Below are 132,500 nucleotides of genomic sequence, written 5' to 3'. Positions count from 1 at the left end.
TCTGTAGAGTTCTCTATATAGTTCTGTTTTTCTTATTTCTCAGAACTGGGCTCTTGTAGCTTGTATGCATAACTAGTTAAACATGGTGTTGTTTATTCACTGTTTTCCAGGTATTATCCTACTCCTCCTAGTCATATTCCTATTCCAGAATTCTTGTAGAGCAGGAGTAACTGCCACATCCACATTTTTCCAATCAAATTTCGCATTATATTTTGGGAATATCTTCCATTTGTTATCAAGAACCTGAAACAAACAGGCTCCTAAGCTAGTCTCATTTTATTTCTTTATTTTCCCTTCATCCTTCAGTGATACCTATAGAAGAACAAAAGAGGAATAATAATAATAATAATAATAATAATAATAATAATAATAATAATAATAATAATAATAATAATAATAATAATAATAATAATAATAATAATAATAATAATAATAAGAATAAGAATAAGAATAAGAATAATAATAAGAAGAAGAAGAAGAAGAAGAAGAAGAAGAAGAAGAAGAAGAAGAAGAAGAAGAAGGAGAAGGAGAAGAAGAAGAAGAAGTAGAAAAGTCTTACTAGATCAGCCCAAAAGACTGTTTGGTACCATCTTTATCACCCTGAATGTACATTATGTCATTGGATTTTGGACAGTAAGCTGGGCTGGACATGGATACTACTTGGATGGCCACCATGGAATGCTAGGTAAAGCTAGGAAAGAATTCCGCCTGCAACTTGGTGAGCTACTGCCAGTCCGAGATGACAAAGCTGGACTCCAGGTAGACCAACAGCATGACTCACTTCAAGGCACCTTCCTATGTTTCAACATATTGCTTCCACACTGGCCACCGCCTTGCATCTCGGAAGCTCACAAGCAGTGGGGTGGGTGGGCAATAGCTGGGTCCCACCACTGCTGAACAGCAGCTACTAATATTTGGGGGCGTGCTGCTTCCACCCCTGGAAAATAACACTACTAATTTCTTGAGTGCCTAAAATACTAATCAATGAAGTAATAGCTAATGCTCTATATCAGTAGAAGAAAAGATACTCTTAGGGGCTGCTTCTATCATGCAAGATGATCTTGCAGGAGTAACGCTGTGGCAAAGTAGCCACCGTGTCTTCCATTTCAGTTCCAGCTTACTGGATGTCATGAGGGTACTTTGAGTTAAGTCACTAGCTTTCAGGTCAACCCACCTCAACGTGGGTTGTAACTTTCCCCGAGTATGTACAGTGGTGCCTCGCATAGCGAGGTTAATCCGTTCCGGATTAACCTTCGCTGTAGCGAAACATCGCTGTGCGGGAATAAAAAAGCCATAGAAACGCATTGAACTTCGTTCAATGCGTTCCTATGGCTTGAAAACTCACCGCTGTGCGAGGCTCGTCCATAGCGCCGCCATTTTCGCGCCCTTGGTAAGCGAGGGCAGGGCACGAAAATGCGGCGCGGACCTTCCGGCGGCCATTTTGGAACCGCCGATCAGCTGTTCTCCCCGGCTTCGTTATGCGATATTCGCTAAGCGAATCGCTTAGCGAATATCGCAAAGCGAAAAATCGCCATAGGGGCCATCGCTGAGCGAATGCTCCAGCGATGGCCCAGAGCGCCTCGTTAAGCGATTTCATCGCTCAGCGAGGCGCTCGTTAAGCGAGGCACCACTGTACTTGAAATTTATCCCATTTCATTTTTCCCCATAGCAGTGAATGGCAGATTTAGGCTTAAAGCAGGAGGTGTTGCAGGCGTGACCTACTGGGACCCTGCAGTGGGAGTGTGTGTGTTTCTCTGCCTTTCCCATATACTCCTTTCCTCCCATTGTAAGAGCTCTACGTCCACATGCCATGTATGATCAGGATGGAGTAACGCTGTGCTAGCTACATAAAAGAAGGCTTGCAGGTATATAGAATTTTTCCTAAGCCTTTAAACATCCTTCCAAATAATCATCCTTACAACGATGACGAATCAATTATGTTAGCATTATTATTTCTGTAGCGCAGTTGCAAGGATTGGGGGAGAGGGTGGGGAGGGCTGAAGGTGGGAGAGAACAAGTTTGTGAATGAGTTCTTCTCTGCGGTTAAATTTCAACCAGGAGCTTTGGAGATCACGGCTCATTTTTTTCCTTAAGCACTATGCAAGCGGTCTTTGCTATAGTCTGCTTGATCCCTGTCTCAAACGAGCTTTTGTTACCTTTGCCTCTGATAAGCGTAGAAGAGCTCCTTGCCTGAATTCTCTTTCTAGTTAAGGAGACTTAGAAGAAGGTTTGAGAATATCCTTTCAGCCTGCATGAAACTGTGCTCCTGATGTGTTGGTTCTAAATCATTTTGTCCAGGATAAGAACTGAATCACAATCAAGAGGTGGCTAGCATCATCGGTGCCACCAGTGCCAAATGGGCACGAATCCCTGGCTTCTGTGTAATATAACAAATAGCTTTCTGTCTGTTTTATGACCTTGTGTTGTAGGGACATGTGAAACATCCCCAGCCTGCTCAGCTGCCCAAATGAAGGATGGACAGATCAGGCCTGACCAGCCCTGTGTTCTTTTGGAGACCCTCCACCCGATTATTGTCTGGGCCCAGCAATGGTAGGTCATGAGCCGAATGGGGCAGTCAGGACAAAAGGAGGTTCTAGTCAGTTGCAAAAAACACGATGCTCTGTTTTGTTTTTATTTCCCCCTCTTTTTTTTCCAGATACAGAAGAAACCCCTAAATGCCTTCCAAAGACAATTACTGGGAAGAGAGTGAGAGTAAAAGACAGAAATTTAAAAAGGCAATGGGCATGGTCCTCTTCCATTCCTTCTTAAAAGGGCAATGCCTGCAGCCTGCCCTTCTCCACACTGTTTCTTTCTGTTCTTTCTGCCCCCATCCTCTGTGTTTCCAGAATCCGAAAAGGCCATTGCTGCAGCCACAAGACTTCAATTTAATTGTGACTTCGCAGCAGGAGAGGCAAAGTTATTTCATTTTTAAGGCAAAGAGCATATTTTCTTTTGTCTTCCTCCATTTTTCTTTTTCTTTCCCTAGTTCTAATCATCACAATGTTGGATTGCATATGAGGGAGCCATGGATGTCCTGTTAATGCCTCTGCGCTCTATGTTCTGCCCTGTGACAGCCTCTGGAATGCGCAAAGACACAAGCGTTTCTTTCTGCTTCCTGATTTGTCTGGAAATGGTGCACATGCCTAGTCTGAATGGAGTACCCTTCCCTGGTGTTGACACTTCTCTTGGCCCAAGAGAAGCATGACACCCTGGCATTGATGCTCCTTTGTGGATTCTGCCATCATAATGCCATTGGATGCCTTTTGCACACAGACTTAGAATGGTGCTTTCCCTTTCCACTCCACAGCACAGAGCAGAAAGCAAGCACTTCCAGATGCCTGCGACCTAGTGGTCTACGGGGATGTCTATGTACGTCAAGGATTTTAGGATCACTGCCTCCTAGAAGCAGCTCACCATTACATATTAAGCTTCACTCAGGAGTCTGATTAATAATTCTTCTTTCTAACTGCTGGATGATGGGTCTGTACAACAAACCCCCAGTGAGGAAAGATTCCAGGGGCAAATGGCATTGTCCAGCCATCTCCAGCACAGAAAGCAAAATGTGGGTGTAGACGTGCATGACAGAAATTGTAAGGGGGAGAGAGGGCAAAGAGGAAGTGGGAGTATCTGCATAGGGGAGGAGTGTCAGGGCGAGAAGAAGGGAGCATGAAGAAGCATACGAGTGTGGCTGTGGGGAGAGGATGAGTGAGTGACAGAAAGGAGGTGAGAGAGGGAAAGGGAAAGACAGAGTGAGTGAGTGAGTGAACTATTCAATGACCCCTTAGCAATGCTGCTGCAATAGGAGTTGCTGGCACTACGTGAGGTAACTGGCTGTTAAATCATTGCCTGTGTTTTTTCTACATTAGGATTATTTAGCCAGTTTAAGCTTCAACCTCAGTTTACCTTGGGTTTTCCTCTCCTGCAGTAAATATAATTAGGATAGAAACTACATCAACAATTCTAGTCCCGGAATTGTCTTGCTGTGTCCTCCTGCTCTTCATTCTCCCCTTTCTCCATATTCAGCCATCCCCAGAGCTGCCTACATTACACTTCTAATGTGTGGTGATGAACCTTTGGCTCTTTTCAGACGTTTGGTACTTCAAACTTTCAGGAGCCTCAGCCAGCATGGCCAATGGAAAGCAACAGGGTTGTTCACCGGTCTCCCAACTGGATTTAATTCAGGGCTTTGGAATGTGAGATTCAGCCCTGGGTCACCGTGGATTTCTTAGCCTCCCATTGACTTGCACTGGGAAATCAAAATGGCTATAACATTTTTGCTTTTCCACTCATGTAAATGAAATTTGGAGGTGTGATAGACTTTAAAGTGAGAAGTAAACCTGCCAAATTTTAGACACCTAGTTTTAGCAATTTGCATATGAGGAAACTTTAAAATTGGCCAGGAGGGAGGGAGAGAGGATTAATTAATTGATTGATTGAATGAATGAATGAATGAATGAATGAATGAATGAATGAATGAATGAATGAATGAATGAATGAGTGAGTGAGTGAGTTAATAAATTTGATTTTTCTCCAGGCACAGATTAAGTTGTAAATTCAATTTAGTTTACCCCAGAACCAAATCTGACCATTCAATTTTAATCCAAAACATTTACCAGTAAGTCTAAATCTGGTTGATTTGGTTCAGAATTGAGGATTCATCCAAATCTGGTGTACAGTAAAGAATTATGGGAATAGTAATTCAAAATACCTGAAAGGACAAAAGTCCCTTTCCACCCCACTCCAATTTTAGTGTCTCCTCCTTGGCTCTGTTTGAACCTTGCTTGGATCTATAATTACTCCAAACATCCTTGTGCATTCCTGCTCATGTTACTTGCCAACATCAATTGCCTCTTTTCTATTCAGTTTTAGAAAGATTTAGCTACTGATTAAATATTGTCTGGGTTGATAGTAGGCAAACTGCCTCAATCATGGCTTCACATTCATTTTGGCTGGGAACTAGCCTATTGTCCCTCCATTCCATTTGCCAGAGCACCAAATGTCAACAGTGCAAGTCATAAGAATGATGTCCATCTCTTACCAATGCCCTGGGAAGAAACTCTTCTGATGAATGGAGAGTTTTACATCATACTCTTGGTGGAAGGGTTATGGAAACTATGGTCCTTCAGGCACTGAATTGCATTTCCTAACAGCAGTAACTGGATTGACCAGCCTTAAGTTGTGATGGGAGTAATCCTGCCTCAACACCTGGAGGGTTACAAGTTTCCAACTCCTGTTCATCATCACTGAAGACATTCTGGTTTGGAGCTATTTATGCTGCTCACACCTTATTTGGGTTGTTTCCCATTTTGAGTACTAAAATCTCTTTTGTTGGCTCTCCCCAACTCTCATCTCATTTCACTTCTTCCCTGATCCACTAGTAGAGTTCTCCATCTTGCTCACCGTTTTGAGTGTGGTCCTCAGCAATTTCCCAGCTTTCTCAACTGGCTTCTTACAAAAAGTCAAGCCTCATGTGTATACTGTACCTCACTTTCTTACTTCATAGTCCTTTAAACTTGCATCTCTATTCACTTCTTTTCCTTCATTTCTCATTACATCCCCTATCACAATCTTCACTTCTCATCTTTCATAATGGAAGGATTTAGAAGGACAACATTGGCATTGGCATTGGAGGCAGTGTCGTAGATGGTGATGTGGAAGAGAGCTCCGAAACGAAGACACAGCCATAAGAGAAGGAACCATAATTAATTAATCTCAGATGTTTCTCCTCTGCCATCTATTATCTTTAGATTTCCTCTGTGTCACGTTCACACCGCCTCAATTTTCCTTTTTTGTTCAATAACTTTTTAGCCTTTCCATAATCAAGTCTTGCTCCCAAGATCATCTATCTCTTCTGACATTTTTACAGAAATTATATAAAAAAATTTATAACTTTTGTCTCTTGTTTTCCTTAAAATCTGCAGAGTCTATCTTAACGTTACATGTAAACAGGGGTAGTGAAACTCTGTCACACACACAGGCTGCCTACCTGTAATGCTTGTTCTTCCCGTAATTATCTGTGCATTCACATGTATGTGAAGACCTGTAGCTCTGAACCTTCCAGATAGAAAGCATTCTGGCAGAAGCCCCTCCTATCCTGTCTACAGAGCATGTGTTAGAAGGCTGTCCTTCAGTTCAAAATTCAGAAGAGATCATGGCAGGGTGACAGTCACATATAGGTGCCAAAGAGGGGGGAAAGGGTAATTCTTGTGAATGCACAGGCAACCACTTGGAGACCAAATGTTACAGATGTGCAACGTGTTTTCTTTCATCCTGGCCTCTGTGCATCACACATAGGGGTAAAACTTAGGGAGCTTACTTGCAAAAATAAAACATAAAACCTCAGGAGGCATGTAGGGACTTATGATGTACAACAGAGGGAAATGCTCCACTAAAAGATGCATCCTTCCAAGAGCTAGCATTAAGGTGGTGATGATGAATAAAAGGCTGATGGTTGTGATCAGGGTAACTGCTTGACAAAGCTCTGAGAAGGAGAGTTCTTTAAGGAAGGGGGTATTCGCCATAGATGTAGTACAGTGGCTCTTCAGCATGGTTGGTTTAGTGCCTGATAGGCCAAAGTAATGATTTTTGTTGTCTATTCAGAAAATCACTTGGAGAGGGAAAATGGGAGGCCCTGCCTTAGGATTGGAGGAAGCTAGGAACAGCAGAGGATATTCTCAAGAAAGGGTTGCATATTTGAGAAAGAACTCAAAGGCCCTTGAATATCATGGCCATAGGAGAAGGATGTGTGTCACATACAGCACTGATGGTACCTGTCTGTCATGGGTTTGGAGGGAAAGTTCCATCCTATGGGGAGTGGAAGGCGGGACATCAGGGGGGAGGAGCTGTACTGTATATATTTGGGGGAAGTCCTTCGTAAGGGAGCTGACGTGGAGAAGTGGAGTTGGAGTCTGTGGGTCAGACTGGGTACAACTGTTCGTCAGATAGTACATACCTGATAGGTTCAGGTTTCTATCTAGGTAGCCAGAACGGAGAAGTTCAGGGTCTGTGCGTTACCTTAAAGTGTTCCGTGGGAACCAATCTGTTGTATGTGTATGATTGGGACTATCCCAAGTTCCAGTATCCTATTTACCTGATCCTTTTATTTACCCTGTTTGTTTTTTCAATAAACCTTGTTCTCTTGTTTATTAAAATCCATTCCTGGTCTGGGTGACTTGGGAGAGCGAATGGTTGGTGGCAGCATAACTACAGGGTGGAATACTCCAGTAGGTCTGGGGTTGATACATTTATTGGTGTCCAGCGGGTGGGATACGACTGGTCCAGTTGCCCAGTGGTCCAGCAAAGCCTTGGCTAGTGTGCCCAGAGCAATGGGGGTCTAGTCAGGGAAAATCTGAGGGCGCGTAGGTAATCTTCTAGGCTTACCTCACAGGGAGGTAGGCTAGTGGAAGAACGTGCAAACTCAGATTGGGGGACTAGATTAGGGAGCTCTGAGGCAACCCGTTTTGGCGGGAAAGGGCTGAGGCAAAGCTGCGTGAAGTAACAGTGATCTAGCCTGTCTGCTGAGAGGCCTAGCAGAGGGGGTGAATTCTGTCTGGCAACAGTTGCAAGTGGGTGCTGGAGGGACAGCAGCAGTCTATAGAAGGCTGTTTCTGAGGCAAAAGGAAAAAAGTCGTCGTTTTATTTTGAGGCGTGACTTTTGAAGGCAGCCTGGGCTGGGGGGATTATGCCCTTGACTCGAAGCCAAATGGCAGAAATGGGGGAAGTGAGAGAACCACAGGGAGACCAAGGTTCTGAGGAGGAATTTGGCTCAGTGCAGGATGAGAGCACGGGAGAACTGACCTCAGAACTCAGAAAAATGCTCCTAGCCCAACAGCATGAACTGAGGGTGAGGGAAATGGAGGAAAGGGAAAGGGAGAAACAAAGACAATTTGAAATGGAAAGGGAAGAGAAACAGAGACAGTTGGAGTTAGAAAGAATGGCGTTTGAGCTGAAGAAGCTGGAAATAATGAGTAGAAATAGGAATAACAATAATAATGAGGGGAACCCAGGGAATGGGGAAGGCAGCCTGTCTAAAACTGACTTGAAGAAATTCCCTGTGTACAACAAGGGAGATTGCCCTGAGGTGTTCTTTTCCCTCGTGGAAAGAGCGTTTGTGGACTTCTCAGTAAGGGAAACTGAGAAGATGACCATTATGCGATCTTTAATCAGTGGCAGCCTGGCAGAAGTCTATGCAGAGATGCCAGTGGAACTGCTGAAAGACTTCGCTGAGTTTAAAAAACTGGTGTTTGCCCGGCATGGGATAAATGCTGAACAGCTGAGGCAAAAATTCAGGTCACTCACAAAAAAAACCAGAGCAGACTTTTACCCAAGTGGGGGCCCAACTGGTGAGGTTGCTAGAGAAATGGCTGTCTCAGGAGGGGACAGAGACCTTCCAGCAGCTCAAAGACCTGATAGCACTGGAACAATTTTATTCAGTCCTGCATGGGGAACTAAAGTTCCATGTCAGAGAGAGGAAACCTAAAACTGTGACAGAAGCGGCGGAGATCGCAGATTTTATTTACCAAATAAGGAAGCCCTTAGGTGCTGAGGGGAAAACTGTGGGTAAGCCCAAAGAAACCTACAGCAGGTACTCTCAGGGACCAGGGAAAAACCAGCAAGGGGGAGGGGCCCATGTTGAAGGGAAGCCCTCTGACATGAAACCACCAAGACCTCAGATTTTGGAGGGAAAACCAAAAACAGAGGAGAAAGACTCCAAGTACAGCAGAAAATGTTATTTCTGTCAAGGAAAGGGCCATCTAATCTCAGAGTGTGAGAAATTAAAGCAGCTAAAGGGAAATTTGCCTCATGATTTGAGTGGAACCAAGCCAAAAGCTGTGTTCTGTGTCCAGACAGAGCAAAGCTCCTTGCCACTGAGGGAGCCTGTTGCCATGGCGACTCACTCTGGACCAGTTACATCTGCTGATCAGGCTGGGGAAAATGGTCCTCTTGTGGAGGTCAAGCGCTGCTTACTAGTTAGGACAGATTCGCAATTGTTTGAGGCCGCTGGGGTGGACGTAGGAATACTTGACCATCAGTATAGGGGGCTAAGGGATACTTGTTCCCAGGTGACCCTGTGCCATCCAGACATTATTCCTAGGAAGCATATAATCCCAAATGAGAGCCTGAAGGTGGCAGGGATTGAGGGGCAGGTGATCTCACTGCCAGTAGCTGAGGTACCTGTGAGCTTTCAAGGCTGGAGGGGAGTTTGGCGTCTAGCGATTTCATCGACTCTGCCAGCAGCCGTGCTCGTGGGAAATGACCTGGCTGAACATGTGAAACGGGTGCTAGTGATTACACGCTCACAAGCTACCACGGGGACAGTTCAGGGGGGTACTGAAGAGCCCGAGGCTGAAGCAGATGAGGGTAGTCCCGAAGCTGTGGCAGAAACCTTAACCACAGACAGCAAATTTGGCCAAGAGCAAAAGGCAGATGCCACTCTCCGAAAGTGTTTTGAAAAGGTGACAGACACCCAGCTAACACCTGAAACCCCAGCGAGATTTCACGAGAAAAAGGGAATTTTATATAGAGAGACCCTGATGAATGTCTCAAAAGGGGGAGATGGGATCAGAAGTCAGCTAGTGGTACCTGAAAAGTATCGCCCCATGATCTTACAAAGGGGGCACTCTGACGTGTTTGCTGCGCACTTGGGGGTGAACAAAACACAGCAGAGAATCACACAAAATTTTTACTGGCCTGAAATAGGGAAGCAGATCAAGGAGTTCTGTAAACAATGTGATGTGTGTCAGAGGCAGGGGAATAACCGTGACAGGACCAAAGCGAAGTTGTGCCCTTTGCCTGTGATTGACACCCCGTTCAAATGTATAGGAGTGGATATTGTGGGACCTTTGCCCAAGGCCACAAAGAGGGGGAACCGGTTCATTCTCACCATTGTGGACCATGCCACAAGGTACCCCGAAGCCATTCCCTTGACTAACATCGAAACTAACACAGTGGCAGATGCCTTGGTGGGGTATATGTCCAGGATGGGATTTGCCTCAGAAATAATCACAGATTTGGGCACATCGTTTACATCAAAGCTCATGAAACGGTTATGGCAAATCTGTGGAATTAAACACAAGGAAACCACTGCCTATCACCCCGAAAGTAATGGGTTAACGGAGAAGTTCAATGGGACTCTGATGCGCATGATTAGGGCTTACTTGGCAGAGAATCCAAACAATTGGGACCAGAAGCTGCAATCCCTTTTGTTTGCTTACCGATCAGTGCCCCAAGCCAGTACCGGGTTCAGTCCGTTTGAACTTTTGTTTGGGAGAAAAGTAAAAGGTCCACTTGATTTAATCAAACAGAATTGGGAGCAGATCACCCAGGGTGACCCACAAGATGTTGTGACGTATATAGACACTTTAATGAATGACCTGAAGAGAAACCTAGAGCTAGCAGCAGAAAACCTGCAAGCTCAGAAGGTCAGACAGAAAACCTGGTATGACCAGAAAGCCAGGGAGAGGCACTTTAACCCAGGGGAGGAAGTGCTTTGGCTTAGGCCCTGCAAAGAGAACAAACTGCAGCTCAAATGGGCAGGACCATACAGGGTCATTTCCAAGATGTCGGACCTGAACTACCTTATAGAACAGGAGGAACACCAAGCACGGAGGGTGGTACATGTGAATGCCCTGAAACCCTACTACAGAGGGGAACAGAGGGTTTTATTTGCCATAAAAGCAGCTGAGAGTGAGGAAGCTGAATTGCCCTTCTGGGAGGGTAGAGGGGAAGTGAAATACAACCCAGATGAGGTGAAGATCAGTCCTGCACTCACCCAAGACCAGCAGCAAGAACTAAAAGTGCTGCTCACTAAATATCATAAGGTTTTTTCAAATAAGCCGGGGATAGTGAAGGGAGTGATGCATCGGATCCACACAGGGGATGCACCCCCGCAAGCAGTATCCCCGTACCGAGTGACGGGACCCTATAGGGACAAGGTGCGGAAGGAGCTGGACGAGATGCTTAGGGAGAACATAATCGTCCCCTCTTCTAGTCCTTGGTCCTCTCCGATAGTCCTGGTGGACAAGCCTGATGGGAGCATTAGATTTTGTGTAGATTACCGGAAATTAAACCGCGTGACCACTCCTGATGCCTACCCAATGCCCAGGCTAGACAACCTGATTGAAACCATAGGGGGTTGTCGGTTCATTTCATCGTTGGACCTAGTAAAGGGTTACTGGCAATTAAGGATTGATCCCAGGGATCAGGAAAAGACCGCATTTTGCAGCCCTTTCGGTCTATATGAGTTTAGAGTCCTTAGTTTTGGTCTCAGAAATGCACCAGCCACATTCCAAAGGCTGATGGACCAGACCTTAGCTGGGCTCAGTGTCTTTTCTGTGGCCTACATTGACGATATAGGGATCTTCAGCAATACCTGGGAAGATCACCTGAAACACCTGGAGATAGTGCTGCAGAGGTTAAGTGCAGCAGGGCTAACAGTAAAGGCAAGCAAGTGTCAGCTGGGTAGCCCAGAAATAAAATACTTGGGTCACATAGTAGGGGGAGGAGTGATCAAACCCCTAGAGGCCAAGATAGAAGCCGTTCGTGATTGGCCCAGACCGAACACCAAGAAAAAAGTCAAATCATTTCTTGGGTTGGTGGGCTACTACAGAAAGTTCATCCCGAGGTTTAGTGAGATGGCGACTCCGCTGACCAATCTGATGCGGAAGAAGACTGATGACCGCATCCCGTGGACCAGCGACTGTGAGGAGGCGTTCCAGAGGTTGAAGGAGGCGCTCATCCATTATCCAGTGCTGCGTGCTCCCGACTTCGACCGGGAGTTCATCATCTACACCGATGCGTCTAACAGCGGGGTAGGAGCAGTTCTTTGCCAGGAGGATGAAAATGGTGACCAGCATCCAGTGTCCTACCTGAGTAGGAAACTCCAGAAAGGTGAGAGACATTTGGCAACCGTGGAAAAGGAGTGCCTGGCCATAGTATACGCGATTCAGAAGGCCAAACCTTACATCTGGGGAAGACATTTTGTTCTGTGCACTGACCACTCACCACTGCAGTGGTTAAAGACAATGAAAACCCATAACAGTAAACTTATGAGGTGGGCTTTAAACCTGCAAGATTTTGACTTTGAAGTGAAGGTGGTCAGAGGGACAATGAACTGTGTTGCTGACGCCTTGTCAAGAAGACCCGACGAGTGAAGACGGCGAAGAAACCATGGACTGTGTATATTGGTGACCAAAAGTTAAATGTACCTGTTTATTGAACAGGCGTGGTTTGTATTAATAAAGGTAACTTAATGTATTGCAAATATTAATGTATAAATGCATAAGTGATATGTTTGACCTAGAGTGAGTAAGTATGGGTTATGGGATTGTATTATAATGTATAACTGTTTATGTGTTTTGATCCTGGTTGTTTTTTTGGAGAAAAGCACTTTAGCTTTCCCCCCGCAAAACAACTTATAAAGGGGGGAGGTGTCACATACAGCACTGATGGTACCTGTCTGTCATGGGTTTGGAGGGAAAGTTCCATCCTATGGGGAGTGGAAGGCGGGACATCAGGGGGGAGGAGCTGTACTGTATATATTTGGGGGAAGTCCTTCGTAAGGGAGCTGACGTGGAGAAGTGGAGTTGGAGTCTGTGGGTCAGACTGGGTACAACTGTTCGTCAGATAGTACATACCTGATAGGTTCAGGTTTCTATCTAGGTAGCCAGAACGGAGAAGTTCAGGGTCTGTGCGTTACCTTAAAGTGTTCCGTGGGAACCAATCTGTTGTATGTGTATGATTGGGACTATCCCAAGTTCCAGTATCCTATTTACCTGATCCTTTTATTTACCCTGTTTGTTTTTTCAATAAACCTTGTTCTCTTGTTTATTAAAATCCATTCCTGGTCTGGGTGACTTGGGAGAGCGAATGGTTGGTGGCAGCATAACTACAGGGTGGAATACTCCAGTAGGTCTGGGGTTGATACAATGTGCTTTTGAAAGATGGGATATTGAAACGATCTGGGTAAAAATTAAATAAAGGATTATTTCAGCAGAGTGCCAGGTGAGGTAAGTATACAGATTTCCCCTGCTCTCCATCTTTTGGGGAGAACATTTTTTTAAAAAAAACAGATAGCAAGCCCAGTGACATCACAGCAATTCATTCAAACAGAGCTTATGGGACAATTTTAAATAGTGAAGCTGTAAAGTAACTCAGATGGGATTTAGAGATGACCCTTTATTCAAAACAAGCACTAGGAACTGCAGAACCTTGTACAGGGAATAGTCATAGGTTAGCTTTTAGCACAAAGCAGAAAGATCGCCATTCGCAATTACAAGAGCACTGTGATGGTTTCCTAGAAGCCAGAATGATCTGTACGGTCCTCTGTCTGCTCCACTCTGTCAATCTGATGGTGGAGACACTGAAATGAAGAGCCAATGCCAATTCTTGTGAGGCAGTCCTGGGTGAAAAAAGCAGTCCATAGATTACTTAACGTGACTGTGGTTTCTCCCTGTGGAGCTTAGTGTTCCGAGGTTGACTGCTGTACTGTTGCAGCTTCTTGCTGGATGTCAAAGTCCATATATTGAATTGAGTTCAATACATTGAACTAGGTAGCAAACACTTGTTTATGAAGTCAAGAATGATGCTTCCATTCATCTGTCATAGAGAGATTGCTAAGGAGATCCACCAGATGATTCATCTTTCTCTTCCTATGAACTCCTAGTAGGCAAATAATGTGATATGATGCCAGCATTTTGGACTAAGTCTCTCACTGTTTGTTGATGTATCAAACATTTGAGGAGATGTGCCTGCTATCTAGACTACTGCACCAGTCAGAATCAACAGAGAGGTTTTGCAAGTTTTGAATCTAACAAATAATTCTAGGAAGTTTGTGTGATGAACTGCATCTATCAGTTGTGAATGCAATGTTGGAGAAAATGATCTCTCCAGCTAGTGTCAGAGGCATCTGTTGCAATTGTGAGACAAGACTGGGCATGCTTGGAAGCCATATTATTGGCCCACTACAAGAAAGAGAGGACAAAACTAAGGAAGAAATCAGGAAACATCATATTTTGGAGTTGACAGGAAAATTGTAATATTGTTGGGATTGTGACTGTAGAGAGTGCATTTGAAGCCTGGTAAAACAGTCATATAATAATGAGCACCAAGCGACTAGGGAGTCTGATAACATATGGTGCTCTCCCTATTGGTTTGATGCAGAAGGAACCCACCCCGGTGACTATTCTTAGTGTCCTGTCTTTGTAAATGATGGCAAGAGCTTGGCAACCTATTTGCCTAGCTCCTGTGATGATGATATTTTGGGTCAGAGGAGGATGAGGTCTCTCAGTAGGCATCCCTCAGTCTCAAGAGACTATGGTAACGTGCTCTGAATAGAGGTCTTGGAACAGCATCTAGTGTGGCTGAGAAGGCCAATTTGAGAATGACAATCCCTTCCACACTGAATACAAATCCAATTTGTCCCCTGTCCAGCTCCCTGATTTTGCTTGTTTCAGGACTGCCTCTTTGCCTCGGCCTGCTAGACAAGGGTCTCTTCAAATTGGGAGAGGCCGTGATGCAACGCCTGCCTCCAGGCTGAATGCTCAGATGTCAAGGTTTCCCATCTGTTGAGGTCCATTCCTAAGGCCTTCAGATCTCACTTTCAGATGTCCTTGCATGGCAGCTATGGTCTCCCTCTGGGGTGCTTTCCCTGCACTAATTCTCCATACAGGAGATGTTTTGGAATCTGACCCTCAGCCATTTTCACAACATGCCCAAGCCAATGTAGACATCGCTGTTTCAGTAATGTATACATGCTAACAATTCCAGCTCATTCTAGGACTACAAAATTTGGAACTTTGTCCTGCCAGGTGATGCCAAAAATGTGTTGGAGACAATGCATATGGAAGGTGTTCAGCTTCCTCTCCTGCCGTGCACAAAGGGTCCAGGATTCACTGCAGTACAGGAGTGTACTCAGGACACAGGTTCTATAGACCTGGATCTTGGTATATGCTGTCAGTTTCTTATTAAGTCATACTCTCTTTCTGAGTCTAGAGAACATGGTAGTTGCTTTGCCAATGCATTTATCCAGCTCAACATCTAGGGAGAAAGTGTCAGAGATTTTTGAGCCAAGGTACACAAAGTCATGAACAACCTCCAATTCTTGTGTAAAGGTGGTAATAGAAAGAGGTGGATCCACACCCTGGCACATGACTTGTGTTTTCTTCAGGCTGATAGTTAATCCAAAATTTTGGCAGGCCTTGCTAAAATGATTGATAAGTTGTCGGAGGTCTTTGGCAGAACGGGCAACAACAGCTGCATCATCGGTGAAGAGGAAGTCCCATATGCATTTCAGATGAACTTTGGTCTTGGCTCTCAATCTAGAGAGATTAAAGAGATTTCCATCTGATCTAGTCCAGAGACAGATGCCTTCTGCTGCAGTTCCAAAAGCATATTTCAGCATGAGAGCAAAAAATATCCCAAAACAGAGTCGGTGTGAGGACACAGCCCTGTTTCACTCCACTTCAAATATCAAAGCGATCTGATGTTGAGCTATCAAAAACTACAGTGCCCTTTATTTCCTCATGAAATGACCTGATGATGTTAAGAAGCCAAGGTCAACATCCAACTTTGGGAAGTATTTTAAAAAGGCCATCCCTGCTAACCAAATCAAAGGTCTTTGTAAGATCTATGAAGGCCACAAAGAATGGCTGTCGTTGTTCCCTACATTTCTCCTGCAGCGGTCGGAGGGAGAATATCATGTCAGTGGTGGATCTATTATCTCAAAATCCACACTGTGATTCTGGATAGACTCTGTCTGCAAGCATCTGGAGCCTCTTCAGCAGGACATGGGCAAGCAGCTTCCCTACAATGCTGAGAAGAGAGAAGCCCCTGTTGCCTTTGTTCTTATATAGTTATTGTATATAGTTATTGCAGTCGTCTCTGTTGCCTTTGTTCTTATACAATGTGACATTTACATCCTTCATGTCCTGTGGTACTCTACCTTCCCTCCAGCAAAGACAAAAGATTCCATACAGCTCAGTGGTGATGATCTCTTTACAGCACTTCAGCACTTCGACAGGGATGTTATCCTTCCCAGGTGCCTTGCCAGAGGCAAGGGAATCCAAAGACACTTTTATTTCTGTTAAAGTTGGTTCATTGTCCAACTCTTCCAAGGCAGGCAGACACTCAATGTTATTTAATGCTTCTTCGGTTGCTACATTCTCTCTGGAATATAGCTCAGAGTAGTGCTGCACCCAGCGTTCCATCTGCTGTACTCGGTCCTGGATGATCACGCTTGTAGCAGACTTCAAAGGAGCAGATTTCTTCTGTATAGGACCCAAAGCCTGCTGGATACCATCATACATTCCCTTGATGTTACCTGTGTCCACTGCTATCTGTATCTGAGAGCAGAGCTGAAGCCAATAATCGTTAGAACATCTCCTGGCAGTCTGTTGGACTTTGCTATGAGTAACTCGAAGAACCTGCAAGTTGTACTCACTAGGACAGGCTTTATATGCTGCTAGAGCTCTCCACTTTTCTTTGATGGCTGGCATCAACTCCTCCGAATGAGCTTCGAACCAGTCTGCCTCTTTTTGGTCTTCTTGCCAAATGTGGACAGGGTGGTCTTATAAACAGCATTCTTGAAATATTCCCATTGTTCAGGTGCATTTGCATCAGCTGGGCGTGGAAGAGTTTCCTCAAGCGCTTGGGCAAATTCCTCCACTTTTCTCTGATCATGAGTCTTGCTGATATCAATACGTGGTCTTCCTTCCTTTTTCATGTGATACAATTTCTTTATTCTCAGTTTTACTCTACTACACACCAGGGAGTGATCAGTATCGCAATCAGTGCCCTGATAACTGTGTGTGATCATAATACTAGGAAGGCTAGAGCGTCTAGTGAGGATCAGATAGAGCTGATGCCAATGCTTTGATCTTGAATGTCTCCAAAAGACTTTGTGTTGAAGCTTCATATTAAAGAACATATTGCTGACACTAATACCATAATAACAGCAAAACTCCAGCAAGCATTGGCCATTTTCATTCATCTTCTCAATGCCAATCCAGCCTAGACAAGTGGGCCAAGAATTATGATCAGTACTAACTCTAGCATTAAAATCTCCTAGAATGAACAGCGGCTGTTTCTTGGGGATTTTCTTGATAGTAGCTGCCAGACTGTCTGCTGTAGATGACAGTGTTGGTGCATATGCACTAATAATGGTAACTGGTCCTGGTGAAGGGTGAAGCTGCAGAGACAGGATTCTTTCACTCCCCACAGTAGGTCGAACAATGGATCTCAGCAGAGTATTTCTGACCGCAAAGTCAACACCATGTTCCCTGGCCTCATTCAATAGTTTTCCCTGCCAGAAGAATGAGAAATTTTTTTCTTTGACAGATCCCATGTCTGGCAATCTCATCTCTTGCAGGGCAACAATGTCCATCTACAGCCTACTCAATTCCATGTCAATGACAGCTGTCTTGCGCATGTCATCTATTTCTTGCAGGTGTCAGAAAAGCCAGGGGTCATTGTCTGAACATTCCAGGTGCCCAGCTTTAGGACAGAAGTTTTCTTATGATTATTGCGTGGTGCAGGGTTTTTGATCTGCTTGTCAGATTTCACCCTAAACCCCATGCACCCCATGAGGTTAACAGACCATGGCAAGGCAGCACTTTACTGACTGAGGGCTGCTAAGCTTAAGGTGGGAGGTAGCTGCCTAATGAGGGGCAATGACCTCTCCCACCATTGGAAGTAGCCCCTGGCATCATGCTCTACACCAATCAAGCAAAGACTTATAACCGGTAACTGCTACTTCCCATGTTGTTTCAATGCTGCATGCAAAGCTGTAGTATCCTCTCCAGAGCACAAGGCCTGGGTAAAATAATATGGGTGACAGACTGTTACCCAAACAGAAAATCCCCCCTCTCCATGTCACCGAAACAGTCCAATGGAAAGGCAAGAGCCAATTCAGCTGGTTCCAGTGATGTCGCAGAAGTTGTCAGAGCGTCACAAACTGCCTCCGGAACTCCGGCTCCAGATTTTTCCCAGAGGTTAACTCTTGAAGCCTTTTCCATCGATGGATATAGCCACAAGGCGGTGGAGGTTTGAAATCAGAATTTTTCTTCTCCTAGATGGGCTGCCTTCCATGGCTAACGAGCCCCATCTACCCGGTGATCTCCCAATATTGATGCAAGAACTCCAGATCACAAAACAAGATAAGAATGGTGTCAAGATAAAGACGAATATGATGTCTAATTGAGCAACAACTAACCAACCTTTGATGCATAGATACATCACTTTTTCATAAGTCTACTCTGATGACTGTCATGATCTCAGTAAACACCCTTGGTGCTGCTTAGAGATGGAATGGAAGTTGGTTGTCTAGGGTGTAGCATCCTTCAGATCCATCATAGCAGATCTATGATTTCCCCATAATATGGGAAGAAGATGGGAAAGACTGGCATTCAAAAATGCATTGTTGTTATTAATTTGTTGACATTCTATAAATCAAGCATTAGCCAAAAGACTTAATCTCATTGCAATCTCATGCCAAATGGCACATAGGCACCTGTCTAGACAAGTAAGGCCAACATTCTTAGAAGTCTTTCTGCGCTGTTTGGACACCAGGCATCTCCTTTCTTCAAATCCCTAGTGTCTGTTCTAGAATATGACCAGTAGTTTAGATCTCTGGCTGCAAAGCCAATGGTTGGGAGTTTGATTCCCCCATGGGGCCTCCTTGACAGGGGTTGGACTGGATGATCCACAAGGTCCCTTCCAGCTCTGGAAGGATGATTAATTTGTAGAGGATTTACAAAGGTGTCCTCTATTTCAAGGGTTCTCCAGTTCCCATTCTAGTTTAAACCTAGAGAACCATCAGAAGGGAAAGCTTCAAAGTGGCTTTGGGGTCGCTCATCAACAGTGTACACCTGGGAAAAAGGAACGAGCAAGCATTCATGATACCTGGTGACCGCCTTCCTCTCTATGGAGGGATGTGTTAACTATTTATGAACGTACATGTCCAAATATCACTTATTACAGGCAAACAGGATGCAAAATTAACATTGACACAAGACTCTGCCTTCCTTGGTTAAAACACCATCCCTCTTTTTTCCCCTTTTTTAAAATTTTATTTTATTTTATTTTATTGAGAAGGGAAAGACCGCTCAGGGTGATTTTTGTCAGGTAAACACTGCTGTCATGATGCATCTGGTTGCTAAAGAATCCTTAACAAACTTCCTGTGGAACATAATTTAGAAAGCTACTGGATTCAACCACAGTCGTTGCCTCCTTCTTCTTTTAATAAGGGTGGGGGTGAAATGAACCTCTCAATTCTTTACATTCCTATATGTTTTAAAGTTCCGCAAGTGTAGTAAAGCAATCTTCCAAGCCTTCCCCCAAGAAAAACAAAAAGAGAAATGTAATTTGACCATAAAAAGACCAAAAGAAAAAGAAAAGAAAATGCCCAACTGCAGCAGAGTTGACTTGCAGATGTTATTTGCTCCATTTATTTATCAAAAAAACCCCCCAAAAAACAATAACTAGAACATGTTTTTAAAACATCGTTCCAAACAACCCAAATAGAAATGTGACATGCTTGGCAGGGCTGTCTGTTTTACTTATACTGCTTCACTCTTTCATATTCTGAGCAAACGGAGAGGCTATTTTTCCCTCAAGGGTTCAGGAGGGCATATGGTTTCATTTCTCCAGAAAATTGTTTCCCAGGATTTCAATCTTTTTAGCTTGATATGACAAAACATAATATCAAGAACACTTATGCTTCTTATCAGTTCTGTTTTCAAACATAAATCATCGATCAGTATATATTTAAGTCACGTGGCCGGGACGCCTCAATGAAAGCAGATCAACTTGTCCAGATAATTTAACAAAATGGCCACTCCTCCTGACCCTGGCATTGCATCGCCTTAGCAGGACTAATGGATAAAATCTGAGACAAGTTGAAAATATTTCCCTAGTGTTGCTGTACTTTATTTGGATAGCATAGGGTTTTATACAATTCTAAAAGGTGCTTTACATACTGATCAGGGACACGGACATTACAGGCAGTACATGCACACCACTAGGGGAGAGAGAAAAAGCAAATTAAGCATGACCTTAATGCCATGTAAATAATCCCATGGCTCTATCCCATGTGGAACTCACTACATATCAGGCAACTCAACATGTATGAACCCCTTGGGCTTTGTAAACATCCTTGGCTCTGGATGACAAAATGGCAAGGAGAGGGGGATGTACATGAAAGCCCAAATGGGCAGCACATTCCGTGCACGTGTGTGAACCAGCAGCAATCTGTACGATTCCCATGAGATCTGCTAGTTATCTGGCATGCTGAAGCAGAGGACGATTGTCCTCCATCACAAATTCAGTGCGCATAGGGACGGTTATTGCAGGAAGAACTAACAAGGCTTTACTCCTGAGTCCTAACCTGTTCACAATCGGAGGACATGGTGTGCTGTTTGTCAGTAATCTTCCTAATCCTTCCTAATGGATCTCCTTCCTATAGATCAATTAATTCTGGACTAAAGCCATGTGATCCTTTGAGCAAGTATTTACATCCCTCTCCTTGATACAGGCAAAGCCTACTTGAGCAGGCATGATGTGCGAAATCCGCCTCCCAATGTGTCAGATCGTTAAACGTTACGCCACGGGTGGCCCCAGACAGCCATCAAGGGAGGGGCCATCACTCAGTAGAAAAGCAACTGCTTTGGACTGAGAACATCCCGTGTGCAATCCCCGGTGTGTGTCCAAGCCAGAAAAAAGGATCAGGTAGGTGGTTGTGGGAAAGAGACCTGCACAAGGTCCTGGACACCTGCTATTGGACCAAGGAGGTGATATTTACAGGGCAAACAAAGCTGACACTGTATGAAGGGTTTTCTTATGCTTTAGGTAAGACCCATGTGCAATTATAGCCAAATGCAGACTGAGCATGAACCTGAAATTGCCTATAGGTAGAAGCAACTGATTGGTTCAAAATTGGGAAAGGAGTATGACAAGGCTGTATATTGTCTCCCTGCTTATTTAACTTATATGCAGAATACATCATGCGGAAGGCAGGACTGGATCCCAAACCGGAATTAAGATTGCCAGAAGAAATATCAACAATTTTTTTTTAAAGAGAGTCAAATTTGCCTCAGAATTAAACAAGCCCCTGAGTCAATACAGGTATTTCAGAATAGCCTGTGCTATCCCTGTAGCAAGTAGCATCAAATGTTTACAATTCTGTCTCCTCATCACCACCACCAGTCAGGTTGAGGCAACTGGGATTTACTGTACTGTATCTCCATGGTACCATAATCTAGAGGTAAATCTACTGATAAGTGTTAGGAAAATACACGGCCACACCTCTTGGCCCTGTTCAACTTCCCTTTTTGGAGACCATAAACTTCCTATTTCTTTTTGGGAGGCACCATCCTCTCTTCCTCCTCCTCCTCCTCCTCCTCCTCCTCCTCCTGGCATGCGCCCATGCCTCAAGGTGGAAGGAGTGGGGGACGGTGCTGCTTGGCCTGCAGGCACAAAAATTGCTGGTGACGGCTCTGCACTCCAGGAACTCTAGAGGCTTGGCCCTGCATCCTCTGACCCATCGCAAGTGCCATAAAATGGTTGCCACGAGTTACAGCACAGAAGATGTTTCAAGTGTACCACCAGGTTTCTAAACAGGACATTCTCTCTCTCTCTCTCTCTCTCTCTCTCTCTCTCTCTCTCTCTCTCTCTCTCTGTGTGTGTGTGTGTGTGTGTGTGTGTGTGTGTGTGTGTGAACTGTTTCGGAGGGAGAAATACATATCAGACAAATGTGTAAATAAGAGCATCTACTATAAATGTCCATTTCTGCATTTTCATTACTTGCACAATGCCAGAAGTGCATTCTTCTCTCTCTCTCTCTCTCTCTCTCTCTCTCTCTCTTCTTTTCTTCTCCCTCTTTTGGGGAATAATTGCTTGCAAGATGAGAGCAAGCACACAATCTCAACTTGTAGTAAAGGTAATTGCAGCACTTACTGCTCTTGTCATCTTGACGTATTACTATGTATCAAAGGTCACCGTTTTGTAGTCATACATTATCAAATTCGAAAGAGCAATATTTGATTCTGATCAGCCTTTAAAGTGCCCACGATGTACATGAAACAGATACAGGACTCTCTAGCCTTTAGCATCAGGGTGGGCGGGTGAGTGGGGAGGATAAACCAAGGTCTCAGAAGCCAAAAGGGTCAATGATCCACCTCTGCGGGGTTAGATGTCAATACGATGAATCTCCTACAATGCATTGCAGTGATCACAAGTTAAAGTGGCTATACTAATGAAAATAAAACCAGCTGGAAAATGGCACAGGGCATTGCCTAGTGGACAATAATGTAGAAATAAGGACATAAATCACCATTTAGAGACAACGAGCCTCTAACAGTCCACCTGAAATGTTTACACCTTCTACTGATATAAGCTATCCCAGGACAAAACACTTTCCAATTTTGTCCTCTCGCACAAAGATGTCATCCTCCCCATGAAATGAAGTAATCAAAGCAAGATCCGAGACAACTTTGCAGCCTTATTCCTTCTTAACCCTGGAGGATAGCAAGCTGCTTGTGCTGTGATTCCACGGGCTTGCTCTATAGATAAGCTGGGCTTACCAGGATCTATACAAGGCAGAAGAACTTCTCTACCCTGTCCTGGACTGCCTGCACGGAAACAGCGATGAGGGCAAAAGTGAAGGAGACTTTTCTTTCACTTACGGTACCAGACAGGTCTGGCTTGCCTTCTCCACCACCTGCCACCAGTGACGTACAGTCACAAGTATAAAAACTATTTCTGAAATTTGTCTTTGTTTTCTTTGTATTTCTGCTGATTTTCACTGATAAAGCCCTAAACATCTTGGGCCCAAGCTACCTGAGAGACAGCATTTCTCTGACCAGGTTTTAAAACCATCATATGAGCCTGTCTTTCCTTCCCTCAGCCCCCCCCCCCAGATATGTTTGGTGAGGACAGAAGATAAAACCTTCTCTTGATGCTCCCAAGCTGTGGAACTCCGTCCCACTTCCTTCCAGTTTCTACATTGTAGCATTAAAATGGGCAGAACAACACCAAAGACCACATTTAAAAAAAAAAAAAAGTATTCATGCCTAATGAAAAGTAAAAAGAGGGGAGACCAATGGTAATTCTGTGAAGAGGGCATTCCAAAATGGGGGGGGGCAGTCCTCTCCTGCCTGCCTGCTGGCCTGCCTGGTGAAATCTCTGGAGGTGACAGCATCCTCACTTGCACACTTTTTCCAGTTCTTAATGACTGGGCAGGTTTTCATCAAGACAGGCAGTCCCCTAGAGAGCTAGGCCCTTCGCCATTGGGAGTTTAATGCTCTCGGACTGATGGCAGAAATGCCACTGGCTGTCACTGTAGGTCTTTCAGCCTCAGAATAAACTGCACTACTTTGCAGGTGGATTGCCACATGTGGTTCCAGCTGGCGCTTCCAGATGACCTTCCGGAGTAGCCCTAGAGATGATGTGTGTTGTAGTAGTCAAGAGGTGTTCTGGTTGATGGTGGATGGTTACCGACTCAAGAAGTCTCCAGAAAAATTCTCCTGCTTGCAGAATTCTTCTCTCTTGCCAGTTCATTATTTGGGCATCCAGGAATAAACGGGGTCTCCATCTTCCAGAATCCATTGGCAAGATATATTTAAACAATAAGAACAACAACTTGAACCAGAGCTTAAACACAGAGACAAATATCATGACAGGAAAAAAAATTACACCAATTTTTTTTCGAAAGAGAGCTCCAAAATATTAACAAGGGGGAAAGGGTCTTAACTAACAGGGGCTCTAGAGGTAGGAAGCCCCACAATCTCTGTGCCAGGGTTCAAAATGTCCTGGCTGCTTAGGCTTCCAAAGGCAAGGGGGAGGCAGAGCAAACAGCTAATGAAGAATAGACTGAATAGACCAAGGAGAGAAGGTGATCCTTCAGACACTCCCATCCCTTTCTTCTTCTAAATGAACACCAGACTATTTGGTGTTCTATTATCTGCTAAACTAGCACCATTAGCCACAGCACGCCACAGCTCCTTACCAGGCAAAATCTACTCTAATTCCCAGTTGGAACAATCCTTGTGTGGGAAGAAACCATAGTGCCACTTCCTCCCACATGAGCTGGGGCTTGTCATAGTAGCCTAGCAATGTAGGATCAAGCATTAGCATGATAATTAACGTAATGTCAATGTAGTGAAAAGTGTTATTTGTTTTTTTTTTTAAAAAAGATAGAAGAACGCACAGTTTATTGTCTTACAAATTATGAAATAAAGCACATTAATGGTGAATTCTGGGAGTTACAGTCCCTAAAAGTGACTTTTCCATGTTCTGGCAATTGAAACCCATTAGCTTCACAAAAGACTTCCTCCTGAAAATAGTTAAGAACTGATTTGTTAAATATTGATAAGCCCAGTTGCTAACATTTTTGGGTTCTCTCTGGATGTGTGGCTGTCATGATGAGTACTTCCTTTTCGAAACATGCCATACTGATGGACAGTATCTCTGCAATACAGGAAGGAAACTGTGCTGCAGGAGCAGCCCACGTTTGAAGGCAGAGACAGGCAAGTGTTGCCTTTAAGATGTCATTGGAGGGCAGTTCCCAATAGCCATAGGCAGCAGAGCCATTGATGAAGGATTTCAGGAGTACCAGTCTAACATCTGGAGAGCTGCAGCTGCCCACTGCCATGGAAGATATTTGACCAATGTGTGGCAGGTGGCAAATCCTATCGTCTGTACCCCTATACAGCGGTGCCTCGCAAGACGATTGCCTCGGGGGACGAAAAACCTGCAAGATGATTGGTTTTTAGCGATCCCTATGGTGACTTACAAGATGTTTTTTTCTATGACCATGGTTCACAAGACTTTTTTCCCCACAAGACTGATGCCTCGCAAGACGAATTAATTTCATTCCTCTTGCAAAGTTCCCATAGGGAACCTCGCAAGACGATTTTTTTTTCACAAGACAGCGATTTTCGCGGAACTAATTAAAATCGTCTTGTGAGGCACCACTGTACGTGTGTTCAATCCTATATGGAAGTGAGTCCAATTGAGCACAGAGGGACTTCAAGTCTTAGAAGACATAAGATTGCAGTAACTGGCCAAAATCTTGTTTGGTGTAGTATATTGCACTCAAGTAAACCTATTGAGCCAATGGGGATATGATGCCTTCAGACTTCCAGAAGTCCCATTGATTCAATGAGCCTCTTCTAGAGTGATTCACTATACTAAGCAACAGGATGTGGGCCATAGAAAGACAGGGACATGCAAAGGAAGAAAAAGTGAGTTGGAGAGTGTTTACAAAATGTGTGAGAGATAAAAATCTGTTGTGTACTACTAAATGTGTCACCTGTGTCTGGTGGGTGGGTGGAAAGAAAGACTTATTTTTGCTCCAGCGCTTCATCTTCCGGGCTCCTTTCTCAATTCACCCGACCATTTAGCCAACATAGGTCAAAACACCTGTTAAATGACCTACATAAAATGTATGGACTGTGGGCAGCTGGTGTTGGCTGGGCCCTGACACCTTGACCAGTTGGAGAGCAGTTGGCAAAGTGCAAATGTGACAGACCCTAGAATAGAATGAGCCGACATTCTCACAGGGAAGAGGTCGCTTCACTAGATGCATGAAATATCCCACTCAGTTGGCATGGGAGGGGGGGAGGAGGAGAAGTGCGGTTGTATGTGTGCATTATTTATCTGCATATCCATATAGGCAGAGGATCCTTCAAACCCCTGCAAGCTCCTCGGATCTTCAGAGATTGTGGGACTTACTTAACATGTCAGTAGAAGAAGGGTCTGGCCACTTTTAATCTGTCACAGAATGGGCAATTCAGTAGCTCTGAAAGTTGTCAGCGAAGCAAAGTTCTACAAATTCATCGTGACCTCAGATCAGTTGTGAGCAACCAGTTTTAATGATTTTAATTTTTAGCTAAGCTAGCTTGAAAATAGAACACGAAATAGTCTGGTGTTCATTATAACCACAAACAGGCTAAACAGTAAGTCTGGGTTTGCAGGCTGGACATGGTAAATGAAATGGCATTACTATAATTTGTGCTGTGTTTCTAAAAAGGACTTACCCTGAGCCAAATCCAGTAATTTTACCCCCAATGGAGTATACCCATTGATTCAAGAGGACCTACACTAGTTTTGACTATGCATATGCCAAAAACAAACTGAATCAGGGGTATATTTGTCCAATTGTCGGCTGACTACAGAGCACAGTGAAGAGTTCACCTCTGGAACCCATATCCTATTTGGTCTGAACAAGATATCCATCCATTTGAACTGAGTAAATGGGAAACCAGTAAACTGAGCTGCTGGCACCAGAGGAGAAGGTGAGTGACAGCTGAATCTCCCAATAAAGAGCCTGAGACCTCCCATGGATGCTCAAACCACTGAGACCTTTAGGAATTACTCAGACTGAGATTGTGATGCAGCATATCTCTGTCCCCTACATGCAGTAGAAATTGGTCTTAGGAATTTGTATTGTACGGTGCTAGGTATTCTCAGTTCTATCTGATGGCATGAAATCATGGTGTCTTTAAAAAACAAATACAAAAGATGGACTTATTATAGGATACTGATAGCTTTGATTGAAAGGATGGTCAATGACGTACTGGTACAAAGAAATATAGTCAAAGAAATCATAAAATGCATACAACACAAAAAGTTAGAACAATGTGGTTGTTGCAGGTTTTTCAGGTTGTTTGGCCTTGTTCCGGAGTATTTTCTTCCTAAAGTTTCTCATGTCTCTGTGGCCAGCAGAGACTGGCAAAACGTTAGGAAGAAAAACCTCCAGAACACGGCCGAACAGCCCGAAAAACCTACAACAACCATCGGATGCCAGCTGTGAAAATCTTCCAGAATACTTAATTTGTTCACTTAATGAGAAACTAAAGTACAAATACAAATAGTTACAGCTCGCAAGGTGAAATAAATTGGGAAAGTACCACAAGATGTACAGTCATGGCCACAAATATTGGCACCCTTGCAATTCTGACAGAAAATGCAACCCTTCTCTCTGAAAATTGTTGCAAATGTTTTGGTACTCATCTGTTCATTTCTTTGGTTTGCGTTGGAACAACATAAAAAAACCAGAGTAGAAATCTGATACAATTCCACCCAAAAACTCAAAAATGCACTGGCCAAAATTATTGGCACCCCTAACTTAATATTTGGTAGCACCCCCTTTGGAAAAAAATAACTAAAATCAATTGCTTCCTGTAACCATGAATGAGTTTCTTACACTTCTCTACTGGAATTTTGGACCACTCTTCTTTTGCAAACTGCTCCAGGGCCTTCCGATTTGAAGGATGCCTTCTCCCTACTGCTGTTTTGAGATCTCTCCACAGGTGTTCTATGGGATTCAGATCTGGACTCATTGCTGGCCATTTCAGAACTCTCCAGCGCCTTGTTTGTAACCATTTCTGAGTGCTTTTTGAAGTGTTTTTTGGGTCATTATCCTGCTAGAAGACCCATGACCTCTGGTGGAGATGCAGCTTTCTGACACTGGTCTCTACATTGTGCCCCAAAATTCTTTAATAATCATCAGATTTCATGATACCGTTCACACAGTCAAGGCATCCAGTGGCAGAAGCAGCCAAGCAACCCCAAAACAACTTTCAACCTCCACCTTATTTGACTGTAGGGACTGTGTTCTTTTCTTTGAATGCCTCATTTCTTTTTCTGTAAACAGTGCCAAGATGTCCTTGACCAAAATGCTCTACTTTTGTCTCATCTGTCTGCAGTATGTTCTCCCAGAAGGATTGTGGTTTTGTCACATAAGCTTTGGCATACTTCAGTCATGCTTTTTTATGCCTTTGTGCCAGCGGTGGTGTCCCCCTGGGTCTCTTACCATAGCATCCCTTTTCATTCAGATGGTGACGGATAGTGTGAGCTGACACTGTTGTACCCTGTGTCTGCAGATCAGCTTGAATTTGTTGGGAAGTTCTGGGTTCACAATTCAAACAACCCTTCATTGTAATTTTTCAGTAATTTTGCTGTTCCGTCCATGTCCAGGGAGGTTAGCTACAGTGCCATGGGCTGTAAACCTCTTGACAATATTGTGCACAGTGGACCCAGGAACATTAAGATCTCTGGAGATGGACTTGTAGTCTTGAGATTGTTGATATTTCTCCACAATTTTTCTCTGAAATCCACAGACAACTCTTTACACTTCATTCTTTTCTCCATGCTCAGTGTCACACACAACACAAAGGCTGAGTCAACTTTTCTCCATCTTAACTGGTTGCAGGTGTGATTACTATATTGCCCACACCTCTTACTTGCGACAGGTGTGTCTAAATACAAATTAAAGGAGCATCACATGCTTGAAAAGCAATTATTTCTTACAATTTAGATAGGGTGGCAATAATTTTGGCCAGTGTATTTTTAGGTTTCTTTGTGGGATTGTATCAAATTTCACTTTTCTCCCCAGTTTTTTTTTGTGTGTGTTCTTCCAATGCAAATCAAAGAAATAAACATGTGAGTACCAAAACATTTGCAACTGCAACAATTTTCAGAGAAGGGTTGCATTTTCTGACAGAATTGCAAGGGTGCCAATATTTGTGGCCATGACTGTATAATGTCTTAGCTGAAAACTCCTCGAGATTGATTCCAGTGCAATACAACATCACTGTAGAACTGCTCCATCCAGAGTGGAAATAGCCATTGAAACATGGAGTTGGGCAGGGCCTCCAAGGCCATCATGTTTAACTCCCTGCTCAGTGCAGGTCCACATCCAGGCTCTGTAGAAGAACAAGACATTCAGGGACTGTGGTTGCCATTTTCTTTTTTTTCTGAGAGGCTGAGAGCAGATGTATAGCAGGCAGGAACAGCATGGCCTTCTCTGTGTTAGGAATAGCAATACCTTCTAAGTATGGCCAGTGCAGATAGCTGAAAATTGAAGCCACAGCCTTGAGTTTATAGGATCTGAGCGGTACTGTCGAGGAGAGGCCTTTTTGGAGATTGCTCATTCATAGGTTCACCACAGGTCAGAGGCAACTTGATGGCACATAATAGCAATTCATTTCTGAAGAATTTGTCAAGCTCTGCTAATGATATATTTGTGGCAAAAAGAACCAGAGGCTTGACAAAAAAATGCAATAGAAAAGAAAAAAAGTTTCCTATGTTTACTTGCAGATGAAGAAGACATAAGATGAGCAACATCAACAGCTGTTGAGCTAATTAGGATCAGTGAAACATAGGGAGTTCAAGATTCAATTCTCACGTGCTGAGAGCTTGAAACAAACTTCTAGGATCTGCTGCACTCGGTGATGGGCCACCGAGACAAAGCAAACCTTGGCAGAGGAAAAAACCTGTCTTTTGCCCCAAGGAAGGAAGGAAGGAAGGAAGGAAGGAAGGAAGGAAGGAAGGAAGGAAGGAAGGAAGGAAGGAAGGAAGGAAGGAAGGAAGGAGATAGGCCAATGATCAAGATTAGAGACGGGAGTATTTGTATACAAATACAAATATCCCTGAGCAGCTGGACTTAACAAGGGGCCAGCCCCTGCTGACGGCCTGTCCACTCACGCATCTGGTGGTGGTGGCAGCCTCACTCGTCCTTCCAATCGCTCTTGGAGCTCCACTCTCTTCCTGCTCGCCTGGCCACTCCAGGCAGTGGGAGGGAGGATGAGTCTCCCTGCATGGCTGCTGAGTTGCTAGTCAAGCAGGAAGAGAGCGGAGCCCCAGGAGCGATTGGAAGGATGAATGAGGCTGCCGCTGTCACACACATGAGCGGATAGGCTGGCCACAGGAGCCAGCCCCTCATTAAGTCCAGCTGCTCGGGGATATTACCATGTTTCTCCAAAAATAAGACATGGTCTTATATTACTTTTTGCTGCAAAAAATGCATTAGGGCTTATTTTCAGGGCATTTTTTTTCATGTACAACAATCTACATGTATTCAAGCACAGTCATCATCTTCTGTTTGCTGCACAAAGGTGGAAGGTGGGGTTTCACTTACGTACCTGGGGCTTATCTTTGGAGTAGGGCTTACATTACGAGCATTCTGAAAAATCATACTAGGGCTTCTTTTCAGGTTAGGTCTTATTTTCGGGGAACCAGAGTAGTATTCGTATACAAATACCCCCATCTCTATTCAATGCACTACTATTTCTTGGTCCTGTGAGTATTTCATCTGTAACTGAATGCCACTGGAATCACAGATGGTACATTTTGGAAGAAGGTTTTCTTAGCTGACATCGTTTCTGTCTGCAGTTTTAGTCTTGCAATCTTCAGTAGGTAAAGGTAACATCAACAATCTCTTGATAGTAACCGTGTTTATTCTAGGCCTCTCAGATACACCCCCACGCCCTGACCTTCCACACTGTGATAGCAGCGTGTACATCTCACTTCAATGATCTACGGCCATTACTTTCTTGGACCTTTTTCTGGAAGAAACAGAGAACAAGAAAAGTAGGGAAATGAAAATGAGATGTGGAGGATGGAGGAGCAGAAAGGAAAGAAGATAGGAAGAAAAAAAGAAAAAGAGGGTAGAAGTGAAAGGAACTGTTATAAATTGATAAGCGGAACTTTTTAATTGAACAGAATGGGGGAGTAAGGGTGAGGGGCAAGGTTCACTCTAAGGTGCGCAGCTGCACAAGCATGCAGTGCTGCACCCAAGCAATGTTCCTCCTCCTCTGCGCACCCACAGCAAGTATTTCCAGCCCCTTTGATTCTGGTCACAACAGAATTCGGCACAGGGGTGGAGTTGTGTGTGCAGGGGGAGAGTACCATCATGAGGGGTGGAGCCCTTCCCAGCGGTGCTGAGAATTAGAGGGAATGTTGGTGGTGGTGGGTTCCCCTCCCTCCAAAATTATTGACTACAACCCAGATATAAAATTATAAAGGTAAGAGAAACAGTTTTTAAAAGATTTCCCTCGTCTGTTGACAGACATTAGGTCCCTAATGAACCCCACCTGCACAAAAAATTAGCTTTGATGGCGCAATGCACGTCCCCTCTGTACATTAGAAGGAACTCTGGAATTAGCAAAGCCACTCTGGTGTTGCAGAGTCCTTGCCTCGCCTCCAAGTCTACAAAGCAAGCACACCTTCATTGCCACAGATTTCCAGAAATGATGTATGCCTGATGGAAGTATTAGTTAGAATGACAGCAACACAGGCTCTAGGGTATCATGTAGCATTAGGTCTTCAACATGAAATCTCATCTCAGTGTTCTTCTGTAGCTTAGCCAAAAATAAACCACCACGGACAAGAAATACCAGACTCCACTTGAACTGAGGCTTTTACATTGATTGCATCGTTCCCACTGCAGTTCAACTGTAAAGCCTCCAAGACTAGAAAGACTATTTAAAAATATATATATGTGAAAATGGTCTGCTTAAAGAGAAAGCAAATTTAGCTATTGTAGCCTTTAAGGACAGCATTAGGGACATGTATATCACTGTCCTGTTTTTAAAGGGGGGGGGGGACTTCAGCTTACCTTTGGCTGGGCGAAGCCCATTTGCTTCACAAGAGCCTCCTCCAGCACCACAATTCAAAGGCATCAATTCTTCGGCGGTCTGCTTTCTTTATGGTCCAGCTCTCACTTCCATACATCACAACAGGAAAAACCATAGCTTTGACTATTCGGACTTTTGTTGGCAAGGTGATGTCTCTGCTTTTTAAGATGCTGTCAAGGTTTGTCATCGCTTTCCTCCCCAGAAGCAGGCGTCTTTTAATTTCGTGCCTGCTGTCTCCATCTGCAGTGATCATGAAGCGCAAGAAAGTAAAATCTGTCACTGCCTCCATATCTTCCCCTTCTGTTTGCCAGGAGGTGATGGGACCAGTGGCCATGATCTTAGTTTTTTTGATGTTGAGTTTCAGGCCATTTTTTGCACTCTCCTCTTTCACCCTCATTACAAGGTTCTTTAATTCCTCCTCACTTTCTGCCAGCAGAGTGGTATCATCTGCATATCTGAGATTGTTGATATTTCTTCCGGCAATCTTAATTCCAGTTTGGGATTCCTCCAGTCCAGCCTTCCACATGATGTATTCTGCATATAAGTTAAATAAGCCAGGGGACAATATACAGCCTTGTCGTAGTCCTTTCCCAATTTTGAACCAATCAGTTGTTCCATATCCAGTTCTAACTGTTGCTTCCTGTCCTACATATAGGTTTCTCAGGAGATAGACAAGGTGATCAGGCACTCCCATTTCTTTAAGGACTTGCCATAGTTTGCTGTGGTCCACACAGTCAAAGGCTTTTGCATAGTCAATGAAGCAGAAGTAGATATTTTTCTGGAACTCTCTGGCTTTCTCCATAATCCAGCGCATGTTAGCAATTTGGTCTCGAGTTCCTCTGCCCCTTCGGAATCCAGCTTGTACTTCTGGGAGTTGTCGGTCCACGGTATCCAGTAGTAAATTGCAACTAAAGTAGGCCCACTGAATCAATGATACTTACAGAGCAGGAGACTCACCAAATCCCCACTGATTCAGTACTCTTACTACTGGATTTCAGTCATTGGATTACATTATAGGAATCTGGCTGGGATTGATGAATACCCCCAACCTCTCCATAAAACAGCTTTATTTAGATTTCCCCCTTGTCAGTTTCTGCTCATACAAAGTTAAAGGGCAGCTTCAGCTAAACAGCCTTCTATAGGAAAATAGCACTTTAAAAATGGAAAGCAAAACAGTGCAAGAAAGTTAGTAATTAAAACCCCACTTTTCAGGAGAAACAAATTGAGAAACTTAAGTCGGATTCCCCAACTGAAAAAAAGAAATCCTGTCTGACGACTCAAGACTGTAACCATTTCCTCGAAAGACAAATCCTTCAGGAGGAGCTGAGTCTGAACAGTTGTTCTCTGCCCAGAGCTGTTACTGAATACCGAAGCTGATATTTCATCTTTACAGTACTTAACGCACTCCTTCAAAATCAGGGCATATATGACTCCTCATATTTGCCTTGCCAAATTAGAAGAAAGTTACACCGGTGCAGCTTTCCACTAATGCAACAAAATCTCCCCATCTTCTTGCTGGTGCACCTCAAATCTGCTCCTGGGTAGCTCTCCAGCCCACATTTCAGGATGTGGGGCTGCAGAGCAAACGGACGGTGGGGAGCAAGGCTTTAAATGTGTTCTTTCTCTCTCTCTCTCTCTCTCTCTCTCTCTCTCCTCTCTTGCTGACACTCCTTGCAAAAAAAAAATGTTCTGCTACTGAAATTATGCTCCTCATAGTCAAGTCAGGCTGGCGATATTGAGAACTTGTGGCAATATCCCACCTGGGTTGATGGTCCTTAATTTCTAGAGCAGTGTTTTCCAGTCATGACTTCCTTTTATAATAGCCAAGGAACCTGTAACACCTACACACACACACACAATTACATAAAAAAAAAGGTAAACACTGAATGGGGTAGAAAAATTATATTAAGAATAGATTTTTCAGAATATAATTCAAACCTAAGGTATTAATATTAATGTCATACTACATAATTATGGTGGGTTGTAAATCTGCCTCTTCTAGATAATATTTGAAAAAGAAAAAATGTCAATACGCGTTGAATTTAATTTACTTTTTTTTTGGAGTGGAAACAACTCTCCCTTCACATCTCTTCTCCCCCAAAATCCCCTTCCACGAAGAGCCGCTCCCCCTTGAGCTCAAATAAACACCTCCCCCCCGACAGGCCCCCACCCTGTGCCCCCTCCCCTATTTGCCTTCCTCCTCCATAACCCAGTTGGGGTCTGGAGGCATTTCCTTGTCCAGACCCCTCTCCCTTCAGTGCACCATCATCACTGTACCCGGAAGAGCCGGAAGAGGCCCCACTGGAGTGCATGGATCCTCCTCAGCAACATCTCCATCCTGCTACCCTCTGGGCATCACTGTTCCCAGCATGCACCCACTGCACCCTTCCCTCTTTCAGGCATCTTTGAGCCAGGTTAATGCTCGCTTGGGTCTGAAAGCCTGCCTCAGTCCTCGAAAGGGAGAGGCAGAGGAGCACAGAAGCGAGCAAGAGCAGTTTCTTCAGAGGGGATAGGAGTGATGCACATGCATAAAAGGGAAATCCACTTAAAAGGGTACAAAAATAACAGAGAATTCTATGTTGCCTCTGTGGGGCAAGAGGACTAATTAGAGGAAATAACAGCATCCTGTAGCTTGATTTATGTCTTTGTCTTGTACCTTGAAATGCAAACTTTGAAACTTAACTATTTTACCCTTTTGCTTTTACTTTGAATAAAGGTATATTTAGAAGAGACTCTTTGCCTAAGGATTCTATTCTTTGCAGAGCACATGTATCATCACATGGTATCATCCTCTAACTACAGCAGCTCCACTAGCTGCTGATCTGTTTCCAGGCACCCGTTCAGAGTGCTGGTTTTAACCTATAAAGCCCTAAATGGCTTGGGTCCAAGCTATCTCAAAGAGTGTGTCTCCCACTATGAGCCGGCTCAGGGTTTAAGATAATCAGGAGAGGCCTTTTTCTTGGTACTGTCACCTTCACAGATGTGTCTGATGGGGACACAGGAGAAGGCCTTCTCTGTTGCTGATCCAGACTTTGGAACTCTCTCCCACTGGAGGCCAGGCTGGCCCCATCTTTGCTGTCTTTTCCCAAGCAGGCAAAGACCTTTGTCTTCAGGCAAGCTAATCCAGCTTTGTGGCAATGAGTCAAATGCCTTTTTATAGTCTGTCCAGGCCATATTAAGATTTGTTTTTAATCTTTTTGCATTCTTTAGTATCATTTTATCAATAAGCAGCTGATCTTCCATGCCTCTTGACTTTTTAAAGTTCCCTTTCTGTTCAGTTGGTATAGGGAGTTTTCAACTAAAGACTTATATTTTGATCTTGCAAGTATTCCTGTGAGGTGCTTGAACATTGTTGGAATGCATGTAATTGATTGATAATTATTGGATTCATTGCCATGATCACTTATTATCAGAAATGTGCATCCTGTTGTCATCCAATCTTCAGTTGTAGAATTTTGAAGTGATTTAATTGCAGCAATAGAGATTTGTTAAATGTTTTTACCAAAATCTATGCAGCTCATCTGAATCAGGTGCACACCAGTTTTTCACAGCCTTTGCTTGCCTCTTAATCATTTCAGTCATCATTACAATATTATCCATATGTTTTCCTTGGGTTTCTTTACAAATGTCTTTAATTCATGAGGAATCTTTATGGCCAGTTGAATTTCCCAAATTTCTTTCCAAAATTTTAGAGAATCATCTTTACATGGGCGTAATTTCTTTACATGGGCACTTATTTCACACACTAGCCAGGTTATGCTCAAAATCCTACAAGGTAGGCTTCAGCAGTATGTGGACCGAGAACTCCCAGAAGTACAAGCTGGATTTTGAAGGGGCAGAGGAACTCGAGACCAAATTGCTAACATGCGCTGGATTATGGAGAAATCTAGAGAGTTCCAGAAAAACATCTACTGCTTCATTGACTGCCTTTGACTGTGTGGACCACAACAAACTATGGCAAGTTCTTAAAGAAACAGGAGTGCCTGACCACCTTATCTGAGAAATCTATATGTGGGACAGGAAGCAACAGTTATAACTGGATATGGAACAACTTATTGGTTCAAAATTGGGAAAGGAGTACAACAAGGCTGTATATTGTCCCCTGGCTTATTTTATTTATATGCAGAATACAATTTCGTTGTATGGTATACTGTGTATATACTTACAATGACAATAAATTATTATTATTATTATTATTATTATTATTATTATTATTATTATTATTATTATTATTATTATTATTATTATTATTATTATCATCATGCGAAAGGCAGGTTTGGATGAACCCCAAAACGGAATTAAGATTGCCGGAAGAAATATCAACAACCTCAGATATGCAGATGATACCACTCTGATGGCAGAAAGTGAGGAGGACTTAGAGGACCTCTTAATGAGGGTGAAAGAGGAAGCGCAAAAAATGAAGCTCAACATCCAAAAAACTAAGATCGTGGCCACTGGTCTCATCACCTCCTGGCAAATAGAAGGGGAAGATATGGAGGCAGTGACAGATTTTACCTTCTTGGGCTCCATGATCACTGCAGATGTTGACAGCAGTCACGAAAATAAAAGACTCCTGCTTCTTGGGAGGAAAGCGATGACAAACCTAGACAGCATCTTAAAAAGCAGAGACATCACCTTGCCAACAAAGGTCCACATAGTCAAAGCTATGGTTTTTCCAGTAGCGATGTATGGAAGAGCTGGACCATAAAGAAGGCTGACCACCGAAGAATTGATGCTTTTGAATTGTGGTGCTGGAGGAGACTCTTGAGAGTCCCCTGGACTGCAAAGAACAAACTTATCCATTTTGAAGGAAATCAACCCTGAGTGCTCACTGGAAGGACAGATCCTGAAGCTGAGGCTCCAATACTTTGGCCACCTCATGAGAAGATTCCTTGGAAAAGACCCTGATGTTGGGAAAGTGTGAAGGCAAGAGGAGAAGGGGATGACAGAGGATGAGATGGCTGGACAGTGTCACTGAAGCTACCAACATGAATTTGACCCAACTCCAGGAGGCAGTGGAAGACAGGAGGGCCTGGCGTGCTCTGGTCTACGGAGTCACGAAGAGTCGGACATGACTTAATGACTAAACAAAAACAATAAATATCTTTTGTTCTGCATTTTCTCCTAGTGGTTTATAGAATAATCATTGGTTAATTCAAAATTGCATGTTTTCTCAATATTGTTTCAAGCGTCCATCATATCTTTCAATTTTCTTTGCTGTGGCTGTTACCCATTGTTTTAATTCTTCCATAATTACAACAATTGTTTTCCTTTCTATAACATATATTTCACATTGTCTGGCTTTTACTTTTTTATTTTTAAGTTTTGAATCTTTCAGATTGCTAATGTCTGCACATAATTTATTTTTTTTCCAGATGAATTTTCCATTTTGTAGTGCCAGGAGTTTTCTGGGGGGTTTGCAGCTTATAACCAAGTTACATGATTATTATGGTAGCTGTGCTACACATAATTTGTTTTATTTCCTTTAGCAGGATTACTACATTTGCATCTACTGTATCAGTAGATCTTTTACTGCTTTACTTTGTAATTAACGCAAAATGGGGAGCCTTTGTATTTCTGTGTTTTGGCTAACGTGGATTACTCTTTTTCCCCTCAGTGATTCCTGCAGTTCTGTCAACTCATAATTTCTGGGTTGTTCCATAAGTTGTTCCTCCATTGATACATTTTCTTCCATTATTGCATCTATGTCTACCCTCCATTTCTCTTATGTACTATGGTTATTGTTCTGTGCTAATTTTTCTTTTGCTAACTTTTCTAGTTCTTGCAATTCCAGTTATGAAACCCTTTACTCTGGATGAAAACCTTCTCTGTTCCATTAATTGTTGTTCGGTTATGTCACTATTTGGGTCTTTTTCCAAATTTCCATCATTCTTTTTTGAAATCAACTTTTGGCTTTGCCTCCTAATAGCATTTCATAATTTCTCAATTTTCAGAAGAAGTCAAAGTTTTGCATTTATGTTGTTCCAGTCATTTTGCAGAAGTCTGTCCTGGTTCCTCAAAAGGGTATGCTGGTCCTGTAGCCCATTTATCATTATATGTCCAGGGGCTATAGCATCTGATGTGGTCCTTGTTGACCCCAGCAACAACTGATCCAGTATGGATTTCTGTTTATTTCCTCTCATCATAATTGATGGCTTATGGACACAGTTTGTCTGGTTTCTCAGCTGAGACCTGTCTGCCTTGGGAGACCCTTCAGGTAGCAACACTACCGCCAGCATAGCTCTCAACCTTACTGAACCACACAAACCCCTCCACCTCAGCAAGGCCTGTGTCCTTACAGGGGTGATGCTGATGGTGGTTATAAATTCTGTATGGAATCATTCCAATAAAAATATAGTAGGAGTGTGTACATTAACAGATTAACTTATTTCTCCTTTTTCTCCAAATCTGAAGACCCTTCATGATAAATATTTGATGCACTTTAGGGTTTTAAATCTTGAGTTAAGGCTTGGTGGCCCATGGCAACAAAAGATATTTAGTAAAGGTTAAGAACTGCTGGTCTAGAGCAGCCATTCTCAATGGCAGCCACATGGTCCCCTAGGGGGCCCTGGAACATTTGCAGGGCATTACAGGCTGGAAATAATTCTTCATTTACCAACTTATAAAGTTTATTACATGATTTATACAATCTTGATCCGGCCTGTATTTCTTTCATATTGTGTTTATGGCAATGGCCAAAAAAGGTTGAAAATGAATGGTTTAAAGGATCTCCTCTTGTGCTCATTACTATTCTCCAAACAATGGGAAATCCCCGACTCCTTTTCCATCAGTTAACCACTTCTCACAAAAACACACAGCAATTTTTATGGCTGTTTTTTGACAAGTGTCCCTCATGTAGAATTACCCAGTTCTAGAGGATCCCAGAAGATATGCATATGGATCTGTACTATGGTTGCTAGGAGAGGACAGCAGCAAATAAAGTTGAAATGTGGCTGTAGTCCCTCTGTGCCAAAATATACTGAAGGACTGTTTGGGACTCAATGAAACAGTGAAGCGAATGTGTGAGTAGATACAACATGTACTATGGAGAAACACACCTTTTAACCACTCAGGTTAAATTCTATGACTCAGGAACTCCAACACGCCCTGGGGAGGATATCATGTTAAGGTTTGCCTGCAACAAAAATAGAGAACCTTTGGCCCCTTGGATGTTGCCCCTTTTTCTGAGCTGCCTATGCTGGCTAGGGCTGATGGAATCTGCAGTCCAACAACACTTAGGAGGCCACCTTTGCTCTTGGGCTAATGCAAAGGTAGTCAGTTTTCATGCTTTGGGCTAATTTTGTTATGTTGACCCCCGCTTCAAGGAGCTGGCAGCAAAACAGTGCGGGTGGGTGTAGTGCAATGGAACAAATTGTTCTATTTATTTCATCCTGTAAATTCATACTTGAGTTACTATGGATAAGGAATCAGACACAAATCTCTTGAGGTAATTAACTGAGTCACACAATGACCAAGTCAAAGGCAACCTATTTTGCAACAGCAATTGTAAGAACACACAAAATGAGCACATAATGCTACATATTCTTTATTTGTTTTCCTTTAACAAAATAAACAAAAAAATTCACTTATACGGTCATTATTTTACAGGTATAAATAATGCTCAGTATTCAAGTACAATTTAGTGCAGATATTCCTACGCTTCATGTAAACACAAACTAGCTTTACTTTTTGCATGCCTGCAGCCCATTTGCTATACACACTGCCCTGAAGGAGAGACCATCCTTAGGACTTTCAATGGCATTCTTTCAAGGAAATTAAAAAGGTTAAGAGTGGCTAGGTTTCAGTTATACTGACACTTTCATAGTGCTTATGGCAAATACCTAAGCATTTTCCTCCTGTAAACATCTAAATACTTAAATGTATTCAATTTATTTCAATAGCTAAATAGTACAAAAAAATCTATAACATTTACTAAACCAAGAATTAATTATACATTTTGAATAATTTACAGTTGTTCAATAACCAAATACTATATTTTAATTCACTCTTGTGAGGGAAAAATGTTAAGCATGTGTATGATTTTTCTTAAGTATGCAAACCAAAAAAATAATAAGAATACCTGTGCTTGGATGCCTGCAAATGCTGAAGAGCTTTTACTTCACCCAAACAAACACTTCAGCAATACGATGCCTCATTGTGCGGGTAGCTTGTGTACAGTGGAAGTGGCAGTCCAAGCTCATGAGAATGACGGCACAATAAACTTTTGAAAGCGACCCATCTGAAGAAGTAACAATTGAAAGTATATAGCTTAAAACAAATGAGGCACTTATTCTCCTGTTACAGGCTCTTCCCCCCTTTGGTCAACTGGAACAGCAGGTTCAGAGTTTGTAACTGAAGTTTTTGTTTCACTTCTTGGCAGCTCCCTCTCAGCATCTTCAATTGCCTCACCATAAGATTCTTCAACAATCAAAGCTTGAACGTCTTCCTGGCTTGCTTCGGTAAGGGAAGCATCTTCTTCTAAAGGTTCTGCAAGACACACACAGTTGGATGACACTAATCATGAGCTCCTGTGGAGCTAAACAACTTCTACCTAGTAAGAAATCTTAGAAATGGCCAGTTTTTCCACTGTGTTGCCCGGAGGTCACTATTATTGACTGCATTATCAACTGTACACAACCATATAAAACGTACGAGATTTGTAAATGAGATTGAAAAAAGAAGCTAGAGAAGAACATGTGTTAAGACAGAAGGAGAAAAACTTCTGTTTCCTTGTAAGGAAAAATTAATAATAATAATCCTTGACTGGAAGGAGTGCCAACTCAGCTAGCACAAGGTTTTCTGCAATTGCTTCTGACTAGAACTCTTAAGACTTTCCTGTTGAATTTGTTCTCAATTTGTTCCCTTGCCTTAAAGCCACCTTCTGTTTCCTCAATACCCATTACATAACTTCTCAAGTATCAGAAAATAGGAGGATGGGGAGGCGGGAGTATATCTTCAGCATGTTTTGACACAACAGTTAAACATACTGAGTGTAATTATATTTTAGGCCTAAATAAATCTCTACACAGCTTGGTATATTCAGATATTTAATTCCCATCTTCAAAAAAAAAAAAAAAAAAAAAATACAAAAAACTGATTGCGATTGAAATGGGGGACAGAGAGAACTAATTCTCTTACAAGACCCCTGTAGTGTCCCTAAACAGGACTAGACAAACAATATTTCCTAATTAAACTACAAAGTAGGAGGTCTGCCAAACTGGGTTCACTACTGTACTGAGATTATCCCAGAGTTCTCAATGCCCTACTCAAATTCCCAGAAGCTCAGAATGCAGTTGCTAGACTCGATCACAAACTAGGCAGTTATAATCACTACATAATCTTTAGGAGGAAGATACAGAAACGTAATCTTTTTGCTACTGATGTGATCAAACAATGACAAACAGAATAATGTCAGTAACACAGAAGGCTTTAGGCACAGGATAATAATGTGGACCAAAAACAAACCGTCATTCAGTTACCGGATTGGTTGGTTGCGCCTGAACAGGGTGAGCAACATAAAAGTCTGTGGTGCTTTTTTGCTGCCACTCTTCAGAATACAGTGGGGTCTCTACTTAAGAACGTCCCTACTTAAGAACAATCCAACTTAAGAACAGCTCCATTTGCTAAATTTTGCTTCTACTTGAGAACAGAAATCCAAGATAAGAACAGGAAAAAAATACTTTCCTGCTCTTTTTTTAACCTTAGGTCATCTTAGGTTTAAAAAAAATTCTTCCCCTAGTGGTAGAGTACGTATTAACCAGCTTTAATGTACGAACGCACCTCTACATAACAAAAAAACAGCCAGAACGGATTAATTGGTTTTCAGTCCATTCCTATGGGAAATTTTGCTTCCACTTAAGAACGTTTCAAGTTAAGAACACCATTCCAAAACGGATTAAGTTCTTAAGTAGAGGTTCCACTGTAGTTTCTATGGACGGAAAACAGCAGATACGGATTAAATGGTTTTCAATGCATTCCTATGGGAAATGCAGATTCAACATAAGAACTTTTCAACTTGAGAACCACCTTCCAATACGGATTAAGTTCTTAAGTAGAGACCCCACTGTAATTATTTTTTAAATTCTCATTTGCAGCCAACCCCCCTTCCAAATTAATTATTTTTCAATGTGCAGAAAGTCTGCTTGTGCTCTTATAGAGACGAGAGGTAATTTTCCATGTTTTCAAGTGCTCCCCCAGCACCCATGGAGCTCTCCATACCCCCCCATTGTTTACATTACAAATGGCTAATAGAGAGTGCAAAGGGGAGCTTTCTTTAGTTAAAAAACCCTCTTTTTTATATTAAATCTGTTTTTCTTTTAGGAAAATTACATTAGCAACTTCTATGAAGTAATGTTGTTATGTGCTGTCAAGTCAGAACCAACTTACAGCAACTCTAATAGGGCTTTCAATGTAAGTGAGATATTTAAGGTGTGGTTTTATCATTTCCACACCTCCGGTGTCCTTCCATGGCTCAGCCATGGAGAGAGCAGAACCCAGGCCTCCTGCAGTCTGCCACTCTATTCACTACACCACATTGGGTATCTTATAAAATAATGACAATAGTAACAACATAAAATGTGTAGATTAGCATTTTAGGGCTCGCTCCCTCCACCATGGAGTCTAGCCCTCGGACTGCTAGCAAATCTGAAAAATGGTCTTCTGTCCAAGTGAGATTGCCCCTGCCTGTTCTAGAGAACATGATCACCTTGCAATCCCTGAAAAAAAACAGTTCTGTCACAGGAACAAGCTCAGTGGATCCCGACTCTGCATCTTATAGTCCTAATAATTGCATTTGACTCCTTACTGCTAAGCTTCCTTACAGTTTTTTTTCACCAAAAGTACTCTGCTTTGTAGCCTGTCACATTTCTTCATTTAGGAACACTTAATCGTATCATCCACTCATATTATATTCCAAAGAAGCTCTCTAGATGATCCACAGATATTTTCACTTCAAATCACCAAACGCTCCTAACTGAAGAAATCTAGTTCTGATCTACACTATATTGTTAAAAATGTTGCATTTTCTTGTTAGCTGAACATAAGATGCCTACTGTATTTTTTTGCCTATAAAACATCTCAAAAGGGATTCTGTTAAATTAGAGTTGACAACTTGTCTTTGAACTCCCTATTTTTAAACAAGTTGGTTTTACTAGATTTTCCTGCCCTGAGGAAAACTGCGAAATTAATTTAACGAACAAAGGCAGGAACTTCAACTCTGTCTCAACCCAATGACCTACTGAAAACAATGAAATTTAACTTTCTTTGGATCCAAATCCTTTAATTGGAGAGTATAAATGTTTATATTGATTATATTCTTTTTCAGAATTAGAACCAGGGATTTCTCAAGAAGGTTAGAATAATCTTGCCAGATGACATGGGAATAATTTGTTTTATAAATGAAAAGGGTGTGAATTCAGATTTTCCTGCAGCTTGGAAAAAACAGCCTAAAATAATCTTAACATGAAAGAACAAACAAGGTGAATTACATTCAAGGCTGAGCCAAAAATTCGTTCTTTGGATACCAAGGCTTAAATAAATAAATAAATAAATAAATAAATAAATAAATAAATAAATAAATAAATAAATAAATAAATAAATAAATAAATAAATACATACATACATACATACATACATACATACATACATACATACATACATACATACATACATACATACATACATACTCCCCCACAAATTATTGCAGCAGTAGTTTGCATCATGTCTATGATATACCTTGTCAAGCTTTAATTTAAAAAAGTATGGCAAAGAAAGGGCTCCTTTTCCAAATCATGGCATCAGGCAAGCATAAAGTATCCGCACTATGTACCTTCGGTGATTTGCTTTTCTTGTAACTTCTCCTCCAGTCGCAGTGATTCAGTTGTGCCCTCTGTTTCAGCCGGGAGCTTCTTTTCAGCACTGAAATCTGGAAGCCGTGGGGCTTGCGGTCTGGTTTTCCTCGCAGGATTCAGGAAAAAGCAGTAGGCACATCTAAATGCTACACAGAAGTTTGTTATATCTAGTAAATTTACTGAACATTGAGCCTCAATGTGTAAAAAAACCCCAAACCCATGGCTACTACTACACTATTTTGAATGCTACTTCAATGTGCAAAAGTTTCAACAGATACAAAGGTTAGATACGGGGGGGGGGGGGGAATACTGCTTTCCATCATTATTTGGAAAGTGAGAATTTTCCACCATCAGTTGCCTACTGGTTATTTTTAGTTTTAACATTTCCAAAGCCTTCAAATAGTAACAGAAAATCTCTTCTTATATATTTACTTATTTCATGTCATATACTACTGCCAATTTTCAAAAAATCTTCTGATTCTGCTACTTAAAGCTTTACAGTGGTGCCTCGCATTAGGACGTTAATTCGTTCCAGCAAAATCGCTGTAGAACGAAAACGTCATAATGCGATAATAAAAAGCCCATTGAAACGCATTAAACCCCGTTTAATGCATTCCGATGGGCTGGACACTCACAGTCCAGCGAAGATCCTCCATAGGATGGCCATTTTTTGTGCATGTGCAGCGAGGAATCCATTCCAGAAAACAGCAGGGAGCCATTTTATTTACCCGGCGGCCATTTTGAAACCGCCGATCAGCTGGAAGAAAATCGTCATTTTGCAAAGAATCGGTTCCCGAAGCAAGGAACCGACCATCGCAAAGCGAAAAAAACCCATTCAGACCATTGTTTTGCGATCACAAAAATATTGTCGTAATGCGGTTTCGTTGTAATGCGGGGCAATCGTAAAGCGAGGCACCACTGTATCTGAATCTTCTCAGCTTTTACAAGAATGGATACAGGAGTAGATAAAGCTATCCTGAGGCAAACATTTCACCAGTTTTTGGCACCTGGGAGCCCACTATTGAACCTAGCATGCTATCTTGGTTTCACCATCCAGCCCCTCAGGTTTGACCATCAGTTCAGCTGAGAAGTAAAACTATATGCCTGCAGCTGTTCTCTTATCAGTACTACTCTCCTTTGCAGTTCCCACTCCAACCAGAACTTTCCTATTTTTAAACAAGTCAGCAGAGGGAGAAAGTAGGCAGCAGTGTATAAGGTAGGACCACTAGAATTTAACTGATCATTAACTTTCTGTCTTTAAATATGGAAGGGCTGCAACTCTGTCTCTTGCTGCCTTGCAATCCAATGGGACTATAGCAACAGGGATCCCAGGAAGGGGGCACCCATTTTAGGGCCGATACATTAACTCTCACAGCATGGTGATGGAAAGGATGGATAAGCTCAGGTCAGAGACTTTGTACTTTTCACATCTCCTTCCGGCAACAGCAAATATATCAATAGAGACCGCTGCTGCATCTCTATTGATTACTTCAGTGCCCCCACATGTGCAGATTGCTCCGCCAAGACTCTAAGTTCAAAGAAACAGAGGGCAAGCCTACCTGATGGAAGAGCTTTTTGAGACTAAAGTTTGCACACTTTAGTCTCAAGAAGGAAAAACTACTTTCCAGGATGCTCATCAAGTAGTCCTTGGCTTTTTTTTTAAACTACTGATATCTTTTACAGGAAGCGGATGATGTAAAATGGCCAATGGTGACTATGTGGTGCAAAAATGTAGTAAAATAAACAGGTAATGTGCATCATATAATGTAAGCCAGCATTCACTTAAATGGAATGGAATTCACCAATGGATGGAGATTTTGAAGACTTAATATAATGTTTTACATTATTCACATAAAAACTGTCAGTAACTGATCGCTTACATATACCATCTTAAAGTCATAAGGAGAAATTCTGCAATAAAATTGCTATCTTGGAACCAAATCTCTATCTTTAAAATCTAAGAAGGGCTAGGGTGGGAGCAAAACCTCTAAATGATGTCCATCTGCACCAATGAAATCTAAGCAGACACCAATGTATATATATATATTCACATTGGTTCTTCCCAGTTGGAAGGTCGACATAGCTGCTTATGCTATTATGATATGCTCTGGTGCAAGCCTGCACTGCAGCAATTTTCTCTGTTATTCATGAAAGGGATAACAAGCAAAAATTATACTATTATTAGAAGTTAAGGATCAACAAGATTTTCTTAAATCAATGTGGGAATATGATTGGGGAGAGAAGATAAGTTCTGAGATGTAGAAAAATATATGAGATAGAAGAATATTGAAGTGTATATCTATAAGGAAAAGGGATTTTTAATAAATTAATTTGGTGATGGTATTTAATGCTGAATAAATTAAAACAAATAGATACTAATTTTTCTAAGAGATGCTGGAGAGGTTGTCAGGAAGTCAATTCTTAGTTTCTTATGTGGGGAGAATATGAAAATACAGTGGTGCCTCGTATAACGAGTGCACCGTTGAACGATGAATCCGCATTGCGATACGGATTTTCCCATCGCTAATGCGAGGGCATGCTCGCATTACGATGGGGGAACAGCTGTTCAGCGGTTCCAAAATGGCCGCCGGAACACAAAAAATGGGTGCCGGTACACCCAAGATGGCCGCCGGGACTCTCAAAATGGCCACCGGTACAACCAAGATGGCCGCCGGAACACAAAAATGGCCACCGGTACACCCAAGATGGCCGCTGGAACAAAAAAAATGGCCGCGGTACACCCAAAATGGCCGCCGGGACGCTCAAAATGGCCGCCGGTACACCCAAGATGGCTGCCGGAACAAGGGACAACATCGGAGAATGGTGAATTTTGGGCCCATTTGGAACGCATTAAACAAAGTTTAATGGGTTTTTTGGATCCGTTTTACGATGTTTTCCCATAGCGAAGGTTAATCTGGAACGGATTAACCTCGCTATGCGGGGCACCACTGTATATTAAAATGTTGGCAGTTAGTTTTTAATAAAGTAAATGAAATAACTAAGTTAAATATAGAGCTATGTCACAAAATTGACAGTTGACAGTTGGTCAAGATGGCGGCGCAAGTATTTGCAGCGGCTAGGCATTCCAGAGATCGGTCCTTATTATGGACTCTACGTGCTCAGGCACAAGTAACTTACAGTCGACAAGAATTATTATCTATTGGCAGAGACAGTTGCAACTTTGAATCGAGGGTCTCAACTTACAACATCCCAGCTGAGCTTTTAAGACGGCCTGCTCTCCCTGTCAGGAAGAAAAGAACACGGAGAAAACGCAAGCAGAAAAGAGGTTGCAGGGCTGGTCTACGAGTGAGGTTAGGCAAAAATCCTCACAAGCCTGCATTGCCAAGTCTTTTTGTCTCAAATGTTAGATCTCTACCCAACAAGATTGAGGAGTTGGAACTTACTATCTCCCTACAGAAAAATATTCGAGACTGTTGTGTTATGATCTTTACAGAGACATGGCTTGATTCTTCCATCCCAGGGGAGGTAATTGAACTACAAGGACGCAGAGTACATTGAGCAGACAGGTCTATTGAATCTGGGAAGAGCAGAGGTGGAGGGGTTTGTGTTTACACAAATGATAATTGGAGCACAGATGTTAAAATAATGGACATTCACTGTTCTCCTGATTTGGAGTATTTGGCAGTGAAATGCCGCCCCTTTTACCTGCCTCGTGAGTTTAATGTTGTTATAATAACAGCAATATATATACCTCCTGATGCTAACACAACCACAGCTTTGAGTTGTTTGTTAACTGCTATCAGCAAACAGCAGCAGGCCTACCCAGATGGAGTGCTGGTGGTAGCAGGTGATTTCAATCAAGCCAATTTAAAGACCGTCCTCCCTAACTTTTATCAGTATGTGGACTGTCCCACTAGAGGGGAAAATACCTTGGATCAGGTATATTGTAACATCATGCATGGATATAAGACGAAGCCATTGCCTAGCTTGGGACAGTCAGATCATATATCTCTTTTTTTGATTCCATCGTACAGACCCCTTGTTAAAAGAATCAGACCATCAATTAGAGAAATACAAGTGTGGCCAGTGGATGCAACTGAACAACTTCAAGATTGCTTTAGGAGCACTGATTGGACACTGTTTGAGGAGGACAATGTTGATACTTATGCCTCGACAGTACTGTTTTATATCAAAAGCTGCATCGATGTTATTGCTACAACAAGACAAGTACGAGTGTTTTCTAACAACAAGCCTTGGCTAAATAGAGAAGTGCGCCTTTTATTAAAAGCCAGAAATGCTGCTTTTCATTCTGGTGATGAACTACAGTATAGAGAGGCCAGAGCTAAACTGAAAAGGGGCATTAGGGATGCCAAAGCTATGTACAGCCAGAGAATTGAACAACACCTTGAAAGTTCTGACACTCGCCGAGTGTGGCACGGCCTACGACAAATCACTGGTCAGAGTAACAAAAACAGTCTGTGTAGCAGCAGTGATTTTTTGGCTGAGCAGTTAAATCAATTTTTCAGCCGTTTTGAGGTGGAAACAGGAACAACCATTATTCCAGCACCTACTGTCCATAATACATCACTAGAATCTACCATCGACAGACAACCACTAGTACTGCAGATTTCAGATGTGAGACGCACTTTCCAGAATATTAATATTCGAAAGGCAGCTGGACCAGATGGAATCATGGGACGAGTTGTTAGGGGCTGTGCTGCAGAATTAGCTGGAGTTTTTACGGATATTTTCAATCTATCCTTGTTGCAGTGTTCTGTCCCCACTTGCCTGAAGACATCTATTATAGTGCCAGTCCCGAAGCAGTCAGCTGTGGTATCTCCCAATGATTATAGACCAGTAGCTTTAACATCTGTTATTATGAAATGTTTTGAGAGATTGGTGCTGGATTACATTAAGGCTAGTCTTCCACCTTCTTTGGATCCATGGCAATTTGCATACAGGAGAAATAGATCTACTGATGATGCTGTGTCCATCGTACTCCATACTGTATTGAGCCACTTAGAACAACAGGGAACTTATGCGAGGCTGTTGTTTGTGGATTATAGCTCTGCTTTTAACACCATTCTACCAAATAGGTTGTTTTTAAAAATGATCAACCTGGGATTACCTCAGGAGATCTGCATGTGGATAAAGGATTTTCTGACAGATAGGCCACAGTCAGTAAGGATGGGATCCCACCATTCTTCTACCCTGGTACTAAGTACAGGAGCTCCCCAGGGCTGCGTGCTAAGTCCCTTCCTCTATTCCCTGTACACACGATTGCACCCCACTATATAACACCAATGCAATTATTAAATTTGCGGATGATACGACAGTGGTGGGACTCATAAATAAGAACAATGAGTCTGCTTATAGAAAGGAAGTACAAAGATTGATACTATGGTGTAAAGAAAATCATCTCACACTTAACATCAAAAAAACTAAAGAACTCATAATTGATTTTAGGAGGAAGAGAAATGTACATTTACCACTGTACATAAACGGTGAGGAAGTGGAGAGAGTTGGTAGTTTTAAATTTCTGGGTACTTACATCTCAGAGGACCTCTCATGGACTATAAATGCCAACATGCTAATAAAGAAGGCACAGAAGAGGCTGTATTTCCTGAGAATGCTCGGGAAGTTAAATTTATCACAGCATTTACTTCTGTCCTACTACCGTAGCACCATTGAGAGTGTCCTAACTTATGGTATTCTGGCATGGTTTGGGAGTAGCTCTGTAGCAGACAAAAAAGCTCTACAGAGAACCATTAAAATTGCCCAGAATATCATCGGGCTCCAGCTACCAACCCTGGATGACATCTTCACATCCCGCTGTCTGAGGAAGTCACACAGCATCCTGAGAGACTCTTCCCATCCTGCTTATAACTTTTTTGAACTGTTACCGTCTGGCAGAAGATATAGAACAATTAAGACTCGGACCACACGTTTTCTAAAGAGTTTTTATCCTAGAGCTATAATTGCAATTAATAATGAGCTTAAAGACCACCAGTAGTGAATAATTAGTTGGACTGTGTTACTTGGCCTGAGGTGTAGATGTTTGTATTTTTAGTGGGGGACTTCTAGTGGGTGGGGAGTGTTTGGGGAATGTTATGTGTGTGCATGTGTCTGGTCTCTGGGTGTCTGTGAATTTCGTTGTATGGTATACTGTGTATATACTTACAATGACAATAAATTATATTATTATTATTATTATTATTATTATTATTATTATTATTATTATTATTATTATTATTATTATTATTATTATTATTATTATTATTATTATTATAATAAAATAGCACTTTTATTGATATTTTATAAGCAGCAATTAAAATGGACCATAAAAGAATTATTTTCAAATTTATTAATAGTGGCCAGATTAATAATAGAAAGGAATTGGAAAGTAAAAAATGATGTTCAATTACATGAACATTATTTTAAAAAACCCGGAATACAGTTATTAATGATAAGCTAGTATTGTCAATTATAGACCTGTCGCCAACGTTTCTTTCTTAAGCAAGGTGGTCGAGAGGGTGGTGGCCGATCAGCTTCAAGCGCTCCTGGATGAAACAGATGCCCTGGATCCATTTCAGTCGAGCTTCAGGCCGCGCCATGGTACAGAAATGGCATTGGTCGCCTGTGCGGTGACCTACTGAGGGAGGCAGACAGGGGCAAAGTGTCCCTGTTGGTTCTCCTCGACATCTCAGCGGCCTTTGATACCATTGACCACGGTATCCTCCTGGGGAGGCTCTCCGAGCTGGGAATAGGTGGTCGGGCATTGACCTGGCTCCGTTCCTTCTTGGAGGACCGTCCCCAGAGAGTGCAGCTTGGGGAGAATGTCTCGGCCCCGTGGAGCCTCAATTGTGGGGTCCCACAGGGGTCGATTATCTCCCCAATGCTATTTAACATCTACATGAGGCCACTGGGTGGGGTCATCAGGGGGTGTGGAGCTCGGTGTCATCAGTACGCTGAAGATACTCAGCTCTACATCTTCTTTCCACCTTCTGCAGGAGATGCCGTTCTGTCCCTTCAGCGCTGCCTGGGGACCGTACTGAAATGGATGCAGGAGAACGGGCTGAGGCTGAACCCGGACAAGACGGAGGTACTGAGGGTGGGCCCTCCCACAGTTGGGGATATGGGAAACTCCCTCTTTTTTGAGGGAGTGACCCTGCCTGCCAAGGACGGGGTTCGCAGCTTGGGGATCCACCTGGACCCGGCGCTCACCATGGAACCACAGGTGGCGTCGGTAGTCCGCTCCGCCTTTTTCACCTTAGGCGGATAGCCCAGCTGCGGCCCTACCTTGATTTGGGGGCGCTCACTATCTTGGTACATGCGCTCGTAATCTCAAGATTAGACCACTGTAATGCGCTCTACGTGGGGCTTCCTTTGAGGCTGCTGCAGAAACTACAGGTGGTGCAGAATGCGGCGGCCAGATTACTTAGTGGAGTGAGGAAATTCCAACATATCTCACCCACTCTGGCCGCATTGCATTGGCTGCCCGTCCAATTCCGCATCGACTTCAAAGTGCTGTCGCTTACGTACAAAGCCCTAAACGGTTTACGGCCTCGATATCTGGCGGAATGCCTACTCCCACCAAGTTCTACCTGTGTCACTCGTGCTAGCCAGGAGGTGAGGTTGAGGAGCCTAACGCCGAGGGAGGCCCGGAAGGAGAAGACAAGAAATCGGGCCTTCTTGGCGGTGGCTCCTCGCCTCTGGGACAATCTCCCTCCTGAGATTCGCAGGTCTCCCTCGCTGGGTATCTTTAAGAAACAATTGAAGACATGGATGTTTGGGTAGGCCTTTCCATCATATTCCTCTTGACCGCCTTCTTCCCTCTTTACTGTTTCTGTTTTGCACTCTATGTAATGTATTCTAGTGTTTTTACTAATTAGAATTGCTTATTTATATTGTTATTGTATTTTATTGTTGTTAGCCGCCTAGAGTGGTCCTCACCGACCAGATAGGCGGGGTATAAATTAAATAAATAAATAAATAAATAAATAAATAAATAAATAAATAAATAAATAAATAAATAAATAAATAAAAATAAAAATAATAATAATAATAATAATAATAATAATAATAATAATAATAATAATAATAATAATAATAATAATAATAATAATAATAATAATAATAATAATAATAATAATAATAATAATAATAATAATAATAATAATAATAATAGTATGTAATATTGAAGTTAAGAAACATTTGTTAAATAAGAATATTTTTATAACTATCAGGATGTGGCAACTTGATAGAACTATACATTCTACTTTCTTGAAAGACTGTTGAAGCAGCAAAGAGCAGTCCATGATTTGGCACTGGAGACTTCCATTGATTTCTGCTCTTCTGGACCAAGAAGAATCCCCTTTAAGGAAGGAGACTTTCAGTCTTCCAATGTTACTCCAAGAATGTGCTCACTCACTCAGCTGTGCTGTGACCCATGCTGTTGACAGAGTTCCCACTCACTACAAGTTATCTGCTGCTCCAAAGTGCCTGACAGGGCTTCCCAGAGTATCTGCCCACTCCTGAGTGTGACCTGTCCTCTGCTTCCTCAATTCTGCTCACATTTCCTGCAGGCATTCACACTGTCCAGGTTTCCCTCAGTATGCCCACTACAGTCATTTCCTATCACTGCTGCCTGTTGGCATGCACTCTTCTTGTCTGGCACAATCACTGGGAAGGTGTCAAGAGGATGCAGGGAAATTCGTTTAAAAATGTTTTGCTGCTTGTGTTTTTAAAGGGGTGAAATAATGACTATATAATATTCATACTGACTGTAATGAAGTTACAGATATCTAGAAATTCTAAAGTTCTAACATTCCAAATTATGAATCCAAAAGGCTGTGATTCCAAAATCACACACACACACCCATTCTGCAGCTGGGACCAGGCACTATAGCAGCAAGATCAGACATTTTTAGACTTCCACCCCATCCTAAGACTTCCCCAAGACAAAAGGAATTCCTAAGGTTGTCTCTGATAAAGTATGCTTTTATTTAGTGATAAAAGGCTATGCTGATGGCATGATCAGCTCTATACATGTGGAGCTGTACCAACAGGACTGCAGCCAACAGGCCTACTGTATGGAAACCAGCAACTGGATTTAGGATGTAATTTGCAAGTTCCTCAAATTCCATGACACACAGCTTGTGCATTCACTATACAGCTTTGCAGGCAATTTGGAACTAAATGAGAATACCATGTTTTCCCAAAAATAACACAGCGTCTTATATTAATTTTTGCTCCAAAAATGCATTAGGGCTTATTTTCAGGGGATTTTTTTTCATGTACAGTGCTGCCTCGCTTAATGAGCGCACCGTTTCACGACGAATCCGCATTGCGATGTTCTGAATAGGCAAAACATCGCATTGCAATGATCGGTAAGCATTTCGCTTACCGATCTTCACATTGTGATGTTCCTAGAACAGCTGATCGGCGGTTCCAAAATGGCTGCTGGGTGCCCAAAATGGCCGCCACAGTGTTTTCGCGCCCTGCCCTCGCTTACCAAGGACGCAAAAATGGTGGCGCTATGGAGGAACTTCACTGAACTGTGAGTTTGGGAGCCATAGGAATGCATTAAACGAAGTTTATGGCTTTTTCCGTTCCGTTTAGCGATGTTTCTGCATAGCGACATTTATCTGGAATGGATTAACGTCGCTATGCGGGGCACCACTGTACAACAATCTATATTTGTTCAAATACAGCCATGTCATCTTCTGGTTGCTACACAATGGCGGAGGGTGGGGTTTCACTTAACTGGGGCTTATTTTCAGGTTAGGTCTTATTTTCAGGGAAACAGGGTATATATGGGTTGGTAGAAGGCTTTCTATATGCAACACATTTTGGAGGGGGGAAAACATCTGGAGCTGAAAGTCACTGACTTCACTAAATATTAAAATCTGCTTCCAAGCATGGCTGTGTCACGTCATTAGGGTAAAAGACAATCTATACAATCAAATATAAACCTTCTGTTGTTTATCTGCATAGCATGGCTATTGCTACTGATGAATCTGCGTAATTTTAGCTTGTGTGGGCGGGGAGACCTATTCAACATAACGTGAACTAAGCTTTGACTACACATCTAGATCAGAGTTGACGGCATATTCTAGCAAAAGAACTAGTACCCTGATAAAATATTAAATGTACTAGTGATTATTCTGAATATTTTTACAAAGTGAAGAGACAAATGGAATCCCACATCCAAGGGGAACAGCAAAGAGCAAGTGTCTGAGACAATTTATCTCACATTACTCACAAACTGAATTTTGCTTTCTGAAAGGAGGCAAAATAAACATCTGTGTTCAATGAAGAGTTGTGTGTCTGTCTTAAGTTATTGTCAGTCATAAAATGAAAGAATAGCCCCAGGAGTTTATTCCCACTCCATCTCTGATGTCTCCCACAGACTTTGCTGGTAAAGCAAATTTTGTTAAACTTCTGGTAAAGTAAGGAGCTAGATATAAAACCTTTTAGGGTACTATTCATAGCCAAGAGCAGTCTTAAAAAGCATGCACAGAAAGCCATTTATTTATATAATCTGGTTTGCACACATGTTCCTTGACTTGTGCATTACAGTGAGAATATCACACCAAAGGTACACTCAAACAGGATGAAGTATTCTAAATATAGTAAAGTATTATGTAAGTATTATAAAGGCCAGAATTCAACACAGAGCTAAATTTATTAATCTTGATTTTAAGTAGCTCAGGCACTTTTAGGACACAATCTAACACAGAAACAAGCATTCTACTAATAAAAAAGCAGTGCATCATACTACAGAAAAAATTAAATGCATTTCAGAGTAACAAGTTCTTGTCCAAGAAGAAAAATATATGCATGTGTTCTTACCAATATACTCAAACTCCTCTTTCAAAGCCATTCCATTATGTGAGAAACACTGCTGGCATATGAGAGCATATCTAAAGAAAAAGAAATCAAACTGTGGTTTTGCCAATTACTTCAGATATTAATTTAATTTAGTCATGAGACTGGACACCTCAACAGATCTACGTACTTCTAAAAAGATCAAAATTTAAGACAGATGCAAGTCCTTTACTCACATTCAATTCCATACATTATCTAAATGCACGAGAGAAGCTTGGAGGGCACGTTTTGGCCCTCTTCTGATGTTGTGTAAACTATCTTCCAAGGCTCACATGTCTAGTACAGCATCTGAATAGGGGAAGCCATGTTCCCAAATCCACCCACGCATTCAATTAGTCTATGTCTCTAGGCAACGGATAATGTTACCATGAAGTGATTTTCATAAATGCATGACATTATCACACATTTCAATTAGTTATCTGAGTATTTTTAATCATGTTGCAGTTCAGCCTAGAGACTGTTTGATTTTAGCATTTTCCTCTCTTAGGTACCAGCATGCTGAAAACCTGCATTCGTGCTGCAGTTAGATAAAGTTGGCTGAGTAAAACTGAAGGAAAATGGATAGCTGACAAAGTGTTTGATTGTTTTGGGGGGGGGGGGGAGCTGGGAAAGGGAGCGGCAAATAACTGCTCAGATAAACCAAAAAACCTCTGGATTTAAGAACAGCTAGTATCTGAAAAGATGCGAATAGTAGCCAAACCAATAAGAGCTATGATTGCAATTGTCCAAACAATGGCTGCCATGAGACAGAGGAAAAGCCACATGACCCTGATTCTCTCCAAAGACAAATCTGGATCACAGAAAGGCCAAAATAGCCAGCAAATTGCTAGATGTGTCCCTACTGAGATTTGTGGGAAGCTACAATTTCCTGTTTTCATTACAAAATAAATATATTTTAAAAAAATCAGCGTGGGGGATATCTAAGGGGTGAGGCTCCCATATATCTAGGGAGACAAAGTGGCTTGTGAACCTAGCAAAACTGCTCTCTCCAGATGCATAAGATTGCACAGTAATAGCAGCCTTTCATCACTTAATTTCTAGAAAATGCAGTGTTGTGAAGGGTGGATGGGGGTGAATTCCTCTTATCTGACTTTATGTTTCTGACATCACCCAAGTGTAGAAAAAACTCAAAAGGCAACTTCAGAAGCAACTCTGAGTTATTGACTTCACAATTTACTTACTACAAGCAACATTTTACCTGTTCTGTGGACCATCTCCAACTAAATATTCAACAATTCTATCTAATGCTCCCCTCTCTCGAGGAAGAATAGGTCTAGCCAATGGAGGTCCTGGAGGATGAAGTCCTAGAAAACAAAAGATGGGTATCAATCCAACCTACTAACTTTATACCTAACAATAAACCATATTTTTCAATGTGTATGATACTTTTGTCTAAAATCTTTACACTAAAAATTGATGGTTGTCTTATACACAGAAGTAAGCTGAGGAGAGAACAAAAACAAGTGGAGGAGGATAGGGATCAAAGCGATCATGCAGCAGTGGGAGGGGAAAGCAGGGATCAAACCGATCCTGCAGCACTTTGATCCCTTTCCCCTCCACTTGCTAATCCCTGCTTAGATTTCTTAAATTTGAGTTAGAAAAGTGGGGGGGTCTTATACATGGGGGTGTCTTATACACAGAAAAATATGGTACCTTAACTGAAAACCTTCTGTTACAGTTTGTGTTCAGATGGGAGGAAAAGTACACATCCAAGTGCACTGGGAAGAGTCTCATTGCTGGGAGTTATCTTCCTTAAAGGAAACCTTCTCTACTGGGGAACAGCTCCAGCCAACCCCTACAGCTGAACCAAAAAAGGTCCATTTTGGGCAGGGATCAGGGTTAGGCTGAAGAAACTCGCTGTACATCATTTGACTGGCAGGAAAGAGATCACATTGGACCATGTCACAAGTGGTCAAAAATGCAGTCTATTTTCCCAAGTGATCACAACTCAGTCTGTATCAAGGGTAGAAAGGTGGAATAAAGTCCCCCCCCTAACATTTACATAGGTTGTTGCGGTCCTCAGTTCCAGTCATGCTGAGTTTCATACCTTGATTTTTAAGAATGAAAAATATGATAAGTAACATGAAAATCGTAACCTTCTGTGAAGAGAAAGGTATAAGATTCGGTCTTGATACCTGTTCTATTACCCTTCAGAAGATATAACACTTACAGGTTCACTACTTCCCATTTGCCCAAGCAATTAACTCCTACTTTGCTGAGGTGGTGGTGATGGGCGTGCAGCAGCTGTTAAAAAGTTGTTTGGGGCAAAATCTACACATCACCCCTATACTGTGTGACCTGGTCTAACCTGACTGACAGGCAAATATGCACACAGAAAATATTCTTGCAAGAAGGAATCCTTGAACACACAGGGAGAGAAGAGGGCCTCCACTCCATTCAATGTGATGATGACAAACACTCTGACAGTAGAGATACCTGGGCACTACACTTACAGGTTTCTTAGGATTCCCTCTCTCACAAAAGAAAGTTTAAACTCATGAAGAAACAAACTATACATCCAAATTCTTTCAGTAACTAGTACTTAAAGACAGGAAGAGACATAAATATACCTGTGGTGCTGGAGGAAGTCTGTAAACTTCATTAAACTCTCACTTCTATCAAAATTATCTGATATTTCAAAGAATGCAAACTGTGGGCATTTTGCACATCTAATTTTATGGCTGTGTTTATTTTGCACAAATGCAAGGGGGAGGAATGTTCCACTCCCAGAAGTTGCTGGACTGCAGATCTCTTCAACTCCTTCTCATTGGCTATGCTGGCTTAAGCTGGCAAGGACTGCAGGCCAAAACATCTGGACACATGCATTTCTCATCCCTGCCCTAATCCTGTGAAAGATATACTATTCCAAATAAATGGCTCTAGGACAGAACATCATCATCATCTTAGAACTGAAGGGCTAGAGGGAAACTGACCAAAAACTGCCTTAAAATAGTTAAAATAAAATCAGTGGGAAGCATTGCCCTAGGGTAGAACACCAGATCTGCATGCAGAAGGTCTCAGATTCAACCCCCCACATTTCCAGTTAGGGCTAGGAAAGAATCCAGCCTGGACCCCTGGAGAGGTTCTGCAAGGACTAAACAGATCAAGAGCATAAGGAAACTTCTTATCTTCCTAATCTTCAAGATTATTATTTTCACTGTTATTAAATGTGCAAAATTTGAGTATGGAATAATCACAGAGTTCCCTAGTTAAGAGCTGCCTAGCTCATCCCGAGAAGCCTGAAACAAGCTCACATGCCCCAAGTAGCTTTCCAATTCCTTGGCACAGTCACAGACTCTCAAACCATGCATCTTACTCCTCACGCTGATATGGACAACAGTAATTAATATGAACATCAAAAGCAATCATTGTGGCCAGTCTGGCCATTTCTGCAAAGCTTGGCAAACTCTCAACTACCTGCTGGTTATTAATTTTTAGACATATGGAAGCTCTGTGGTAATACATGTTAAATTGATTCTCTTCCACAAAGTATAATATAATGAAAAAATGAATTATCTTTTCTACTTTAAGGATAATTAAATGCAGCCATATGCACTCCAACTGCTGTTTCTCACAAGACAGGAAGAAATCTGTACACCCAGAAACTTGATTATTTTTACACTGCATCATTTTGTCTATAAGGTCTGCCATGGGCATCTTATTCTTGAAACATTCCTACAAAAACTACACCCTCCAATACTGTCAGGGACACAAACTTTTAAAAATATGTCATAGAACTGAGTTAGCAAAGATTACTCCTAATTCATACTTGATACAGTTCAAAAATCCTCATATTTTTGGTAACAAATGATTAGCATAATGAATTGCCATTAATAGATGGATTTGGGGGGAAGTAACTGAAGAGAGAGCCAAATGTTCTCCTCAAGATATAGGGTATCAATTTTCCCTTTTGACATGTTTACAATTTCCAAGGCAGGGTCACTCATCCTCAGATCTGGCCCTGCCATTACACTCTTATCCCTCCTCACAAATTAAGATACTGGGGAGCCAGGTGGGCAGGAGACATACTTTTTAATAGTGCTCAGTTAAAAAGAGTGGTCATTGCAGGCCCCATCCCAACTGAAATAACACATCTGCAAAGCAGGAAATCAATACAGTAATGGAGGAAAAAAAAGCTTTGAATGGTCTCTGAGTCTAGCTTGTAGTTTCAGCTGATGCAAAAGTGGAGATAAAATGTTTCAACCAAGATAATAACTGATGCTAACTCTGGTTTATTAGCATGCTACTTCAGAAAGGTCTTATGCCTAATAGGAAAAAAACCCTTTTGGTTACTGGGCATTTTATGTTTTAATCTTTCCAGCATGAACTTGTTTTGCTTAGTATAAATATTTAAATAAATGTCACTATCCAAGTTAAAAATATGTCCAGAGCTTCAACAGAAACATGAATGTATTCTGAAAGTGTTTTCCTACGTACCTGATTTATACAAGTCTAGAGCTTGTCTAAACCAAGAACATAAAAGGTATGCTATACTGTTGACTACAGAATACTGCAAAGTTTTATTGCCATTTAAACAAAGAAGCCATAACAGTTAAATGAGCTCAGGCAATAGGCTTCAGTATCATAAGGTGCCAGCTGTAAAGAGTTATGGCTAATTGAATATGGAACTCCTGCTTAATCAGATAACTGTTCTTCTATTTTCAAACAAAATGCCATTTCCATACTGTCTGAAAATGGCCTGTTTTATTGGTAACCAGAGAAAACAATATAAACTGTAAACAACATTAAGTGCTCTGTTTACCCATTCCAGACACTGAAGTAGCATGGGGTCCAGGATGTCTTTGTAACACATTGGACTGTGAAGCGGATGTCAGAGTTCTCTCTGGAGGTCCACCAGGCGCTGAGATCTCTCTCTGCAAGCCAGGAGATGCTGGCATTGGACTCGACGCTTTCGGAGACCCCTGTTTTGGTGTAACTGGGAGAGGTGGAGACACATTCCCTCGCACTGGAGTTCGATGCCGAAGTTCTGATAGAACATTCACATATGGGATTTAGCATTTAACGTTCCAGAAGATTCAGGATGTGGCAGTATTTCAAGTTCAATAAGATAACAACAGTCTTTGTAAAGACTACATTCCAAAAAGAGCTGAAGAATATACCTGAGTTTGCCAACAAAACTATTCTAGGATTTTATTCCTACCACCCGGTTCTTTAAATTTATTCTTTAAAGATTCTCTCCTGAATAGCAGTAATAACCTGATAATTATAACCCAACATTCTCTAATTAACACATAGCATCACTAAACCTCAATTTCAAACATAAACAATTAACTTGTGTTAAACATAATATCAGTAAACAGGCAGACTGATTTTTCAGACACTACTCCACAATATTTTGAATTACTATAAAAATATAGCCATTTCCCTATGATCTTTAGACTGTTTCATACCACAGTTATTTAAAGATTCCACATCACTTTAGTTCCTTCATACTTCAACCATGTTACCATTTATTAACAATCCGTCTTTTTCAACAGGATAATGTGCAAGGAAAGGGGGATGGTATGAGTCTCACTTTTACTGGTCCATGGCTCATTTCCTGCTGGAAAGAGTTGAGCAGCATTCTGCTCCAAGGATGTGCAGAAAAAAGAGATACCTAGTTAGCAATGAATTGTGTGCCATAAGAGTGGCTCAAGTCCAAAAGGAACTGGGGTCTTGTTAAATCCTTCACACACACATAAAACTGCCTTTGATTCTGTGGGAATTTGCCACAGATAATGAGTACTGAAGTAGGCCTTAAGGTGCTATCAATATGCTGATGGTGCCGCTCTGATCTGACCTTGATCCTGCCATTTTTGCTGGCCGTGACTGGGAAACAGATAGGCAGAGCGACCTATCTCCAATTGAAAGAAAATCAAGACCAAGATAATGAGATTGGGCCAAGACCACTCTGAAGACTGCACACACACACCTGTCACCGAGGAGGCACCCAATCATTCAGATTCACAGCCTCGGGGTGCACCACTCTGGCTAGAATTTCTCTGCTGGAAAAGCAGTGACCCACTCGCTCAGACCTGGCACTGGGCATCATCATTCATGATTTTTGCAGCCGTCAGGAATTGACTACTGTAGTGCAGGCATGGCCATCATTAAAGAAAATGCCTGAGGTGCAGAACATCTGAGGTGTCAATGCCCCAGAAGGGGTTCTGTGTAATTTCTATATCCTGAACAACCTAATTCAAACTACTGTTTTGAAGTGTACCACCTCAGCCCTAAACACCTTGGAAACGCTTCCTTCTCTCTATTTATATTCTCTTTAAAAACATAATACATGCATTGTGTTCAAAAGAAAGGGAAGCTGTGCCCCTTTAATGGTGATGAACACAACTCCCGTCACCTCTGAGCACTTCCCAGGCTGGCTGTGGATGATGGGAACTGGTGTCCTACACCACATGGAAGGCCATAGGTTTCACAGCTTACCAAAGAGAAACTGGATTGATATGGACACTTTCCCACTTTTTTAAAACACACAGACACATACCATTCTTGGCCTATTTCTTTTGCCAGATATATATGCAAATAGCACACAGAAATGTAAGACAGGGTTGAGGAACCTACGGCCTTCCAGATATTGTTGGACTTAATTCCCACCAGCTCCAACCAAAATGATGAAGGATGATGGGAGGCCAGGCATTTGAACTGTTCTCAATCCCTGACAAGCACAATCTGCTGGAAAGAAATATTAATTCAAAGACATCATCTTTCTTGCATATCCTTGAACCAGCTTCATGCAAACACCTTCTGCTATATAACGTTCATGCTACCATTCAGTTCTGCAATACAGTACTGCAGTCTCCAGTACCTGTGGCTTTGTCAAGGGCAAATTGTTGTTGTTGTTTAGTCATTTAGTCGTGTCCGACTCTTTGTGACCCCATGGACCAGAGCACGCCAGGCCCTCCTGTCTTCCACTGCCTCCCGGAATTGGGTTAAATTCATGTTGGTCGCTTTCAATAGATATGCATCGGTATGTGTACTTTTTTCCTTCTTCTTTTGCATGTAATTCTTGTTCTTTGGAACTGATAATAGTTTACTTTTTACCTACTTATTCCTTTGGGGTAAAGTTCTGTACAAGGTTCCCACAATTTTTTTTGTTTTTGGTCTAGTGGCAAGTCAAGAGAGTGAATGCAATTCTTTTTTGTGGGGAAAACAGTTCTGCTGTGTTCTGGCAGGTCCTCAAGCATGGCACAGCTTAAAATTATGGAATCACTACAAACTGTCACACAGTCCACCCCTTCAATGAAATATGGACAACCTCAAATGTACATTGATAAAAGCTATAAAATCTTCAGATCTGCTGCAAAAGTGCAACTTCTTAGCATGTTGTCTTTCTCTCTGTTAAAATATTTTCTTGATTTCTCTATCTTCCTTGTCTCTCCGAATCAGTCCCACTGTCACAAAACATAGCATTAACTAGAATAGGAAGGATGATTACAACAGGTGACAAAGAAAAAAATCCAACAGAACTACTGATCAGAAGAGCTACTATTGACTGTAACTCACCGTTCTGAAATTGCTACTCAGAAAGAAAATAAAACACAACAAAAAACAGCCAGACTCCTGTTAAAGACTTGTGCTTTTGTAGGTTAAACTGCATGACTCAGGGTGCAATTACACTGCAATTTACCCTACATTTTGTGCCACAGTTGCTACACTTAAATTCTATGTATTTTCTGTTGATTACACAATGCACAGCAATTTGCAGTCTTTTTTCATGGATACATGTTGCTTTTTGTTCAGCCAGCAAGGGCTAGTTTTTTGGTAGCGTATCTACTTGCAGCATCATTTGCCAAATAAAATAAAATAAAATCTTTTTTTTTTAAGAGGCAGGGAAGAAAGTGGTTTAAATGACAGAGCAAAGTAGGTGACCTGTGGTCCCAATGAGAATTGTAGCAATTTGAGGGCTGGTGCAAATTCCTGATGCCCTGCCCCCCAATGCCCAGAATAAACATTCTGCCATAGGAAACTGAATTGACAAGAAACTACATCGGATAGCCACTCTGTCTAACTGTACCCTCACCGTGGCAAACTGCTGCTAACTATCGGGTCACCGATTGCATTAGTAGATACATGCCTATAACAAAATCAGGCACATGCCTCATAATATGACCAGTACCATAGTTTGCAGCAACTCACTGAAAGTCAACTGATGCATGCATAAATCTCCAACAAGATTCTGGCCAAGTTTTATTGTGTTTTAGAAGCAATTCTTAAATATAAAATTAATTAAAGGCATGTAGCAAATATGTACCATACTAGCAGCCACCATGCCCTCCTACCTGTATTGGTTTTTGTTTGTTTGTTTGTTTTATGTGAAAGGGCACAGAAAACTCTACTACAGACTCAAGTATACCTAGCCTAGGGGTGGCTTCCAGAAATAATAGTCTGATGGAGAAATCATCCATTTTCCCTACAGTGGAACCTGTAGGCAGACAAACTTGGTGTATGTAGCTGAACAGCTGCTTCGTTTCAGAACCTGGAGCCCCACAAACCTGGAGCACAGCACTGTGGTGCACTTTGCAGTACATTAGTATGGAGATCAAACCACCATCTCTGTGATTACTGGGGAAAGAGCATCAACATTCTTCTGCCACACACACAAATACACCCGTCACTCACTGCAAAAGATTACTGAACACAATGAGCTGAACTGAGGGGAAAACATGGTCTTGATCTATCAAATTTCTTCTATGACAAAATAATATATTTTCAGGTCAAATAATGCAATCATCTCTACCAAATACATGTCCTGTTTCTGATCAGACACCCATTATGATGAACCTCTACTTTAAATACTCAAAGCCTATTGGGATGAAAATTAAAATAAATACAATTTTCCTCATGAAAAGCAGCAGTTTTACAGAGCTATTACCTTGGCCAGGTCTTGGAACTGCAGATGCTCCAGCAGATGGCGGTTCAACATCCTGTCAATTATAATAATATTACAAAGTGTTTTGCTCTAAGGTGCACTTTGTAGTAAATTAATACGGAGATCAAATCCTACCTTTGCCTTCTTGGCTTCTGGATCAAACCTTTCAAGTATTAGTTTAGCAGCCTTATACGTTTCTTTTTCCATTACTTCTTCAAGCTAAAAATTAAAAAGGTTTTATTGGTCAATATAGGCCACTTTAGTTTTTTTAATTTCAATGCTTTTCTTTAATGGCATAAATTAAGATAAAGAAATCCTGGAACAACCACACACAACACATTACTGTCACTGCACTCATAGAGATGAAATCTAGGTTTAAAAAATCGTTCCTAACCTCTAATGCACTAGTTGTGCTCAACAGCTTTATTGCAAGGAAACACCAAATATCGCTAATTGTTTACATATAATGAGGAGAATAATTACATGCACCAACTTCAATAATAGAATGTGCAAAAATCTATCAGCCATCATTATTGGAAGTTATTAGACATGACAAGCAAATGACAGGCAATTCCTCAGATTTATTTCCTCATAGCACTTAATGCTATTAATTTAAGGAAGGTTGTTAGCCAAGTGCTTTACAGAATAAAGTCTCTGTGCCAATTAACTGCTGTCAGCATTGATTTTAGATTATTTATTAGCAGAAGCAATTAGCTTGCTGCAAATGGCATGAAAACTCACTAACTGGGAGAACAGCCATGGAATTTGCTCAAATGACTTTAAATGATAAAGCTTCAGGCTTTATAAGTACAGTCAAACTGCCTTTCAGGAAAAAAATAGAACATGTTAAGAATTTAAATAAAAAATTTACGGAGTACTATGCATACTTTAGGGATTGTAATTAAAGCACTTCATTATTATAGCATTTTATTTACAATGGACTCAAGTGGCTTTATAGCTAATGCATGAGCTTAATTAAAAAAGTAATCACTAGTAAAATATCATTTTAGCAGTTAATAGCCAGCATCAGAAGAAGTTTAACTACAAATATTTGTGTTCTAAAGTTATGACAGATGACTAATATATACAAAGAATAAAAAGCAGAATAATTTTGATGGGTCCCTCTCTTCAAGTTTTTCCACTGTTAAAAGTCCCCTTCCAATTTATTAATATAGTATGCTTCACAGGGGACAGGGGGAGACACTGGTAGTGTTAAGGCCAAGAGACAAATGTTTTCATTTCCTTCTTTCTTCCAGTTTTTGTCACACAAGAATTATTTATATGCCTATCTCCCAACATTTCTGGCCACCAGCCATACTTCACTATGGAGGCCATCACACTGAAGAAGGCAGCAAGACTACATAGATTGTTCAATTCCTTCCTATTATTTAGAAGAATTGAAACACCTTTGTAGATTAAATTAGAATATATGCACACATTAGGGAGACCAAAGGAGCCCCACTTTTATTCTACGGTAGTGTTGTAGAACCTGCAGCCCTTCATGTAATTCGCCATCTTAGCTGGGAGTTGCCATCCATTATCGTGTAGAAAGCTATACATTGCTAGCTCCAGCCTTTGGGTAGGTTTCCCAGTTTCCCACATCTAAGAATCCATACCTGGGATTTACCACTGCACTAACTAGTTACAGTGGTGCCCCGCTTGACGATGATAATCCGTTGCAGGAAAATAGCTGTTAAGCGAAATCATCGTCAAGAAAAAAAAAAAAAAAAAAAAAAAAAAAACCACTGGAATGCATTGAAAACCGGTCAATGTGTCCCAATGGGGAAATACCTCATCGTTCAGCAAAGACTGCCCATAGAGAACCACCAATCAGCAGTTTAAAAACACTGTCTTCCGAAGCAGGGGTCCGGAAAGCAGCCATTTTGAGAAGGGAGGGAAGCCATTTTACGAAGGGAAGCCGTTTTGCACAGCCAGAAAAATTGTCATTTAGCGAACAAACGGTTCACGAAGCAGGCTCCTAATCGACATCAAGCAAAAAAACAACCCATTGGAACCATCGTTTTGCGATCACAATAGCAATCGCAAAAACTCATCGTAAAGCGATTTCGACGTCATGCACGGTAAGCGTCAAGCGGGGCACCACTGTATATTGATACCTTTGCAATGGCCATATATTGCCAAAGAGATGACAGGGATAAGTAGCTTTTGGCAGCATCAGTCAGAATACTTCTATACATACAGAGAGAGAGACATATGCAAACATAAAGAATAAATAATGATGACCTCTGAACAGAACCTGTTGCTGCATTCACCAGTCTCTATGCCAAAGGCATCATATAAAATTTGCATACAGAAGATAAGCTTTTCCTAAACAAAGCAACATATGGAAGATGCAAATGTTTCAGGAAATTTAAACCTACACAGGAAAGGTCAAAGAAAATTCATTGGCTCTCAAACAGTATTTCCTTTGACCTTTCTAGCTTTTTTATTCTTATAACTTACCGAGAACATTTTTAGAAAACATTTGTGCCCTTTCAAAACTCTTTATCAAAAAACTAAAGGAAGAGTTTTCCATAATACATTTTAAAGGCCATACAACCAGAAGTCACAAACATAAGGGAAGTTTGCATTTAATCCAACTACTACATTCCTTTACAATTTCTGAGTTCAGTTTGATATCTGTGGCACTCACCCAGGTCATGAATATTAATATGATATCTGCATGCACCAATGAGAGTGCTGGAGAGGCGGAGTCATGAGATATAAGAGTCCCGGAATGAGGAGGAGACTAGAGGATGGTGGATTTAGATTTTGGGGGGAGACAATTAAATTACTAAGCAAGGGCTGATGTGTAGTGAACTGATGAAGACCATTAAGGACTGTTTCGTTCAGAACAAACGATGTTGGGTTAACCTTTATTCTTTGTTACAATAAACTATTTCTGCTTTATATAAAATGACACGTTGTCTGGACCTCTGTCATTAACACTGAAAGTGCTGGTGGCAGCTGGACAGCTCACAGCATGAGCCTTTATTTGGTGAAACAATGAAGGGGTGTGCGGGGAACGTGACAATATCAACTCCAGAAACAATTCTCCTGAAGAGCCATAGTCAACAAGCTTTGCATGTGCCCATAAACCTGATGTCTTTGGGCACCATTTCAAAAGTAAGTCAAAGTATGGAGGAACTAGTGGCAGATTATAATTACAGTGGTGCCTCACTTAACGATGTTAATTGGTTCCAAAAAACCATCGCTATGGGAAAACATCGTTAAGTGAAACACCATTTCCCATAGGAATGCATTGAAAACCGGTTAATCCGTTCCAATGGGAATGGATTACCATCCTTAAGCGAAAATCGCCATAGGAAACATCGCTAAGTGAAACAATGTTTCCCCCAACGGAAAGCCATTCAAAAGCATTGCAGCCGGCTGCAATGCTTTTGAATGGCTTTCCGATCTCCGTTTTCGCTCATTTTTAAGTGTCTTAAAATGTTTGAAAGTTGTTTTAAATGCTTGGATTCGGTAGTGCACCTTGTGAAACATGTCCAAACTTATTTTGGCTATGTTCTGAGTCTTCGTTAATTTTTGGTGATTTTTTTGTTTTCCCCATTTAAATCCATTGAACGGACAGTTCAATGGATTTAAAGGGGAAAAACAAAAAATCACCAAAAATTAATGAAGACTCAGAACAGAGCCAAAATAAGTTTGCACATCTTTCACAAGGTTCACTACCAAATCCAAGCATTTAAAACAGGTTTCAAACATTTTAAGACACTTAAAAATGAGTGAAAATGGACATCATTAAGTGAAAATCCCCCATAGAGAACATCATTAAACGATGAGGAAAATTCCTCCAAGAAATACATCGTTAAGTGAATTCTTCGTTAAACGAAGCAATCGCTAAGCGAGGCACCACTGTACCTTGCTTCTAGTTGGGACCTGCATGTGGGAGAGGTGAGCACATCCTTGAACAAGGTCTTGAACCTCCCCACATTTCCTCCTTTTGAATGCAGGATATTCCCAATCTTCTAACCCATTTTCTCATCTCAGCAATATTATCAAATTGTTAGGCCTATGGGAAGGCAACACTACTAGAGTACAGAGCACTTCAATAAAAAGAAGTGTCTTTATTCAGAAACATACAGAAATAGGAAACCCAAAGGAATAATCAACTGAAAGAAGTTAAATCCTTTTTCTTTCCTACTAGCTCTGTCTCAGTGCTCATGCATTGCACCAGTTTTTAAAAGGCTGGTACTGCAGAATTCCTATTCCCAATTCTTGATATGGCAGAAAGTTTGCCATTTTTCACTAGAATAAGCTTATGAGACATGGGCTCAATCACATGCTATAAACCGAAGCAATTTAATCTGCTGATCAATGTTAACAAGACTGTACGGTTAGGGGCATTCCTACTACGTGCTTAGAAGCTAGACTTGTCGTGAAGAGATAATGCAGTTTCTACACAGGTCTGCTGTCTAAACTCACAAAGTTCAGTACTGAATTTATCTAAAGATTAATAGACACTCTTTGCAAGTTGCTGTGACAGGATAGTTTTAAGAATAGAATAAAAATATTTAAACATGTAAGTAAGAGTTACAGTATAAAATGAAAAAGGGCACTTCAAATATAGCAATAGGTTGTAACATCAGGTTCTCACATACAGAAGAATTGAAGGAGGGAGCAGTAAGTGGCAGCCCTAAACTATGGCACTGCTAATAAACCAAGTCAGAGATTTCGCAGGAGATGCAGATGCATATGAACAAGTGCTATGCATAGAACTTTACATTTCTGTTCTGTGCTCTAATAATGTTGTGAGTCTATGTGACAATGGCCATTTGGTGGAGACTGAGTATGAACTGAAAGAGAAAGGAAGCTACACAATTTCTAAATAGGAAACACATCAAGTACTGTAAAATCATTCTGATACATCTGAAAAAACCTACAGATTGTTGAAGGTTCTACTCAGTTCAAAAAGAATATAGTAACACACCCTTTCTGGGCTGACTGGTGATAGCTACTCATTGACATATTACAGTAAGAGTGGGAAAGGATTTGTTAGATGGGGAGTTTAAGATTAAGCGAAATGGATTGAAACATGGTGGAAAAAGAACAATGATTTTTTTAAAAGGTCAATTTAAATAACAATTTAAATAAACAACTTAAATAACAATTAAAATTATGATTTAAATAAAAAATATTTTTTATTTAAATCATACAAAAAAATCTAATTTTATAAATTTAAACTGGGATTTACATTTTGATTTATTTCAAATACACCCTGGTTTGAAATAAAACTGCAGTTGAATGAGGTGGATTTAGGATTCTTTGGCTGGGGAAAAGCATCCTGGCGCGGCTAAAAGCAGCAACACTTTTTCTCTCAGAGTATGACATGAAGCATTTATTGAGAATCACAGATTTCAGTACCCAAGTTCTTTTCTGTACAATAGTATCACTTTCATAAATTCTTGCTACCTGTTAGGACTGTCTTAGTGGTATTTTATCTCACACCTAAGTCTAAAGTAGCAGGTTTCTTTCAGGTGTCTAAATTACTAGTGGCAGCAGATACAGGTCAGTTTAAGGAACCTTAGAATATAGTGGCAGATGGTTCCCTAAAGTAAAGAAGAAATACTCTCCTTCCTTTTCAAAAAGGAAACATGTGTAGTAAGAAAGAAAACAAAGGATGTGTTTATCCCAACATAGAGAAAGAGTAGAGTGCACGATGGAGTACAGGCAGAAGAAAAGTAGCAGCAGATACATGCGTAGGTGTGTCAATGGAAAAATGTTTGGGCAACTAATAGTGACCTAAAGCAGGTGGTAACAATAAACAAAAGAGAAGAGAAGGTGAAGAGGTTAAGAGACCACAAATTATGCAGAGAGAATTCATTAAGAGAAGAGAGAGAAAACAGATCATAATGAGGTTAAAAAGAACATAGCAATTTAAACTGGAACCAAATGCTTTAAGGCATCAATCTTTCTCATTTATACCACAACAGTCCACTGAGCAAACTCTTCTGCTTTCAAACAGCTTATTTAAAGAGGTATTTACCAACTTGTATATCTAGAAGCCCCATTGCTTCAAAAGAGTGATCTCTGGCTTGTGCAACTGTGTGCCAGAAATTGCATGAAATGCCATGCCTTCAGAGGACTGTATTCAAAATGCTGCTTTGCTGAATCAGTAAAAATGAGAGAATACTCTCCAGTAATTTGGAATTGTACACCCCTAACTAAATATTCCCTATTCCCCTATATTCCTCAAATTCCCTATATACATCCAACCTGAAAATAAGCCCTAGTATGATTTTTCAGGATGCTTGTAATATAAGTCCTACCCAAAAATAAGCTCCAGTTAAGTGAAACTCCGCCTGCCGCGGGGGACTCATTGTGCAGCAACATTTATTTGAATAAATGTTGATCATCGTGCATGAAAAAATAAAACATTCCCTGAAAATACGCCCTAATGTGTTTTTTTGGAGCAAAAATATAAGACCCTGTCTTGTTTTCAGGTGAGCAACAGGTGAGCAGAAATGCAAAGGTTATGTCACAGAGAAACTCCTTCCTTACAGTGGAATCACAGACTCACAGTCAGTCTGACATTTGTCGTGATCCATCTATGCCAGCAGTCCCCCAACCTTTCAGCATTATATCCTCACTGGGGATTTTAAGAAAATCTCAACTGTGGGGGGTGTCATACTTGCGCGGGGGCAGGTATTGCGCCCATGCATGGAGCTTACTCCCCCTCCACCCGGTCCACGGCCCCAAAAAGGCTGGGGACCGCTGGTGTATGGGACACATGATATTCACTGGATTTGCCCACACACCACTGTAGGGGGAAGATGACAGAGTGCTTAGTAGTTATCTAGCCTAAAGTTGCTAAAAACACTCCTCTATTTAGAACTGGTTAATTATAGTTAATCTAGTCACGCTGGCCACGTGACAACGGAAACTGTCTTTGGACAGGCGCTGGCTCTATGGCTTGAAAAGCGGGATGAGCGCTGCCCCCTAGAGTCGGACACGACTGGACTAAAAATGTCAAGGGGAACTTTTACCTTTACCTAATTATAGTTAATATAATATGGTGAATGTGGAGTGAATGTTGTGTACAGTTCTAGTCACTTCTGCTCAAATAACTTCATTAAAGTTTTAGAAGATGCAAGGACAACAAGCAACCAAAATTACTGAGGAGAGTTCACACAGCACCCCTGCAGAGAATGACTACAACAATCAGGATTTTCTAGTTTACAGGAAAATCAAGTAAAGGAAAGACACAATAAAGGCACATGACATTATGTGCTGTGTGGACGAAGTGGGGAGGGAATTTTTGACGAAGTGGGGATGTACCTTTATTGTGTCTTTCCTTTACTTGATTTTCCTGTAAACTAGAAAACCCTGGTTGTTGTAATCGTTCTCTGTAGAGGTGTTGTGCCAACTCTCTCTATATATAATTCCCTCCCCACTTCATCCACACAGTACATAATGTCATGTACCTTTATTGTGTCTTTCCTTTACTTGAAAATAAAGCTGACTTTTTCACTGTTTGACTGCTGGACTGGTCCAGATGGTCAGTACTGATTTTAAGACAGGAGACCAGCAGGTTGACTTTCTGCCATAGATGCCTAGGACACCGCCTACAAGAGGCAAGGTGACTGACAAAGACAGTAGATAAAAACTTGGTTATTTTCCCCACCTTTTTTTCTTAGTATACAAGTCATGAGCTAAATATTTTATTGCGTGTGTATATTTAATTGTATTTTAATCGTTTTATCTTTTATTGTATTTTAATTGTTGTAAGTCGCCCAGAGACCTTTGGGCAGAGTGGGCGACATATAAGTTAAAAAAATAAAATAAATAAATAATAAATATATTTTAGACTGTTAATTAGTGTTAATTAGTTTCTGGGTTTGAGAACATTCTTCTGTTGTGATATGGTTCATGAGGGGGAGGAATGAGAATGAGCACACTTTTATTTTAGCTTTTCTTTTTCTTATTTTTAACTCCTGGTTATTCCGTTAATTTGCTGGCTTTTCTGTTTCTTTGTTAAGTCTGAATAAATTTACTGACTACCTTCTATTTGCATCCATCTTTCTGATTCCACTGAGCTTGGTAACAATACTTTTCTAGATTACTGCTTCCAGACGTTGTCTCCATCTTGGCAATCTAGGAGACGCAGTCTAAAGAAGTAAACTTTCCAAAGCAATTCAAATAACCTAAATATAAAGAGGGCTGAACAATATGGTTGCATAACAGAATCCAAAGGACAAGATGATTTCACAAAGAGAAAGACACAGAAATGACAATTAACACATATAAGTCAGTATTGTGTTCATGTCAGTGTAACATGAAGTTATCCCAACATAAATGTGTCAGGCATTATGCCTGGCAACAAGGAATTACACTACTGATTTATGTAACTGGCGGCATGTCCCTGGAATGACCAATTGAACAAGGCACCAGCAGCAGTCCTTCAGGAACAACCCTTTTGCCTCAGACATAGTGCAACTGTTGCACACGCAATCATGAGTTGCATGGATGCAGCTATGCAATAGGATTCTGGCCACAGCCAGATACTTCTTTTCAAAATATATCAAAATATATTTGGAATGCTTGGAAGGCATTAATTATATTTTATCTTGCAGATTTACAGCAACTAACGGGATTGATTTGGAATGCTTGGAAGGCATTAATTATATTTCATTTTGCAGATTTACAGCAACTAATGGGATTTAAGAAAATGCTGTCCTATCTTCTCATCAACACCGACCATGCTTGCCAATAAGATACTGCTGAACTAGTTATGTAGAAAAACTATCATCAAAAATACTGAACTGCATTTAGGTTTTTTTATAAATCGAAATTGTCACCAGCAACAGAGAGCATTGAGATGGAAATAAGGCCATTCTATCAGCCATGCTACTCTCCCCCTTCTTTCTTTCTTTCTTTCTTTCTTTCTTTCTTTCTTTCTTTCTTTCTTTCTTTCTTTTCATTTCTATCGTGTATGTTAGGATTGTAAGCTAGCACTGGCTCATTCTTATATATTGAACATGAACCACTATAGGAAACTTTTGGGCTGAGAGTTTTTTTTTTAAAACACGGCCATCATTTATTTCAATGGAAGTGAAAATGTGGAGAGAAATTCCAGGACTTGGAAAAATACACTGCCATAAAAGAACTGGGCTAATCTTGCATACAAGTATGTTGCAAAAAGATAATCAAATATAATATTTTAAAAGTCCCGTTTGACCCAATTCACTATTATAGTGAAATCAGTGAGACATACAGGTAAAATTCCATTGAAATGTGTTTCTGTATATATACTTACTATCTTTTTCTTCTGAGATTTTAAGTCTTCTAAGGCTTCATCTAAGAAAGAATAAAATTAATATTTTAGCACAAAGGGAAAAAGTCATATACATCCAAATAAACAGTTAAGAAACAGCCACATTCTGAATTTAGATACAAGATATTTTCACTCCATAGTGGTCAAATTTTTTCAAGAGAACATTACCACGTCTTCTGCCTCTTTTGTCCTGAACCACTAATGATTTACTCAGGAGAGCAGAGGCATTCATGACTTCAGTTTGGTTCTTGCAGTCTCCCTCACGCCATGGTTTATCATTAAAATCTTTTGTGGTTTTGGAGTATATGCTGTCATGCATATGTATACCGTATTTGCGGCGTACAAGACGACTGGACGTATAAGATAACCCCCCAACATTTCCACTCAAAATATAGAGTGGACGGCTCTGCTGCATCACTGGCGGCGGTTGCCTGGGGCTCTGCCCAGGCCCACCCTGGAAGTTCATGGCAGGTGACGAGGAGGGTGAGGAGGAGGGGAAGCAGCCGACGGAAGCGGAGGAGGAGGAGGGGAAGTGGCTCTCCAGTGGCGAGCGGGCAGCTGGCTCAGCGGCACGGGGCAGTCGGCTCTGGCTGCTCAGGCATGGCCGGTTCTGCTTCCCTCCCCCCGTCCGGATCGACCGCCTGCCTGCCTTCCTCTCTGACCGGCGCAGCCCCGCGTCACTCACTCAACTGCGGCGGCTCCTTCCTGGCCCAACTGAAGTGCACCCGGCGTATAAGACAACCCCCCCCACTTGGAGGCATGTTTTTGGGCCAAAAAAGTCATCTTATACTTTATTTATTTATTTATTTATTTATTTATACCCCCGCCTATCTGGGCTACCAGTCCACTCTACGCCGGCAAATAAGGTAATCAATTTTAAACAATAAATGATTGTAGAGGTTCTGGGTTCCCCTACGTCCTACCCTTTCCAAGGAGCAAAAAGCAAAATATTTTAGGGGTTTATGTCTGCAGTCATTCTTGCTGGCAATGATTTGTGTGTTACATGTCGTAACTCAAATTGGTCACAAGTCAAGACGTTCGTAAGTCGAAGCACCACTGTGTATTATATTAGCTCTTTCTGTTTTAAACCAATCCATTGCTTTTGAGGGACGTGGTGGCGCTGTGGGCTAAACCGCAGAAGCATGTACTGCAGGGTCAGAAGATCCGGCAGTCGTAAGATCGAATCCACGCAACGGAATGAGCACCCGTCGCTTGTCCCAGCTCCCGCCAACCTAGCGGTTCGAAAGCATGCAAATGCGAGTAGATAAATAGGGACCACCTCGGTGGGAAGGTAAACAGCGTTCCGTGTCTAAATCACACTGGCCATGTGACCACGGAAAGATTGTCTTCGGACAAACGCTGGCTCTATGGCTTGAAGAGCGAGATGAGCGCCGCCCCCTAGAGTCGGACACGACTGGACAAAAATTGTCAAGGGGAACCTTTTTTTTTTTTTTTTGCTTTTGAACAATTTCCAACCTGTTCATTCTGCAGTTTGAATAATGTGATGCCCTTGGCATAATCTATGTATATAAGAAGTCTTTTATTTAAAATAGTAAGTTATGAAATATATAATTTTTCTTAGGTCTACAAACCCTAACTATTGTGAAACCATTTAGTATTAAAGTAGTATTGTGCTCTGGACTTCTACAAATTTTGATACAGATCTGTCCAGAGAGCTTGAAAAAGAAAAATAAACAGCTTACTGTATTTATTTAATTAAAACACCCACATTAAAAAAAATTAATTGTTTTAAGCAAGAAAAGGTGTGATGGCATTCTTATGTAGTCTCAAAAATATCACTTTTCTTTTATATTAGTGGAATGACTAGCAAAAATTTCTCGGACAAGGCAGAATTTAGTAATTGGCAAGCAATACAGGACTAAGTCTTTGATAGTACATGCTAATTTGAGGACAGATTTTTGACACTTTAAAGTTTAGAACCTTGTTTAAACTCATATCTATTTTTATTATGTGTCATATCGGTATCAGCAGCTTTGCATGAATTTTTGCCTTTTGAGCTTCACTGAAGCTCCTAAGATGGGTCCAAACAATCTTAGTTATAATAGCAGCTTGGCTGATGAAGTCTGGCACTTTTTTTTAAAAAAAGACCTCCATAATTCACCACAACTGGTTGCTGTAAAAATGGTGAACTGAGTGAGTGGTAATGGTTCTTTTCAAAACTCCCCCTCTTCTCTCTCTCTCTGGACAGAGATTATTCCATCTGTCCTTTCTAAACGAGCAAAGATGAGTGCCCACACAAACTTAAAGTCAAAACAGCAATTTCATCTTGGTTACTGAAGGCAATTTAGAAGATATGTTTAACACCAAGTTCCTTGGTACCATGGTAACACTTCATATTTAAGAAATCATTCATCATGTATCTTGCTTTTGTCTTAAGTTCTACTAAAAAAGAAACTCCAGTTAATTGTCTAACCCACGAATCCAGTGCCATACCAATACACAGCTTTTAGAACATCATTTCTATCACGTCCTTTAATGCAGATCAGAGATTAATGTTCTTTTATTGGGTCCTTTGGGAAATGAATGACATTTAATATTAGCCCAGTTGGTGCAAAACCCTTGGGGGGGGGGGAGATCCAGTAGGCCATAGACAGCAGAATATCTATCCTTCAGACATGTCACCCTCCATGTAGAGAAGGACAATGGGACCATAGAAAGAGAGTGGTCAAGCTAGCACTTTCCCTCTCCTTGCATGTTTGCTGCCCATGCTTCTGCACTGACTGCCTAGACCTTATTAATTCTTATGGTCCAAAGACCTGCCAGACAGTCAAATCTTGGGGTGCTCACTGGTACTTGGTGTGTCACTTGGTACTCAGCAACCTTCTCAGAATTACATTCTGCAAGCTACATATCAAAGAAAGAAGATCCTCTGTTACATGTCCATCCACCACATTTCAGTCAATAGGAACACACAGAGCAGGGTATTTCATGCTGATCAAAGTGCACAGACAATTTCACGTGGAAGGACAATATCATTTACAAGTTCTGGTCGGAGACCACTGTGGGTTTACAACTCAAAAATAACACATTTGAATTAGAAAAGGAAACAAAAGAGAAGTAAACAGCAATGAAGCAATACTAGAGATACATGTTCCTTTGGAACCAAAGGACAGGGGAACAAGTTTTGAACCAACTGTAGTTTCTAAACACTTTTGAAAAGACAGTCCAATGTGGGAAACAGAAATCTCAACCAGATGTTAAGTAAACTGTAAATTAACTAATAATTCACAAGCAAGTCTTTCTTCTCCACAAAAGGTGATGTAGCATTAGTTGAACATTTCCATTCCAAACTCCAATGTCACCAGAGCATTCAGGTGCAAAGACCTGGCAAGAAACCTGATTCAGGTTTGTTGGGCGTATCATCTCATGACAAAGAGGATGAATGCTAATCTTTGAACAAATTGTCTATTTGTTCTGTCATGTAAAAAGAGCTGTACTGGATTAGACTAGTTTAATTCAACATCTTATTATGAAATGGGCAATTATTTGCCCACAGGAAGCCATGAGGTAGAACAATCTCTATATCACTATGGTATCAAGTTGCCACTAATAAATTTAACTTCTATGACTGACCATGTCAGTTGCAATTATCATGACTTGTGGTCAGAGTGGATTTGATTTAACTTTTTTTTTTGACAATTTAAATTTTACAAAAAGATTTTTTTTAATTTAAATCATGGTTAAAACCAATCTGAATTTTAAAAATCACTGATTTTTATCCACTCTGCTTGTGACAGTCAATTTCAAAGTGCAGATGTGTGCTCAGTGCAAAAGTGGAAAAGAGCATTGCCTTTCACCTGTTCTGAAATTCCCACCTATCAGTTTTACTTCAAGATCACAGGTTCTAGCACTACAAGAGAAAGAGAAGAAATTCTCCCTATTCACTTCCTCCACGTCTAATCAGTTAGTAATTTGAGACACAGGTTTAGGACTGTTACTACCTTTTTGCAATTAGAAAATAGAGAAGGGAAGAGAGATGAGTACCGGTTGCATATTAACCTCAATCAATAATTTCATACAAGTAAAAAAAGAATGGCAGATTATCCAGACCCCAGAAGCACCCCCTCATACATAGTTATGAGATGGAACAACTGTTACCAAATATTATCTTCTGGAACGTGCTGTCCAAGAAGAACTAGAGGTATTAAAGAACAATGCTCTCAGTATGGCTGTAAAAAGGAGACCTAGAGAGATACCACCATCAGTGGTACTAAATATTCTAATTAGTCCAGGAAACCAACAGGGCCACACCAATTCTGTTTCCCAGAACAGGTCATCCACCAGAACACCAGTGATGACAATTACCTCTTAAATTTGTTAATCCTTCTGCAATGAGAAGGCCTTTTCCAAGCAGACTTTCTCTTAACGACTTGTTTTTAAATTATTTTGTAATGCTTTTACCTAACATTTTAATGTATTTATTTAATTATTTTTAAATATTTGAAGAATTTAATGCTTTTAGCTTTCAGTATTGTGTTTTTAATGATGTAAGCCACTTTAGGTGGAGAAAGGTAGGGTAGAGATGTTTATATAAATGTATGTATAGAGATGTATAAATGTATAAATGTATACATATGTATGTATGTATGTATGTATGTATGCATGCATGTATGTATGTATGTATGTATATGTGTGTGTGTGTGTGTGTGTTTTTGTCTGTTTGTTTGGTAGTTTGTTTGTTTGATTGATTGATTAATTGATTGATTGATTGACTGATTGATTGACTGATTGATTTTTATACCGCCCATCTGGCTGCCAAGGCCACTCTGGGCAGTTTACAAAACAGGGTAAAACAGTAACATAACAATAATCAGCAATGGCAAACAAAATATAAAAGGAACTAAATGAATTACACTAAAACCAGATAATAAAAGCATAATAAAGTAAAATAAAATAATAGCATGGTGGTAGGTAGGTTGTTAGTTACTGAGAATACTATAGAACCAGGGTGTTTTAAAATCCAGGAAGGCCTGTCTGAATAGCCACATTTTTAATAATTTCTTAAAGGTTCTCAATGAAGGGGCCAGGCAAATTTCAGGTGGGAGACTGTTCCACAGTTGTGCGGCAACTGCTGAGAAGGCCCTATTTCTGGTCGACACTTTTCAGGCCTCTCTTGGGGTCAGGAACTCTCAACCGCCCGGCTTGGGAATATCTTACAGGGAGGGCATACCTCGTTGGAAGGAGGCGTTCTGGTTTAGCAGTTCATGCCAGTTTAGACAACAGCCCAACAAATGTTCTATGGTTTTGGTGTCCCACTCTCTTCATCAGGTACCCACTCACAAGCAGCGCTCCAATTTCCTTGCCCTGCCTCCTCCGACTGCTGTCTCTGAGTGGGCGCCTGCCAGAGGGGATGGGGCACTGAACTGCAGAACACATGTTGGACCATCATCCAAACCAGCAAGATCCACTGAGCAGTTCATGCCCATTTCTAGATGGGCAGGATGGTTCTTTTAGAAGCACCTGCAGTTGGGCTGCTACCATGCACAAAAGCATCATGTCAGAAGAGGGTTTCTGAGACCTTTCCACTATTTGAAGCAGCATCCAATAACAGTTTACCTGAAAGGAATTTCACACCAGCTTCCTCTAAAAGCTGCTGGACTCACCATATCTCTCTTACAAGAACCAATATCCATATTCATTAGGTTAGTCCTATCACAGCAGATATAATTGAAGCATACATCAACCATGCAGCTTGTTAGATTATTCTCCTGCTCTTGTGTCTTTGCACTGCATAAACTGAGAAATACACACTGAGACTGCCAGATACTGAAGGCACATAGGCTGAAATCCTGTTGCTTTGTTACAAAGGCAGAAGGAAAACAGCATGAAGTTCACTCACTTTGAGTTGGCAGTTAAGAGTTTCTACTGGGATTCTTGAACATGGACATACTAAGCCAGTGGGTATACACATCTCTGAAAATTGCAGCAGCAACTCTTTAATTACTGTCCGGAAGCAAGTAAATGTTTGGCAACTCAATTAAGCAACTGGTGAGATGGAATCTGGACCTTCTAGAATGCCACAAACCTCAGCTATCAACTGACAATCCATACTTCATAGCTATAAATATTTTTATATATGCTTATATATATTTTTTATATATGCTTCCTTAGTGGCAACATTTAGAACCATGTTGGGTACAATACATAAGAGTATTTAAAACACTATGTATTTAATTAAAGTATGAAAGAGGTATAATTTATACTTAACTTTCTTTGTAATAGAAAATTTAAATCTTTATTCTGAAGTCACTTTAGTGTTCAGATTTCAGGCACATTTAAGTGTGTATAAATAATTCATTCATCTCCACAATCAATTCATAATAATTTACCATTTTATAGCTGAATACAAGGCTGAGCACATTTTCTGAAGTCAGTTAAATATTTCCCTAAGGTCCTGCATCCACAAGGTGTTTGACACAAGTTCACAAAGTTAACATACATTTTCATGCTTAGATTTATATAATCCAGCGGGGGAAAACCTATCGAAAATTATACTTACTGTTCCTTTCAGTTCTTTTAGAAAAGATGAAGATGAGGAGAGTTCTTATAGACCAAACTCTGGGGGAGGGAAGAAAGAATTTCCAGTATTAAAATCTAGGCAAGAGGAAACTCAACATTACTGTTATTCTTCCACTGTAATTATCTACTTGGTAAGTGCAACTGGACAGCACCACAGCTTAGGTGGAGGTTTTATGCAAAACTCTAAGTATTGTGACCTCTGGCTTTTTACCCTCTTCCATCACTGGCACATCACATAATCATCTTCTGAAATACAGGCAAAAATGTTTTGGCAGGCTGGTTGCATTACATTAAATTTGTTTTGAACTGTTGTGCTCATGAAGCAAATGCCAGACCACCATTCACTGTAAATTTGACCTACATCAATTCCATCACAGTACCACTGTGAACAAAACAGCATAATCTTTTGCTTAAATATCCTTTCAGTCATTCCAAAACACTCCTTTGATTTGACTCTAATACAACACAGAATGAACAACACAGGACAGAAAGTCTGTGATAAGTCATACACGCTTTGAAACAAATTTATTGTATAAATTGCAAAAAAGAATTTGTACAACACACATGAGATGCATCAAAGAAATATTCCACTTAGTGATTTTTGTACACTCAAAAGCTTAAGTGACCTGCAAACCACACAAGCATGTTTTAAAAATAAAATGCACTTTTAGTGTGCAGATTTAGACATCAAAAATTCAAAGTATTCATAGATTTTTAGGGTTTTGAGAAAGTCTGCTGGATTATCACCTTATTTAATACTTTATATTTTAAAAAGTGACACCATCTAACATTGCCTTTATTTTCTCAAGTCTTCAAACAGCAATTTAAATGCATGCATCCAGTTAGGCAAGATTTGTATTCTTGGAAGCCAGCATACTTACTCTGCTAGTATCATAACTTTACGGAATCATTGGAGAGTGACCCAAAATAGCAAGACTCTAGCGAACAACTGTAAACTGGTAAACGAATATATTATTTACTTTGCTTTCATCTGAAAAATCTCTGGAGCAAGTGCCAGGTTATGCACACATTCAGTGTTGATTCACCTCTGATCAAAAGCAGCACAGGTCAACAATGACTTGCCATTCATGCCTGCCTCCAAACAAAAGGGGTGAGAGAAGAAATATGGAGGAAGGATTTTTATAAATCACACTGGCTTGCATTTATTGTTAAACTGTGCATCAAATATTTGCAACACAACTGAACACCAAAGTGATATAATGAATGCAAACATACTTATTTATTTATTTATTTATTGTATTTATACCCCGCCTATCTAGTCATTTCGACCACTCTAGGCAGCTTACAACATAAAGGATAACAAGTTCAAGAAAAATTTATAACAATTAATTAATTAAATGATTCAGCAAGATGGGAAAAATACAAAATAAATCAAATAAAGAGAAAAAGAATAAAAAAGAAAAGAGGACAGGAATTAACTGGAAGAGAAGGCCTGCCTATACATCCACGTTTTTAGTTGGTTCTTAAAAGTACCCAGCGAGGGTGCAGCGCGAATCTCCGGAGGTAGGTTATTCCAGAGGCGCGGAGCCACCGCCGAGAAGGCCCGGTTTCTAGTTCTTTCCTTCCGGGCCTCCCTCGGCGTCAGGCTCCTCAGCCTCACCTCCTGGCTCGCATGGGTGACACGGGTAGAACTAGTTGGGTGTAAGCGTTCCGCCAAGTATCGAGGTCCTAAACCGTTTAGGGCTTTATATGTAAGCATTAACACTTTGAAGTCAATGTGGAAACGGATGGGCAGCCAGTGCAGCATGGCCAGAGTAGGAGAGATATGTTGGTCTTTTCTCACTCCAGTAAGGAGTCTGGCCGCCGCATTCTGCACCACCTGAAGTTTCCGCATCAGCTTCAAAGGGAGCCCCATGTAGAGCGCGTTACAGCAGTCTAATCTAGAAATTACGAGCGCATGTACTAAGGTAGTGAGCGCCCCCGTGTCTAGGTAAGTTTGCAGCTGGGCAATCCGCCAAAGGTGGAAAAAGGCGGTGCGGACTACCGACGCCACCTGCGTTTCCATGGTGAGCATTGGGTCCAGGTGTACCCCCAGGCTGCAGACCCCATTCTTCGCGGCTAGGGCCAACCCCCCCCCCCATACCACTGACTGGAACAAGTAACTTGAACAATGATACTTCCTTCAAACTGACTTATCCAATTGTGAAGAGGAAAACTATAATTAATCATTTTCGCATATGCTGTCATTGAGAAAACAGAACCTAAGCTCCCCATTTAACTTTAACCAAAGATAACCAAGGTGTATAAAACTATTCCTAAGTAACCTCTGTACAGTTTCCCAGGGCCCTGCCAGCATGCTTCTGCTGCTTCTCTGTAAAGCAAAAGTGGGGAATGTATGGACCTCCAGATGTTGTTCTATTGCAACTTCATCAGTCCTAGACAGCATAGCCAATATTGAGCAATGCTGGAAGATGTAGTCCTACAATATCTGAAAACCAGAAACCTCATAGTACCTTTAACATGAACTAGTTTTCATTTTCCACAAGCTTCATATGTCCAACCCCACTTCGGAAGAAACTTATGAAAAATAAAACTACAGTAGTTAGCTTTAGAAGTGCTACTAGATTTCCAGTTCCTCTTGTGTTAGAACCCAGTGGACATGTTAGTCTGTAGCACAACAAACTAACATGGCCACCAACTAGATTACCTTCTCCTACCCCCTCTGAAGGACCACACTTTTACACAGCCCTGCTCCATTTAGCTGCCACAGCTCTTTCCCCTTCCCTTTTGTTTTGGATAAATGGAAGACACAAACTCAAGATATATAAGGTTGCTGTTCGGCACCAGTCCTGAACATGCTCCCAATTCTTTATGGATAGCTCATCAACAGTGAGAGCACAAATAGTACCTTCATTTAACAATGACATTCAATTTCCATTCTTCTATGCTTTTGCCAGGAAACAAGCATTTGAGGTACTGGGGAAGAAGAGAGGAACTGGCACTGACTGGAAAAGTGTGGAACAGGTGAGGAAAACATCTGGACCAAGAAGGGTCAACACTTAACAAACAAGGGGTTTAGGGAAGATCTTCTTCCATTTCTAACTGCCATTCTGTCCCCATGCACATCACACCTTCCAAAATGAGACAGCAAGTTGAAGACAAAGGAACCCTGCTGCCATCTCGAGCACTGGATACCCCAACACCATGCTTACATTTCCCACTAGGAATGCAAGTGCAAGTGGGGAGAAATAGTACAGGTATCAAATGCTGAAGATAGCACAAGCGCTCTTCATACAGAAAGAGGGGGAAAGAAAATGATGGAGAAAAGGAAAGTAAGGCCAGTGAGACAGTGTCTCCCGTGACATCATCCAATCCCCTCTACATGATCCTGAGGCCAATCCAGCTTCTAAGAGCTTACACTTATCCAACTACCATGCATGATAAGCAGTCCACTTCCACATGTCATTTTTTGGTGTCCCCTTTCCTCTGCCATCTCTGAAGAATCTATTTCTGGCAAAGAAAGATAGGAAACAATTTGGGCATGTAGATGTTGAATGGTACTCCAAGATGCAAATACCAGATTAAAAAAACTCTGCCCTTCACTAAAGAGCCAGCCCAGTAATTTTTGCCCAATAAAGAACTGCCTTAGCTCTAACATTTATTGTTATTTTTATTTATTACATTATAGATCGTATAATAATCACATATTTCTTGGAGATGTACAGATAAATGAAAAAATTTAAATAAAAAACAAAATATATAAACAGCACATAATTTTGAAAAACCAAACAACAACAAAAAAGCCATCAGCAAACAATGAAAATAGGACAAAAACTACAAATAGACCAGTAATACAAAGACAAACATATGCTCTAAATGTATTTATGAACCCATTAATTTCCTGCAGCCTACCATACCTTATCAGCTTCAGTATCCAGCATTTAACTACAATGTACTATAACAAATACTGAGAATTTAATCTAATACCAGACTGGTGGACAACTACTATCAGACCTTTCCTGTCTCTCCATACTCTGCAGCCTCACAGTACCCAAAAACCTGTTCTATGAATTCCTAGATCTCTGGAATACATCCTGAGCACACATGGAAGCAAGAGGGTGGAGACAGACATCTTCCCATACCTGCTACCAAATGAGTTTCATCAGCGGAATGGGATCATTAGACCCAACCCTTCCAATAGGTGAGACATTGTGATTCAGAAAGTATTCCGACCAGCTTTCACAGTGTCTTAATGTTTCACCTTGCACTGAATAGACTTAAAGTCAATCAAAACCCAAGATAATTAACTTCCACTTTAGAAATCTTCTTTTGTTGTTGTTTAGTCATTAAGTCGTGTCCGACTCTTTGTGACCCCATGGACCAGAGCACGCCAGGCCCTCCTGTCTTCCACTGCCTCCTGGAGTTTGGTCAAATTCATGTTGGTGGCTTTGATGACACTGTCCAGCCATCTCGTCCTCTGTTGTCCCCTTCTCCTCTTGCCTTCACACTTTCCCAACATCAGGGTCTTTTCCAGGGAGTCTTCTCTTCTCATGAGAAGGCCAAAGTACTGGAGCCTCAGCTTCAGGATCTGTCCTTCCAGTGGGCACTCAGGGTTGATTTCCTTTAAAATGGATAGGTTTGTTCTCCTTGCAGTCTAGGGGACTCTCAAAAATCTCCTACAGCACCACAACTCAAAAGCATCAATTCTTCGGCAGTCAGCCTTCTTTATGGTCCAGCTCTCACTTCCATACATCACTACTGGAAAACCATAGCATTGACTATGTGGACCTTTGTCAGCAAGGTGATGTCTCTGCTTTTTAAGATGCTGTTGAGGTTTGTCATCGCTTTCCTCCCAAGAAGGAGGTGTCTTTTAATTTCGTGGCTGCTGTCTCCATCTGCAGTAATCATAGAGTCCAAGAAAGTAAAATCTGTCAGTGCCTCCATATCTTCCCCTTCTATTTGCCAGGAGGTGATGGGACCAGTGATCATGATCTTAGTCTTCTTTTACACTGTCCAATTAAGAGCTTCCAATTCATTCTTGTGGTTTAGTTTCACCTTTTAGAAATTGATAATTCCAAAACACATTGAAGTATTTTTAAGATATAGCAGAATAATAACTATACCAGAAAAGTGTTAAAGCAGGCTAGATAAACTTTTAGAGTTAAGGGGTATATTATCTTTGGGGAAAGGATAGTGGAGGTTACATGTCAGCAGCAGTGGGCAGAGCTAAAAGTGGATACTGTACTATTATGTTTCTCCACCTTCTACTTTGATAGCTTGCATGGACAACTGTTTCCCATTCACTTTTCACACACAATACAAAGAGAAGGGGTACTCAATCTTGCTGTGGATCCATTGTTTTGCAGTGAACTTTTTTCTTCTTCAACCATGCTTCTGCACATTGATATGTCTCACCAGCCATTCCAATTTCTGCCATCTCCTGCCGCTTTCACAGTTTGTGGAATTTACTACTCAATGGCCCACAATTTTCAAGCAAGGTTTCTTTCACTGCAATCAGACTGCTACAAGATACAGAAAGTCAAGAGAGACTTGCAGTCGCACTCTCAAGAGACCAAAGCACAGATGACAACAACGGTAGGAACAGTCTACAGCTTGAGTCCAATGGACTCAATGAACTCATGCATGTGCACAGTAGCCTGCCTGACAGACTCTCTTTGAGTTTCTCCTCCAGCTGTGCCTCAGCTGTGGTGACCAGGCACACAAACACAATGTGACAGATTATAGGGGGTGCTGAGGGCCTCACAAAAACAATCCAAGGGTAATGTCTGGCCTCTTGACCATAGCCTTGTAGCAAATTGTATCTTCCATTAAAAAAAACCCTGTATTTTCCTCCCAACAAATCCAAGGAGGCTATTTATTTGTTTCACAGAAATATGCAAGTCTATGATATGGTGAATATGGCGTGAATGTTGCACACAGTTCTAGTCACTTCTGCTCAAATAAGTTCATAAAAGTTTTAGAAGATGCAGGGACAAGCAAACCTGAGGAGAGTTGACACAACACCCCTACAGAGAACAATTACAACAACCAGGGTTTTTTAGTTTACAGAAAAATCAAGTAAAGGAAAGACACAATAAAGGTACATGATATTATGTCCTGTGTAGACAAAGTGGGGAGGGAATTTCTTCCTCTCTCTCTCTCCCTCTTCCTTTCTCATAATACCAATTCCAGCATCATCCAATGAAGTGGAATGGTGAGAGATTCAGGACAAATAAAAACAAGTAGTTTTTCACCTTGTCCATGACTAAAACCGCGGAATTCTCTACAGCAAGAGGTAATGGTTGTCACCAGCATGCCCAGCTTTTAAGGCCAGTAGACAAACTCATGAAGACAAGGCTACTAGTCACAAAGGATATACAGTGGTCAAGATTAGAGAAAGCATAGCTTTGAATTACCACCTGCTGGGAAACAGTACATTTAACTAGCAAGGCAGGTTTTTGCTTTAATGACCTAAGGAGATTTGCCACACTATATATATAGGCCTTTAGGTTGATTCAGCAGGGCAGTTCTTGCATCAAGAGGCAATCTGCCACAACATTTTTTAAAAACCCTATAAACAGTGGCAACTCTGAAAATGTAAAATACTCACCTACCTAATCTACTATAAGTCATTCTACACTGCACCTCCAAAAAGTTATGAAAGTCATGAAAAATGCATGTTTTACTTACATCAGTGGAAATGCAAAAAGTGGGAGTGTCATAACGAACCTCGCAGTCCAATCATCAGGAAGGTACCAAAAATAGATAACTAGGCATGTGAAAAGGTAGAGCACAGAAGAGTAGAGAAGAAACCGTCCGACCCATAATTTCTGTTGCCTCTGATTTTTCTCTCGAAATTCTTCTAGTGCCTGGATATCCTGTAAATTAAAAATGACAACAATACATTGAGTTGTTAAAACTGAAGTATGTTAACAGCACTTATCCTTGTGATGCATTTATTCAAAAACATTTTTAAAAGCCATATACGGGCTGAAATTCTGTTGCTTAATACAGTCGGTCACAAATAGAGTAGGTCCATTCAATCAGTGGGAATTTAGTGAGTCAGCTCCTCCATAGGTCCCATTGATTAAAATGTTCTACTCAAGTTGTAACTTACTATGCTAAGCAACAGGATTTCAGCCCACCGAATATACTTCAAATACTTGTTACATTCAACTTAAAGGCACAATTGGCTCCATGCCTTGTATGCAGAAAGACACACAAGCAGCTCTCATACAAGAACTCTCCACAGAGTGTTAAGCAGGCAGGGACAGGGAAGCAATAAAGAATCCTGTGCAAAAGCATCTGTCAGAGGAATTGATATGGAAGGTGACCACCACACACAGTTTCACTGGTACTTCAATCCTATTCTGAAAATGAGTGGCCTTGCACAGGAAAGTAATCTCCTATTCAGAATAACATCAATACATCTGAAACAATAACAGAAACCAGGACAGGAAAGCTAATAAAATGTGCACAGTTAGAAACACAGTTTAATTTGTGGAATCATTATGCATTCAACTGTTTTTGACTAATCAAGTGTGTACAATCATTTAATATTTTTCATTCCCTCCTCTAACAAGCCTGATCCTTGTTATACTGTGTTTGCCGGCGTACAAGATGACTTTTTGGCCCTGAAAAACATGTCTCCAAGGGGGGGGGTTGTCTTATATGCCGGGTGCACTTCCAGCAAACCCTCCCTCTCTCCCAGTGAAGTCACTTACCTGGTAGTAAGACCGAGTTGACCTAGCCCGCCCCTCCTTGGTAGCCTGGGAACAGCCTGACTCTAGCACCGAACAGCTGACTGTCGGGAACCAGCAGAGAGGCGGCAGTCATTTTTAGATGCGACCACATAGCTGCTGCCTCTCAAAATGGCTGCCGCCTCTCTGCTGTCCTTCTTCCAGCAAACCCTCGCTCTCTCCCAGCGAAAGGAACTAAAAGCGGCAAAACGAACTCTCCCCATGATGCAGCCAAAACAGAATCACACATGCGGAAGAGGGGGTAGTCTTATACAGCAAGTATATAACAAACTCTACATTTTGAGTGGAAATGTTGGGGGGTCGTCTTATACGCCCAGTCGCCTTATACGTCGGCAAATACGGTATTTCTTTGGAACAATATTCTTTGAATGTAATGGAACCTCAGTTCTAGTTTTTACCTTTAATTGCACCACTAGACTCACAAATTACTAGTTATCTTTGGGGGAAGGTCTTAGACAGATCTAACATGCCAACAGTCCAAGGGAAAAAAATTGATCCTGAGGACCAAGAATTCTCAAGAGAATACATTACAGCACTGAAATTAGGTCATAAAAAACACATAAGAGTGGATAGGTAAAGGTAAGGGTAAACGTTCCCCTTGACATTTTCAGTCCAGTCATGTCCGACTCTAGGGGGCGGTACTCATCCCCGTTTCCAAGCCATAGAGCTGGTGTTTGTCCTTAGACAGCTTCCATGTGGTCACATGGCCAGCACAACTAGACACAGAACACTGTTTACCTTCCCAACGAGGTGGTACCTATTTATCTACTTGCATTTTTACATGCTTTTGAACTGCTAGGTTGGCAGGAGCTGGGACAAGCGATGGGAGCTCATTCAGTCATGTGGATTCGATCTTACGACTGCTGGTCTTCCAACCCTGCAGCCCAGAGGCTTCTGCGGTTTAACCCACAGCACCACCACATCCCTGAGTGGATAGACAGCGCGGCAAAAACAAATCCCTCCCCTGATTTTCAATTTCATTGGCAACAGTTTCTTCCCTCTCCTCTCCCAAGAATAATTATGCATCTGATTGGGGAGCAGAGAGGAAAATGGCTATCTTATTTCCAATCCTTCTGGTTGTATTCAGCATTGTCTTTCAGTTTCTCTACTTCTCCATCTGCAAACTGCTTGCTAGAGGAAATTTTCCTTTCCAGCCTTGAGCCCCTCAGCCTGAAACTACTCTCCCAGCTGGATGCCTGCCACTTCATTCCACTGCATGTAGAATTTTTAAAAAATAAAGAAATAAAAAGAAAAAAGAACATCTGCTGTGTAAACTGACTGGCTGGACAAAGGGAGGAGAACAAATTCAAACGTCCATTTCACTTCCTTCAGCTTCTTCTGCCTCTGTACCCTTCTATCACTCCTCAACCTCAGCCACTTATGGCTTTCTTTCTCCCTCTCCCTCATTCCATACCAGAGAGAGAAAAGGCTAATGAATAAAAGAACAAAAAAGTGTTCTTCCACTATTGGTTCTTTCAATTAGTTACATGTGAATACCAGCAGCACATGACGAGGAATGGTTCCAACTTTTTTTCAGATATTAAATCCATCTAACAAGCCAGCTCTCTGTGGGCAGAATAGACTTTCTCTTGCTGGGTAAAAAGGGTGAAGCACTCTGTGTGTGTTCAGAGCACTTAAAACGTATTTTAGTGGCTAGGAGGACAGTGGTGCCTCGCAAGACAAATGGCTCGCAGGACAAAAAACTGGCAAGACAGATGGTTTTGGCAATGGGGTTGATGACTTGCAAGACAAATGTTCCTATGGCCGTGCTTCGCAAGACGAATATTTTCCATTTTTTTGTTCCTGCCTCATGTTTGCTGATTTTTAAATGTTTTTCTATGATGTTTTTTGATTGAATTTTTTTCTGCACAATATGTACGGCTTTAAAGAGCACTTAATAAACCCTTTGTAAACCAAATTTGCCTTTGTTCTGACTTTTTTTGCTCATAGGAATGCATTAATTAGATTGCAATGTATTCCTATGAGAAAACCCATTTCGCAAGATGAATTTTTCTCAAGACAACATTAACCATGGAACGAATTAAATTAGTCTTGTGAGGCACCACTGTAGTATGTGTCTCACATACTAAGAGCAGACATACTTTTGTTTGTGGTAATCTACAATCATGAAAACATTTTAAACACCAGACATGCCACAAAATGCATTGTGTAATGAACAACAGGCAACTCAAACTATAACTGTGTGAATGCTTGAAAAGAATATGAGATCCTTAGATTTAGCTCACAGTACAACTAATAAAATCAACCTTACCTTATCAATTTTTTCCAATATTTCTATTGTGGAAGGCTTTGCCTGCTTATAAGGAAAGAGAATGTGTTATAAAAATTTGCCCTTAAGAACTAGGTTATTCACAACATAATGCCAAAAACTAAATATAAATCCTACTTCCTCCATCACTCACGTGACAAAAAGCACAGGCACGTCTGAAACACATGCCACCAATTTTCCATGATAACAACTCCCTGAATGAATCAGAGAAGGAAACAAGGCAACATAATGGAGAATGTTACAATTTGCAGATGTGGAAAAGCAGTTTTAGAGTAGAATACTACCAATACCAGTCTATAGGTAGTATCAGATGCCACACTTTGGGGAAAGCATGGATCTTGCAGATCTGTTTTGCAGGGAATGAAAACAGCAGATCCCTGAAAACAGAAATATTACAGTTGAGTCATCTAATTCTAAGCCAAAAAGCTTCTCAAACTAAAGCAACCTCCATGTGTTCTTAGCAGAGCAATAGCATGATTGTGTGATCTAAAACTATAAGATTTTTAAACTGGCAATTTAACAAATGAAGTTCAGCAGAAAATTAAAAACATAAATTAAAAGTAAAATAATTAGCTTTTGGAAAGCTGAACGAAAGTGGAAAAAGAAACAAAAAGTAAGTTTATAAATGAGAGTTTAAATTTTAATAATCATCCAAAGAACTCTTTAAGTATTTTCTATAGTTTCACTTAAATTAAGGCAAAAGATTCAAACTTTGCAGTGTGGTTTATGTTTATTCAAAGGCAGCCTTTATACAGTGAAAACAAGAGCTGCAACAGTTCTCCCACCACTATTCTGTTGTTTTATCCCTTCCAGTTCTAAGATTGTTATTGCTGTCATCGTTATTAAAACATCTTCCTTCCCATTCTCTGTATGACTGCTCTGGTAATGCATGTAAAAGTGAAGAGTGGTGAACACTTATTACTTCAAACCAGTAAAAGCAATGCATTACATGAGAACTTCCTTCAATATGACAATCAAATCAGTGGACAGACAATCTAGGTCACATGGACTAGGGTCCAAATCCCAATCCAAACACAATTTTCCACATGGATCTCAGTAAGCCAGTATCTTGCTCCAGCCTTCATCTCAGAGTTAGTATGTGAATAAAATATCAATAGCATCATGCAAATTACTCTAAGCAAGGTCAGAGAAAGTATATGACATGTACATGATGAAATTTCAAAAAGTACCTGATGTACAAATTCTCACACTTCACAATACAGTATTAACTTCCACTTCCCAAGGTCCCTTGTATCCGCATACATCTTTTTCAATCATGTATGAAAGGACCCTGTTTAAGTAGTGGGTCTTTTCCAGATTCTGTGCTGTGAATTATGAAACTTGTTCACATGGGGAAGGAAACTAGGCATCCTCAACACAAACAAATGTAAATCCTAACACTATTGCTCAAGAGGATCAATAAGGATAATGCATTAGGTCTAAGTATAAAAGTGAACTGCCACATGTTGTTTATACTTCTCAAAGCTCAGACAGCATTTCATCAGGAACCACAAGTATTTTAACCAAGACACGCACAGCTTTCACCAAAGTGAACAGAGAAACAGGCTACCTTTCACAGCATAATCATTACTTTACTAGAATATTCATTACTTTGAACCAATAACACTAAGTTATACATAATTCAAGGGAATACATACAGCAGAAATGGGGAACCTCTAGCCCTAACTGATATTTAAGACAACTCTGACAATCCCTTACAACAGGCTCTATTGGGTGAGACTGATGGGACTTGCAAGCCAACAACATCTAGAGCAGAGGTCAGCAACCCCCGGTCCGTGGCCTGAGCCGGACCAGGCCACGGAGACAGACCTCCTGCCCCCCCGCATGCACTCCCCTCCCCACAGCTGCCAGCACCGGCGTGAGCCCTCCCCCACCCCTTCACGCATGCACCCAAGTGCCCGTGCAAAGGGGTGGGTGCGCAGGCGTGTTTGCAGACACTCCTGCACATGCACGAAGGGGCGAGAGAGCGCTCACACTGGCGGGCACATCAGCACTCCCTCACCGCTTCGTGCATTTGCCCATGAGAGAGAGCACCTGAGAGCACACTCACACCCGCGTGGGGTGTGTGTTTGCCCTGCCTTCCTCAGGGGCTCAGCCGGTCCGCAGTCCCAAAAAGGTTGGGGACCGCTGATCTAGAGGGATAACAAATTGCCCACTCCAATGTAAAGGATTCAGTCAAAATTATTCCTACTAAGAGTCACTAAAGCAAATGGAAGAAACCATCAACTGCAATTAATTTACATTAATTGCTTTCCGTAAGATTTCATTGACTATGTTTAGCTAAAATGGTATGGTGAGGTGGCAGATACAAAGTCACTTATGTTCTAAAATTCAGCTCCTAACATTGATATGTAAAGATGGAGAAATACCATTGATCTATCTTACAGGGTTCTCACAAAAATAATTAATATGATGTACTCAAAACACTGTTAAGCACTGACTTGTCTAGATCAGCCATTCTCATCAGGGGCCATATGGTTCTCTGGGAACCTTGGCACATTTGAAGTGGGGACACAGACTAGAAACAATTCTTCACACATTAACTTATAAGGTTCATTATGCGACATATACAATCATGATTCAGCCTATATTTCTTTCATATTAGTTTGAGATAATTTGCTCTAGATAGTATGGCTCCTCTAGACAGTGTAAATTTCAACTACCACAAGCTCTAGCTAACTTTTTTCAGTAATGAAAAATAGCAAAAAATATCACCCCAAAAATATAAGTATTTCATGAATAAACAAACTATGCTGCTCCAGAGGATAAATTTTAGATGTCATAAAATTAGCATACCAACCGTTCTGCACATTTCACATCAGCAAATACTTTTTTCTAGATGTGCTTAGCTGTTTACAACCTGCTTTTCTAGAATGTTGGCCCAGAGCCTTTCCCTCCAGTAGAGTTGAATGCAATCCAGGAGAGGATAAAATACAAATAAACCCACTGATCTGGCCACTGTTTATGAAGACATGGCTAATCTGGGCCTTCTGTGTGATTTATGAAAATACATTCTATAATCTAAAGATTCCAGTCTCTTACTTTGTGTCTGAGCCAGATACCATCCAAGTTGGGAGTCACTGCACTGATACTGCTCTTGTAAAAAAAAAAAAGATAGAAAGCTGCCTTAGACCAAGTCAGGCCATTGCTATATCTAGCCTAACATTGTCAACTCTGACTGTCAGCAGCTCTCTGTGGTTTCAGACAGGATTCTTTTCATACGTGGTGATCCATGGCATACCCTGATGGTCTCCCATCCAAATACTAACCAGGCCTGACCCTGTTTCACTTTCTGAATCACATACAGTGCGTTTAAGGAGGTATGGTGATTCTATGGATCTATTTGTTACACCTTGTTCTGTATGACAGGAAATTTCTTACAAACAGTATTTGAGATGCTGTTCTACTTGCAATATAAAAAATGTGCATCTCTAATTGAGAAGATTTACTTACCCGCCATCTGGAAATGATTCCACCCATTTCTCTATTTGTGGAGATGGGTTGTTCTGGCAACTTATAAGCAATCTTGCAATGGAATTCACAGCTAGAAGTAAAACATTTGTGTTTATAATTAAAAATACACCCATAGTATAAGCCAAGGAATACTGTATAAAGTTACTTCAAACTACATTCAAGTAACACACACAATTACACACCACAGTACACACAGCCCATCATTTCCAGATTTTCTAGCACCTTCTAACATCGCATACATGCGTTTTGCATTATACTTCAGATTGTGTATCTTTGCAAATTTCAATTTACAAGAAATAGCTTTCAGGGGAGAAAATCCCATACCATTAAATACCAAGTAGCAAAGGAATCAAAACATTTTTTAATATTTCTATAATCAATACAAGGTATTTTTTTAAAAACCCTATTACCAATTTGGGGGAGCTCCCATTAGTAACTGCAGAAACAGAATGGGGTATCTAAGAATTGACTAACATTTGTACAAGTTTCAGTACAAATGTTATTGCAAATTTCATGTAGCAGAGAGGCATTACTGAAATTCCATACCTCCATTAAGAGATATATAGCATAAAACACTACTGTAATTCAAAATAACTTTCTTGCTTAAAAATCTTTTCTATGTATTTCTTATATCGATATGCTTGTCAAATCAAGGAGATCCACTTGGTCTCCCTCCACAAGGGACTTTTCTATCAATGGAATACAGTGGGGTCTCTACTTAAGAACGTCCCTACTTAAGAACAATCCAACTTAAGAACAGCTCCATTTGCTAAATTTTGCTTCTACTTGAGAACAGAAATCCAAGATAAGAACAGGAAAAAAAACCTTTCCTGCTCTTTTTTTAACCTTAGGTTAAAAAAAAATTCTCCCCCTAGTGGTAGAGTACGTATTAACCAGCTTTGCATTAGTTCCTATGGGAACTAATGCTTCAATGTATGAACGCACCTCTACATAACAAAAAAACAGCTAGAACGGATTAATTGGTTTTCAGTCCATTCCTATGGGAAATTTTGCTTCAACTTAAGAACGTTTCAACTTAAGAACACCATTCCAAAACGGATTAAGTTCTTAAGTAGAGGTTCCACTGTTAGTTTCTATGGACGGAAAAGAGCAGATACGGATTAAATGGTTTTCAATGCATTCCTATGGGAAATGCAGATTCAACATAAGAACTTTTCAACTTGAGAACCACCTTCCAATACGGATTAAGTTCTTAAGTAGAGACCCCACTGTAACAAAGGGAGACAGATTGTCAAAGATTCTTATTTGCCCTTTAGTCACTTATAGTCATCAAAATCAGCTTCAGATGGTCTGGGGATCCTTCAGAACAGATTTAGCTAGTTCTGTTGGTTGCAACATGGTACTGCTGAACACTGCACCCCTCCCAATCCCACTGATGGAAGCCTTCAGTTAAAGGAAATTTACTTGATTTTGGTTTGAGAACAGTTGGCAATGAAGCTATGGAATAGACAGGACTTGAAAAATGCACTCATCCACTCGTCTGTGACAAGTGAAAAATGCTGCTCAATGAGTCACAGCTCCCTCCCTGCCTGCCTCCTTCCCCTCCCTGTCTCTTTCTCTCTAATCCTGCAACCCTCCCCTCCCCCTCCCATTGCAAAAGGAAAACTGCCCTCTTCTCTTGAGAAGAGAGTTCGAGCAGTACACAGAGTTATAGCTCTGCAGGAGAATGTAGAGTAGTCCCATGCTGGAGAATATCGAGATTCCCTGCTCTCAATTTCAACTGAATGAGGACACATCCTGGGGTGGGAGGGAACCGTGGCTCCTTAAGAGGCCAGATGCTTTTGCTTTCAGTTTTATTTTTGCTGGAAATGTTCAAAAGAAAGGCATTCAAAATACAGGCTTCATGACCCCACAGACACGCAGGTAATAAAGCAACCCAAGTCTGAGGGTATAAATCAATGATTCCCAATCCCAATAAATTGCAAGGCTATAGTCCGATCATGCTGACTGGTGAAATTTTTGAGTGACTGGTGAGACATTCTAAAATTTTTCAAGCCCTGGGAATAGATCTTGTAAATGAGGGCTATTCTGCAAACTGAAGCAATGCACTGCAGTGGTTAGGTAGTGGACTGGAGTTTGCAAGGTCCTGGGAAAATTCTGCCCCCCAAGGTGCCCATGAGTTAGTCATTCTCTCTTACCCTGACCAACCCCATATGAGTCTCATGTATATTGCTGAAATGGGAAGCCATGTAAAGCTGCTTTATACTCAGTGCAAGACAAGACATAAGTGTAATCTATAAAACTCAGCTAGGATTAAGTCCCACTGAACTCACTGGGTCTACCATCTGGGTAGACATGCACTGATGTGCAGTTAGTCATTAATTACAAGCATCAGAGTGATAGTAAATTTAATAAGTATTACCATTTATAAAACCTTAATTCCATCTTTCATTTCAAAGAATTAAAAATATTAAAGCTCAAAATGGAATGCAATGGTCTTATTAGTTATATCAGCATTTCAAGTGTGGGAGTTAAAATTAAAGCCAATGTTAAGATATATGAGGAAAGTTAAAAAATATTTACCATTATGTGCCTTTAAGTTGAAACCAACTTATTGTGACCCTAATAGGGTTTTCAAGGCAAGTGAGATAAGGAGTGGTGTTACCAATTCCAAACGCCTAGTGAGTTTCCTTGGCTGAATGGGCATTCAAACCCAGGCCTCCTGAATCCTAGTCTGTTACTCTACTGACTACACTACACTGGGTATCAACAACATCAACTACTGGAACTTAATTTTTTAAACAGGAATCATGAATGCACACCTTCATGAAGTTGTCAAAATATCTTCATATACAGTAGTAGAAAATAGCACCAGATTAATTGTTGACATTGCCTAAGGGGGTTACATAAACATTGTATAAGCATTAACCTTAATAAAAAATATTTGTTTTATCATTTTCATTCTCACTTCATTTTAAAAAATCAACATAATGAAAATAAAATCCAATGAAATACAAATATATTAAGGCCCTTAAAACTACACTATATGATAAATGGAAAAAATGCTTTCTATGAAACAACAGAAGATTTCTTACATCTAAAATTAAACCTATATACACTGATATCTAATTATGCCAAATTAAACTCAGTGGAGCTGATTTCTGAGTTTTACCATAAGATAGAATCATACTTTGTGGATTACAAATAATACAACAAATAAAGGGCCGCATCTATTATTGTGTGCTTGCCACTGGATCCATGAACTAGCAGGTAATCACACGCACTGGGGGCCAGGATATGAACCAATACAAGTGATCCTGTGCTCCAGTTACCTAAATTCTACATTCATTTCTCAAATTATGAATATTTATGACTATTAACCAAACATCATTGGCACTCATTTTCCGTCTCACAGAGAAATTATTTTCCTGTGGTACCCACCCGCGCCTGCTTATGGAACATTTTGAACACCTACTTCTAAATAAACATGCACTAGATCAAGCCAGATTAACTTTTTTTCCCACTTCACTTCCCAGCAAGACAGGACTAACCTTATCCAAATAAGTGATCCCCCTTCATAATCCTGCATATATAACCAACAGTGCCAAAAGAAATCTCTCTCTTGCCTCTATAATGAATATGTACTGGAAAAAAACAAAAACACTAGATTATTCCTGTAGATGGTACAGACACTGTATTTACTTGCAAATCAATGTTTTATTTGTTAAAATAACTGGTGAGTACACACATTTGTTGGGAAATATAAGAAATTTCAAAATAAGACATAATTTAAATTAAATCAATGATTTAAAAGGGACTTTTAAAATAAAGTGGCTTTACTGAAAATAGATCTATTCTGGCCCTAGCCTGATACACTACTAATTCCACATACTGTATGACAACAAGAAGGTGTCTGATACAGAGTCAGATTTTACTTCCGCCTAGAACCGTTTATCTACTGTTCTAGGAATATGGGCAACATCTTTCCACTCAGCAGACTACTGGTCCATCAAGCTTAGTACTGTACTGTCTATATCAGCCTTTCCCAACCAAGGGAACTCATCCCACAGAGATAACATCAGCTACAAATGGAGCCAGCTCCAATGATACCCACTCCTACCCAGTTGAGGTGCTGATGAAGGCTGAGACAATTTAACTTTCATCAGCAACTACAATGAGAGATACATGCCATACAACTCATGACTTCTTCTGACCTAAAGGCAGAGGCTGAGACAATTTTAAATTTAAAGAACTTACAAGGGGTACAGGAAGTAACCACTACCTTTGGACTGAAAGATTGCCCCAAGAATGCACTGACAGGAGTGGATTATTAAACAGTTTGCATAGTTGTTACAGTGTGTAATTATCTTGTTATCTAGTTCAGCAGAGCTGACTTGCAAAAAAGTCTAAATCCTAGTTCTTATACCTGGACAAATATATCCTTTTGGGCTTCTGTTTCCCATGGAAGGTCTCCAAATGTATACAGAGGACTGCCCAGCTGTACAGCAAAAATGAAGTAAACAGCAGGACTTGCACTGGAAAATGTACTCCAGAGGAGTGGTGCTCAACCAACCAGTGATATACAGTACAGTGGTGCCTCAACTTACGACTGTCCCTACTTACGAACAATTCAACTTACAAACAGCTCTAGTCACAAAAAAATTGCTTCTACTTGCAATTGGAGCTTCTACTTACAAACAGAAAAAGGCAGGGGGGAAAGGCAGGAAATTCAAATTGCTAACTGCAGGTGGTGAAAGAGGCTGCTTCTTTGTAACTTTCGCCCCAAGGGTTAGAGTGAGTGCGATCGAGGAGGGACTGCCTGACTTCTGCTTCTCAGTGAGCGTGTGTGTGTTTGCAGGGCGGCTTGGGACTGCCTGTTAGGTAAGGTAAGGTGCTGTTTTCTGCTTTTTAAAAATTGTTCTGAGTGTTTCTGCAGCATGGTTTTAGGGTGGAGGGTTATGTTTCTGTGCTGTGATGGGTCTTGAGGGTTTGTTTGTTTGTTGGGTTCCTCCTCATTTCTGATGGGTCTTGGGGGGTTTGGTTGTTTTTTGGGGGGTCCTGCATGCTTCCCTTGCTTTTTCCTTTGTTTTCTTTGCATTTCCGACCTCATCCCTCTGTTCTCTGTGCATTTCCAATCTGCTCCATTTGTTTTCTATGCATTTGAATGGGTCTTGCACACTTGATTGCTTTTCTCCCCCCCCCTTCAGCCAGAAGGGATTAATAACATTTCCAATTAATCTTGCAATGATTTTTTGTGATTTTTTTCCTTTGGCCGGAATGGATTAATAGGGTTTCAATGCATTCCTATGGGAAATGGTGCTTCAACTTACAACCATTTCAACTTACATCCATCTTCTAGAGCAGATTACGGTCGTAAGTGGAGGCACCACTGTATATCATAGGATTTCCTCCCCCCTCACATTTCATAAATATTTTAGTACAGTATATCTTTTCATGTGACAACACTGAAGAAATGACACTTGCCTACAATGTAAAGCAGTGAGTATACAGTTTGTATAACAGTGTAAATGTGCTATCCCCTCAAAATAATGCAACATACAGCCATTAATGTCTAAACCGCTGGCAACAAAAGTGGAAAATAAACTCCATGACCTGGCCTAACTTTCCCTCTTTCCCATGGGTGTCTTCGGGAAACAGGAGGGCTTCGAACCCTGCATACTGAAAGACCCTCTTCCCACAAGGTCCCAAACACCTCTGATAGAAGAACTTGTGGGGCTGGGAACCTCCCTCTTCACATGCAGGGAGAGAGTTCCACTCCTTCCTCCAAGAGGCCTGGCTAAGAAATTCTGAAATGTCAAGTAAGGGAGCAAAAACACAGTGCCCGAACCTGTTTTTGGAAGGGAAAAAAAAGTATGACAGATACCATGACCGAACATAATAAGCAGTTATTACACTCAGACAGTATCACTACCTTGAGTGGAATCTTAATCACAGAGAGCATAATCAAAACTCAAAACAACAGGAATCTTCTGGAGTGGACAGCTGGGGAGAAATAATAACAGAATACTTTTCTCCCACTCCTCACTTTCCTAGACAGAAGGTCCAAATTAAGCTTCCCCTCCACATCCACGTATGCAGTTGGTTCCCACCTCCAAGAAAAAAATGAAATTGGTGAGTCCAATGACCATGTGCTCTAGCATAATCATTTACTGATGCTGCATACTATATCATAGTTATCCTGTGAGCATCCAAAATATACATCCTGAAATACTTTTTGATTCAGTCACAAGAGCCAGATGAACCCAGTCACCAAGTCAATATCCTGATAATCCAAAGACCATGACATGATACCCAAGATGAAGAGTTCTCAGACCACCTGTAGCATCATCCTACCCCACTGCCCTAATTTAGTCCTTCGTTATGTTTCCCTTGCTTTTCCCCATCACACAGCATATCTAATTTGCCCAGCCCTTCAATCATTCTGAATTTAAGAGAACAGCCTAAGGACAAACACAAACAATCCACACCTCTTGCTTTTGGGTCGGTTTTGAAGCAGGAAGTTGAGAGGAAAGGGCTGCAGGCATTTACCCCCTAATCCCTTGAGGAAATCCAGCAATTAGAGCAGCAGGTACTTTCGAGATCAAGATCAGATCAACAAGGAGGGCTGGCACACACACACACACCACGATCTACTATCAAGAATGGGATATCACATGTCAAATACAGGGCATCCAAATATAGATATCAGAAGACTTGAGATCGTGGTTGGTTGCAAAGAAAGTCAGTGGACGTTTAACACCGTGGTGATAACAGGGCAGAATCCATGAAGAAATAAAACCCCTGTAACCCCCTCCAGAGAGCCATCTGCTCTTCTCCTCTCCGCCCAGTCTAAAAGTGCTAAACCTCGGCTGCCTCGGCCAGGAAAGGCGCCTCGCCTCCTCTCTCAGAGGGAGAGAGCAGGGCACCCAGGCTTCGCTGGTGTATGAGGTGCTCCTTGATCATCTTTTTATCCCGCCTTCCTCCTTAAACAGAGCCCAAGGCTTGGGTGCCGTGGCTTCTGCCAGGCCCACAAGCCCCAGAATCTCTCTTCACCCCACAAAGTCCCCGTTGGGGTGGGTCTCTCCACAGACTAATAACACGGGAGGACAAACCGGACCAACTCGCCAAGGCAGACCCCCCCACTCTCCGTTTTTCTGACGCCCCTCGCTTTCGTCTTGTTCCAACCACCTTATTCCCCCGAATTTTCTTTCTAATAGCCATCATTCCCTATTTATTTGCACAGCTCCAGACCACCTCCCTCTTAAGTTTTCCCTTCACACTCTGTCACCCTGGAGTGCACACATCCACACACACCCCTTCCTAGCCCTCAGCTGGAACACGCACCTTACTCGTCCCTCCCGCGGGGCTCTTTTCCGTCCGGCCGGCCGGCCTCTCCTGCGCCACTCACCGCCGGAGAAGGCAAAACCCGGGCAGCCCCTTCCCTCCCGGCCTCCTCGGTTTTGCTTCCCTCAGTTCCAGGAACAACGCGGAGATACTGGCAAGGCGTGCAGCGCGGCCATCTTGGGAAAGGGCTAGAGGGCCTGCCGGCGCGTCACGGAAAGGACGGGCGCCGCGCGCGCGCGGGGCGGCCATCTTAGAAGCGAGTGGGCCAACAGGCGTTGGTTACTATCGGGGCGTGCCCCGCCGCCACGGCGGATGGATTGCCGTCTGGTTTTGCAAAAGGCGGTGGCTTCGCGGTCGGGTTTCTGACGCCTTCTTGGGGATTAAGCCGGGGTGGGCAGCGGGTGTGAAATTGCTCCCTGCCTCGAGAACGCGACTGGAGTTACGTTCAGAAGAAAGCGGGGCGGTTCGGTTTTTTTTTTTTGAACATCGGAAGCCGTAGCTTGCTTCTGAGCGGGCGGGCGCAGCAACCCATCTAACAACTTCATCCTCCCGTGGAACGAGCGTTAAGACTGGGTGACGAAAGGGACCTGAGATGGGCGGGGAGGGTTAGGAGATAGTACAGTAAAAGGGAGAGACCGATCCTCCCCGCTTTATCCAATCCAAGCCCCGCCCCCTTGGCAACTGTTATTTTAGAAAGGAGGCGGGCCTGCCTTTTTTTTTTTTTGCGCGGGAAACTTGACTGGGCTCAACGAACGCGTTTTTTAAGCAATATATATAAAACGAAGAGAGAGACGTTTAATCATAGGAAATAATTTTATAGCGCTGTATATGTTTATGGCGCTTCACGATAAATTTGCTATGACAATTTTCTCACTCTGTGGCTGTATCATTTAAAAGCAAGAGTTGCTACTTTCCCCCTGCCCCTAGAAAACTCACCGCTTTCAATTTAAAACAAATCAGAAGGCTCCAACGTTTCTTGTTTTAAACTATAAATGGGGAAAGGGGTAGTAATGTCATCGTATTTATTTATTTAAAATATTTTTACCCTGCCTTTCTCCTTAGAAAGGACCCAAAGTGGCTTACAACAATAAAGTTGAAAACAATGAGTATTTAATGGTGGTTAATATCATTAAAATTGATACAGTATTTAAAAATTATGAATAAGGAGGCATCTTACATCAATTAACAGGAAACATTAAGACAAAGAGCAATAAGTGCATGATTTTTTAAAATGTCACTCTGAGAGGAAAATACAAGTAGCACCAACAATCCAGCCAAAGCAGTAATGCATAGCAGTCGATCTAAAAATCACACACAGATAACTAGTCACTGAGGGAAGGTTTGCCTGAAGAGAAAGGTCTGCCTGGTATGAGTTGAATTATATGCCTGGGCTCCATGCAGTCTAAAATACAGGGGGAAGGGGATGACTGCATAAGGAAGTAGCAGAGTTAAATATGAGTGCATCTCCTTGAAACAGGACTGGGTGTGGCCTTTCCAGGTTTATCTCTCCTTGACCAGTGGTGAGGGATTACAGGTGCTGCAATCTCATATTGTCTGGAGAGCCACAGTTGGGCCAACTTGCCTTAAAACATGTTAATTGCAATAAGACAGAGTGGGCATCTTGCAGCCCTCCAGGTGCTGTTGCATTTCAACTCCCATCAGTTCTAACCAGCACAGGCAATAGAGGAATGTTGCAGAATTGCAGACCAACAGTGTCCAAAAGTCCACCCATTGTCCACTCCTGCATTAAGATGTATGTAGGAGCTGGGAATGATCCATAGTGCCCAGCAGATGCACTGTACCTTGCAATTGTAACTGAGGGCTTTTTATACATCCAGAACCCACCTGGCATTCTACTGCAGGTGAATGAACAGCAAAGGAAGAACTCCTGTTACAAAATTTGGTCTGCATGTCTCTCTGGGAGGAAAAGCCCCTCCCCCAGCCCTTTCATCTCCACAGCCTACACTGTTATTACCTTGACTTTCTGTAGCTAGACTACACTCTGCAGTATGTCCTTTAGAGCCTCTTGAAGGTTGTGGTCTATAAGGTTGTCGTCCATGACAGCCATATTCAACAGAGCCAATCTGTATGTTGTGTGTTGCCTGATGCTTCCACTTCCCAGCAGTGTCCTGTCTGGGAGAAATATCCATATTATGCACCCTGGCGACTCCAGATGTCACTTGAAATATGTACTACCTGTGCCCTGGCTAACTGTTGCTGTACTAGTTGCCTGGCAGCCCAATGTAAATCTGGCACTACCCTACAATTAAGGTTTGTTTGGGGTGACAATTGGTATCAGGGTGCGAGTTATGTCATAAATCTATGAAAACTAGTGTTCTCCACCAGAGAACGGCTGGTCATCCATGGCTATCATCTCCCCTGGGAGATGATAGCTTAAAAAGGCCATATCCTGCACACACACCCAGCTCCTCAAGGGTAGCCTGGAACTTATTCTTGAGTTGGCTGCCTCACACCTCTCTCTATTTTCTCATCTAACTCCCTGCTCTCTTGGGCTGATGGCTCAGCCTCTGCCTTCTGAGGACTCTTACCCTTCACAACAAGGAAGCTACTTGCCCCCAGAGTACCCACTTCATTTGCCACCAGCAATGCCCTGGGCTGAGTCTTCAAGTGGCTGAGCCTGCTACCATTGAAGAGGTGGCCTAGGTCCTGCCCACCTCCTGCAGCACCTTCTTGCAGTACATGGACTCGGCCATGTGAGCCTCTGTTGCACATGGTGGAAACACTTCCAGATTACTGACTTCTTGGGAGTTCAATTTTTGACTGCATGTTCCTCACAGAGATTGCTAACTTGTCATCACTACCAGTTCTGGCAAATATAGCTGCAGGGCAGGGGTGATTTCAGTGCCACATGCTTTTGAAATAGTGTCACATAGCAATGTCACATGCTGCTTTGCATGGGAGAAATTTGCTGGGAATCAGGGCTGGGGGTAAGCCCTCCTTGAATAAGATGGAGTTGCTTGGTGTGGATTTGCAAGGCAATGTCTGGTGCTCTTTACCAATCACCTTCCCAGCTGACAAGAGTGCTGGTGCCATCCTTGACCTATAGCACATCAGCTCTTGGGGAGAAAAGTGCCTTCTTCACCAACTTTTTTGGCCCTTTGCTCTGACTGCTCTGGCTGGATTGCAGAAAGGCATCAATGGAACATATCTGAGGTTAATATCTATCCCACCATCAACCAAAGTCTTCTCTGCCACCTCCTTAGCAGAGACACACAGAGATTATACTTCTGCCTACTACCTTTTCACATACAGCTGAACAAGGCAGCTGGGTGGAGGTTTCGTTTGGAGGATTCATAATAGCAATTGTAAGCGGTCTTTCCTCTCCCACTCCTCTCAGTAGAAACTGCTGCATTGGGTGCAGATCACATGCCGGCAGCCTTCCCTGACTTCCATCACCACACCCACTTTTCGCATTACCTGCAGATTCTACCCAAAGAACAGTATCTGATTCTGCTACAGTAGAACACAAATTTTTCCATTGAAAATCACACTCAAATACAAAAGCTATTAACTTAATATATCTGTGTCTGGATAACAAAATCATATTCCCCCGCCTGATATACCCGAAAAGGGATTTAACCCAATGGAATATTCCCCTATTGAATTATAACATATTAATTGATACATCCAGTAATACTAAATCTTATTCCAAACTATATGAAGTCAACAATATACAATGAGATGCAGAGAATGTAAATATAAGTTGAGGATTCAGAAAAGGACATTGTGAAAACCATTGTAATGTGGGCTTACACCAGTGGTAGGAAGTAGTAGGAAGATTATATCCTAACAGCAAATGCTCAGAGGATTTATAAGCAGCTATGCCCACCTTTCAACTAGAAAGAACCAATGTGAAAAAATATCTTCTGGTGTCTGTGCCTGCTTCTAGAGTTCATTGGTGCAAGACAGCCATCATTTACAGGTTTTGGTCTCACCCAGGGCCCCTTCCCTTGGGAAACCCATGGCAACACCAATCAGGAGACATCTAGTTATCTGCCCCTACTTCCCTTGATGCCAAAGTGTCTTTAAGTTCTTTTTTTTTTTTTCACAAGAAATCACTCCAGGATTCCTGAGAAATAGATTTTACTTTCACTTCTGCATCTACCAAGCAGAAACCTTGCCACTGGCTTTCTAATCAATAGGAGTAGCTGGAACTCTGGATATTAGGAATTATTATTACAGATATTCAGAACTATCCAATTCAGATGCAGATATATTTGGAATGATCCATGAATGCATTATAAAGTGAATTCCAAACATTTCCAAATCCCAATGCACATCCCTAGTCCAGAGGTTATCTTTGCTGTTCTACAGTGTCTACTACATTTCACCTAATCGCCATCCCTTCAGAACTGACTTTAATATTTTGTTCAAGTGCAAATGTCTTAACTTGCCTTATGTTTCCACCAGGATCTTTACAAGGCCTAGTTTTAAATGTTACCAGTGTATAAGATCTGTCACAGTTCCTTGACTATTAGACTTTATGTAACTCTTTCTTATGGTAGCAACAAAACAGTAAGAACAGTTATAGAAAGAAACAAAGACTCTTTTATTATTAACAGCCGTAAGATTTTGTATACTTACAGCTAAGTCCACATCTCTCTCAAACACAGAAATTCTGGTTCCCAGTTAACAATATTCAGCTACAGATCTACAGTACGTACCGAAATCTTAAATATGCTTTTCCTTAACTCATGTGTAATGATCACGAAACTAAAGAAAGGCTAATGGTTAGGTGGTCACTGAACAAAGAGAGCAATTAACTTTACAGAGAAGTTAATGAAGAGTCGACACACAAAGATGTCCGCCAGCGCCAGTGGAGCCTCTCGGTCCTGTCCGGAGAGCTTCCGTTATTAACCTTACAGATTGTTGATAGTATTTAGATAGGATACTGGTTACCTGATGCCAATTTCGATTCGCCGAAGGAAAGGCTTTGAAGTTATGTTCTCTGTCTCTATGGGAATGAGGAAGAATGGGCAGCCGCTGCCCCCCCCCCGGAGCCGCCGCATCCTGTTAGGAGGGTGTGCTCTCACAACAACAACAACAATGCATCTGGCAACCTTGGAAAGAGAAGTGCTCCCACACTCATGCACCAACTCAACTATCTATTCCCAACTGTCCAAATTTCAGTCTCTATCTGTCTCTGTACAAAGATGCAAGCCAAGATTATACTTTACAGCTCATATAATCATGCTAAGGCTTGAAATCCTACTACTGTTCATGTAAGTTTTGTGTAACTATCACAGCTATTTGACAACGTGTCAGGACATCTGTGCTCCTGTGTATGTGGTTACATACGCAACTGTTGAACCAAGATGTCCTCTAACACCTCATCAATTAGCAGCAATTAGCCACAGCAACCTTATGCGAACACAAGTAGAATTTAAACCAATGTTTAAAACTGTTACTTAAAGTAAATTTAAGCCTGAAGTTCTTCTTGTTTATTATAATACTTCCCTTATAATTGTGTGCCACCAAGTTGATTCTCACTTATAGCAACCCTTGCCATGGTTTCCTAGGTATAAAGTATTAAGAAGTGATTTACCAAGCCCCCCTTCTGATGGTGCTGGAGAACAACGCAGCTTGCCCAAGGCTACACAGCCTGACTCTTCTCTAGGGAGGAACACTGGTGGATCAAACTCCTGACCCCTGACTCCACAGCTGATACCTGACTACCATGAAACATCCAGAGAAGTCTGACATTTTTTCTGTTGCCAAGATACTGTGCTGAGGCTTATCATACTTAGGCACCTGCATCAGCTAAAGTTGAGTGCAGTTCACAGAAGCTTGTGCCAAATTTGATTTATTAAACTTTAAGGTGCTCTAAGACTCCAAGCTGTTGTTTATGCCCACCAAAATAGTTATGCTTCATCCTTAGGTTTGACTCAGATGCCCACTCTACCTCATCTTAGTTACTGCTCACAAAAGTCAGTATCTTTGTGATTGCCAGTATTGGTTTGTATCAAAGCTGTCACAAACTATCAGCCACTACAGAGAGTTCAAAACAAGGCTGCATCAGAATTCTGATTCTCTGATTTATGTATTTTTACTATGTGCTCTTGGTCCTCACTTATTCATTTTACGGCCAGTCTCCTTGCCGGAAGTCTAATTCATGTAATAAACAATTCTCTGCAGATTTTAACATTATAGTTTGCATGCCTCAGGCGAATAATAATGTGTCACACAAGAAAGTACAGTAATAATGTGAAAATCCAATTAGTATGCAAAATTAACTTTTTGGAGTGATTTGTAGAGTATAGAAATAATTTTTCTGAGCCCTGCAAATCTGTAGTCTCGCCCTTGTTCTGCTTTTTATGCTGACTGGTCTTTTAAATGCAGAATTAGCTAATTATTTTAAACTATTAATCCTCAAGTTAATAATATTTATATTACTTCCTTTACTTAAGTTCATTGTGTGATCAGTATTTATATGAATTTTTGGGCCTAGTTACAAATGCCTATTTGGTTGTGAAAGATATACATGAGATCAGATCAAAATGGGGCGTAAGAGAGGTATGCAGCTTTGTGTTCTTAGACAACAACTCTCAGAATTCCCCTGGCATATACGGGTGCTATAGCCCAAAAACAAAAATCTGCACACCTCTAGGGAAAATATTAGATAGGATTTAGAATTATTCCATACAAATAATAATCCTTTGACACAGTTGTTTAGTGGAATCTTATGTTATACTGTTATGTGCCATCACGTCAGAACCAAATTATAGTGGCCCTACAAGGACTTTAAAGTTAAGTGAGATATTTAAGGAGTGGCTTTACTAGTTCCACACCCTCAGTGGTTTTCCATAGCTGAGCATGTTAGAATATATAATTGCGCAACCCAGCATGTGTATATGTGTATATAAGAATGATTAAGAATGTTTGACATATCTTATTTACATAAAGAACATTGTAACCAATTGGACTCTGTCTAGTGCTAGCCAGTGGGTGTTTGAAAGGGTTTACTGACAGACAGAAGAAGTGACCATTAGCATGTCTTTTTGTCTGTTGGCACAAGGCTTTTCCTTTGAGAAGTTGTGTTTTTCAGTTATACTGTCTGTTATTAGTATGTCATTAAGGAAGCTGTTATGAAACTGTTATAAGTCTGTCAAGCATAAATCTATACCAAGTAAAAATGTCCAAGTACTCTGTGTGTGTGTGTGTGTGTGTGTGTGTGTATGAACTTGTGTGTGCCAGCAGTTGAAATAATATTCATTTAGTCATTAAAAAACCTAAAGAATATTTACTATATAACAATAATAGAAATAAATTAAGAACACTTGGATATTTTATATATTATATATATGGTTATTATTCAGCCAAACATAGCTTAATAGCAATATGCATTGTAGTTAGTCAGATGTCACTGATTATTGCACTAACCAAATTGAGGATACTTCTCTTTTTCTTATGTTCTCTGAGCTAGAGGTGGGCAAATAATTTTGTCAGAAATAATTCCTATGCCGCTGTATGACCTCTATCTGAGGTCATGGCTGTTTGTATATCCTTGGTCATGAGAATGTCAGTTTTTGGGCCCCTCCCATGGAGATCCTGAGACACACAAATATAAGGACTGGGTTGGAGTAACTCCAAAAGGGTACAGGGCATGGACTGAGTCAGGGACCAGTGGAAATCTCTAATGTAGATTGAGAAATACATCTCAATTGTCTAGAACCGTATTGAGATTGCACACATCATGGAGGCAAATTAAAGGGGTACTGGTCACATGATCAGGCATAGAATGGCTTATGTGATTTCACTTAGTCTAGAATAAAATAGGATAGGATTCTGGCCAGTGTGTAGAACCGAGCTTTCATTCAGTGCATCTAAAGGCTTAGCAATTTTCCATTGGTAGATCCCACAGACCTCACAGATTTTGGAGACTTAATCATAATTTCCCTAGTAAAGCCAATGGAGGTTCTGCTTTGTGGAATTATGTCCATTAATTTTATATTCTCATATTATTTTTCCATGGGAAACATATATAATATTTTAGTTCTTGTAGCCTATGCATCCGTGATACAACATTTCCATGTTTAATAGTTTTTAAATTGATTTTTGTATGTTGTTTTTAGTTCTCATCTCTATTACTGATCTGCAGCCTCCTTTGAGTCCCATTGCCAGGATAAAATTGACATATAAGTGCGGTAAATAAATAAATTGGATTTTTCAGGCAGACGAGTAGATATATAGGATGCAAGCACTGTAAATTCCTATTAATTTCAAGTTAAAATATGTAATCAACCTGACCCCAAAGTGGCTTTAAAAGCATCTACTGACATGAAGTACATGCTAAATGCTAAACTAGAACTTCCCTTCTCTGTCTCAGTCTCCCAGGTCTCCATCTTTCTGAAATTAAAATTATTCTCCAGTAACTTTTTATGGAAAATCCAGGTGATAACCTCCCCCTCATGTTTCTCCTCTATCTTTTTAAAAGAACCAGTTGGAATCATTTTTCTGTCTAAGTGGAATTACAGGACCAGACTGTCCAGTGGCCGATTAATAAAGCCCTACCACTGTGCCAGGTAGGAATAATGTTTTGTTTTGTTTTATTGAGGCACTCAGCAATGTGGCTGATGATATTTTCTTAGTACATATATTCAAAAGACACAAATACAGTGACTCAATGTCTTTCTTTTAAATTATTTGGTCTTACAGGATAGATGTTCCAGTACAAGTCCTATTTTTTTCTGGGGGAAAATATTCTTTACATTTTGGAAACGTAACAGCTAGAAATGTATAACATGGATTTAATAGCACTCTGATGCCTAGAGAGGACACAAATACACTTTTAACCCAGAGTGAAACAGGAAAAATACCTTAAACAAGTCGTTTTAAATGTCTGAAGAATTACTTTTTTTACTCTCAACTGTAGGATATTTAAATTGGCCAAGATCTACGTAGTGGTGAACAGTCATGCCCTATTCTAGTGATACTGTATAGTGTTTTGTAGTGGATAGAGTGATGGGCTAGGACCCTGAAGACCAGGGTTCAAATCCCAACTCAGCCATGGAAATTCACTGGAGGAGTGGAACTGGTAAAACCACTCTTTAAATATCTTACCTTGAAAGATCCGTTAGGGTCATGACTTAACAGCACGTAACAACAACAAGTGAAACTGTGACTCCCTTCCCCTCTTCCTTCTGCTTTAGCCATCTGTGGCATCAAGAATATGAGAGCTTTCCACTCCTCGGGACCAGGCTTTTATGGTTTGCCAGCGGAGGGAGAGACCCGACAAGAGGTAGAGAGGATCTCCTTTTCTGGCAGAAGCAGTGAATATACAGCATTAGATCCTTAATTGAAATATTAGTTAAATTTAATAAGACTGCATATTACTTTAACATTTGATATATTTATACAGATTATCATATCTATTTGTTTGTGGGCTTGGTTGTTTAGACCCCCCAACAATATAAATAGTCCATGAAGTAATTTCCATTAAGGATAGTAGGATGTCTTCCAAGTAATGTGTTTAGGCTTGAAATCATAATATTCCCATAATATTCATACTTTGCTCATGTCTGTGACATTAGAAACATTAGAAACAGTAGCTAATTAGCCATGGTTAATACCCAGTGCAGTGCATACAGTTTCGTTTATTATAACTATCTATTTAATTAAGTTTTGGTTGCAGAATTACCAACAGGATTAAACTATGAATATAATATTAATGACATATCACTATTATATAGTATTTCTGTGATTAAGCTGTAAATCAAGCATGCTGGTTTTAAGAGCAAAGCATCCTTCGATTAGCTCTGTTCCTTGAGCCAGAGCAGTCCTTACTCCATTTGGATCAATAGGTGATCCGCCTCTGATGTAGAGTAGATTTTGTTTTTTTGGTGCAGGAATTGTAGCCAAAACATTAAAAATGTGGGCAGAGGAGTATGTGATAACTTCTTTTCATATTTGTTCTTCATTCAGAATTTGTCATGGATCCTGTATGTTACTGCAAGTGAGCTGAGACCGAGGATTCCTACTGTTCACACGGCAAAAGCACTGTGCAGTTTTTCAGTCTTTTTAGCTTAATGGAAATTTTTAAAAGGTGGAAGGAAGGAAGAGGAAACATGGAAGAGCTGCAAGTTGAAGGTTGCAGAGTCTGGAACTCCTATACATTTCCACCAACGAGACAGTGCGGTTGTGCACAGTCGTAGCTAAGCCGCGATGATAATGAAAATGGTCTCCTCTGTGAGCAGGCAGAAGTAATGATTTGTATGTAAACAGAAAGGAACCCATGTGCAAAACAGACACTGTGTCTTGTCTTTCTTTTTCTCTTGTGAAACTGCTGGGGCTGCAGATGGAGAGCAGAGCCTCTTTGAAAATACCATCAATCGGGTCGTTTGAGATGGGGAGCACAGAGCTGGGATTTAACTGGCCACCCCCACCATCAACTTATTGGATTAATTACTGTTTTAAGTACTGTTAGATCAAGAGCTGCTATACTGAGAATGGTCTCTTCCTTTAAATCCTGAATATCCATGTTAGGGCAATATAGGCAAAAAGATATGCAATAAACAGTATTAACTAAAGAGACAAAGTATCAAGGATTCCGGTTTTTTTTTTTTTCCAATCCAGGTTTAACACTTTGTAATATGTCTTTATATTCCACCCATGAGCTACTTCAAGTTTAATGCAACAACAGTTCATGACACGGCCTGGGCTCCACGCCTACTACAATCCATTTTAAGAGTCTGTTTGCTGCCAGGCCCAGAAGGCATTCAGATTTAGACTAACAGTTTACATGTTGCATTGAAAAAGGACAAAGAGTACGTACAGCCTGTACTGAAGAAATCAACAAGGAGCTTTCATACCTTCCAGATCTGGAATTACATTCTAGCCCTGTAACAGGAGGAAAGTGCTGCTGAAAAATGTGGAGTGGTAGTACAGGAGTACTTTGTGCTAATAATATAGTTCACACTGAATTATGCAGAAAACAAATTCAAAGCTCAGACAGTTGTTTTTAAAGTAATGCATCACTGTTCTAGTTCCAGGGTAGTAGTTGTTTACTCTTGTGTTTTACAAGCTTTTTTTACTTAGCCATTTCTCAGAACACATTTAAATAGTACATTATTAATTACTTCCATTAAAAAAAAAATCAGTGCTACAAACCACTGGCCGGAAATGCAAAGCAACTCTAAACAGCCTAACACAAAGATATGCATTTTAAAATATGTATCCATAGGATTAACAAGAGGGTGACATAAAAAATATTCACCTATCCTGCCTCACTAGCAGCAATGATGTCTAAGAATAGCGCACAGAAATATGAACTAATTATATCTCTAGATGTTGCCATCTGTATACAGTATTCCAATACACCACTTGCATAGTGAAGTCAAGTTCTGTTTTTATGAATCAACAATTGTTTGAAGTGTGCATTAAGGAAATTAGGCATTGCGGGACGGTCCCACAAAACTGAACTCAAAAGCATGATCCTCAGTCTACACACCACAAATATAGAGAGGATGAGAGATCCCATGTATTGAGGGAAAAGCTTTATTCCACAGTGTGATTCTCCCATGCTTGCTACCATAGGAGAGAACTTAGCCTCTAAAGAAATAACATTAATAAAGGTGTTGTAGATACATATATACTATACTGGTCATACAAAGTGATGCCCACCAATGATTATTATTTCATCACACCTGAAGGGCCAGCTGAGGGAGAAGTCACATTTTCTAAGCAGCAAAGAAAGAGGGGAAAATGGTTTGAATGGAGGAAATCTTAAGGAAATAATATGTCTCCAGATAATAAGGCTAGTAACAACTGGGCATTAGGTGCATGCTGTAAAAGCATCGCTTGGAAAAGCAATGATGTATCTACATGGTAAATATATATTTCTTCACCACTCTAACTGTCATGGCTTTCCCAGATAATTCTAGGAGTCACAGTTTGATTAAAGTGTTGAGAAGTTTCTCTCAGGAATTACATCCCACACCCCCTATACATTTGCCAAGTGAATAGGAATTAAGGAATCATAGAATAATAGAGTTGGGAGGGGTCTATAAGTCCATCGAGTCTAGCCCCCTGCTCAGTGCAGGAATACAAATCAAAGCAGATCTGACAGATAGTTGCCCAGTTTTCCTTGAATGCCTCCAGAATTGGAGAGTTCACCACCTCCCGAGGTAATTGGTTCGGTTGTTGTACTGCTCTAACAGCGAAGAAGTTTTTTTCTGATGTTTAGACTAAATCTGGCTTCCTGTAACTTGAGCCCATTGTTGTGTGTCCTGCACTCTGGGATGATCAAGAACAGATTCTGCCCCTCCTCTAAATGACAGCCTTTCAAGTACAGTGGTACCTTGACTTACGAACGCCCTGACCTACGAACGTTTTGAGTTATGAACAGCTCTGGATGCAAAATATTCCTTTGAGTTACAAACGGAACTTTGACTTACAAATAAAAAAAACCCTTCCTGCCCCCTTTTTTTTTTTTTGACCTAAGTTCATCTTAGGTCAAAGGAAGAAAAAATAAAAAAAACATTTCTCCCCTTAGTGGTAGAGTACGGATTAACCAGCTTTGCATTCGTTCCTATGGGAACTAATGCTTTGACTTACAAACCGTGCCTTGACGTAAGGACAAAAAACAGCCGGAATGGATTAATCGGTTTTCAGTGCATTTCTATGGGAAATGCTCCTTTGATTTACAAACATTTTGACTTAACAGCCACTGTTCCAATAGTCAAGGCACCACTGTATTTGAAAAGTGCTATCATTTCTCCCCACATTCTTCATTTCTCAAGGCTAATCATGGCCAGTTCTTTCAGTCTTTCCTCAAAGAGCTTGGTTTTCAGTCCCTTGATCATTCTTGTTGCCCTTCTCTAAATTTGCTGCAGTTTGTTGGCATTTTTCTTTAAGGAATAAATGCTAAGCTTGTTGAAATTCCATTATATAGCTTTGCTTTTCATGCAGAGTTGGAGAACCTTCTTCAGCCTGAGGGCCAAACCCAAGTTCGGTTTCTCAGAACATCTCCTGGGCTGCATTCCAGTGATGGGGGAGGCCAAGGAATGGCAGCTGACCAAAAATGGCAGGCATACTTTAGTTAAAAGCTCTTACTGCCAATGACAGCACCTCAGGAGAAGCAATGGAACCTTTTAGAGTTTGGGGGGGGGGGGTGACAAAAGTTGGGAAGCCTCCAAAAACTAATATCCTGGGGAGTGAAGTATGGCCATCTGGGAAACCTGAGGGGGGCAGGTTGGGACCCCAAAACTTCCAGATATGACTTAGGGTCTTAAGGAGTCCCACCACTGCTGTAGTGTGGCAAAAATGTGACAAACACCCTGTGCAGGTGCACTCAGAAAGCTTCTAATCTAGCAAACGTGTTTCAAACAAAGACTTTTTTTCACTGAATGAAAACATAGTTATGAAAACATAACTTTCAATTAAATAATCTCTCAGAGCCAATCTTCACCAATCTCTCAGAGCCAATTTATATTTATTTCTATATCGAGAATAAACACAAGGATGTGCAGACTGAGTATCCTGCCTGCAGCTTCAGCCCTGGAAATGATTTCAGTTGGCATTACTTCTTATTCAAACTTGGATTCAGTTTTCTTGCATAACACACAAGCCTTTGCAGAACAAACCATATAAAATCAACACAGTACAATATAAAAGAAATTGAAATTAAACTTCTAATCAAACTTTCAAATTTCAAAATTTAAGGTACGTCTACATATCTAACCATAAACATTAATCAAATCAGTAGACTTAACTACAATACAATGAATCATTAACGGTAACAGAACTAACAACCACAAAGGGCCCTGAGTGGCAATAATCTGTCAACTTGGTTCATAGTTGAGGGTAGACTTTGTTTTTATAAGAACAGAAATGAACCTTGACATTTGGAATGTAACAAACTTATCCATATCTGAAAGTACAGTAATGCTCTACTTCTTATTCAGAATCCATTCAATTACATCATACACTTGTATTGTTTCAGCTATTATTCTGTGATTTTTAAAGCTTGTAGAAACAGAGAGGTCTGCAAACTCTTGTTTTTTACCAAGTTTCACATAGAAGTGCATTCCAGTTTTCAAAGCATAACTAGTAAACTTACATGTGATTGTTTTCATTGAAATCATATGAACTTTTCTGCTAATAGGATTGTGGCTTCCAATCATTTCAATGTACCATGTTAGCACCACAAAACAGAAAGATGACAATAAATATTTTGGCACCATTTCAAGGCTCCTCAAGGCCAGACACAGACATGTAAAAATAAATTAACTATAACTATTATAAATGATACAAAATAAAAGTTTGTAATTCATACAATCATGTTAAATAGGAAGCATATAAAGACATTCCTGTAACAAAATCCACATATAAAATATTGCCATGTTTCAGTTTTTACAAACAATAGAATGCCACTTAAATGAACATTTAGCAATCCTGCTAGCTGTTGTTTTGTGTTTATATTTAAAAGTTAAGCTTCTTCAGGTTTTTTAATGTATATGCATATACACACTCATGCACACAAAATATTAGCTTTAATACTAAAATACTAATTAATTTGTCCCAATAATTATTCCTGTGAATGTTTAAGGTGACTTAGGGTATGATCAGATGGTTGAGAAGGCATGTGCCTGATCATATGAGAAAGGACCACATTGCAGCAACTCTTCCATCTACTGTGAAATCACTCCAGCCTAGCCCCAAAAGCTGCATAGCTGAACCAAAAAGATCCAGCTTGGGCACAGAATGTTTTTGGGCTGAAGCCCATTTCCTTTTACATCATCTGATCAGCGGGAAACAGATGTACCAGACCTCTCCACAAGCAGTCTAAAAGCCGTTCTATTTCCTAACGTGAGCACGCTCTTGCAAAAAGATTACTGCAATTTATTTGATTGATTGATTGAGTGAGTGAGTGATATTCTGCCCTATTAGTGAAAGCACTACTGTACTCTGAGCAATTTATAAGATTGAAACTTAAAACCTTTAATATATATACAAAAATAATACAGCGATACACGGACGGTAATTAAATCATCAGTATAAATAACCCTATACAGTAAAATCTAGAGTTATTTTAAAAGTAATTGACAGCATCTAAGAAATGCAGTTAATAAAAGTAGCTTAAAATAATCCCATGTTTACCTAATTTCTAAAGATAAGGAGGGAAGGAGCCTCCCATGTCAGCATTTTGTTCCAGAGATTATGGACCACAACTGTATTCACCTGTCTTGTAAAGGACATAGTAAGGGAAAGGGAAAGGTTCCCCTTGACATTTAGTCCAGTTGTGTTTGACTCTAGAGGGCGGTGCCCATCCCCATTTCCAAGCCATAGAGCCAGCATTTGTCCATAGACAGTTTCCATGGTCATGTGGCCAGCGCTACTAGACAAAGAATGCCGTTACCTTCCCACCGAGGTGGTACCTATTTATCTACTTGCATTTGCATGCTTTCGAACTGCTAGGTTGGCAGGAGGTGAGACAAGTGACGGGAGCTCACTCCATCACATGGATTCGATCTTACGACTGCTGGTCTTTTGACCTTGCAGCACAGAGGCTTCTGCAGTTTAACCCACAGCGCCACCACGTCATTGTAAAGGACATACTGCACCTCAAAGTGACCCTGTTTAGTATGATCTGATTTTACTTAGCTGAATGGCAATTGCCTTTTGCTGTTCTGCCTCAAGCAGCAAAATTGTTTGAGTTGGGCCTGAAATATTCTAATGATCTAGGTACTACCTGCTTCTCAATATTTAACAAATCAATAAGCTGCTCCTGTCATAAACTTTCTATACATTGTCTTTTTAAAACTGTGACTGTCTTGTGTTATAAAAAATATAGAAAGTATTTTTTAACCCCTGTATAATCACTGAGCGGGAGAAATTACAGGCACTGTGTGGATTCACTGCAAACATCTGTAATTTATTTCCTTGATTAGACTGATAAGAAGTTGACTCAAATAGAAAACCTCATGAAAACAGTAGAATGTACCAAAATTCAATGAAGAAGAAAAATGTAGGCATCAGATTTAAGGTGAATGCAAACTATTAGACAATGATTTTCCATTTAAAATCTTTATAATGTAAAGATGTTGGAGAAACACAATCCATAACTGAACAAGTCAGACAGATTGGCATTTAACTTGGATTGAACAAAATTCAGTTGTCTCTGGGGAATACAATGCTAATGTCAAACATAATTGTATACACTTTGCATATGAAATTCAATTTTATCCTTAGTGGGGCCCATAAAATTGAAAACTGTTCTAAAAGGCCAATAACCTTTAATCAAATTATATTGCACAAAGAAAGCTGGGTGTTTTGGTTTCGTGCATTTTGCTTAAGGGCTTCGGAGTCAGTCTCAAGTATTAAAAAATATACATTTCCTGTTGTTCTTGTTTTTAGATATAATTTTGCAGAATGTTTGATAGATGCTAACACTTTTCCTTGATTGGAAAGGGACTGTGTGCCCTCATTCTTTGAAGACAGCTGAAACAAAGCATGTAGAAGAAGCAAAGGCTACTTGTCTCCCTGCCCCATCACAATAAAGACTATCCTCCCCCACCAGCAAAGTTATTGTTGTGTACTACAACTTCCAGAATACACGGTGGCTATGCTAACTGGGAAATTCTGGATATTGTACTTCAGAAAACAGTCACTTTCCTAACTTTGCCATCCCTGGTGGTAAGAAATTCTACAGGCAGGAAAAACTGGGTTTTGTCTCCTTTAAAGAGGCCAGCAAAGGATGCTTGTCACATTTTTGAAATATTCCCTTACTTTCAGAACTTCAACTGGTTTTATTTATAGATCATAAGTGAAGGCAAACTCACAAGCAGCCCAGGAGAGGAGCAAATATTATGTCTCACATCACATTCCTCAGCAACTGCTCTGCTCTGTTCTTGAACAGAATGGGGCAGCCAACTCAGGCAACAGAAGATGGGTGCCATGAACAGGGAGCCCGTTTTAACCCATCTAATTAGAGGTTGTTGTAATGTATACCTGCAAGGTATAGGGAGAGATCTTTCTGCAATTTCCTGTTTCACAGGGCTAAATAATTTGGCTGGCTTTCAGTAGTATGCACCTGGATTCAGAGGCATGGAGGTGCTATTTATTTACTGCTATGCCTTGAGAAAGCAAAATGCCTTGTGCGGGCCCTGTCTGCCTTGAATCTTTAGAGAGCCCCCAGTGTTAGCTAGTCAATGTCCTCAATCCAGAAAATTCTCCAGTTTTTTTCTAATAAACTTCACTGAAGAATCAACAATCCAGAACCCTCATTTCCCTAAAAAACACTCTTTCTTACACAGGAATTGTCACCCTTCTTGGTTTCGATTATTGGTTGGCCACACACTGGAGTCTGAGGGCACCCAGTCTTGGACCTTGGCTGGATGAATTTAGTCCCACATCTTACCCATTCTAAAAATATTCTTTCTTCGCCTGATGCTAGTCAAATGCAGTCAAAGGCAACATTCTGTTGTTTTTCTGTTTCTAAATGCATGCCTTATATCCTATGTTACATTAGGGTGGATCCTTACAAAGCCAAAACAACACAATTCAGGAAGAACTTATCAACAGGCTCGAGTGAATCCCGAAGAAATACTCTGCAAAGTACCATCAATCAATCAATCAATTTCAAAAAAGCTTCCCAGCCCTTCTGTACACATGTACTGTATACATAAGTACATGCGGTTTAGCAAATGCAACGTAGGGCAATTTGTTTTCAGGACATAGCAGTTTATGAAACAGCAGCCAGAGATCAGCACCACGGAGCCCCAGATTAAGGGTGGCAACCCCGAATCCCCAGACCTTCTTCCCTTCCCTACAATTGGTATGAAATCCTGCCACCCAGGCGGTCTGCTCTGCAGCATGCCGGTCCTGTTACCCAGCTGCACTCCTTGACTGCACACATACACATCCCGCCCTTCTGAACCACAGAGTCCTGGGGCTCGGTGTTCCCATTTGTGCATATAGATTACAGACAGGAACTCTTTCTCTCCTCACAGACATAATCACATGTTTTTTTATTGAAGGTAATGTCCATTAAGGGGAGTTGGTAATAAGTGGGCTTACATGTTAGAGAGCTTTGCCTTTGAAATGAAGATAAAGTGATCCACCCAGCTGCAGGCCGTTAAGACCCTGGGCCCTAGTATGAAAGGGTGGGGAACATTTAATGGGTGTTTATGGCTTGGGAGAATCAGTTCCTCCTTTAAATGAAAGAAGTAGCAGAAGGGGGGAAAGTCCATGATAAAAGACAGCACCAGCCTCAGACAAAGGCCTCACACGCAGAATATCTGTTATCAGGATAATACAGGATACCGCGCTGTCTGAGCTGTTGGAGGCAAGAGGAGGGAAACTGCTTTTATTAAAAACTCATTTAAAAGAATTTTTGGATTAGATATGTGCATGCCATGAAAGGGTCAGTGGAGAAGTAGAAGAGTCTTGAACCAAAATTTTTTCCCCATAAAAACAAAACAAAACCTTGTATTAGCATAAAACAAAATGTTTAGAAGGCTTAAGGTGGGAATTTAGGGAGTAATATTTTTGCCTTTAAGAAAAGAAACAGGAAATACTGCTTAGGTCTTTTATATAGGAAGGGTTCTGCATTTGCAAGGGATAATTTGCTCTCAAATATGTGGGCAACCAGCCTAAATTCTCTAATTGAGTAGTTTGCTCATAACCCCAGGCCATTAGGCGAATGTAAACTGTTACAAGCTTAGCAAGAAAATAGTCCCATTAGGAGTTTGTATTTGGATGTGGTTGTGGGTTAGTATAACTGTTTCCAAATTCATGTATTAATGAAAAGGTCTTTTTCTCTCTCATTATTTGCAAATACTTTCTTTGAAATACTTACACTCATATTAAGTTGAAGGATTTTTTTCCTTCTCAAGGAAAAAAAGAGGTGTTTTACAAGTAAACAGTGAAACTGATTTCCTGTGTGAGCTATCTAGGAAAAATTACCAAAAACAAGGGGCAAAGTTTGAGAAAAATAAAATAAGAAAATGCTGTAGTCCCCGGGTAAGAAGAATATGGTCCTCCTAGAAGTATACTGCATGCATTGCGGGTACACTTTATTAGGTAATAATTTGATCCAAGTAATGATTACATTCAGGTCAAACAATTTGCTCACATTCTAACATTCCTCAAAAGATGGAGATAATGTTCTAGGGTTGGGTTTTTAAAATTCTACAAGAAGTAAATTTTATATTTCTTTCCAGATAACATTCCTCTGTTATTAAGTAGCTTGTTCTCTCTCCTATTATCAGGTTTCTTCTAGCAGGACAATTTTGCTTGCTTGCTTTTTGCTGTTTTTACACCCATAGCGTACAACAGTTTTAAAGATGCAGGGCTCTATCCAACACTTATTTGCAAAGGGTTCCCCATAAGGCATAGCAAAGCCCTGTCTCATTCATCTTGCCTTCCCTGCCCTCAGGGATGTCTGTACATGGGTATAAATTGTTTTCAGTATCCCCACTTAACACTCTGATCCCCACTGTGTTCAACCAAGGATGAAGATATGGAAGTTGAAGATATGTGTGTCCAGCCTTCCCTCTCCTCCTAATATTGTAGAGGTGCTGAGTCCCCATGCGTGCACATAATGAAAGGGAATAAGTGAAGAAAGGTTCCCTCAGAGCAACAGCTTCCAAAGCTGGCAAAACTTAACAGACTTCCACGAAACGTCTTTGCTGCTGACAAAGCAGAGCTTATGTCCATACAATGTCTTCCCCAGATCGCAAAATACAGCTCACTTTTAATGCAACACCTTCCAGTGATTTTCATGTCCAGGTCAGGATCTGAACCCAGTTCCTCCAAGATCCATTTTATGTGTCTGTGCCCTTCATTATAACTACCCTTCAATCATGCTTATGAGTGAAAACATGTGGTATAATCAAATGGAAAAATAAATGACTCCGCTCTATGAAGCATTCACGTGGTACAGCCCTCTTACACAGACATACTCTGTCAAAATCTAATATATGTTTTTAAGTACCCACATATCAAAATCGGCCACAAACACGCATGGAAAACATTGCTTGTTGGGGTAAACACGTTAATAGCAGCTGACGTGTAAGCTCTCCACTCAGGGCAAAATTCTGCTTGGGGATGCAATGAAACAAGCAATTTAGAGTAGTTCTACACAGCATGCGGAGTCAAGCACAGCACAGAAGCCCAGGCTGGGCCACTTCATCCTGCATGGGGAAATAATATTTTTATTTCCCCCCACATACAAATTACTCCTTTCATATGGCAAACGGGTATGCCAAAAGAAAATGTTTAACCCAGCCGGATACCTAGTGTGCTATTTTTCAAATATTCAAGGAAAGTTGGGTGTGGTTCAATTCCATGGAGGAATGTTAAACCATACGACCCAACCCCCTTTGTATTTTCAAATGATGCAGTCCAGCATTCTGTGGGGCTCACTGTGAGTTACCTACAGAGAAGATGATTGATGAGGAGTCTAAGGTGGTACTGAAAGAACAGTTGAGCCACAATGAAGGTTTGCACGTTTGAACTAGATTACAACTCTGGGGATGCTTGGACATAAATTCCATTGAAACCAGAGCAATTTAATTTCAAATAACTACTTTTAGGATTAGGGTGCTTGGACTGGAGTCAACATAGCCGGCCCTTCTATCACGTAAAGTCAGGCTGCATATTAACAGCGTCAACTTGCCAGGTATTTAAGGTGTTGTTGTTTACTGCCTATCCTCAGTGAGAGGCAAGGATTTTGTACCTTGCATGTCCAAATAATTTCCCTAGCTTTGGCTATGATTGCGCTTGGACTTGAATTAACAGAGTGGTGCCCTTTGCTTTTCTGACTGAGGCAGGAAAATGTCTTGAGCTGAATCTGTCAACTAACTAAAAGTACAGTCAACTGATCCTGGCAACCAACAGAGCAGGCTTTACAAGTTCTAATAATTTCTGTTGAAGTCCATGAGATTTTTTTGAAGAAAATAAATTTAGCCCATTTCTATACTGGAATACTGAAAAGGGAACTAAATGGGAAGAATTACAAGCTTAACAATCTGCTGAATGTATGTGCTTGTTTATTTGTGAAGGTGCATTTCTTCCAGAAGGGATTTAAAAGGAGCTTTCTTGGTCTGAAAACAAATTAACACCTTTGAAAATAAGTCCACTTTCTGGATACAAAAAGAATGGAAAGGATTTTCAGTTGCATCTGCTTGAAAATTGTCTTGAAGTGCCAGTAACCCTTCCACTTTTCTCATTTGAAGTCCTGCAGCATTGTGACTTCACCACTCGATTTTACCTTTCCACGACAAGTCTTGAAGAGGTCTCTGCAGAGATTTCAGACCTGGGAAAAGACATTCGTGTTAGACAACAACATTGCTTTGGCAAAATACTAACAAACAAAAAAAGATGTGGAAAAGTGACAGACATTTTGCTTGCAGAAAGGGACATATTTTTAGTAGGCTTGATATCTATCAATGCTTCTCTCTCCTTCACTTTCTCTTTCTCTCTTTCACACACACACACACACACACACACACACACACACACACTTCTGTCTAGCCTTTGAGAACGGTGGTTGCACATATCAATACAATGATCAGAGGCTCATTTACAAGCTGCCTAGTTTTCTTCAACATCCTCTAAATAAGAGATTCTTCCCGGAGCTGCAGTGATTGAATTTTCAATCATTCATTAATCACTTTCAATGTTATCAGCTTAACCGGTGTCAGGCCTTCAGCAAGATCAGCACCTTCTGCCATTTGTGGCTCTGCCAGTACAGCAAAGTCTTTCTATATTCCTAGCAGGATGGTGTTCAACCATTATAATCTTAAGGGATCCATATTCTGGAGCTTTGAAGTGTTTTTGTTTTTAAATTGCTGTTGAATACATTGAAAGCAGCAGCATGCTCTGAAATGGCACAGAGGGCTTCTGATTATTTATTAATTTTTGTTCCTTTTGCCTTCCAATCATAGTTTTTCAACAGATTTTCAAAACAATATAGCAAAAATTAGGTTCAACTCAAAAGTTTTGATCCAATGAACAAAAAAACTTTCTTGGGTGGAAAGAAAGTCAAAATGTTGGATCCAACTGAACGAGCCACTATTAAACAAACAGGAAGAATTGATGCCTTTGAATTGTGGTGCTGGAGGAGACTCTTGAGAGTTCCCTGGAATGCAAAGAGAACAAACCTATCAATTCTAAAGGAAATCAACCCCCAGTGCTCATTGGAAGGACAGATCCTGAAGCTGAGGCTCCAGTACTTTGGCCATCTCATGAGAAGAGAAGACTCCTTGGAAAAGACTTTGATGTTGGGAAAGTGTGAAGGCAAGAGGAGAAGGGGACGACCGAGGATGAGATGGCTGGACAGTGTCTGCGAAGCAACCAACATGAATTTGACACAACTCCGGGAGGCGGTGGAAGATAGGAGGGCCTGGCGTGCTCTGGTCCATGGGGTCACGAAGAGTCGGACACGACTAAACGACTGAACACACACACAAGAATCACACAGATAAATACCAGACTAACTACTGGCCACTCCACATGTGGAATATTTATGTAAGACTGTAATTATGCTTCTCAAAAAATAAAACTAGAATTCTCAAGATTTGGTCTCTGACACTAGATCTGATGCTTAGCAAATTCAGTGTTTCATCGTACACGGTTGGCCATACAAATAGTTCACATGCACAAACTTATTTATCAATGTGATATAAAGTTGCAGTCAATTTATGGTCTGTTCTTTAGATCATTACTTAGGCAATTTCAAACAAATCTATATTTTACTGAAACGTTGCTCTCACTTTTTTAAACACGGAAGAGTGACGTCGCTTAACAATTACCCCAAATTAAGCAGTCTTTCTGGAAGAAACTGCATTTTTACCTGCTCTTTTTTATTTCAAAATATGTACTCCAACAAGACACAAGCAGCCTTAAAAAAATCAGTCAGTTTTTTTTTCTTTCTTCAACAATAAACATTTATCCTCTTCAATTAGATTTGCCCCACAATGGTTATTTAACATAGTAGTTGCTTAATCTACTGAATATATTGTTTGAAGAATCAGGCAGCTTCCTCTTACTTACTGCAGGTGTCGATATACTAAGTTTCAGGTGCTTTTAGCATGTTTGGTCTAGTATACAGAATACAGAGTGAGGCAGGTTGACCCCTCAGATGGCAGGTGCTGAGTAGTAAAGGTGACAGTCTTCCACCCATTCTTGTTGATTTGGATGTTCTCTGTTGCAAGACACGAGTGAGAATGTTGCACAGCCATTATTGGTTTCCCAAACTAGCCTGCTAACCAAACATGGCAGAAGATGCAATCCCATAGCCAGTGCTGAAGCAAAATTCATCTACCACTCTGCTCAGTCTCTGTACATGAAGGAGGTAATGGGCGCCACCTTGTTCTTCACCTCAAGCAGCAAATTATCTTGGGCCATCCCTCCTCTTTAGTCCAATAAAGGATAGTATCCATGATTTTGACAGGTAAGAAAGTTGTTCAAGAGAATTTGATCCCGTTAAGGAGGAGGACGGTGGAAACAACCAGCTGAGCAGATACAAATTTCACTGTCCCAGTCAAGTCAATCATTATATCTTAACTGTGTTTGCTTATTTCATAGAAGCAAATCCAACACTGTCTTGGATGATACAGTGAGTAATGAACCCTTCTTTTCATAAACCTATCTCTAGAGCACTCCCTAGCCCTCTAGAGCTGATTTTGGGGGGATACAGAGCAGCCTAAAGAGAAGAACCAGGAATTGCCCTCCCTAGTTCCAGTGGATTCTCTTACATTGGCAACACAGGTTGGTCTACGGGATCCTGAACATAAGGATTCATATTGGGGGAACTCAGATAATATCGGAATTAATTGTCTTGTTCTAGATCATTTGGGTTCTCATGTTATTTTATCTCGTAAATAATCTTTGTGGTGCTTGCATAAACTTCTTCCTTCCCTTGCAAGCGGGAAACTTTGTTTTTAATTAATAAAGGTACCCACACCCATATACCTTCTAAGAGTTTATTCAGTGGAACAAGGAGAAGGTGACTTTGAACAAAAAGCAGATTCTCAGGATCATGGAGTCTGAGGATCTCAATCTGCAGTTTTTGCTGGCAGACCAAAATAGCAATATGTGCATGGATGGAATGTTGTAAATGTACTGGGTTTTTCCTCCCTCTTTATGAAAGGGATTTCCAACAGTTAAAGAGATGGTGCCAAACAACAGCCAGGAATAGACCCAAAGTGAATATTTACCAATCATATTAAACTCTAGTTATACATCCTTGGTGAGATGATTACGGATGGGGAAAGCCAGAACCGATCATTCACAAGTTATAATGCAGATTGAATCCCTCTCCTTATTTAAATTGCCAGTAGCCGTCTCTATGAAACATTCCTAAACACAACACACAACTGCCAGCTTATAAGCAGGCTAATGGGGAAATATGACTTAATCACAAAACATACCCACTAAATACCCCCATGCCTAGGTTATACAGGTACAGGATTTCTGGCTCTAGGCCAGAGAAGAGAACTGCAGGATCAAAGCTGTTTTTTACAGACATATTTAATTATGTATTTCTGGCAAAGCTGTAAAAACCTATAATACCAACCCTGTTCACAAAAAGGACATTGTTTTGTCATGGTCTTTCTTGTAAATTCTTTAGGCATGACTCACAGTGTCATTTTACTTGCAATTCTTAGGCAAATATCAGCCCTGCGTGGGTGCATGGAAGTGTTACAGAGGTTAATCAAAAGCAAATGTGCATGTTAAAATAATACGTATCATTAAGAGGCATTTGCTCCATGAAGTGGGAGTTGTAAGATGCTGAGTTCAGAGTTTTCAGGCTTTCTCTTGAATTATACAGAATGTAATAATATCAGTAATTTCAGAAGGTAGTTGATTACTTTTTATTTTCAATAAATATACCTGTGATTTAAAAAAAAAACTGGGTTAACAGCAGATATTCTGTCCTTGGGGTTAGGAAGCTGCACTCGGACTTGGGATCCAAGTCCAAGTCCCTGCTGAGCTGTTTAGCTCACTGGAAGACCTTGGACCAGTTGCTCTCTCTCAGCCTCACCGACATCACAGGGCCATTGTGTGGATAAAAGGGGAGGGGGAAAGAAGCCAGAGATGACCATTGAGCTCATTGGAGAAAAGGCCTACTATAAAAGGCAGGAATCAAAGTGAGAGACTAAGTCTCTGGATATTAGAAGGATGTAAATAATCTTTATTGTGATTTTAAAAGGCTCCAACTACAGAATAAAAGTGTTTTAATCCATAGCTGGAGCTAGTGCAGACCAAATGATGCTAACGAAGTTTTGATTCTAAAACCTTGCTCCTGAAGACCATGTGCCAAAATGCATTGAGCATTTCTAAATCAGAAAAAAAAAGATTATTTACATATTTCTACATCCTGAGATTCAGTCTCTCAGTTTGATTTATTTTATCATTGCACATACCAGTTCCTTGTGTTTCTACTATAAATGCAGTCAGTCAATCTGTGTTATCATTGTTTTCCATTCCTGAAGGTACACTGCTAAAGATAGTTTTGATATAAGGCTACTGTTGCCCCAGATGTACCATCTAAGTCCGGTGGTTTCAGAAGTTTCTCAACAGTTTAAAGGTTCTGAAGAGAAAAATAAGTGGCATAAATGTGACTACCTTGAGCAGTGATGGCTCTTCCTAGCTTGCCTTCAAGAAACTGAAAAAAGCTGCCTGTCTCCAGTCAATATTTCTTCTACTTCTCTTCCTTAATTAGCCATAGGAGATATTCCTAGAAGTACAAGGTGTTGGGGGAGCGGGACAGAGCTTTGATCATACAAAGTCAGACCCTAGAAGACCCTGTGCCAGAAAAAGCATTATTAAAATGGCCATGTAAGGAATAATGAGCAAACCGTATGACCTGTGGTGCAGAAGTGTTGAAGCATGGTAGGAGTGGCACAGTGCACTTGGAGAACAAGAAAGATATGCCAACCACTGCAGAGCCAGCCACATTTGCCATATAACATACAGTACATGGAATCCGACATGCCAGAAAAGTGGCCACAGAGGACCTGTAGATACTTATTTGCTAACTCTTCTTCTCTTGGTTGTTGTGGGTTTTTCAGGCTCTTTGGCCATGTTCTGAAGGTTCTTCTTCCCAACATTTCTCCAGTCTCTGTGGCTGGCATCTTCAGAGGACAGCACTCTGTGCTCTGGTGTAGTTGGCTTGGGAGTGCAGTATTTATGGCTGTGAGATAGGCTTTTGTCTTTTTCTGTAGATGGGTGATTAGTGTGTCTTGTTGTGGGTATATTGTTGTGCTAAGGGGAAGAGATTATTTATTTATTTTATTTATTGATTGGTTGATTTGATTTATATCCCACCCATCTGGTATGTCATTAGCTGGTCTTTTGTGTGTAGTGATCCCCTGTCCTTGTGACTGGGTAGAGTTCATTGACCTTTTGCACGCTGTATTTTTGAGAGCTGGGTGCCAAGTTTTGTTGAGCTTCACACTTTCCTCTTTTTTGTTGAAATTCTGCTGGTGCTTGTGGATTTCAATGGCTTCCCTGTGCAGTCTGATGTAATGATTGCTGGTGTTGTCCAGTATTTCGGTATTTTGAAATAGAATTTCATGTCCAGTTTGTTTTAGGGCATGTTCAGCTACTGCAGATTTTTCTGGTTGTTTTAGCTTGCAGTCTCTCTCATGTTCTTTGATTCTGGTGTTGATGCTTTGTTTTGTGGTTCCAATATATACCTGGCCACAACTGCAAGCTATCTGTTATACTCCTGCGGTGGTGAGGGGGGTCCCTTCTGTCCTTTGCTGACCGTAACATTTGTTGTATTTTTGTGGTGGGCTTGAATACTGTTTGTAGGTTGTGTTTTTTCAAAAGTTTCCCCTTGCAGTCCGTGACCCCTTTGATGTATGGCAGAAATACTTTATTTGTGGGTGGCTGTTTTTCTTCTTCAGTTCGGTGTTGTTTTCTTGGTTTGATGGCTCTTGTGATTTCATTTTTGGAGTAGCCATTTGCCTGTAGGGCCTAATTCAGATGGTTGAGTTCAGTGCTGAGAAACTGAGCTTCACAGTTCCGATTTGCACAGTCTACCAGTGTTTTGATTATGCCTCTTTTTTTGCTGTGAGTGGTGGTTGGAGTTTTTGTGTAGGTACCAGTCTGTGTGGGTGGATTTTCTGCAGACCTTTTGTCCCAGTCGGAGGTCAGTTTTGCGTAGGACTGTGACATCTAAGAATGGGAGTTGGCCCTCTATTTCTTTTTCCATGGTGAATTGTATATTTAGGTGGCTGCTGTTGAGATGGTTGAGAAATTCTTCCAATTTTTCTTCATCGTGACTCCAAATTACAAAGGTGTCATCCACATATCGGAACCAGACTGTGGGTGCGAAGGGTGCCGAAGCCAGGGCAAGTTTTTCAAAATGTTCCATGTAGAAGTTTGCTATAACCGGGCAGAGGGGGCTGCCCACAGCCACTCCATCTGTCTGTTCATAGAATTCACTATCCCACTGGAAATAGCTGGTCATTAGGCAGTGTTGGAAGAGGGCCTTGATGTCTTCTGAAAATATCTGCTGGATGAGTGTCAGAGTGTCCTTTATCGGTACCTTAGTGAACAGGGATACTACATCAAAGATGATCAGTCTGTCCCCAGGGTTGAGTTTTAGGGTGCTGATCTTGCTTATGAAATGTCCTGAGTCTTTGATGTAGGATGAGGTTTGTCCAATGTGGGTCTATAGGAGGGTCTTGCTATTCTCTTCTTCTCTTGCTATTCTAGCAACCTTTGCTCCTTTTTCAGCATCCATTTTCAAAGGCAGCGCTCAAAATCTCTTGCTAGAGGAGGTATTTCAGAAAAGAAATGCAGTGGAGACATAAGGAAAAAGTAAGAAACCAACACACTCCCACTGTTCAATCTACTAGCTCACAGGGGCCAATGGACCAAGAGTGGGAAGAGCATGCCTTTTTTGGTTTGTAACCACCCACATTTTAACCAGGGAGTCCAAAGGCACAGAGAGAACTGACAGAGTACGAAGTCCATTTATCCGTAGATACTCGGCTAAGTATGGTCATGTTCTGCCTCTGCTGCAATGATTCCTTGTTCCCTTATGTACCCTCATCATCGCAGCATCCCTTGGTTCTGGACTACTGCATTTTCATTGTTAGTGACTCCTTGTAGAATCTCAGAGGAGCATTTGGGCCCCATCAAATCTTGGCAAGAATATGCTACAGGTAACGATGCTGCCCGCACTGTGTTACAACCTGGTGGCAATGATGTTATTTTGTAAAATATTAACCGACAGTGTTGTTACTTTATAGTGCAATGGATCAAATTCACACATTACTGCTAAAACACAGGTTTGGAGGACTTTTTGGAGGAATGGGGGGCATTTTCATATTTTTGTCTTTTTTTCTTTAAAGGATCATTTAAAAAGCATGGAAGAACAAAACACTAAGAATGTTTCTACTGCTTCACTCTTTAATCATCATCATCATCCCCTCCATGGGCATAGGCCTTGTTGAGGTGGAGGGACTTGCATGCTTCTCTGAGTTGAGAGCTATGCTGAAGGGTCTCTGAGAAGCCAGACCAACTGTGTTCACCAGCCATCAATTATGAGAGGAAATAAACAGAAATCCATACTGGATTGGTCGTCACCCGGGTCAACAAGGACCATGTCAGATACTATAGATCCTGGGCATCTGGTGACTCATGGGCTCAGCAGACCCTGTTGAGGAACCAGGACAGACTGCTGCAAAGCTACTGGAACATCATAAACACAAAACTTAGACTCTTGCCATAAATTGAGAAATTATGAAATGTTATTATGAGGCAAACCCAACAGCTCATGGTTTTCAAAAAAGAATGATGGAAATTTGGAAAAGGAAACACCCAAACAGTGACATAACTGAACAACGAGTAATGGACCAGAGAAGATTTGTCATCCAGAGTAAAGTGTTTTCAGAACTGGAATTGCAAGAACTAGAAAAAGTGGCAAAATCAATACAGAACAATGACCATAATATGGAAGACAAATGGAGGGTAGAGGCAGACACAATAGTAGAAGAAAACATATCAACAGAGGAACAACTTATGGAACAACCCAGAAATTATGAGTTGACAGAACAGCAAACGTCACTGAGGGGAAAAATAGTTACCAATATTAGCCAGAACACAGAAAGACAAAAGCTCGCCAATTTGCACAAAGTAAACCAATAAAACCTCTACTGAATGATGCAAATGTTGTAATCAGAACAATCCCAACCAACATGCTAAAGGAAACAAACCAGCTCATATATAGCACAGCTACCACAATAACCATGGAACTTAGTTAGGAGCTGCAAAAAATCCAAAACTCGTGGCACACCAAAATGGAAAATTTGAATGGAAAAAAAATTTAAAAATTATGTGCAGACATTAGCAACTTAAAACACTTGAAAAATTCAAAACTAAAAACTGAAAAAGTAAAAGCCAGTCTATGCAAAATATATGACCCAGAAAGGAAAACAATTGTTGAAACTATGGAAGAATTAAAACAGTGGGTAACAGCTACAGCAAAGAAAATTGAAAATTATTGTTGAAACCAGTAATTAGTCTCCAGAATAGCGAGTCAAAGTTTGAACACCAATAATTTTGAAATGTGAGAGAGTTCAAATGGTTGCTGTTTTATTTAGCTAAATAAAATGCAGATAGAAGTCATGTCTCCAAGTGTAGGCAAGAAAAACCGTGTCATGCACAGGAAGACCATGACTTTTATAACATTGGTTCATGACCTATTAGCAGAAGGGATGGAATTACAAAGGAATCCAAACCTTATTGGAGTGGGAATCACAGAAGGGATAGAATTTACAACAGGGTCTATAGACTGCAGATTATGGAAATACATGGTTACATTGTTGTATTGTTCTGACAGGAAAGCAATTTACTATCTTGCAAAGAGCTTACAAGGTTGGGTGAAAAGGAGACTTCCAAGGTTAGAAGAAAATAAATGCTTGTATAGAAAAAAGGTATTGTGCAGTGACTGTCCAGGTTCCAGAGTTCAATTTGCATAAGATTGGTTGTGGTATTTACCTGGGGGAAGAGAGTCAAAACCCACCTGTGTCTGTTTGCTTCTCCAATCTAGATTGGAATGCGAGATAACCCACCTGGCAAAGGAAACCCAGCCAGGCGTAGTCCTTTACAGAGACTCTTTGAGGGAACGAAAAATGTGTACATACATGTATAGCTGGCTGTGTTTTATATTTCCAAACTGTATTCTGTGTGATCTGATCCTTTTCAATTAAAGGTGTGTTCTTCCTGCATGTTTCATGTGGTGCTTTTGTGTATACGGTCCCATCAATATGATGGACACTTGAAACAACATAGAGAAAACATGCAATTTTGAAATAACCAACAAGTATTCTGTATGTCACTAGAAGAAAATGCAGAGCAAAAGAAATTAGGCCCATGTAAAGATGATGCTCTAAAATTTTGGAAAGAAATGTAGGAAAGCCCAAACTCAAGGAAAACAAATGGATGACATTGTAATAAGAACTGAAATGATTAAGAGGCAAGTAAAGGCTGTGAAAAATTTGAGTGCACCTGTTCCAGATGAGCTGCATGGATTCTAGGTAAATTATCTAACAAGTCTCCATCCATGTATAGCAGTGCAATTTAACCACTTACTTCAAAATTCGACAACTGAAGACTGGATGACAACAGGCCGCACATTTCTGATAATAAAAGGCCATTAAGAGGGCAATGAACCAATTAATTATCGACCAATGACATGCCTTCCAACAATGTTCAATCTCCTCACAGAAGTACTGGCAAGATCAGTATATAATTACTTAACTGAAAAATCCCTATAACTCATTGAACAAAAAGGGAACTTTAAAAAATCAAGAAGCATGATAGATCAGCTGCTTATTGATAAAATGATACTAAATAGAAATGGGGGTATTCATATTCGTATCCACACAGCTAGACTTAACAAGGATCTGGCTGGACCATCCACTCACATGTCCAGCAGCGGTGGCAGCTCCACTCATCCTTCCAATCACTCCCAGAGCATCACTCTCTTCCCACTCAGCAGCCGTGCAGGGAGACTCCCCCCCCATGCCCCACCTGAAGTGGCCAGCCGAGCAGGAAGAGAGTGACACTCCGGGAGTGATTAGAAGGATGAGCAGGGCCAGCAACACATCAGGACATGTGAGTGGACAGTCCAGCCCAAGGGTCGAGATCTTCATTGAGTCCAGTTCTGCAGGGATATTTGCATACGAATACAAATATCCCCATCTCTAATACTGAAGAATGCAAAAAGATGAAAAGGCAACCTTAACATGCTCTGGATAGACTATAAAAAGGCATTTGATTCATTGCCACATAGCTGGATTAATACCTGCCTAAAAAAGTTTCAGATTAATAAAAACATTCAGATGTTCCTCATGGAAAACCATGGAAAATGGAAAACCATCTTAACGGCCTGTGGTGAAGAAACTGAGGAAGTAGCATCAAAAAAATGAATATTTCAGGGAGATTCTTTGTCACCACTACTGTTTAAAAACTCACTAATCCCCATGTCAATAATTTTAAATAAAACTGGATTGAGCTACCATATTTCAGAACAAGCAGGAAAAATTAATCAGCTCTTATACACAGATTACCTAAAACTAAATGCAAAAAGTTCCACAGAGATAGAAACACTGCTAAATACAGTGCAAATGTTTAGTGAAGATATCCAAATGAAATCTGGAATTGACAAATATGCAGCTCTGGCTATACACCACAGCAAGATCCAAAAACTAGATGGAACAGAGTTTAAAAATGACAATATTATAGAAACATTGTCAAGTGATGAAACTTATATTCTGATTAGGCATCCTTCAGTCTCGAGAGACTATGGCAACATGCTCACAGTGTCTAGTGGGGCTGAGAAGGCCAATTCGAGAGTGACCATCCCTTCCACACTGAAGACAAATCCAATCTGTCCCCTGTCCAGCTCCCTGATTTTGCTTGTTTCGGGACTGGCTCTTTGCCTCGGCCTGCTGGACAAGTGTCTCTTTGAATTGGGAGAGGCCGTAATATACCGCCTGCCTCCAGACTGAACGCTCAGATGTCAAGGTTTCCCATCTGTTGAGGTCCATTCCTAAGGCCTTCAGATCCCACTTGCAGATGTCCTTGTATCGCAGCTGTGGTCTCCCTCTAGGGCGCTTTCCCTGCACTAATTCTCCATACAGGAGATCTTTTGGAATCTGACTGTAAGCCATTCTCAAGACGTGCCCAAGCCAACGTAGATGTCATTGTTTCAGTAATGTATGCATGCTAAAAATTCCAGCTCGATCTATTTGGAACTTTGTCCTGCCAGGTGATACCAAAAATGCGTCGGAGAGAACGCATATAGAACATGTTCAGCTTCCTCTCCTGCCGTGCACGAAGGGTCCAGGACTCACTGCAGTATAGGAGTGTGCTCAGGACACAGGCTCTATAGACCTGGATCTTGGTCTATGCTGTGAGCTTCTTATTACGCCATACTCTTTTTGGGGGTCTAGAGAACATGGTAAGTGCTTTGCCAATGTGTTTATCCAGCTCGACATCTAGGGAGAGAGTGTCAGAGATCGTTGAGCCAAGGTACACAAAGTCATGAACAACCTCCAATTCTTGCATGGAGATGGTAATAGAGGGAGGTGAGTCCACTTATAAATACTTTGGAATACTAGAAGCTGGTAACATAGTGCACACAACAGTTAAAGAACCGACAGAAATGGAATATATCAAAAGACTGCAGAAAATCTTACAATCAAAATTAAATGGTGGAAATACAATCAAAGCCATAAACACATGGGCAGTTCCAGTAATTAGATACCCAGCTGGAATAATACAATGGACTCAAAACGAATTAGAAGAATTGGATTGAAAGACACGGAAACCAATTAATATGTATCACACACTCCATCCAAAAAGTG

The 132,500-nt window shown here is 41.0% G+C and overlaps 1 protein-coding gene and 1 long non-coding RNA gene across 6 annotated transcripts; one reads left to right on the top strand and one right to left on the bottom strand.

The window, feature by feature from the left end:
• Nucleotides 1–38,942: 38,942 nt before the first annotated feature.
• LNPK (lunapark, ER junction formation factor) lies at nt 38,943–99,835 on the bottom strand. 5 transcript variants are annotated; one of them, XM_072980425.2, is made up of 15 exons: nt 99,646–99,778; nt 95,853–95,945; nt 95,124–95,194; nt 92,320–92,410; nt 88,828–88,872; nt 85,486–85,673; nt 78,815–78,873; nt 72,277–72,317; nt 63,135–63,218; nt 63,003–63,054; nt 58,875–59,099; nt 55,311–55,416; nt 54,077–54,147; nt 43,240–43,407; nt 38,943–39,899 (listed from the first exon to the last, which is right to left on the bottom strand). In XM_072980425.2, exons 4-15 carry the CDS (start codon nt 92,344–92,346, stop codon nt 39,700–39,702), a joined length of 1,266 nt encoding a protein of 421 aa, XP_072836526.2. In that variant the 5' UTR covers nt 92,347–92,410; nt 95,124–95,194; nt 95,853–95,945; nt 99,646–99,778; the 3' UTR covers nt 38,943–39,699. The 5 variants fall into 5 exon arrangements, with proteins under 5 accessions (XP_072836526.2, XP_072836541.2, XP_072836529.2 ...); XM_072980440.2 differs by having other exon boundaries at nt 88,828–88,869; XM_072980428.2 differs by lacking the exon at nt 95,853–95,945.
• A 148-nt stretch (nt 99,836–99,983) lies between these two features.
• LOC140702147 (uncharacterized) lies at nt 99,984–109,726 on the top strand. Its single transcript, XR_012081200.2, has 3 exons — nt 99,984–100,108; nt 108,816–108,904; nt 109,588–109,726. It is a non-coding gene; the product is annotated as an uncharacterized LOC140702147 (long non-coding RNA).
• The last annotated feature ends 22,774 nt before the right edge of the window (nt 109,727–132,500 follow it).

This window comes from Pogona vitticeps, chromosome 1 (assembly GCF_051106095.1).
Source record: "Pogona vitticeps strain Pit_001003342236 chromosome 1, PviZW2.1, whole genome shotgun sequence".
Lineage (NCBI taxonomy): Eukaryota > Metazoa > Chordata > Lepidosauria > Squamata > Agamidae > Pogona > Pogona vitticeps.
The sequence above is the reverse complement of the archived record's forward strand: the minus strand, read 5'-3'. Positions and strand labels throughout refer to the sequence as shown.

Bases quoted from the DNA above. Each gene is read 5' to 3' on its own strand.
- LNPK (XM_020805159.3), bottom strand. From the start codon at position 92,346: ATGGGTGGAATCATTTCCAGATGGCGG. The intron at 55,417-58,874 runs GTAAACAGAGCA...TTTGTTTTCTAG, and splicing joins TACTTCAGTGTCTGGAATGG to GACTTCATCCTCCAGGACCT. The intron at 39,900-43,239 runs GTACATAGTGCG...TGTGTCTTGCAG, and splicing joins AGAAAAGCAAATCACCGAAG to AACCTTTAGAAGAAGATGCT.